General features: G+C 47.0%; 1 protein-coding gene and 2 long non-coding RNA genes across 3 annotated transcripts; 2 read left to right on the top strand and 1 right to left on the bottom strand.

Annotated features, from left to right (window-relative positions):
- The first annotated feature begins 13,322 nt into the window (after positions 1-13,322).
- Positions 13,323-96,916, top strand: SH2D4B (SH2 domain containing 4B). The gene is made up of 8 exons (XM_015245543.3): positions 13,323-14,275; positions 35,641-35,800; positions 36,916-37,063; positions 50,042-50,189; positions 65,391-65,607; positions 68,548-68,672; positions 88,745-88,965; positions 94,343-96,916. Exons 1-8 carry the CDS (start codon positions 14,092-14,094, stop codon positions 94,433-94,435), a joined length of 1,296 nt encoding a protein of 431 aa, XP_015101029.1. The 5' UTR covers positions 13,323-14,091; the 3' UTR covers positions 94,436-96,916.
- Positions 96,917-99,749: 2,833 nt separating this feature from the next.
- LOC140699297 (uncharacterized) lies at positions 99,750-102,311 on the bottom strand. Its single transcript, XR_012077345.1, has 2 exons — positions 102,240-102,311; positions 99,750-100,241 (listed from the first exon to the last, which is right to left on the bottom strand). It is a non-coding gene; the product is annotated as an uncharacterized lncRNA (long non-coding RNA).
- Positions 102,312-102,510: 199 nt separating this feature from the next.
- LOC140699783 (uncharacterized) lies at positions 102,511-105,160 on the top strand. Its single transcript, XR_012078021.1, has 2 exons — positions 102,511-102,744; positions 104,771-105,160. It is a non-coding gene; the product is annotated as an uncharacterized lncRNA (long non-coding RNA).
- The last annotated feature ends 17,236 nt before the right edge of the window (positions 105,161-122,396 follow it).

The raw sequence follows: 122,396 nt of genomic DNA, 5'->3' as shown, positions 1-122,396 counted from the left end.
ACGGCCTCAGGCAGAAGAGCTTGGGAACACTGGGTTGGAATCCGGGCACTGCTGCTGCATGAGCCACGTGTACTGGCCCATCTGTGGAGGGGGTGAGTGGCAGTGCCCCCCTCACTAGGTACATATGACCCAGCCTGCTGTGGGGGAGTCGGTCCTTAACGCGGTGTGTGGGCGCCGATTGCTCCTGGGCGGCTTCTGCTGGCTCATCTTCTCAGGTGGATCTGGTGGCTGGACCACTTGTGTCTTCACAGGTCACAGCCCAGTTCAGGGTGAAGTCTAGCTGTGACTTTATCAGAGCTGGGTTTGTTTTTCAATTAGGTTACAAAACTTTGTGGCCACTTTCAGTCATCTCATCTGACTGAGTTTATTGGATAGAAAAGAAATGCAATATAAGGGGTGTTCACGGGGCATCTCCAACGAACCGGGCTCTTTCTGTGGCGCCACAGTGCAGCCGTCCTGGCCACTCCCCGCCCAGCCGGCCCTGAATCCCCAGCCACTCCCTGTCCTCTCAGACTGGGGTAGAGGCCATTGTGGCCTCTGTCCGTCCCCTCCTGGCTCCTCCTACACTCCCCCTTTAAAGTTTCTGGGTCTTTCCGTATCCTGTCCACTTCCGCCGCACTGTTATTTTCCCCACCTCTCCTTCTCACCCCGTCCCGCGTATCCCCATCCCAGGAAGCTTTCTTGGCCCTCTGCCTTCCCCCCTTTCCTTCCCAGCAGCTGCTTGTCCGGGCTCTCTGTCCCCCTCCCGCCACTGCCGGCTGCTCTCTTCACTTGGCTGAAACTGCTCTCCCCCAGTCACCAGACTCAGTGCCTCTCCCGGCCTCTGCAGCTCCTGCTGCTCTGGCCCACCCCCTCCTCAGAGTCCTCTAATTCTGCGGCCCGAGCTCCCCAGGTCTCTGACCTCCTGCCCATCCTTGTCCTGCCTCCAGCTGCCCGGCCATTGCTCACCGGTCTCCAGGGGCTCCCGTGCCCTCAGGGCAGGGCTGTGAGCCGAGCAGGAAGCCAGCTGCTGTGCTGGGCTTCCCCACATGTATAACAATAAAGACGAATGGACACAGAACTTCCTGGAACACAGGAAGCACTCACAGTACCTATCAGTTAAAAACTGATTCAGTCGCGGGAACAGCTCTGGGAAAGCCATTTTCGTGGCCAAAACATGAGACTTGGAGAAAGGTAAGTTACTGGTCGAGGATTTGGAAGAGCTGGGTTCAAACTCTGGAAGCCTTGCCCCAGAACCTTACCTACAATTGAAGTAGGAGGTTCGGTGCCTACTAGCCCTGATTCTGAGTCTCTGGTTGGCTCCTGCTGAGCAAAACCAGCACCACGGGCAAGGCTGAGAAGCATCAGTTTCTGAGGATTATCCAGTTACTGGGCTCTGTGGCAGGTTGACAAGCATCTGCAGAAAGCCAGAGAGTGCTGATCCCTGCCTCTGTACTTGGATTTGGGTGCCCGGTTTGGTTTGGGGGGGCCTTGGGGGGAGCACGATGTCATTCCCAAGGGGCTCGGCCCCACCCTGCACTGGAGGCCCTGGCTCTGGGCAGCAGGCTCACTTCTCTGCGTGGCCAGAGCTGCCATCCACCCAGCAAGCCTGTGCAGGGCTTTCTCTGCTGGTTGGTGAGGAATCGGACCCAGCCTTCTCTCCAGGAGATACTCTTCTGTAGCTGGCCCGGGATAGTAGTGGGCATGCATGGGAGCGGAGGCCACTGCAATCTTGGGACCCCTGGGAGAGGGCTCCCCAGAAGAGGAGAGAGAGACCCATTCTCTGCAGCAAGGACCACCTGGTTGCTTCTCAGCTAGCTGGCAATCTCACAGGGTGGACTTCAAAGGGACAGAGAAAGGAGAGGGGCTATTACAGTGGTCCTAGCACCCAAGACATCCTCCTGCCCAGGTGTCAGGAGCTCAGCCCTGTCACCTTGTGGTCCAGCGCCCTCAGCTGTTGCAGATGAGCAGGGTGGCTGTATGACCTTCACGGGTGGGCCTTTCCAGCTCAAGGGTCACGTGAGGTCAGACCACAGGGCCACAGGGTATGTAGGATGTCTGCCCCCAAATTGTGGTAACCTGTCCCCAGTGATGATCTTGGAGCTCCTACCACGTGCTTGTCTGTCACCCAGGAGGATGCTGTCCAGCCTCTCAGGGCAGACGGGGCCTCCTGCAGCACCGCTGTCCTTCATCTGGGCTCTCTCTCTAAAAACCCAGAGAACACCTTTAGGGCCTTTTTAGCTCCTTGTAAACTCAACGAGACCTGACTTTTCCTCCTCAAAGACTACAATAAAGGTATATTCATTCTGAAATGCTTTTGGGGTCTCCAGGGTGCCTCAGGAAAATGACATGGGCAGGATGGCACGGCGACAGTGGTGTAACTTTGGGAGGGAGAAAGTTAAGGCTCCATTCAAGTAGATACTGTTCTGGTGAAGTTACCAGTTTTAGATGCCAGTTTTGGAAAAGGAGGAAATCCAAATGCCTTACAACGGCCTGGGAGAATTATTTCCTCTTCAGCAGGAACATCAAAAGCATGGTTTAATAACCACCAAACTAAATTATCACCTCAGACTAATTTTAGCACCTCAAATGACTTTGAAGCTAGTCTCTCTTTTTTTTGTTGTTGTTTAATTTATATAAAAGTAGAAGCAATTCAAGCACAGAGTGTAAAGTAAAAAGTTTGTGTCCTATTCCCCAGAGACATCCACTGCTAAGTACCCTCGCAGGAAATGTCCAGGCATATTCAAATGTCTTTTACACACATGAAAATCGTGTTTTTACAATTCATCTTACTTACCGTTATCTCAGAAATATTTCTCCGTGGGTGCACACCCGTCCACAGTGCGTTTTCACCGTCCACTGCTGGGCTGCCATGGTTGAGTGAACCTCGCTCGATACTGGGGATTATGTTTACAGTTGCAGGTAACAGAAAACCCAATTCAAACTGGCCTAAACAATGAGGGGAGGTTTTTGGCTCCTAGACCTGGAAACTCCAGAGGTGGGGTGAGTTTCAAGGTATGATCCGAGTGACTCAGTGCTGCCAGCTGGATCTGGTTTCCTTTCCCCAGTCTGCTCTGCGTGTCGCAGTGTCCCCATCGCCCAAGGCGAGACCCCACTGCAGATCACCTTGAGCCTCGCTCTGGTGAGGATGGCGTGGCGGTGAAGTTGAGGGATGGCCCTCTGGGCCCCCTGGGCTTGTCCATCCCACTGAAACCACGTGGTGGGGGAACCAGGCTCCTGTGGGGGCGGGACGGACATTTTCGTCACCTGGTGGTTTTCTCTGAGGAGGGCTTATCAGATCTCCACAGTGTTTTGTTATTAGAATTACTTCCTAGAAGGTTTTTAAGAACGTTTTTCAAACAAGTTCTGCAGGGAGGTGGGCTGACATCATAATGAGGGCTACTCCAGGCTGGGGCGTGCATGTTGCTACCAGACCGTGGCTGGTGTGTGGTGAGGGTGGCCTCGGCACCTGGGATGCATGGGTTGGTTGGGTGGAGGTGGGGTCGGGGGAGAGGTGAGTGAGTGACATCTTCCTCCAGAAGCTCGTGGTCTACAACAGCTCAGATTCCACAGGGAGCCTGAGCAGGGTGGCCCCGCAGTCCCCCTTTGCCTTCGGAGATAACTGGTCAGGTGGGAAAGGGGTGACTTGGGTGGCATCCTTGTGTGTGAGTGCGGGCACACACTGGAGTGCCGCCCCGAGGTTGCCAGGAAGGGAGCTGCAGAGCCTGGGCAGGGAAGCCTGCGATGGGGCTTTGGGGTCCCGATGGCTCACTGCCTGACTGCTGGCTTGATCCCCGTCCTGGAGCAGGACAGCATGCTCTGCTGGGCTCCGCTGGCCTGCGTGGCCACTTCCCCAGACAGGCAGCTACGTGCCAGAGGCAAAACTGGATGAGTGGACTGAGGGTAAGTGGGGAAGGGAGAGGAGCGGGTCTGGGCTCTGCGAGACAGCTTTCCCATGGGGCCGGGTGGGGCTTCCTCTGAGCACCAGGCCGACTGCTCTGGACCAAGACCTGTGCTGTGTGCTGTGGTGGGAAGAGCACTGAGCCTGAGTTTGAACTTGGGCTGAAAAAAAAAAACCAACAAAAACCCTCAAATACAAAACACCACACCCCCACACACAGACAAACAGAAACACCTTAGTGATTCAATTTACCTGTCAAGAGGAAATAATTTGATTTCTTCTTTTCACAAGGTTTCTGGGAGCATTCAATGATTTGATGTAGATGAGAGCGCTTGGTAAACTTGAAGGTGGTGTTGACTCCCCAGCCACCTACTGTGGCTTTTGGCAAGTCACTTAACCTATTTGAGTCTATTCTGTAAAATAAGAATACGAACACCAGAACATGGGGTTGTTTCAAGGATTAAATGAGGTGGATAAAGCATTTAACATAGGTCTAGATTAGTTAGTGTGTACCCCCAAATGACTGCTAATACAATTATTGAGATTTTATCCGAAGCTACCAGTCCCCACCTGCTGAGACGCCTGGGTTCAGGTTGAAATGAAAAACCTGCTTCCCTGCCCTTTTAGGAGCAAGGCTTTGAGCTCTGTAGGGAGCCTCAGCAGGCATTTGGAGTTCAAGGTCTGTTTGCTTTCTGTGTCTTAGGGTGGGGAGACGGGAGAGGGGATTTCTTCTCACCTGGAGTGTGGATCCTGCCAGAAACCAACAGAGCCCGACAAGTTGCCCCAGGAGCCCCCAGAGGAAGCAGAGTGGCCCCCGCCTGCCGAGGGAGCCAGGCCGCAGGGGCCGGTCTGAGGGGGCCGGCAGACGGCCACAGCCTGCCTCCGAGGGCTCCAGGAGCGATGCTCTGTGGGGAGAGCAGGGGCTAGAGGAGCTCGGGCTAGAAAGAAGAAAACCCTGGGAACAGGCATTGGATGACATGTTTGGATGCAGGTAGAGGGTCCTGGGGGGGATCTCATCTGGTTCCACTCCCTGTAAGGAGAACAGAGGCCCAGGGAAGTGCTGGGACCTGCCTGAGGCCTCAGAGTGAGTGGCTGAGTCCAGTCCCGAAGCCGAGGCCAAGAGGTCATCCATGCCACTCCGGCCCCTGACAAGTGTGGGTGTCCATCCCCATCGCAGGACAACCTCAGCAGGCCTGGAGCCAGGATGACGTGTGTGTGTGCGTGTGTGTGTGTGTATGTGGAAAAGACAAGTGCATGAGAATTTTCCAGGAGAAAAATCTTTGTGTTTAAAACCATGCAGGTTTTATTTAGACCCCCAAGGTCAGGAGGGCAGCCAGGTAAACAGCACCTCAGGGTCTGTTCTTCGGTGGTGTGAGCCCAGCGGTCTCGCCTCTGTGCTCTGCCTTGTGGTGGCCCTGCATGGGCATGCTGGCCCCTGTCCTCGCCCTCACCGCCCAGACGTTTCAACCTCGCCATGAGCCTGGGGTTGCAGGCCCTGTTTGTAGGTGATTCTTTGGTCCCGGGCCATCGTTCTCTCTTAGCTGGGGGTGGGGAAGGGAGGGTTTGGGTTTTTTTGTTTTTTCAGTTTTAGATCTGTTTTTATTTTGTTCTATTTTTAGAAATCAACACAGCTGTAGTGCTACATGGAAAGAATTGGAGTCATCTCTGGGAGGGACTGAGCACCCCGTCCCTGGAGATGTGCAAACCTCGGCTGGATACCTCCTGTTGGGGGTGATGGATGGGCCTGGGGGTGGGGGTGGCATATGGACCGTGGCAAGTCTTCCCACCCCTGAGAGGCAGTGGTCATTCCCTGTGCTCTTTGTTAGAGGTAATTTTCCAAAAAACAAGCATCACTCATCTAAATATTACATAGACACATGTCAAAGATTTTATTTAACTCACTCATTAAAGGACAGAGCTGGTAAGATGAACAACTAGTTCAAAGAAGAAATCGCAATGAACTGTAAATCTATTCGGCCCTGGGGTGGGGAATACCCTGCAGTCTTTCAGAGGCCCAGACTCCTTCTATCTTGTGACTCCATCCTCTTGCAGGTCTTTGAAGTCATCTCTGGTCAGCTGGAGGCTGGGGAAGAGGGTGAAGATGGAGGGAGGGACAATCTTAGGAATGAGGCCTGGATGGCCTGCACACCACTTGTGCCCATGTTCCATTGACCAGAACTCAGAAGCCGCATTGATCTACCAGGGGTGGGCAAAAGTCTCAGTGTGGGCCAGGAAGAAGAGGTGAGGTCAGGCACCCAGGGCACCAGTGGTCAGTGCCCCGAATCCCACAGCTCAGGGAAGTGAAGGCTGGGACTGGAATCTGCCAGGGCACTGAAGGCCCCATCTGTGCCTGCAGAGAGCTGTTAGCCTAGCTCACGGCCCCTGCTCAGCCTTCTCACTGCTCCAAGGAGGGAGGCAGGCGCTTTGTCAAGCTGGGTGGGTGTGCGGGATCCCACGGGGCCACAGATGTGGTCTGTGAGCCAACCTGGGGGCAGACGGCACGTGAACTCCTGTCAGTGCCCTCCTGGTTTGACCACTGGGGAGGTTGCATGGCCCGGAAGGACTGTCCAGCTGAACGAGCGCCCAGGGGGTCAGGGAGGAGGGATAGGAGAGCAGGAGCATGTAAAGGCTCAACAAGACTTGGGTTTAATTCCTAGGTCATTAGCTATTTGACCTCGACGATAAAATTGACCTTGGGGTAATAAAATTGCCTGCCTCATAACCTTGTTCTGAGAATCAGATGAGATGGAAGAAGAAAGCCCTTGGCACAGAGCCTGCTGCCGCAGGGCGGGCGTGTGAGAACTGTGGGCAGTAATCTCTGGCTGCTCTTGTGAGGAGGGCCTGGGGCTGGGGGTCCAGGGCTCCCCTGGTGCCTGAGAGCCTGGCCTGGGGAGCTGGGCTCCCTGGAGTTCTCAGCTGCTGACAGGGTGAGGGTGGCCTCCGGCCTGGATGGGGCTGGGGCTGTGGTGTGGAGGTGAGTCTGTCTGCAGCTGAGGAGGCAGCAGGGCTGGCAGACTGTGTGGTCTTTGTAGGTTCCAGGGGACCTCTGAGGGCAGCCGCCCAGAGTGTAAGCCTGCGTGCCATCTGTGGCCCCAGCGTTGCCTTCTGCCCCTTGAGTTAAGAAGAATCAGTCCTGGGCTGAGACTTGGTCAGTCTGTTCCACTTGTGGCTGAGTGGTCTAGTTCCAGGAGAATTCGGATGGAGCAGGACCGGGGCTCCTGGAGAGGTTTAGGGCACAGAGGTGCAGGCGGGTGTAGGTCATCTGTCCGTGTCAGACGGCAGATGGAGAGGGGGCAGCTGGCTCAATAGACCCTCCACCCTGAGGACCCTACTTCCTACTGCACTGGCTGTGTGCAGGCCACAGGACTCGGCATTCTCTGAGCAGAGGGCTCGCCTCCTCTGGAAACTGCTTCTTCCTCGCCGTGTCCCTGGATTCCCGGAGGGAGGCAAAGGAAGAAGGGGGTGCTGGGGCAGCAAGGAGGTGGGGTGGCTGCACTCAGAGGGAGCAGGGCCCAGGAGGACCTCCTGGCCTCCACCAGGAAGGCCCCTTGGAGAGAGTCTGACCCGGGTCCTTAGCATCGCGACTTGTCTACCTTTGCAGCATCCTTGGCAGGACAAATGGAGGGAGAGCCACGCCACTGTCCTGGTCAGGACACACTGGTGGCAATGACCTTAACTCAGACAAAGCTGAGCAGAAGGAGACTCCTATGACAAGGAGGAACGGTGGGACGGTCACAGAGAGGAGTCGGGGCCTTGGGGGCTGGAACGGACTTCACACTGCGGGGGGCTTCTCTCCAGCAGTGTCTCCCCCCTTCTCTGCATGTTGGCCCTTTCTCCTCTGCAGCACGCAGACCCCCTCCCCTGCCGGGAGACACGCGCCAGCAGCCCCACATTAGAACTGTGTGGCAAAATCAGCCGATTTCTCCTGGTATTTGTGTATCAGTCCCAGGCCTGAGTTACGTGCCTGTGTGTGTCTCAGGACTTTTCCCCTTTAAACCAGGAGTCTGGGGAAGCTTGCTGGGGACACAGAATTAGCTACCAACACCCACCTGCCTAATATACTGATACACCAAGTTAGTGAGGAACCTGGCTCCAGATTAAGGAGCAGGAACAACTCCCACTGGCACCTACTCTGAGCCTGGCCCTGTGACTGACATCACTTACCTCATCCATCCTATGCTGACAAAAGCCCAGAGCAGAGCAGCGCCCTGACTGCTTGAGAAACATTGCTCAGGAGGAAGGGCCTGGCCGGCTGCAACCCTGGGCTCTGAAGCTGTAATCAAACGTGTGTCTGTGCTGTTGTCTCTTTGTTTACAAATGTCAGGTGGGTGTCCTCACCCTGTAGAAGTACTCGGATCCTGCGAGGCCCCAAGCCCTCCCCACGAACTCTGCTAATCTCTGGCACTCCTGGGTTCCTTAGTGACCCCTTTTTTTCTCTCCTCAGCCCTGGCAGAATTGGATTTTTATTTTGTAAATAAGAAATCTCACAGCAAGTGTTTTGTGACTGAAATTATTTTGATGGAGATTCGGGGCGGGGTGGCCCATAGCCTTGGGTGTGTGTGGCTGGCTCCCTTGCTTCGTCCCCTGCCATCTCTGGGCTCAGGAACCCTGATTTTCAGTCCTGAGTTATGTATGGGGCAACTCAGCTTACCCCAGCTTGGCCTCCCCAAATGTGCGTATCCAAACCTAGCAAGGTTTCTGGAAGTTCACAGGTCTTTCCTTTTAATAGGACCTGCTTACTCTCCTTAGAAGGCAATGGGGTGAGAATAGTCTTTTCCCAATATGTAAAGCTAGGATTATACTACACAGGCTGTCCCCGCTAGTGATATATCATGAGTACACTTATATGCCAACAGATACCCTCAGCATCAATTCTAATGGCTGTATAGGATTTCATCCTATAGACAGGCCATGACTGATTAATCTAAACCCCCTTTACTGCACCCATCAGTAATTTTGAAATTTCCACAGTTATGACTCATGATGTACTAATTATTCTTAACGTATGCCACAGAACCCCCAAGGTCATGACCCCTGAGGGCTATCCTGGGAGAATCACAGGTAATGGGCAAGGATCTACCTAATCATCCACCTGCTAATTGGGCAAATATCCATTCTTTCTCCCCTGTTACTAACGGTCATTTTGATCACATACTAAATAACTGCATATGTATTTGGATCAGTGTCTGGGCTTTCTCACATCATTCTGCCTGTTTTTGTGTCAGAACTGAAATGTCTGTTTTAGAAGTCTGAATACCGGCGGTATAGAGTTCAGTGGTCCTCAGGGTTTTCTAGGCTGTTCTTATCTGTTCATTCTTTTGGCTTCCCTGGGAACCGTTTTATCAAGTCTCTCCTCCATATCCCAAGTAAATTTCAGGATTGGCTTGAAACTGTATTAAACGTATGAATTACCTGAGATTGTATTAGTTACGTATTGCTGCATCACACATTACTCCAAGGTTTAGCAGCTTAAAACAGCACGTCTACGTCTCACATCCTTTCTGAGGGTCAGGACTCTAGGAACATCTTCACTGGGTGATTCTGACTCAGGGTCTCTGGTAAGGTGGCAGTGAAACTGTTGGCAGGGGCTGCAGTGAAACTGACCACATCCTCGGCCAGCCTCGCTCATGTAACTGTTGGTAGGAGGCTTCAGTTCCTTGACATGTGGCTTCCCCATGAGTGAATGATGAGAGAAAGAGAGAGAGAGGGAACCCGAGGTGGAAGCAGAAAAGTCTTTTATAACCTAATCTCAAAAGTGACAGACCATCACTGGCCGATCCTACTGATCATACAGACCAACCCTGACATGTGTGAGAGGCGTTAACAAGGTCAGGAATGCCGGGAGGCGGGGCTCATTGGGAAGCGTCTTGAAACTAGCACAGAGGTGAACTGAACATTTTTCAGTATTAGGTCTTTCTGATCATGACATGGTGTGTCCCTATACTAACTTAAATCCTAAGGATGCTCTCAGGGAGGACTTTTATTGCATTTTTTTTTTAAGTGGCCAATAGCTTCTATTTTTTTCCTACACACACACACACTTACCCCTGGAGAGTTCATAAATACTATGAAGAGTTCAAAAGGCTACTTAGTTACAAGATCTATGTCAAGAGGGCTCACTCCAAAACTTAGTTTCCCGGTTGCCATCTGGAACAGGAAGACTCTTTGGGGAAATTCTACAAGAGTACAGTGTGATAATTATCCTCATTATAATATGTCTACTAATTTTCTCTTTGAAAATTAAGAAAAAAATTTTATACCAGAGGATTTTTACTTGTCTTCATATAGGCCCACATATTGTTTGTTAAATTTGTTCCTATATTTCATATCTGGTTACTATTGTGAACAAGGATCTCTTTCACATTGTATTTTCTAAGTAGCAGTTGGTTGCACTCATACAGGGACACAATTGATTTTTATGGCCCTGATTTTTCACTGGAGCTTAACTGGTGACAAAGCAGAAATTCCTCTAGACTTTCACTGAGCCCTTGGATCCTAAAACTGAGACCAGGTAAGATTTTAAATGTGCTCTTGGGACCAACTCCCCCAAGTGACTATGTGCCAGGGAAGTGGGTGGGATGTAAGGGGTGGGCCTTCCAGCAGCCCATCTTGATGTGGTGACTGTTGTGCTCAGGACTGCCAGAGACAAAATAATGGGGTTCTCTGGCTATCTCTCCACCTTGCCTTCCAGGGAGCACAAGTTCTAGCCTTCCTGGCTACGCCTTACGTCTGGCTTTGCCTGCACGTCCCTCTCTGGGGGTGGGCATCCGTGTGGACAAGGCTGTGTACGTCCTGCCCCACCAGCACTGACCTCCAGAGGCAAATTTGTTGTGGTCACATTTTAAAACCTCTAAAATACATTTTATTTCAGTCACATGAATTACATACCTTATCCACTGTACAAAGCAATACAGGATTGTCTAAAGTGGTCTCCCTCCCATTTCCAGGAAGAAAGCAAGAAATCAAGTGTGTGTTCTTCCGTATTTTTTCCCTTTGTCTATACAAAAATAATCAAACATAGAATTTTTAATATGGATTGCACAGTACCCAATATTCTGCATGTGGCCTTTTCATTTTTCCACCGTGGACATTTTCCCTGGCCAAAGCAGATAGACTCCAAGCTCTGTGATAAGTGTTAGTTTTCCTTACTGGGCAGCCCCCAACCCACTGAGGATCATTCAGGTGGTTTCCAGTCACTTGCAACAACATTGCGTGCTCCTGCCCCCAGGGGCAAGTGTGTTAACATGCAAAGTTAAAAATATCAGATGGGCCAAAGTGAGGTAGGAAGCCCCATGAAAAAGACCAGCAGGACCCCCAGGCAGGGCCATCAGTCTCCTGCCAGCACCATCCGGTTCCCTGGCCCACCGGCATTATCTCACTTTTTGCCTCTGTAGCAGCTTGCTTTTAGGAAAGCAAAACTTACTCCTAAGATTCTATTGGGTCCCTGAGCTAACTCCTGATTGGTCCATTTCTATCACTCCTGAATGGTCCATTTCTACAAAGTTCATTCCTAATTAGTCAACTTTGTTATACTTTATTTACATATGATGTTGCAAAGTCTAGACTGGCAGCCTATAAAAAGCCTGTGTAAACCTACAGATGGGGTCCAGAGCTTGGAGTGTTAACTCCTGTGGGCTCCCTGGTATCATAAACCTGAGTTCTCCAATCCTCCCAGTGGTCTGTCCTCCAGATCCAGGTCTGTCCCCCAGATCCAGGTTGCTGTGGCAACTGAGCTGTAACACACTTTGCTGCAATAAAAGAAAAATGAAAACAAAATAAAACCAGGTGGAAGGCGGCAGAAAACCCTGTCTGATTACCTCTGGGCCCCCTTGCTGTGGGCTCCTTTCATCTGCGTGGCCCTTGCCACCTGGGTCCCCGCTGCACCGGCGCTGGGTGCCCGAAGGGGTCCTCCTCCTCCACGATGGCGCGCGTGGCCACCGCTGCGCTACTGCTGGGCCTGCTCTCCCACGTGCAGGAGACGCTCCTGCTCCAATCGGCCACCAGGGGGCGCTCTAGGCCGGGCCGAGCGGCTTCCTCGGTAGGAGGAGGGCAGCTGGCAAGCAGACGCCAGGCCAGAGGTGGCGCCCAACCGGGCAGGGCAGCTCCCAGCCGCGCCAGCCAGAGCGTGTCTTCCCGGAAACCGCATCCAGCCTGCCCCTCCGCTGCGCTCCGCGCTGGGCCTCCTGCCCCACTGACCTGGGCTTGCCAGGGGCCGCTCCGGCTGCTGCAGCACAAAACGGGGCGCTACCGGGGTGGTTCGCATCTGGCCGCCACTCACCCTCTCGCAACAGTGTCACCTTCGCAAGGGTGACACCATCGCCGCTCGGCCAGAGGACTGGACCTGACGCCCACGGCAGTCTGCCCATTCCCGCCGCTCCGTACGGGGGAGGTGAGGGGCTCTCCACCCCCTTGTAGGCGTCCGGGGGACCCAGAAAGAAAGAAGCGGCCAGTGGAAGGTTACACTCCTTTCGTGCCCTCCTCGTGCGTCTCTTCTCCGGACGCCGGCTCCCACCCAGCCACAGTCAGGACAAGGACGTTAAGAGCTGTGCTGGAGGCGGGAGGAGGCTGGGGAAGGCCTCCGTCTAAGAAACTGCCCGAGCCAGGAGGCCCGGTAGGGTCAGTCACGAAAGGTCTGGGGTGGGAGAAGAGAAGAAGAGGACGGGTAGGAGTCCACGGCCGGCACTGCATGGCCAGAGCCAACGTGTGGAGGCTCCAAAGTCTGGGTCACATGGGGACAAGACAGCCGGACCTGGGGGAGGGGCAGCCTGGCCCTCCACACTTCTTTTTGGTCCTGTGGCTTTAAAACTCATCTGAAGCCGCTCAGTCCTTCCTGTGGTGCTTCCTGCAGGAAAAGAGCACCCACTCACACCCAGGCTCCATCACTCTTGGCTGCCTGACCCACGTTTGGTCCTCATGGAGAGGGAAGCAGAGATGAGAGTCACTCGTCCAGTGAGGTCACAGTGCCAAACCCCATTTTTTTTTTCCTGGTGGGGCTGCAAAACATCCAAAGATTCATAGTGTCCAGTGGATGTCAAATGTGAAATTTGGATGGAGTCCCAGGGTGGCAGCCTATAGATTGGGTGGCGGTAGGCAAGTTGCTTACCTTCTCTGAACCCGTTTCCTTGTCTTCATAAAAGGGCAGCTGGGAGGAGCTCTAAGCACCTGCTTGGGTGAGCTTTGGGTCTCAGCATGAGCAGCACCTTCCCCCCTCACAGTCAAAAGAGAGGTGGGTTCCCTCCAAATAGGAAGCAACATGGGCCCCGTCTAGGGGGCTTCAGGTCAGGTCGTGGGAGGACAGAGGAGCCACACTTTCCAGCTTTCTTTGCAGTGCTCTCTGGATACTTGCAACACCAAAGACATCAGCACTGACCAAAAATGACCCCAAATTGGGGGTGAATCTGCCAGCACATGAATAACTTTAGAACCTCACTGTAGGGAAAAAGGGAGAGGATGTCTGCCTCCTTCATGTCCTTAAATTCCTAGATAGAGCGCCTTTAGGTGTCCCTACCGACTCCGTTTTGCTTTCTTCCTTGGCTGCAACACAGAGAAGGAGAGCTGTTTTCTCCTCCAAGGCAGTTAGAAGCATTACCTCAGTAGCCTGATGTCCTGGAAAAGAGGAAGGTTGGCAGTGATGGAGTAGGTAGAGTGAGAGGCTGAGCAGCATTGAAGCTCCTGGCTGGCTCCTCTGGCCTGTTTGACTTTGGCTCAAGAGACATGGAATTAATAGGCGAAGCTTCCTCCCCCTCCTCCTCTTACCTGCGGAGGACAGATCGATTCCCCGTTGGCCGGGGCAGTGTCATGGATACAGCTGGTGTCATCATTACCCTCCACTAACAGATCACTCGACACCTGCTGGGCCCGGCAGGGCTGGGCCTGGGCATCGCCCTGCAGAGTTGAAGGCTTGGATGTGCTCCCATTGTCCCAGAGCCCAGGGGCGGTCAGGACACAGGCTCTGCTGGGATGTGGTGCTCGGTGACCCACCAGAAGGACTAGATCGCTCTTGGTGCTGGATCCCCGTTGCGGGTCCCAGCTGCCTCTTTACTTCCTGCTGCCTGGTCTCTGTTGCTGTCCAGGGCAGGGGAGATGAGCGTGTCGCTGGCTGAGAGCTGAGGCAGAGTGACGATGCTGCATGGAGAGGGGACTCTGGGAGTGGCCCTGGCGTGAAGAGCCAGGGGTGAGGAGTGGCCTGCCTTGTGCATCCCGGTGGCACGATGCTGCAGCAGATCCTGCACGACATGTACATTGACCCCGAGCTCCTCGCTGAGCTCAGCGATGTGCAGAAGCACATCCTCTTCTACAAAATGCGAGAGGAGCAGCTGAGGCGCTGGAGGGAGCGTGAAGCCTGGGAGGCCCTGGCCCAGGTCGAGGGCCTCAGGCCCCCGAAAGTCAAGCGAGGTATGTGGCTGGGAGTCACCAAGGGGCTGACCCCTGGCCTCCCGGGAGGTGGAAATTTGTTGATGTCAGGTTGTGTTCTTCTTTAAAATGGGCGCTGGTGTGATGTGAGCTGGGGGCTTGAAACCCTTGTTCTGTGAGCATCCCGTCCCATTAACCTGGGCGTCTATCTTTTGACAGGGTCTGTAGGCCTGCAGAGGGGGCTTCCTAAAGGCATTGGGGCACGGGGACTTGCTGTGTCTTGTTGTGGGAGGTCCAGATTCTGGGAAGACACCATCGAGATCTCAGATGGTGCTCAGACCCTGTTGGTGACTGCCTGGTAGGGGAGAAGCCATGTTCTTGACACTTGCTGGTGGTTCTGGACAGAGAGGGCCAGGGTGCAATAAAGACACGCAGTTCCTCCCTCCCTTATGTCCTCAGCTCGGGGCAGCACGGTGCCCTGTGCCCCTCCTCCCTGTCCCCGTGTGAGAGGATGCTTTAGGTTGCGCTCGAGTCATCAGGAGAGAGGGTGTCAGGGAAAGTCCAGCACTAAGGGTGACCGGCTCCAATGGCAACAGCAACTGCAGACCAGAAGCAAGGGCCCGACCTATGTTCATGTGGTTTATACGTGGTGACGTGCCAGTCAGGCCCGAGGACTGGGGCACCTGCGAGTGAGGGCGCACCTGAAGCAGTCAGGCTGCGGAGGCTTGGAGCAGGACTCCGCATCCTGCGGGGGAGGGTACTTCATGTGGACGCTGCACTTTACAGTTTGCAAAGCCCGTTCATCTTCTGCCTCGCTTGCTGTCCACAACTCCCTCTTGGCCTCCATACTGTTCGCCAAGAACGAAGTGTAGACTTGATCTGTTTTTAAGTTTCCAATCCAGGACAAAGTCCTGATTCTGGCCTGGACATACAGACCCCCTTGGTGACCTGGCTCGCTCTCTCCACCCCAGGCTCACTGCTAGACAGCCCCTGCCGTGTGCCACAGGCCACCCTTGCCCCCATCTGGACATCTTGCTCTGACCTCTGTCTTTACATGCATGGTTCTTCCCACTGGGGATATTCTCCCACCTTCATCCTCCTGACACACTCCTGCAGGAGTGAACCCTGCCTCTTAGAGTCTCTTGGGGATGCTCCTGGCACAGGGAAATACTTGCTCCTCAGTGGCTCCTTGCTTGGCATGTGGGTCCCCTCCCTGCCTAGTACCTGCCACACTGTCAGTGTCATTCACCATCTGTTTGCCTGGCTCTGCCAGGAGACTCAAAGCCACGGGAGTGTAGGACCATCATCCATTCTGTGTTCCATCCTTGGGTCTAGCTTGGAGCTGTGCAGAGTGTTAAATCTCTGCTTTGAACGAGACACAGCAGGACCCTAAGTGGGGAGAGCTGTGACTTGGCTGCATGTGGCAGTGCCAAGGCTGGGGCTGCGCTGGCATCTGCCGTCACTTATGGTGAAAATGGCAGGCTGCCTTTCCTGCCCCTGCCAGCCCGAACCCTGGGGCCTCCTGTCATCTGTACGGTAGCTCTTCTGGAAGGAAGACGGATGCCTAAAGCTTTAACTGCAAAAATATTTTTATAGCGATCTGTCACACATTGACATCTACATTTTCACGTATAAATTATACATTAAGCTCGTTTGAGTTTCTGGTGCAGAAGACTCTTTTTCCGGATAATTAATTTTCTGATTTATAAAGAATGGAGGAGAGGACAAAGCACACGGAGGAATGTGTGTCTTCCAGGTTAGGATCCTGCTCAGATCTCAGCTTTCTGCTTCGGTCCTGCTGTGGAACAGACCGCGGGGATGCTCTGGGGGATGGGCTCAGCCCCAGAGGCTGAAGGGCTTCTGGATAAGGGTCCAGGATGCCCAGTGCCCACTTCCCGTCCTGGGATCAGGATGGAGAGTTGCAGCAGCCCCCGACCTGGTCTGTGACCTTTCCATGTATCAGATGCCTGTCCTCACTGAGTGCCCCCTAGCTCTGTGGCCCTGTCCCGGGTAAGGAAGCCTAGGCTCTCAGAAGTGATGCAGTCCACCAGAAGTCACCTAGCAGCTAAGGATGGAGACGGGATACCCATCCTGTGACTTTGGCCTTGGTCCACTGACTCATGTTTTTCTATTCATTCATTTCTGAACTTAGGACTTCAGTTCAGTTGATGATCTTTGCACACATTCATTTGTTCATTCATTTATTCACTCATTCATTTCCCTTCGTCCACATTACTAAGTGCTGACCTGGGTGAACGGGACAGAGCTCTGGCTCTTGAAAGTGACCTACCAACTGATCCCAGGGACCCAGCCACCTGGAGAGTCAGGAGCGAGCTCCGGGGCAAAGCGGTGTGTGTGGGGACAGGCTCCATCGGCCGGAGCTTCTCTCTTCTTTACTTTCACAGGTGCTCCCTTCCCAGCTTTTGCCTCCCTCCCTCCCGTTTATCCTGAAGGAAGCATCTGCTGTATCCTGTTGACGTGTGAGCCAGCCCTTTGGGATCCCTGAGCACAGCTCACTCAGTGCTGGTCAGCCTGGAATAACATTAAATCCTCCGGCCCATCGCCCCAGTCCTGCTGGTCCCCTAAGACCTCCCTCATCTCTTCTGAGGACGCTTCCCAGCCCCAGGCAGCCTGCCCTCACTATCCCTAGGGCTCAGGTAGGACAGGGTGTGCCTTGTCCCTGAGAACGTCTCTGCTTTTCAGTTGTGCCTGCAGAGGGAGGGAGTCAATGCTGGTGATACAGATTCTTCCAATTTACAGGAACCTCAGGGGTTGTACTGATCCTCAGACACACGTTTGGGGTCCACAGAAGTAAGCTGGGGTGAACGATGACCCCACGGCTGGGCACACCTCACTCCCCTGACCGTGTGCGCATGACTTTCTGTTTTCACTTTATACTTTGCTGAGAAGCTTCTGGGCTTCTGCCCTGATGTGGAAGATACAGACTCTCAGCTTATGTTGTTTTCCCATCTGCCATCATGTTTGCTGTTTGTCATATTTCCGATAAAATTTGATGTGCGACAGGATTTTTGTGGTGTACTGAGACTCTGGGAAGGCATGTTATCACATTATGTCCCTGCGAGATTTAAGCCGCGCCCCTCCAGCCTTACTGTGCCGTTTTCAGTCCCTTCCCGTCTTAGTGCCCTTTGTCACCACGGGAACCCGCACCCCGTGTAAGGAGCTGCAGCCTTCACAACCTCCCGGCCCCGTCTCTGCTTGCCCGGTCATCCCAGTGTCTTGGAGCTGGAGCTGGGTGTCACCTGGGACACAGGACACGTGTTCACACTGCTGCTGCGACCCAGGAAGCTTCCCCACATGGTCTTGTCAGTTCTGCCATGATTGGCAGTTTCTGTCAGGGTTAAACCGATTCCTCTGTGACCATCTCCTATCCATCTAGACATCCTTTGCTTGGGAACCAGACCTCTCTCCCCACCCTCCTTCCTGCTTTCTCCTTTACCATGGCTGACACCCGCCACGCTGCAAACCAAACTTGTAGCCTCACGGAGGTGCCTTATTGTTACCTGCACAGCCAGCTCTCCGCTGAAATCCCTGCATCCCGCCTGCGCTGGCCCGCTGGCCACCCCAGTCCAGCCTCTGGAGGGCTCTGAGTCCAGCTGTCCAGCCCCCTCTGCTCCCGTTCCCCACAGCTGGGGTCAAGAGGCTGCTCCCACGTGCTGGGCCCACCTCTCTCTGCCCGCCCAGCCTGTGCCGCTCCCACAAGCAGCCCTGACCTGGGGCTGGAGACGCCCTCCCTAGCATCCTGTCCCTCAGCTTTCAGCCACGGCCGCTGCACGTCTGCCCTGGACTCGGTGCCCAGATGGGCCTGGCCCACGCTCTCGTGAAAGCTGTGTGACTCAGTCCTTCTCACTGGGCATCTGCCTTCTCTCTGTTTCCTGGGAGCTGTCCAGTAACCGTGGCAACCTCACCTGCTGGACCTGGGCCCTCCTGGCCTCGGTGTGTCATGGGAACCTGTACTTCCTGCCCACATTCCCAATGCTCCCGTGTTCTCAGTGGTTCCCCTGCCTCACGCCCTACAACGTTTCTCCACAGAGCAGCCAAAGTGCCCTTTTAACACAGTAATTAGCTCATGCATCTCCCTGCCTCAGTGGCTTCCACTGCACGCAAAGAAACACAAATGCTTGTCACGGGCCTCTGCCCACTCTCTGTCCTAATTTCCACTCATTCGTGTCCCTCTGTGTGGAATGTTCTTTTCCCAAGTCCCTGTGAGTCTGGTCCCTGCCCGCCTTCATCTCTCAGTTCAGTGTTGAGCTCTCCACTGAGCACCGCTCTCAAGGACCCCACCCCAGCCTCTCTCTTACGACACCCCGCCTGATTTTCTTCATTGCACTTACCACATCTGGAAATATCTTTTTTTCTTTTCTTGTGGTAGAATACACACAACATAAAATTGACCATTTTAACTGTTTTAAGGTGTGCAGAAAAATCAGTGTCATTTAGTCCGTTCAAATGCTGTGCAGCCCCAATCTCTATCACTGTCATCACCCCAAAGGAAACCGCATACCCATTAGGTAGTCGCTCCCCACCCCCTCGTCCCTGCGGCCCCCAGCAACCACTCATCTGCTTCCTGTCTCTATGGATTTGCCTCCTCCTCCTCCTCCTTCTTTTTCAAATGTATCTGTTTGCTTGTTTATGGTCCGTCTCCTCCATTAGCCTGAAAGTGCCATGAGATGGTGGATGTTTCTGCATTTTCCCATCCCAGCATCTGGAACAAAGCTTATGGATAAGGTTGGCAGCGGCTGCGGGTGAGTAACTGCTAAGACCCTTGCATGCGAGCTGTGCTAGAGGGCCGTGATGGAAGAGGCAGGTGTTAAAGGATTTCTTTCTTGAGTCAAAGGCTGTGAGCTGTGCAGAATGACCCCTCCCCTAGACCTTGGAAATCTTCAGTAAAGGTATAAAAATCCCATATACTTGTGTTCTGGAAGACGCTGTGGAAGCTGAGATACAAGCTATAATATCTAAGTAACGATAATTCTGTCACTTTTTTGCTGCATACTTACTATTCATTTCCTTTTCATTTCTTGTTTTAGGATTTTGACTTAGATTTTAGTTTGACCAAAGCTCTTTTTTTTCCTTTGCATCTGCTCAGTGTGCTTTGCCTGGATCTTTTCTTCCCCCTACCTTTTGTTACCCTTTTTTTCTAAATTAAAAAATTTTTTAAATTTAATTAAATTAAAAAAATTTTCCCCATTAACGGAGGCACTGAGGATTGAACCCACGACCTCGGGCACGCCAAGCACACACTGTACCACTGACCTATACCCACCACCCACTGATGCCATTTTGTTTTAAGGAAGTCTGTTGAAAAATGTATATTAAATAGCATATGTCATTTAAAAACTGATTTAAAAAATATTCTCGAGCTCATTTTCTTTATCAAGAGTGAAACATTGTCTACGGAAGGTGAGAAACTTAAGGATATTTTAATAGCCCTCTCCATGATTTTGTTGGTATAATCAAGAATTTTGGACTGATTTTCTTTACTTATTTATCTTTCAAGACCTTTTTTTCTTATGCTGATAGTAGTCTCATAATCAAATCATGGTAACAGTAGTTACTTGGACACGATCTCCACTCGGTACTCCTTGCTCCTCACCTTTTTCCCTCTGAGGGGAAGTGATAAATATTTTATTCCCCCTTTGCCCCCTTGTGCAAGCGATTTGGCCAACCCAGCAGCACACCCCTCGCTGTTAGGGTTCTCTGCATGTCACACGGGCGTCATTAAACATCAAGGGAAATCCATGTTTGAAGCTGTCTCCTGCCCCAGCCCTGTTCTTGCTGTCGCAGTGTGGTGGGACACCACTGATCTGGGCATGCTGATTTTCTTCAACTCCCGTTTTGAATTTTTCTGTGAGTTCCAACAGGTTTCCGATGGATCCACTTGGATCGTCCTGGGGGCTATGACTGTGTGGAACGCTGGGGGAATCAGAGGCATGGATGGCCTGGATTTCTGGGTGTAGCTCTTTGGGGCTATTGCTCATGGTCCCTTTCCTGGGCACTGGGAACAGTGCTTCTAGGACAGTGCCACCAGGGGGAGGGTGGGGGAGGCCACTGACAGAATCTCCCCCTGGTTTCACGCAGTGTTGGATTATCCACCAGTACTACCTCATTCCTTTTATTAAGAAAATGTTTCCAGTCCACAGCAAATATTCAAAGACTAATTCTGTGGGGAGGGAGAATGGTTGAACTTTTTCAGGGAATATATGTAATAAGGAGAGAAAAAAAGGTGTTTGGCGGTGGAGGAGGGTGTCCAGAGTCCTGTTCAGGGCAGACAAGAGGTAAAGAGTCCCCTGTGCCAAGGTAGTTGGTAAACTGGGGCCGAGTGTGGGTCTGAGGGACCAGTGAAGGCAGCAGATGAGCAGTGGGGGTGGGTGCGGCAAGCTTCCCAGCCGGAGCCCTGACATTAGGCAAGAAGAACGTCATGAGAAGTAGTGTATCTGATGATACGGGGCTGTCCACCTGACCCCAGAGACGTGGCCTAGCGCCCACCTGAGCCCTGCAGCTCTCCAGATCCTGCCCCGTCTTCCAGACTCCCACACCCGAAGTGATGTTCCACTAGCTCATTTCCTGAGGGGCTCCAGGGTGGGAAATGACAGTGTTACAGACCCTTTGGTTGTGTTTGCTATTTTCAGCATGCCTCTAGCATGGTGGAATGGAATCAGGTCCCCTGGATTGTCATCTTGGTTCCACTGGAGTGACCTTGGAACATCACCTGTGCAGTGGGAGTAACAGTGGTTGGGAGGGTTCAAAAAGCTTCAGCAGGTGGCAAAGCTCCTGCCACCATGCGGGGCACCTGAGAGCCAAGTCCTGTTCACCTCCTTCCTTTCCTCACCCCTCTCCCCACACGTCTGCCTCTGATGGCAGGTGCCCTTGGAACTGGTGCAGCCTCTTCCTGTGTGCTCCACCATGAAACCCCGGCTATAGGACCGGCTCCATCACTGCCTCTCCAACCTCAGTTTTTTGGAGTCTCAGGGATGAAGTGGGTGCGGGACTTTCCTGAGTCTGTCAAGTCATTACCCCTTGTGTGGTTTTGCGTCTTAGAATACATTGGAGGAAACTCCTGTAAAAGGCGATCCTTGGTAGTTGCGATGCTGATAAGCTTCCTATGGGTGAAGCAAAGATGGTCATTAATGTGGGTGGGAGGACTTGTCTTTGGGGAATTGCTGTGATCTGCTGACAGTTGGAGGCACAGGGTATAGCCTGGGACCACCCTAGTCATGACTGTGCAGCTGGGCGTGGGACCCCCACCTGGGCAAAAAGCCCCTAGGAATCTCTGAGAGCTGTGTGTATGAATGGTTTGCATTCCACAGGTGGCTTAGGGCATGGAGAGAGGGGCCAGGGGCCAGACCACTCCACTCGCCTGGACTGTGAGACCCCACGTGGGTCTTCCATGGCATTGATGCTCGGCCCAGGTGTGTGGACTTGACCTTGGTGGGGCGCCACTTTCTGCCTCCTCAGCCCGGTTTGCCTCCACATGGCAGACAGAAAGGTGGGGCAGCAGTGCTGGTGACTGGGCTTCTCAGTGGTCCAGTCTCAGCATCGCTGAGGGATGATGTCTCCCGGTTTCCCTGCAGCTCACTTCCGTCTTCTGTGATGAGGGTTGGGGTTTCTGGGTGGCTGTGAGGCTGAAGGAGCCACTGGGCAAAGTTCCAGAGGCAGCCCAGGCTGGGGGCCTCTGTAGCTCACCCCTCACTCCCCTTTCCTCTCTGCCTTCCCCATGCCCAGTGCTGGGGTTCTGACTGAAGCAGCTCCGCCAGTGCCCGCGGCTCCCCATCTCCAGTGCCAGCCTTGCAGAAGCTGCAAAGCCCCAGACTCGCCGGGCGGGCAGAGGGAGGAGCCAGGCAGAAGCCATTGTGAGAGAACACGGGGGAACCCATCATGATGGCTCCTGGTGCTCAGCAGGCATGGGTGTCCCCAGGGGTGAGGGTGCAGTTTTCTGGGCTGTGGAGAGAGATCAGCCTGTATCTGGAAGGAGAGAACTGAAGGCATGGCCTCGTCTGGCTGGAGGCTTTTGGTAAGGGGGAGCCGGGAGGGGTTCCCTCTCTAGGAGGCTCAGGTTCTGGAAGCTAAGGAGGAAGGGTCAGGGCCGTAGGAAGAATGAGGTCCCAGAGCAGCTGCATTCTTTAGAATGAAGGTGAACTCACCCAGATGGAGCGCCTTGCCGCCTCTGCGTCTGGCCTGTCCGGGGCTCTTTACAAAGTGCCTGTTTATCTCACCCGCTTAGGGACCTGGGGTTGGGTCCTTTGTGTTGCATGATATCTAAGATGCCATAGCTTGAAAGACACGCCGTTTTAAGCTACTACTTAGAAAGCTGTAAATTAAACCATGATACACCATTGTGTGTAAGACACATCTTGATTTGAGAATTGTTAAAATGCATGTCTTCAAAGTAATGAAACAGGTTATTATCTCATTTTGAGTTGAGGCGGAGTTAGAATCCTGGTCCAGGCCTGCGGGAGCGCCACTTCCCTGTCCTCACAGCTGCTCCCAGGGTCAAAGGACAGATTCCAGGTGATTAAAGACCAACGCAGAAAAAGCCAAAACAAAACAAAATTAGAGAAATGATATAAAAAGAAAATATGAGAGAATACTGGGGAGAGTGAAGTCGTCCTTAAAAGAAGACACAACTAGAAAATAAAAAGGACAAGAAAGATAAATATGACTAGATTTTTAAAATCTTGTTAAAAGCTACCAGAGTTTAAAAAAGAACAAAACAGGAGATAAGGGAGAGTACAATATTTGCAACGTACGTAAAGGGCAGAGGACTCGTATCCAGAGAACATAAAAAAGCTCCCTAAATCCATTAGCAAAAGACCAACAGTAGAAAAATGGGGGCAAAATATAGAGAAGCCATTCACAGGAGTAAAATTTCGAATCACAAAGACCATGAGGAAAGGAGTTCAACCTCACTAGTAAAGCACATCATTGCACATTAAAACAATAATACTAGGAAAAGTTAAAGAGGTTTGTTAGTAATAATGATGAGCATTCAGGGAAGGAGATTGTCACCTACACAGCCAAGGAGGGACATTTAAAGAGGGACAGAGTTTCTGCAGGTTCCCAGAGAGCTTGAACCCACAGGGATGGGGTCGATAAAGGCCAGTTCTCCTTACCCCTCACTTTCTCCCAGATGCTGCCAAAAGCGCATGGGCTATTTGAACAGACCGGGTTTTGCTCAGCTCTGGATGGAAGGAAGCACCTCTCCTGCCTGTTGCAGGGTCCCAGCTGGGGGATGGTGGGCTAGCTGCCCAAGTGTAATTTTCTTCCCTTGCTTCAGGGGTGACCATGCCTGCCACCTCCCTCCTTCCCTGTCTGCCTGGAGGTCAGCAGGGGCAGCTTCTGAGAAAGGCCACCAGCTGGTTATCTCCCGACTCCCTGTAACCGGACCCAGGTCTCAGCTCCACTCCAGGGAGCTGGGCAGAAGTAGCAGGTTGCAGGCGGCTGCCTGCCTCTCTGTTATCTCTCCCAGGGGCTAGCATTACTGCTTTCCAGGTTTTTCTCACATAAGAATTAGCAGAGCTTCCTAGGATTCTCCCATTGGGAACCAAATTTTGCATTTGACTTTGGGATTTAAATAATCGGGGCTCATTTCCACACCTGTTTTCCCCGTGTCCTTTCAAAATGACATGACTTTGGGCCTCGGGGAGCATTTATCCTTATCCTGTCTTCTCACTGACGTGCTCCTTATCTGACGACCACCGTTGGGTTCTCAACACATACCATAAATGATTTCAAATGTTTAAAATTTGTTGAGTTTTTTTTTTAATGGCTGAGAATATGATCTATGTTGGTGAATGTTCTGTGTGCACTTGAAAACAAAATATTCTGCTGTATGGTGGAGTGTTTTATAAATGTCAGTTAGGCTAAGTTGGCTGATAAGTTAGACCTCTATACCCTAACGGATATTCTTCCTACTTACCCTATAAATTATCACGAGAGTTTTTGTTTGTTATTGTTGCTGCCAAAAACAGCTTTATTGAGATCTAATTTATGTACCGTACAAGCCCCCCATTTAAAGTGTACAACTAAACGCTTTTCAGTGTATTCATATGTACGTGCCACCATCACCACAGTCAATTTTAGAATATTTTCATCACATCAAGAAAACCCATACACTTTATTACCTCCCAGACCCTTCTCTCCCTGCCCCAGCCTCTAGCAACCACTAATCTACTTTATGTCTCTGTGCATTTCCCTAATCTGGACTTTCATATGAATGGAATAACATGTAGACTTTTGTGACTGGCTGCTTGCATTTAGCATGATGTTTTCCAGGTCCATCCACACTGTAGCATGTATCAGTATGCCATTCTTTTTTATGACTGAATAATATGCCATTTTATGGATGTATCACATTTTGTTTATCCATTCATCTTTTAATGGACATTTGGGTTATTCCCACTTTTGGCTATTATGTATAATGCTTCTATAAACATCCATGTACGAGTTTTGGTGTGGACAGATGTTTCCATTTCTCTTGAGTGTGTACCTAGGAGTGGAATTGCTGGGTCATTTGATAACTTTATGTTTAGTAACTTGAGAAATTGGCTGAACGTTTTCTAAAACAGTTGCACGATTTTTACCTTCCCACCGGCAGTATATGAGAGTTCCAGTTTCTCCGCATCCTCGTCGATACATGTTCCTGCCTGTGTTTTTGGTTAAATCCATCCTGGGAGGTGTGAAGTGTTATGTCATTATGGTTTTGATTTGCATTTCCTTGATGAGTAAAAATGTTGAGCATCTTTTCTTGTGCTTATTGGCCATCTGAATATCTTCTTTGGAGAAATGTCTATTTAGATACTTTGCCCCTTTTTTGACTGACTTATCTTTTTATTATTGAGTTGTAAGAGTTTTTATATACTCTAGGCACAAGTTCTTTGTCGAATGTATTATCTGTAAATATTTACTCAGAGTCTTTGGGTTGCCCTTTTACTTTCTTTATCCTTTGAAACATAAAGGTTTTACATTTCAAATTTTGATGAAGTCCAAATTGTATTTGTTTTCTTTTGTTGTTTGTGCTTTTGGTGTCATTTCTGAGAAGCTGTTGTCTAATTTAAGGTCATGAAGATTTATGCCTATATCTGTATCTGTATTTCCAAATTTGTTAACAATAATATTCTGTTTCAATCACTTCTTGTTTTAAATTGTCTTTCTTATTCCTAATGCCATATGTATGTTTATATATATATATATATATATATATATACACACACACATATTACATATATATAAACGTATGTATGGCATATATATATAACATATATAACTTACGTATATATATGTTTTAACTTAATATAAGCATGCGGGGTGGTTTATTTTATTACATTTTTCAAAGAACAAATGGTTATATTTATAATGTATATGCTCAGCACTTCACTAATATTAGCTTTTTCTTTCATTAATTTGTTTCTCCTACTTTCTTTCTGTTGTTCTTTTTTAATGTCTTAGATTGAAAAGTTAGCTTATTCATGTCATATCTGTTTAAAAATAAAGCTTTTAACATTTCTCATTATAAAATATTTAAACACATAGGCAAAATAGAAGATAATAAATAAGTACTCATGGACCCATACTGTCTTTATTAAGTGTTAATTAACATCAGTGCCTTCTCTGTTTTTATTTAAATTCTTCGTATACACTTGAGACCCACTTTAATGCCTTTCTAAAATTTCACTCCCCATCTCTTTCCCTATATGTAACCCTATTAGAAGTCCAACATGTATCATGCTTATATCTTTTCCATACTTTAATATATATATTTTATAAGCAATATGTTGGTTAATCACTACATGAATGACATTATACTATATGTAATCTGAATTTAATTTTTTGGTTCTTCATTTTTAGAGGAGGTATGTTTGTGTTGTTTAAACCTATTTATTTTTTCTTGCTATAGAGTACTGCACTATAAAAACATACCATAATATATTGATCTGTTTTCCTTCATTGGGCATTTGTGTTATTTCCAATTTTTAACATTTTGGACAGTGTTTCCCTGAACCATCTTCTTCAGGTTTCTCTGGGCACTTGTGCAAGAGATTCTGCACGTTAGGTCCCTGGAAATGCTATTCCTTGGTAATAACATATAGCATATTCAATTTTACTAAATATTGCCAAATACCTTCAAAGTGGTTATGTCACTACCTTCTCCAATCAGCAATTTGTAAGAATTATCATTGCTCTATATCCTATCCAACAATCAGACTTTTTCATCAGGCTTTTAAGAAATTCTTTCCGATCTTGTAGGAGTGAAATGATAGTTTATTCTTATTTTCATATGCGAGTCTCTAATTAGTGATGAAGTTAAGTGTCGTCAAGATGTTAGTTCACTGTGTTTTCTCTACTGTGAAATGTTTGTTCAAATCAATAATCTCACAGGAATGTGTTAAGCTGCAAGCAATAAAAAAAATCCAATCACCAGGGGCTTCCATAAGTAGGTTTTTTTCCTCCCATCTGACAAAAAAATCTAGAAGGAGGCAGTCCTGAGCTGGGTAAGTGGCTCTGTGGTATCACTAACGTCTCTGGCTTTTCTGTGATCTTCAGATGGTGGCTTCATACTCTGGGTCTTCAGGTGGTTCCTGTGTTTCTCAGTAACACGTCTGTGCCCCGGTCAGGAAGAGCAGGGCGGAGAAAGACAGGGTGGTGTCTGTATCAGGACAGCAAAACATTTCTCGCAGCTCTCTTACAACCTTCTACTTACACTTAATGCTAGAAATTTGTCTCATGGCCACTCTTACCTGAAAGAGAGACTGAGAAAAATGAGAGTATTATTTTAATTTTTTAATCGAAGTATAGTTGATTTACAATGCTTCAGGTATACAGAAAAGTGAATCAATTTTATATGCATATATATATATATAAAACTGAATTATATGTATGGCTTAATATATATATTCTTTTTCAGAATCTTTTCATTTATTGGTTATTACAAGATATTGAATATAGTTCCCTGTGTTATACAGTAGGTCCTTGCTTATCTATTTTGTACATAGTGGTGTGTTTCTGTTAATCCCAAATTCCTAGTTTATCTCACTCCCTCTTTCCCCTTTGGTAACCATAAGTTTGTTTTCTACGTCTGTGAGTCTATTTCTGTTTTGTAAATAAGTTCATTTGTACCATATTTTAGATTCCTCATATAAGTGAGTCATATGGTAATTGTTTTTCTCTTACTTACTTCACTTAATATGATGCTCTTCAGGTCCATCCATGTTGCTGTAAATGGTACTACTTCATTCTTTTTTATGGCTGAGTGGTATTCCATTTGTGTGTGTGTGTGTGTGTGTGTGTGTGTGTATATATATATATATATCACATCCTCTTTATCTGTTCATCTGTTGACGGACATTGCGTTTCCTTCCAGGTCTTGGCTATTGTAAATAGTGCTGATATGAACATTGGGGTGCATGTATCTTTGAAAATGAGAGTTTTAAATAAGCATATTGCTGTTTTGATGATACTCATAGTACTAAAAGCGAGGAAGCAGTGGAAGGAGGGTGGAGGGATAACCTGTAGGTAACTAATAACATTTGAGACAATATCTGTTGCCCTCTTTTCCTGTAGGGTTGTTCATCATTTTCTTACTGACTTATAAGGATTCATTGTATATTCTAGATAAATTTTTTTTCCAATCAGAATTCTGTGTGAAACTTGAGCTCTGATGTCCTAACAGTGATTCTCAAAGACTGGTCCATGAATTCTTGGCGGTTTGAGATTTTCTATGTTGACAGAGTCAAGAATAAAATGTTATTTGTCCACTTCACCATGTTTACACTTGTACTCATGATGCAAAATCAAGGGTAGGTAAATCTGCGGGTATCTTAGCAGAAGTAGTCATTGTATTTTTTCATCATCACACACACATGAATTTACTCACAGTAAAATTATTCATTTTTATATGACAAAAAGGAAGGATGCATAAAGCATTGCTGCTGCGTGTTGAAGTATGATGAGTGTCTTGCGGAAAAGCACTGTGATGTTTTAAGTTATATGCTGAACTAGCCTCTTTATTTGTGGAGTACCATTTTTACTTGAAAGAAGACTGACAGACAGTGTCTTTTTTCAGACTTGGGTATCTGAAAATGAACAAAGTGTATCTGTCACTTCAGGAAACAACTGACAGAATTTATGCCGATGAAAAAGTTCTAGCTTTCAAGCAGAAATTAGAATTTTTGGAAAACTTGTATCAGCCATAATGAGCTTATTAGATTCCCAGTACATTAAGGTTTTTCTCTGAGATTCATAGTGATATTAACTATGATATGATTTTCTGATACTGTAAAATAAAATGGGTCCACATTTGGAAAATCTCCTTTACTCAATGAACCAATATTTTCCAGAGGACCAATGAATAATGGTGCAAAATCATGCATGAGTAAAAGATTCATTTAAAGTGCAAAATAAGCCAATGGGTTTTTATCTATTTTGCTTTAAAAATTTTTTAAGCCTTTTATTTTGAAGTAACTTTAGACTTAGAGAAGAGTTGCAGAGTTGTTCAAAGTATTTCCACACACCCTTCACCCAGCTTCCCCTAATGGTAACATCTTATGTCATCATGATACATTGATCAAAACTACGATATTAACAAGACTAGTGAATTTTAATATAACAAAATACAATAAATTCATTGATATAGTTTCATGTTCTTCGTCATAACTAACATATAGGAAAATACCACATCAGTTTTGGTGTGGTATCAAAGAAGATTATCAATAAATATCTGAAAAACCATGAATTTTTCTCTTTTCTTCTTTTTCCCAATTATATACCTGTGTGAAGTCACTTTTTTTTCATTTACTTCAACTAAAATTACATATTGCAACAGAGTGAATGCAGAAACATATGAAAATCCAGCAGCCTCCTATGAAGATGGAAATTAAATAGATTTGCAAAAATGGAAAACACGGCCACTCTCCCAATTAAGTATTTTTGTTTTAGTATATATAGCTAATTTTCATCAAAATGTTATATATGTTATTATGTAGTGGCTTTGCCATTATTTTAAATACATAAATATTTACAATTTCTCAGTTTTAATGTCAAATACGATAAATATTGATAGATGTAACCCACATAAATGAAAACTCTTCAAGATGCTCAGTATTTTTAAAGAATGTAAAGGGATCCTGAGAGCAAATTATTTGATAATGGCTGCCCTAAATGATACGTTGTATGTAATGAGTTAACGTTTCTAACGTGCATCTAGACCTGTACTGTCCATATACCGTAATCTTTGGGGGAACTGAGAAAAAAATCATTCAAATTACGTTTTGTAGGGCTTATTTCCTCACAGAACCCCAATAGGGGAAGGTTGTTCTAGACATTAATAAGTCAATGCGTGTAAAATTTGTTGAACCATGATCAGCAGATAAGCCGTCTGTAGATGTCAGATGTTACTACTGCTTTTATTAATTGCTGCAATCATTTGACAGCTGTGTGTATTCAAGTATCTTCTCTCCTTTGGGGGATTGATTTTTAATTGTTTTTATGGTATTTTTTATGTGTAGAAATTTTAAACCTTAATCTGTATTCAAATTTTGTCTCAACAGTTTATTCTTTCTTATGCCTTATAGAAGAAATTCTTCCCTTCTGCGAAGTTACAATGATGCTTTTGTTATTTTCCTCTAAAAGTTTCCAGGTGTTCTTTTTCACAAACTGATGAAACCACCTTTGTCAAGGTCATTGGTGACTTCCATGTTGTTGAATCCAGTGGTCAATTCTCCATCTTCATCCCATTGACCATCAGTAGCCTTTGACACAGCTGACTTCCCTTTAATTCCTGAAATTTTTCCCCCTTTGGCCTGTGGAAGACTGTTCTCTTTTGGTTATTCTCCTGCTTCACAGGCTTCTTAGTCCTTGTCTGTTTGAGGGGCTCCTCTCGTCTAAGTGTTGGAGTGTGCTGGGCTTCCATCCTTTGACCTCTTCTGTTTTCTCTCTGTGCTCACTCTCTACCTGCTCTCTTCCAGTTTTGTGGCTTTAAATATCTGTACAATGATGCCTCCAAAAAATTACCTTAGTTCCAGCCTCTCCTCTGAACTCTCTTTTATTCAGCTGCCTATTGGAGCTCTAATAAGCACCTCAAACTTAACTTGGCCCAAACAGAAACATTGATTTCTCCAGGCTGATTCTTTCATGTTAACTATTTTCAGTAACACAACTGCTTATTCCATTGCATAAGCTAAAACACTGGAGATTTCTTGCTCTCATTTGTTCACAATTCCTATCCAAAATTTAAGCAAATATTGCTTTTTCCTTCAGAATATATCCTATATCCTAACCCCTTTATACTGCCTCCACCAGGACCACCTTAGTTCAAGAAATGATTATCTTTGTCCTGGACTTTTACACATGCTTACTGGCCTACAGGTTTTCTTGTCCCCCATCTGTTTTCTACACAACAGGGAGAGAGAGCATTTTGAAATGTGAATGAGATCATGTCAGTTTCCCCAGTCTCCACTTCTGCTGGCTTCCCATCTCCCTCAGAGTCAAGTCCAAAGCCCTTACCAGGATTGACAGTGACCAGCGTGGTGGGGCATTGGATGAACTGAACTGCTGCTTCTCTGACTGCATGTCCTGTTTCCCTTCTTGCTCATCCACCGCAGCCACAGTGGCCTCCTTGCTGTTTCTTGAAGTTTCCGCAGAATTACGAACACCTGGCTTCAACAGTGATCCTGCTCAGGTCCCCGGAGAACTTTTACCCCTCTTTACCTTGTAGGAGTCATATTCTTGGTGACCTCCATTTGCTTCAGGACCCACATGGGAGCCTGAGGCTTCTGCCCTGCTCACCATTTCACACTTGTGTTTGGTATAGATTCCATGGAGGCAATTTTTTTCTTGTTGTTTTGTATTATTGTTATGTGTTTGGAGAAGAGAGCTATATGTTTACTGGGACATCAAAAAGAAAAGCCTTTAAGCCTATAATTTTTGTTTTGAGCTCACTGTTCCCCGTGCCCATATTTTTTCTGCTACAATTTTTCCCCCGAGATAACGTGTAATTTCAATTGTGATTTCCTTTAAGATCCATAGGTTATCTAGGAGATATTTTCTTGATGGCTATTTTCCTCCACTGATTTCTTATTTTTATATTATTATTATAAAATGTAGCCTAGAAAATTTTTCTCACAACTGCAAGATCAGAAGAAGAAAAGTGTATTCTCAGTGTTTAAGAAGTAAAGTTCTGTAGGTATTAAATAAGATTTGTTGACTATATTATTCAAGCCTTCTATATTAATTTTTAAGATCTGTTTGGCTTACCAACTTTTTTTTTAATCTTTAGTTTTTTTTGTTATTGTTATTGTTTTTTTTGGGAGGGGAGGAGAGGTAGCTAAGTTAATTTATTTATTATTTTATTTTATTATTATTTTTTGATGGAGGTCCTGAGGATTGAACCCAGGACCTCTTGCATGCTAAGCAGATGCTCTACCACTGAGCTATACCCTCCCCCTGGCCTACTGACTTCTGAAATAAATACAGTAAAACTCTTCACCATGAGTATATATATATTTTCAAATTCTCCTTGCATTGTTAGGAGCTTCTGTTTTGTGCAGCTGTCTGCCATGCTGTATGTTGTGTAACGTTTTATGACTGTTATATCTTCTTTGTGGGTTGCATCTTTTATTATCACATAATATTCTTTGTCTTTAACACATTTGTCCTTGAATTTGCCTTGTCTGATGTTGCCACCTCTGCTTCTTTTTGCTTGCCTTTGCATGGTCTGGTTGACTAGTCTTTATTTTGAACCTTTTTCTTTTTAACATGTGTGTTTTATTTAAATAATACACAATTGGATTTTTAAAAAATTTGCATCTGACAGTCTCAGATTTTTAATAGGGAAATTAATTCTGCTCAGATTTTTGTGTTAATGAATATACTTAGGGTTTAGGGCTTCTGTGTTACTTTTTGTTTGTTATCTGTACCAGTTAGGGATGGGCTTGACCTTAAGTTACAGAATACATGATTAATAGTTGCCTAATTAAAGAAATCTTTCATATTTCTATTACCACATTTCACTTAGTAGCTACAGAACTTTATTCCTTGGAGTTCCTTATTTTTCTCAAGCGGTAAGAAGTCTGGAGGAGTCCTGCAATGGGTAGAGCAATTTAGATGCTCAGCAAGGCCATCGAGACCCCCACCTCCCTCCATCTTTATGCTTCCTTATCCTTAGCACATGGCTTTCATCCGCATGGCTGCAGAAGTCATCCAGCAGCTGCTGGCATCACTTCTTCACTCTGGGGAGGAAGAAGGAGATGAAGTAAAAGAGCAAAGAGGGAAAAGGGGTTTGTCATCAGAAGTCTTTACCTTTAGTTTAGAGAAGGTGAGGCTTTCATTGGGACTTCTGCCTGCACCTCCCTAGTAAGAAATGGGGATGTCTGGTCCCTCCTGGATTGATTACTTACCAATGAGAATAATATTACATGATGGATTTAGGCCAATTTTATTTGTCCTTTGAGGCTGGGGTAGAAACTTGCCTCTCCTGAAACTGGGGGATGTCTGTTACTCCGGAAACACATTGGGGTTTTTAGTAAGGGAGGAAGGTGGCCAGAATGGACGGTGAGGAGGTAACTGACAGTGTCTGCTATAATAGCTACACATTTTTTTTTTTTGATGTTTTCTCTTTGCCCTTTAAGTATTTTTGCAGGATTGGTAAGCCTCTTATCATTTACTTTGGCCCACTATTAATTCAGAAGTTCTGTGTTTCTAGTAATGATTGCTTCCCTGCCTCTATCAGTCATCATTAAACTTATGTTCCTCTATTTCTTATTGTTTTTAACATCCTAAAAAATAGCAATGCCTTTGTAATACTGCCTTCTGCAATAAACACTGACATTTCAGTGGATTGATAAACGAAGGTTTGTCTCCTGTTACGTCACAGTTTGATGTGGGCTGGGTGGCTCTCCGTGTGGCTTGCTTTCAAACACTGACTTGTGGATCAGGCTGCATTTTTCCTCCACTATATTGGAGTCACTTATTTTCCGAAGGGTGAGAGATAGAGAGAGAGAGAGAGAGGGAATGTGGAAAAGGCACACCGACTGCAAACAGCCTCAGCCTGAAAGTGGCACAAATGACTTCCCCTGACATTCCATAGGCTAGAAATCAGTCACATGGCCCCTTGGAACTGAAGGGAAGCTGAGGAGTGGTCATCTGGTGGGCTCAGGGAGAGGAGCAGGGGTGCTGGACACAGCGTGTCACTGTCACAGATTGTCAGTCTGGTCACTCACTCATTTTGTTCTGCACATAAGTCCACTCACCACCTCCTTAATGGGGACGCTGTCAAGTCTCATCCGGTCACTGCACCCAGCCCGCAGTCTGCAGTCCGCACGTGTTCTGCATTAGTCTCTCTCCAGTCCTGATGTGGCTAGAAAGACCTGTCATCCTAACACTGCCCGCTTTCAGACACAATATACAGTTTGGGAGAAGGGTCAGCATATCTGCTGTGGAAAAGGGGGGGCATGTATCTGTCTATAGCATCCTGAAGTCCTCCAGGTCAGGCACTGCAAGGTCCCCCTGCCCTGGCCATGAAGGGATGGCCTTGAATGGACTCTGTCTGTGCCCAGGGGGGCGCCTCCTTGTTCATGATTCCCCTTGGCCACATTGCAAGTGAGTGTTGAGGATCGCACCCTCCTTGGACCAGTGTAGCCTTTGAAACCTGCCTCCTGTTCATTGAGGTTGGGTGTCCAAGGGTTACTAAGTCTTGAGCAATCAAGGGCTTTATTAGTTCTGACTCAGAAACTTAGAAGGCTTCTGATCTGTTTGCTTCCATGTGCAGTAACAGCATCTAAAGTTCTTCTCTGGACATGTTTCACAAATTGACTCTTTTTCTTTGCCTCTTTCCCCCATGCCTCAACCTTTCAGCTGAAGGTCGTCTACCTTAGGCTCTTTGAGATATAAGTGTGAGAGAGTGCACTCTTAGGGTGCTTTCTTGTGGTAGCCTGGCTCCCATGGGGAGCAGAGAGGTTAGTATTAAACTCAAGAATTTTATTCAGGAAAGGCCTGTGAGAGAGAGAGAGGAGGCCGGGACAGCGGACACACTGTGGTGCGGGTCTGACCCTGAGTGAAGGAGACGGGGAAGGCAGGTTGAGTGGAGGTGTCCTGGGCAACCCTGCTGTCCAAGGAAGGTTTGTCAGGGCCTCAGGGAGGTTGCCCATCAGAGGAGTCCCATGTCTCCTGGGAACCAGCCTCCCTCCCATGCTCAGTCAGAGGCTGGCAGCTGCCCCTGGAAGCCTGGCCTTGGACAAACACCAGGGCACCGGAGCTGGCACGCTCGGTCAGCTACACTCCCTGTCGTTGGATGTCCAGGAGCCGCAGTACTCTGTGCCCTAGGGCACTTTATTCACCTGAGAAGTTTTACTGGCCTCTGTCATGCAAAACCTTTAATACAAATCCCACCTCTTGCAATTTGGGCCCTAGAAAGAGGTGGTTTTTCCAATCCTTCAAATTCCCAAATTTCTATTCCCTTTCATTTCTATTTGCAAAGTGCTCAATTCCTTCTTGAACTCATTTCTTTCCCCTAACACCGTGCCAAGCACAGTGCCTAGCAACCAGCAGGCACGACCACCTTTCTCTTTTCTAATCTCTTCCCTTAGAGGGATAGGCTCAGAAGGCACGAAGGTCTGCCTTTTAAGTTACAGTGTTTGACAACTTTACCAAATGTTTTGCTCCTGCATAACACTGATCTCCAGCCACCCAGCCTGCTAAACATCACTCACCACCCAGATGCTAAGGCAGTGGCACATAATTCATATTCCTGTTTCTGCAGGACCTCACTTTGGGGATAGACTTCCATTTTAGTCATGGTTATCAATGGAGTCTGTTGCAACAGGCAAACTGAAAAATCTCAGTGATTTAGCACAACACAGGTTTATTTCTCGTTCAGGTTAACAGGCTGATGTGGGTCAGGGAGACTCAGAGGCCTAGCTGCTTCATCTTATAACACCACTGTCTCCAATTCCTTGTTTCCAGCCAGTGGACAGGAGAGAATAGAGCATGCCAGAGAGAGAGACAGAGACGGAGAGAGATAGAGACAGAGAGCAGATGCACGGGCAACTAACTACCTTGGCTTGGGAGTGACACAAGTCCTCCTTCAGAGAGTGCTGTGCTGTCACCAGATGTCCTCTCTGCCAAAGATCTCGGGTCCCTGGGCTTCGGACACCAGTTCCAGCCTTGAGCACGTGTCCAGCAGGCTGACTTTGCTGCGTTGCTCCCTAGAGGGAGGGGAAGGGAGAGATGGCCACAGACCTGCGCTTGGTCACTGTCTGGGGCCCTCTGTGTAGATGACCACGTTTAGTAGAGTGGTGATGGCTGTGCACCATGGCTCTCCTTGGTCATTCTTTGCTAATTACAACTCAGACTTGTTTATTATTTTCTTCCTTTTACCTCCTTCTATTGTGAGGCAGCGAGTGACAAGCACATCCAGTGGCTCCTGGGGGCAGATGGAGAGGTCTGGGTCTGGATCATGGGAGAGGGCCCCGGTGACAAGCCCTATGAAGAGATCTCCGAGGAGCTGATTGCAGAAAGGGCGCGGCTGCAGGCACAGAGGGAGGCCGAGGAGCTCTGGTGAGAGGCGCCCATGGGTGTGCAGTGGGACCTGAACACAGAGGCTTAGGGTGGGTTCAAATTAAGGACAATAGGTGACAGGTGGGAGGGAGGAGGCATCAGGCAGCTGGCTGGCTGTTTGGAATTCTGCTAAGATTAGGTGACCAAAGCATTAGTCTTACATCAGGTAGACCGTGTGGGTTCAAATCTTGGCTCCACTAATTAGTAGAGAGCCTATCTGGGGCCTCAGTTTTCACATCTGCGGTTTGGGCATCACAGCATCCTTTCTATATGGATATAGATTGGATTTATTTATTGAGATAATACATGTGATATCCTTTTGCTTTTTCCCTCACTGAGTTGTCCCCAGAACAGCAGAGCAATTGGAATTCAGTTTTAACCCTGCTTGTTCTTCTTCATATTACCCCCATTTCTGACACAAGACGGACAGTTGAGCCCCTAGTGATACCGGGGGTCAGACTTGTTTCATAAACAACTTTGAGCACACTTTGCCTAACTTGGAAATCCATATGAAGTTGACTCTAGCATTTTCCTTCCAATTTTTAATGACAGTGTTTTCATCGCAAAATTGTAACAATGTGTAAGCAACATTGAAAACTATAAAGAATAAATTAAAGAACAGCCCAATCCCCACCAGCTAAGATAACCACAGTGAGCATGTGGGAAACAGGGGCTTTGTGAACTGTTTCAGACTCACCTTGATACATTGATTAATATAGATCCACAATGTTATTTAAGATTACTGTATAGTATCCCGTTACATAAGAAACCCAATTTATTGGGCTTGTTGAAGGACATTTGGATTGTTTGCCATTTTTTATGTTATAAAAATCCTCTGATGAGCATCTCCCTACACCTTTGTAAACTTGAGTGAGGAATGGGATTTCTGACTTTCTTTTCCCCCTGGCTTCCAGAGCAATTCTGCTGTTTACACTCCTATGCCAGAGAGCGCCTATTTCTCCCCACCTCTGCCAACTCTGAGTTTTGTGAACCTCAGATATTTGCCGTTCTGATAGACCAAGAATGATTGCGCATTGTTTTCACTTGAAGTTCTGTTGGTATGTGGTCCCTGAGTCTCCTACACCATCTGATGCCTGCTGGTGTTCTCTTGGAAGGAAACAGAAGGAGGCAGAGATCACCAAGAAGTTCCGGGACGCTCTGGCCAATGAGAAAGCCCGGATCCTGGCGGAGAAGTGGAAAGTGGAGATGGAGGACCGCAAGGCTGCCAAAGTCCTGGAGGAGCGCATCCACGAGGAATTCAAGGTGGGCCAGGGCATGGGCATCTGTGTGAGGCCAGCTGCTCTACCCCTCAGACCCCCAGGGCTGATCTCTGGTTTGGACCAGCCCTTGACCAATGGTTGGTACGGAGTGCTTCATGAGAACAGAAATCTGGCATATCTGCGCAGGAAGGAACTTGATACACCATCTGAGCCAATGCACTTCTTATTGTACAGACGAGACAATTGAGGGTCAGACAAGGGAAGTGATTTGCCAAGGCTATGTGCAGTAGTGGCTGGGGACAAAGCCAGCATCAGAACTTAGGCCTTATGGATCCCAAACCAAGGGTCCTGAAATGGGGCTTGAAAAGAGCTGAGTTTGTGATCAGACCAGCCTGGGATCCAGTTCCAACTCTATTAATTACTGCTGTGTGACCTTAGGAAGCTTGCTGAACTTCTCTGAGTCTTCACTTTCTTGTGTGTAATATTAGGGTAATAACAACACCCTACCTGAGATTTTTGTAAGATACCAAAGAGATGAAAAACATACATTTTCTGCCTAGGATAGAAGGTTTGTAATGTTGCATGTTTACTCATTCTGGGAGAGTCTGGAGCTGGTAAAGGAGCTTTACTGTCCTCTGGTAAGAAGCTTAGATTTCCTGAAAAAAATTTTTTTTCTTGGTCCCAATTTTGAGATTTTTTTTTTTGCTACAAAAATAGTACATTTTTTGGGGGTAGAAAACTCAGAAAATACTATAAAGAGAAGAAAAAAATCATGCTGAATCTCAACTATTATGTTATTTTGTGAATTACAGATTTATAGCTTTTGCCCATTTTTCAATTTTGAATAACCTTTTCCCCAATAATGATTAGATGCTGGGGACGCTGGTCCCTTAAGACCATTTCTATGGCAGGTATTTTTTTCAGTGTTGTTGCTGTTTCTTAATTTTGGTTCTAGTGCTTTTGGATGTGTAGAAGATTAAAATTTTTATTAACCAATGATATCACTCTTTTTCTTTATTATTTTTTTTATGCATAGAAAGATCCATGCCGTCACAAGTTTATAAAAACTTTGATCTACGTTGTTTTATATATTTTTCCTGATTTCATTTCTTTGCACTTAATTTGCCTCCACTTTGGAGTGTAGTATGATGCACGGCTCGCACTTTGTTTTCTTCCAAATGGCTAGTCTGTTATCCCCACATTGTTTATGGTACAGCCCATCCTCTCGCCTCTCATTGGATTTGCAGCCTTGATTCTTACTTCGTATTTCCTTTTGTATCTCTTTGATTTTTCATCTTTGAATATCACTGAGCCAGATTTAACTGTTTAATTATTATAGCTTTAACGTAATTTTTACCATCTACTGAAGTCAGAGTCTGTCATTACTCTTCATTTCTAAAATGCCCTTGGCTAATCTCATCCATTTTTTTCCTCTCAGAGATAACTTTTAAATTATTTTGTCCCTATCCCCTTCTCCCCTGCAACATCAAAAAAACCCACCTGGTGGTTTTCATTGGAATTGCATCAACATTGTAGCTGTATTTGTGGAAGATGAACATTTTTATAATACTGAACCATTAAGTCTTCTTGCTCAGGAATGTAGTATATTCTTTTTATTCAAAGCTTCTTTTTTTTTGTCTTTGATACAGATTTATTTTTTAAACACCTGTAAATGCACTGGCCACCCAGTCTCAAATGTTCTCAATAACAGATGTGCCTATGGGCTTCTGTTTTTTTGGACTTTTGTAAAATGGATTGTTTCAAAAGTGCTCTCCATTTCTTTTCTAATTAAACTTCAGGTTTAATTTTTTTTACTGTTATGGTGATTGTGCTCATTATTTTTAAACCCATTGAAACTGCTAGTTACATATTTATATTGTTATTGGTCTCCCAATAACTTTCCCATGAGTTGTACTTTTTAAAGGAGATTCTCTTGAGGTTTTAAGCGAAGCAATATTTACTCTCAAAATATTGTATTAAAAAAATTCAAACTTGAAGAAAAATTGAAAGAAAAATAAAATGAACACATATTTTTCACTTAAATTCACCAATTATTAATATTTTACCACATTTTCTTTCTCTTTCCTCCTCTCTCTCGTTTTCTCCATGCACATGCGCACGTGCATGCACACACACGTAAACATATATGCACTTTTTTGTTGCTGTCCTTTTGCTGAACAATTTGAAAGAAAGTTGCAGACGTAGCACACTCTAACTTCGGGGTTAGCAAACTATTTTTTTTAAGGATCAGGTCATCAGTATTTTAGGCTTTGTGGGTCGTACTGTCTCTGTTGCGACTACTCAGCCAGGCTGTTGTTGTAGCCCAGAGGCAGCCGCAGACAACACGGGAGCAAATGGGTGTGGCTGTGGTCCAATAAGACTTTATTTTAAATAAGACACATCGACCAGATTTGGCCCCAGTTTGCTGCCTCCTGATCAAACTCTAATCCTTCAGCATGCATCTCTCATGAGAAAGGTCCTTTCCCAGCAGAGCCACAATACTTATTACTACACCTACTGAAATGAACAGTAATTCCCTAATAGTAACTCACATCCAGTCCACGGGGGAGAGATATTTAGCTTCTATTGCTGGATTTTGCATATGATTATTTAAGTCTGCTGGGGAAGAAAACCAATACTTTTTATGTATCTCCAACAGCAAGAGTCACCTGTGCCAGCCTATCTCCCTCTTCCCCAGAGGTGGGCTGAGTCCCAAGTGCTGGGAGAGCGGCTCCGTGGAGCTGGGGTCCTGGGGCTTGGTTCACAGGGATATTGTGGAGGGACTGAGTTCCCAGCGGAGATTTTCTGGTTGATGTTCTCCTTAAGAACCTCAGTGTTGGAGGGATGATAGATTGTGAGCCAGCTCTGTGTCAGGGTTCGCGGAGGGCTCAGTAAAGCCCTGTGGCCAGGCCCTCACTCAGGTTCACTGAGGGACCCAAATGCAGGCTTTTGGTGCTATTTCCAATGAAAATTATTGTTATTATCTGTTTAATTGCATAAAAAAATTAATTTGCTAGATGTGAATGTTTAAACTTGAATACACACAGTAACCCTGATGGGCATGTCTGCATTTTGAGGAGCCTCAGAGCTGCAGGCAGCTTCTGCGAGGCCCTGGAGGGGCTCATTAAGGGCAATGTCTGTCAGGAACATCAGGTCAGACTCTGGCGTTGGACACTCCAGGTTTACGCACCCAGGTATTTTCTGTCAGAGCTGTCTGTAAATGAACCACTCTTGTATTGTGATGAGCTCCTCATCACAGGGAAATGATGAGGCATAGGCTGAAATGGTACCTGAATCTGTGGTGAATTAAATATGGCTGATGGCAAATGCTTGGCCTCTCCTCCCTTTGAGAGGTGGGGCCTGTTTCTGACCTCATGGCTAGCTTTGGTCTGTAGAATGCTGTGGAAATGACTCTGTAACTTCTGAGGACAGGCTGTAAGATGACTGGCAGCTTCTACCTTTGCGCTTCTGGCAATGCTCACTTTGGAAGCTGCCTGGTGAGAAATCCTACTGTTGCAGCAAAATGTGTTGCAGCTCAGTGTTACAACTCAGTTGTGACAGCAACCTGGATCCAGGCGAGAGACCAAGCATCACTCAGAGGGTTGGAGAACTCAGATTTATTATGCCAGTAGGCTCAAAGGAGTTAACACTCTATGCTCTGGACCCTGTTTGTAGGTTTACACAGGCTTTTATAAGCTGCCAGCCTACACTTTGCAACATCATATGCAAATAAGGTGTAACAAAGTTGACAAATTAGGTATGCGCTTTGTAGAAATGGACCAATCAGGAGTGATAGAAATGGACCAACCAGGAGTGAGCTCCATGCAAATAAGGTGCTACATATGGAACTTACCAACTTAGGCATAAGTTCCACTTTCCTAGAAGCAAGCCGTTCTACAGAAGCAAAAACTGAGATAATGCTGCCGGGTCAGGGAACCAGATGGTGCTGTCAGGAGAGTAGTGGCTCTGCCTGGGGAGGGGGGGTGTCCTGCTGGTCTTTTTCATGGGGCTTCCCACCTCAGTACCACCCCAGACTCCCTGAGCCAGCCACACACAGAGAGGCCACCCAGAGGAGCACCGAGGCACAGGCACATGAGTGAAGCCTTCATGGTTCTTCTAGTAAATGACCTCAACTAAGTGATTGACCTTGGCTGACGCAATGTGGAGCTGAAGGACCACCCAGACAAGCCCAGGTTAATAACCTACAGCATCACAAGCACATACAACAGTTATGGTTTGGTTTGTTTTGGGGGAGGTAATTAGGTTTTATTTATTTATTTATTTGTTTATTTATTTATTTAGTGGAGGTACTGGGAATTGAACCCAGGACCTTGTGCAGGCTAGGCACATGCTCTACGGCTGAGCTATACCCTCCCCCTACAACAGTTGTGTTTTAAGCCACTAAACTTTCTGATAGTTTGTTGTTACTTAGCAATAGATCACTGCACCAGCTTTGCCAAAGGGATTAAACCTCAGGTTAGAGATTGGTTTAGGTAATTTTTATCATGTCTTTCAACACCAAGATTCTAAAATAATGTGAGTCTTGCATGCAGCAATGCACCAATAACGTTCATTTAATTTGATACTTTATTTTTCCCCCTGAGAACCTAAGTGCAGATTATTCGGAGGAGGGTGGTGGTGGTAGTAATAAACTCCCTGCTATCAAAAAGCTCATAGGGTACCAGGGAGAGAGAGACAATCCTATGTGCAACCCACAGCCCCAGCCATGCCCGGGGGAATGCAAAAGGGGACAAAGATCCCTCCAGGGGTCTGGGCACTAGCAAAGACAGGAAACAGAAAGGAGCTATGTGGAGTGATGAATGGTCTGGCGGGTTGGGGAGAGAAAAATCACATGATGGGTGGAGCCAGATGTAAACCTGGAAAAGCAGGCTGTGGATGCTATGCTAAGAAGGTGGACTGTTCTCTGTAGGCAAAGCAGAGCTGTGAGGGGCATGGTTGGACCAAGTTTTAGCTGATGGTGATGGTGTGATTCAAGTGATGGAAGTTTGTAGGGAGGGAGAGGCCAGTTAGGAGATATTTGCAATGGTCAAGGTGGGAAATGATGAGGGTCTGGACAGAGTCTGTGACTATGGAGAGGAGTAGAAGGAGGGGAAAAAATCCCAGAACCTTGTGTAGAGTTAAAGAGGGAACTTCAAAATAGAAGACACAGACAGCTGGAAACCTGTTTTTAAAAACCATTCTTCTGTGGTTGACACTATGTGAATGCAATTTACATGCATGTAGAGTGGATTTTTTCTTTCTTTTTCTTTTCTGTTTTTTAGAAAAAGGGAGATCATGAAGCCAGATACAATTTGCATTTTTTCCTGCTCTCTTAGCTCCTAAGACTGCTTTCGGATACTTCTCTTCTGCTCACGGCCACAGAACGTGGGCAGTGAGGGTCCCACTCTCTCCCTCACCCTCAGGTCTTGTGACCTCCCTTCCCCACCTGCTGGACTCCTGCCCCCTCCTTCCTCCTCCCAGCTTCTCTGATGAAGAACAGACACAGTTGGGACAATTAAGTTGTCCTTTAATTTTTTTCTATTTTCTATTCAAGGCCACTCTCTGGGATTTTTTCTCCTTTAAGGTTGGAGTCCATTTTGGCCACGAAATGAAATCCTCTACCACTAGAGAAACTGTCGCTGCCTTATTCCCAATCAGCTTACAAGTGATGGGAAAACCTTCCACTTTCGATTTTCTCTTGACAACTGTAGCCTTTTTCAGGGTTTCTCTTGGACAAGACTGGTGTCAACAAGACCACAGGATGTGGTGTACCCTTTTCTTGATGATGTCACGGATCATCACAGACCCTCTCTTCCTCCGTTCATTAATTCACTCAGTCTCCTGTCGGTGTTTATTGAACACCTGCTGTCTGCTAGGTGCTGTGCTCGGAACTGGCGATGGAGGAATAAATGACACAGGCCTGGCCCTGTCCTTTGGGAGTCCATCATCCCACAAAGCCTGGTATCACTGGGGCCAGGCTAAGAACAAAAATGCCTGTGTTGTCCAGAAAAAAGCGTTTGTCCCTGTGATATGTTCTGCTGGGGGGAGACAGATGGGGCCTCTGTGGGCTCCTGCGGTGTGCTGTTACTGATGGGTTCTCAGGAGAAGGGGGATTGAATGAGCTGGACAGCTAAGAGGGCTCTGGGTTTGCCAGAAAAAGGCAGTCGACTCCTACGATGGAAGATAAGTGTTTGCCTATCTGCCTTTTGGCTGCGTTGGCCATTGGATACTAAACGTAAGAACGGTGGCCTTTTCCTCAGTGATCACCGATGGGCCAAAGGGCTCTGCAAGTAGCCACAACAATGAGAGTTTCCAGGCAATTTCAGCTGGGAAGGCGGAGCGTCTTAGCGCCAGCAGGGAGAGAAAGATGCAGTACTCTTGATCTTGCGTTGAAAATGTTTTCTTTTGTTGTCCCATCCCTGTGAAGAGCTTGCCTTTGTCACAGTAAGTGGCCAGTTATTTTCATTTGAGATAGAGGTTGATACAGGTTTCTGGCTCCTAGGTGTTGTCCCAGTATCCGGTGAGAGGGACTGAGTGAACAGTGGCACTGCCATCCATCTATGTATCTATGTATCTGCCTATCTGCTCATCTATCTATCTAATGGAGGAGGAAGCAGCTAGTGTCTCTGTGTCTGTCTGTCTGTGTATCTGTCTATCTATCCATCTATCTATTGGTAGTAATTTTCCCACCTTTATTTAGGTATGACTGACAAATGAAAACTGCATGTGTTTGAGGTATATACAGTGTGATATTTTGATACACATATATACTCTGAAATGCTTATGCAATCAAGCCAATGAACATATATCCATCACCTCACCTAGTTACTTCTTCTTTTTGTGATGAGAACACAAGATATACTCTGAGAAAATGTCAAATATACAATACAGTGTAAGCATGCAGTCCTCATGCTGGACATTAGATCTCCTGAATTTATTCCTCGTGCATAATGGAAACTTTATGCCTTTTCACTGAACATAGCTTAAGTGTCTATAGAGAGATGAATAGATTTTTTTAAGTAGTGTATTTATATAGACAATGGAATATTATTCAGTCTTAAAATAAAAGGAAATCCTGCCACCTGTGACAACATGAACTTGGAGGACACTGCGCTGGGTGAAATAAGGCAGATACAGAAAGGCAGATGCTGCACGGTCTCACTTAAATGTGGAATCTAAGAAAGTTGAACTCGTAGAAGCAGGGAGTAGGATGGGGTTGCCAGGGGTTGGGTTGGGGGAAGTGGGGGCTGCGGTTTACCTAGCTGCTTCACGTTGCCAGAGCTGGGTGGGGCAGGAACACTGCTGTTAACTTGAGGTGGTTGGTCAATGCCATTGATTGATTGATTGATAGAAGCGTTATACAACTTTTATGTTACATACATCCCTACGTGCTTGTACAACATACAGTGACTACTTCTACAGCTCATCACGTTTCCCCCCGTAGCACAGAGATGGAAAGGTTAGTCTGGGGGCTGGTTAGAGTGCGCCAGTCATGACCTTCTCTGGGATGCAGTCTGCTTGTTATGGGCTAAACTGTGTCCACTTAAAATACATATGTTCAAGTCCCAACCCCCAGAATCTCGGCACGTAACTATTTGGAGGTAGGGTCTTGGCAAAGAGGAAATTAAGTTAAAATGAGATCTTTAGGGAGGTCCCTAATTCAATATGATTAGTGTCCCTCTAAGGGGAGGAAATTTAGACACAGACATGGATGAATTCAGAGCAAAGACTGTGTGAGGACACAGGGAGAGGATGGCTATCTGCAAACCGAGGGGAGAGGCCTCAGAATGAAACCGACCCTGCTGACACTTTGATCTCGGACTTGTGGCCCCCAGAACTGTGAGACGGTAAACGTCTGTTGTGTGAGGCCCCCGGTCCGTGGAACTTTGTTATGGCAGCCCGGGTAAGCTGGTACACCCCTTATCCTTACAAGGGAGTCGGACCAGGAGTCGAAGCCCCTCTGGCTCTGACATGCCTCGACTGTCTGGATTTTCCCTGAGATCTGCTCCTGCCTGGAAGACTCCACTGGGCGTATGATGGAGCTGTAGTCCCTGGGCGGAAGCTGTCTCCACGGGTGCCCTGTGTGTTGAGGGATGTGGTGACCGAGGTCAGATAGCGACTCCTGGGGGAGCAGTGGGAAACCCGCTGTGTGAACTGGGAAGTGCTGTGCAAGTGTGAGGAGTGATCTTCGTGCTGCCGGGGTGCCAGTGACTGATGAAGGTGAAATACAGCTCTGGGGTAAAACTCAGCTTATTCTGCTTTGGGTCAGACTTTGTTTCCAATTTTGCATAGGTCATTAACTCTCTGCTTTAGTGTTTTCCATCTTAAAACCAGACAACCAACCAACCCACCTACCCATCCTCCCTCCCCATTTCTATCTTAACCCCACATTCCCCTCTGGCTGCCACTCCCTGTCTCCGTTCCTTTTTTCCAGGAAGTGTCTTGAAAAGATTGTCTGCGGTCACTTCCCCTCCCTCCCCCACGCCGCCTGGAAGGCTGCCCATCCACAGATCTCCCATCACGTCCTGTGACCACGTCCTGCACGTCCCCTGTCACTTCTCTCTCCTTATCTTGTGATGTCTCAGCGGCGTGCAGCTCCGTTTACCACCCCCTTTACTTGAAATGCTTTCCTCGCTCAGCTTCCCCCACAGACATCACCCCTCCTGGGTTTTTCTCTTACGCCTCAGCCCGGCCTTCTCAGTCTCCTCCTCTGGCTCCAACTCTTTCAACTTTGAAATGGCAGAGCGCCCCAAGGCACTCTGCTTGTCTTCTCTCGATCCACGTCCTTCCTGTCAGTGGTAGCACTAAGTGTGTGGCTGAGAAGCGTCACCCTTATGCAGATGACCTCTCAGCCAGCATCTGCAGCCTGAGCTTGTCCCAAGTCCTGGGCTGTTGCATCCCACTGCCCACGGCAGGCCTCTTGGAGGCCAGACGGCATCTCAGACACATTAAAGATAGAATTTTGACTTTTTTCCTTCCAGCCGCAGTGGATAACTCTCTACTCAAACATGCCAAACCCCTTTCCCTTCCTGGGACCTTTGCACCTGTGGCTCCCTCTCTCTGGAAATTTCTTCTCTCTGAGACTCACCTATCAGCCTCCTTTTATTTCTGGACCTCAGACCAGTCCCTTCTGGGAGGACTTCTGGTCACGCAGCCTAAAGTCATCTCCTAGACGCTCTCTGTCACTTACCCGGTTTTAATTCTCTGCATGCTTTATTATTTCTGACATATTTTTTATTTCACTTGATCAGCGTTTCCCCCTCTTTGGAAGGCAAGCTCCAAGAGGATGGGGCTGCGTCTGTCTTTCTCACTGCTGCTCTCGCCAGTGTCTAGAACGGGCCAAGGCTCTTAGATGCTCAGTAAGTGTTAGGTGCATGGCTGGATGAAGCCACTCAACTTCCTTAGCCCTTAATTCCCAGCTCTTAGAGAAAAGGCCATTAGGAAGTCAGAATTTTGTCTGTTTTTTAGAATAAAATAATGATCATTGAATTGGAGAAAAGTTCTCAATCTGTGCCATTTCAGAAGCAACAAAAACCTTGTCTTTTTTTTTAAATGAGGGATTCAAAAGTCACAGTTACTTTTTTTTTCTTTCTTTTCTTGTTGATCTATTAAAATAGCAATGGCCTGAAAAAGTTTTAAGCCACAGAGACAGAGACGATGAGAGGAGGGAAGGACAGAGGAGAAAGTGGCCGCAGTAGCTTGGTTTCTAGAAGTCAGAGGGAGAGCGGTGAGGGGTCAGCCGGCACCTGCAGGAAGAGGACTGGGGCACTGAGCCGGCTTAGGCCAGAACCCTAATGCTCAGGACGTGGGGGCAGCAGACAGGACTGGGGACAAGTTTCTCCGTGGAGGGGCTAGACCCTGAGGTCCCCATTTTTACCTGTTTCTTCGAGGCAACCTCATCCCTCCCTCTGACCCGAAGGAGGTGGGGAGTTGAAAGAGAGAGGTTTGGGGCTCAAAATATCAGGCTGAAGGAGTGGGTGGGGGGCAGGTGGGAAATGAGGAGGAAGTAAAGGTCTGAACTTGTTGAACAATAGTGCCTGCAGCAGGGTTGCCCCTAGGGTGAGCAGGCCTGGCAACTTTTTTTTTGGTGATGCTTTTGTCTAGAGCAGATTAACAATCTGAACTATATAAAATCAGCCTGTTAGGTCTATTCTAGTGACCTAATCTCATGTGATCCTGTGATCAAAATACTGTGTTGGCCAGTAGGATTCATCTGCTTGCTGGGCCATCCTTCTAGAACCATGGCCTGGCCACTGGGCCCAGCGATGACTCCATAAATATGAATCCTGGAGGTCCTTGGGGCACTTGGGTAACCCCTTGCATGGAGGAGAGGGTCGGAGAGCACCTTGAAGGGGAGAAACAGGGACTAGGGCTCATGTGGGAACTAGTCTGGGCGTGGGGCATCTTACCTGGACCCCACCGCTGCTCCTGCCAGCCCTGGGGGTACTGTTTCTGACTCGTGCTGGGGGGACTGGGCAGGGGAAATTTGCAAAGAAGGCACTTTGAAGCATGGGGTTCTTGTGAAGTGTGGGGCTCAGGCCAGGGGTCCTGCTTGCTGCCCTACCTATAGCCTGCCTCCTGCACAGACTCCTGGAAAGCTGGTGGTCAGACACTACCCAGGTAGGACAGAGAAGACACTGAATAATCTCAGAGAAAGGACCAGATACACTTGAGGGTCCTCAACAAGATGGCTGGTCCCTCATCCAGTCTTCCTAGGCGAAGCCTACCTCTTAAGGAAGCCTTCACTACACACTCTGAGTCTCTGTTTCAGATACATACTTGCTGACTGTCTTGAATATGAGCAGTCAGGAAAAATCAGACATCAGAGGGAAGCCTCTGACATGAATGACAGGCACCAAATAAAACAAACTTAAACGTAAAACAAGAGGCAAAACACAGAGGAAATAGACGTAAATCAAAATATGGGAAAGAAAACAATCTCTGAAGTCCTCAGAGATGAGCTATTGCATTCATGAAACAAGTACAGGGTGCAATGAAGCAAAAAGGAGCAACCGAAGAATAAGAAAGGGGGCTTGGGAATTACAAGTACACTAGCTGAAATAAGAATGTCAGTGGAAGGTTTGGGCGATAAAGTCAGTGAAATCAACCAGGAAGTAGAGCAGAAAGACAAGAGATGGAAATAGGAGAGAAATGATAAGGCACTTAGAGGGTTAACTCAGGATGTCCCGCCGTTGACACATAGGAGTTCTAGAAAGAAAAAAGTGAAATGAGAGGAGAAAAAATTATCAAAGAAATCCTAAGCAAAGATATATTAAACTAGAAGGACCCGAAACTCCACTCCTCACACAATCAATGAAAGAAAATCCACAACAAGGCACATCATTTAAAGAGGTTCAGAACTTAGAGATGGAGAAAAAATGATTGCCTTATGCAGAAGAATGAGAATCCGAGTGGCACTGCTGGATACTAGAAGACAAGGAAGTGGAGTCTTCCATGTTCTGCAGGAAAATGAGTTTTAATCAGATTCAATGCCCAGCTAAGTTAGCAGTCACTTGGAAGGATGGCATAGATGTATTTTCAGACAAGACTCGGAACGTGTCTCTCTGTGCATCCTTACCTGAGAGGTGCTGTGAGCTGCGTTGCTGCAAAATGAGGACATGGACAGGAAAGAGAACATGGAGCAAGGAAGCAGGGGCTACAACTTGGAGGAGGCTGAGAGGCGAGTCCCAGGAAGAGGGATGGACAGGAGGCCTAGCTCACAGCCACCTGAGATGGGGGAGGAAGGAAAGATGCACACGGGGGCAGGGTGTCCCCTGGAAAAGATCACTACTGTATTGTCTGTTATAATAAAAAGCACTTGGTTAAACACAGAGGAAAGATTTACTGCAGATCTGAGAGAAGTTTGGCCAAATTCAATGCTCTACTTCAAGATGAGCCGATTAGTAACTCAGGAAAAATAATAAAAAGAAAATTATTTGGAAGAAAAATCCATCATACTATTATATTTTACTGAATTTCAGATGCCATTAATTACAAAGTCTGTCATTACTTTAGGAAGAAATAAAAAAAAAACTGTTGGCTATGAAAAAGGCAAGTTGTAGGACATGTTCATATTTTAGAAATGTTAGATAGTTAAAAAATGTAATTCTTAGAATTAGTGGAAATAGCACCCTATTTGGCTCTGCAGGGAACTACATTTAGTTCTACACTGATCATTAATGTAACCACGGATTGTGATGTAAATTTATTGTGAGGATGAGGAGAGGGAAAGTATGGGTGTGTATCTCTTTGAGAAATATAGATGCTAAATACTCATGTACCAAAAAAAAAGGCAGTAGTTAATATCTAGAGTTGGTAAATCAAGTATTAGCAGCATTATTCAGACATGGGTGTGACCACGTGAAGGAGCAGCTAGAATAATTGAGAATGGTGGAGTCTGGGTGCTAGACGAGGGTGGGGTAGGTTGGGGTGAAGTGGTTTGGAGAACTACTGTGTTTTGTAACAAGCCTTTAGTGCATAATGCATGTCTGATGTTTGTGCATGTTGCTTTGATGTAAACAGTGGGAGAGGAAAATAGCCCCTCCTCCCATGGAGCCTTTTTGGAGCTTGAAAGTGGAACTACAATTGGAGATTTGCCCGCCCCCCTACAACCTGCTGTCTCTTTGAAATATCTCATCCGGAAATAAGGTTCAGACCTGATCGTATCCTGCTGAATCAGCCTCCAGGAGGACCCGGCACCCCTCCCCTAACGTACTGCCTTTCTCCCCACAGAGTGGAAGTGTGACCAAGGATGGTCCCAAGTCCTCTTACTATCGTGGAAGGCTTCAGAGTCTACAAATTCTTCCACATATTTCAAGCCGTTGGATCCTTACCACGGCCTGATTAGGTGTAACTATCACCATTTCATGTGTGTAGAGACGGAGACGGGAGCGGCCACCCCTGGGCCACCTCCCCGTGTGACAGCTCAGCCCTGCCCTGCTGCAGGACCAGCGGCACTTCTCCTCTCTTGTGACCTGTTACCGTCACCTAACGTCATTCTGTCCGCGTCATTCTGTTTTAGAGGAAAGAGGAAGAGGAGAGGAAGCGGGGAGAAGAGCAGATTCGCCTCCAGGAAGAGCAGAGGGCGAAGGAACTCTACTGGACCCTGAAGCAGGCGCAGCTGCAGAGCCACGCCAGCGAGAAGGAGGAGCGCGAGTGGGAAGAGCAGTGTGAGTAGAGCTCAGCCATCATTCCAGTTCACCCAGAAGCCTCTGCCCAGGGTCAACCATGTATGTGGGTGGTCCTGCTAGGACCCAGAGGGTGAGGGTGCCATCCTCCAGGGGCTTAACTTGCTGGCTGGGGAGTTTTCTTGTACTAAAGAATAAAACCCTACGTTTGCTAAGTTACCAATAATATTCTGGCTCTGAGATAAGCCCTGGAGAGCTGGAGATGAGGGATCATGGTCTTTATCCCGGAGGAACTCGTCGGCTTGGGGGAGACAGGCACACAGGCCAAGGGCTTTGAGGGAAAATGTACCATGTTCTGTTGGAGCACAAGGTGGCTACCCTGGTGGGGTTCCAGGTGAGGAGTTATAGAGGGAGGCCCCATGTTGTAGCATGGGCCAATAATTCATTCGTTCTTATGACCGAATAAAATCCTAACGTGTGCATGTTACCACATTTTCGTTTATCCGCTTATCAGTTGAAGGACATTTGGGTTGTTTCCACTTTGGGGCTATTATAGATAATATTGAGCACTTGTTGATGCTTTTGTGTGAACATGTGTTTTCAGTTCTCTCCGATGTATTATCGGGAATGGAATGTCCGGGTCACACGGCAGGTAACTTCATGTTTGAGATTTTGAGAAACTGCCACACTGTTTTTCCAAAGTGACCGTACCATTTTACATTTCTACAAGCAGTGTGTGAGGATTCCAGCTTCTTCACATCCTCGTCAGCACTCACAGTGGTTTTGATTCTAGCCATCCTAGTGGTTGTGAAGTCTGATTTGCGTTTCCCTGACGACTAATGATACTGAGTATATTTTCATGTGCACGCCGGCCATTTATGTATCTTATTCAGAGAACTGTCTATTCAAATTCCTTGCTCGTCTTTGAAACTTTTCCTTGCTGTGATTAACCGGCTGTAGAAGTTCTTTATATATTCTGACCTTAATCTCCTTTCAGAGGTATGACTTGCAAATATTTTCTCCCACTCTGTGGATTTTCTTTTCACTTTCTTGATGCGTCCTTTGAAGCACAGAATTTCCAATTTTGACAGAATCCAATTTGTCTATTTTTTTCCTCTGGTTGCTTATGCTTTATGTCTTATCTCAGAAACCATTGCCCAATCTAAGGTCACAAAGATTTACACCTATGCTTCTTCTAAGAGTTTTATAGTTTTAGCTCTTACATTTAGGTCTTGGATGCATTTTGAGTTAGTTTTTGGGTAACGTAGGGTTTCAACTTAATTCTTTTGCATGTGACTGTCCAGTTGTCCAAGCACCATTTTGTTGAAAATATCATCCTTTGAATACTCTTGGTACCCTTAGTTAAAAAGCAATTGACCAAAAAATGTAAGTGTTTGTTTCTGGACTGTCAATTCTATACTTTTAATCTATACGCCTGTTCTCATGCCTGTACCAAAACATCGCGATTACAGTAGCTTTGTGGTAAGTTTTGAAATTGGGTAGTATGAGACACTCGAGGTTGCTTTTCTTTTTCTGGATTGTTTTCGCTATCCTGGGTCTTTTGCATTTCCGTGTGAATTTTAGAATCAACTAGAATTTCTGCAATGATGCCTGCTGGGATTTTGATAGTGATTGCATTGAATCTATAGATCATTTTGGGGAGTATTGCTATCTTAACAATATTTTGTCTTCCAATCCATGAATGTGGGATAGCTTTCCATTTATTTAAGTCTTATTTAATTTCTTTCAATAGTGTTTTGTAGTTTTCAGCATCGAAGTCTTCAACTTGTTTTGATAAATGTTTTGGAAATTGAATGATTTTCTTAATTTCATTTTTGAATTGTTTATTGCTAATGTATAGAAATGTAATTGGCTTTTTAATTATGATCTTTTGCCTTACAATTTTACTAAACTTGTTTATTAGTGCTAGTAGGTTTTTTGTGCATTACTAATACTTTTTATCTATGAGATAACTTCATGTGCAGAGTAATTTTATTTTTTCTTTTCCAATCTGGATGTCTTTTATTTCTTTTTCTTGCCTAATTGCTCTGGCTAGAACTTCCACTACTATACTAAGTAGAAGTGGTAAAAGCAGACATCTTTGTCAAGCTTTCAGCCTTTCACCATAAAGTATCATGTTAGGTGTAGGTTTTTTTTAAGACAAACTATCAGGTTGAGGAAGTTCCATTCTTCCCTAGATTGTTGAGTATTTTTACTATGAAAAGATTTTGGATTTTTGTCAATTTTTTTTTTTGCATCTATTGAGAACATCATGTGGGTTTTGCTTTTTGAATTAATATGTTATATTCCTTGGTTGAGTTTTATGTGTTGAACCAATCTTGCATTCTTGGGATAAATCCCACTTGTTCACAGTGTATAGTCCTTTTCATATGTTGCTGGATTTGGTTTGCTAGTATTTTGCTGAAAATTTTTGCATCTGTATTCATAAGAGATTTTGGTCTGTAGTTTTCTTTTCTTGTGATGTTTTTGTCCGGTTGCAGTAACAGGGTGATTTTGGCCTCAAAGAATGAGTTAGGAAGTGTTCCTTCTACTATATTTTGGGAAGAGTTTGTGAGGGATTAGAATTAATTCTTCTTTAAACATATGGTAGAATTTACTAGTGAAGCTATGTAGTCCTGGGATTTCTTCTGGGAAGGTTTTTTTATTACTAATTTAAAGCTTTCGCTTGTTTTGAGACATTTTTCTTGAGTAAATGTTCCCCAGATTGCTGTAAGCCTTTTGTTAATTTCTAGCACGAGAGAGGAGAATGTCCCACCCCTTCGTTGATAATGACTCCTTAACTGTTCCATGCCCATTCACACATGGTCTAGAACTGTTTCAAGAATTACCAGATATTACTAATAACCATGTCCTCATTAAATTCATCTGAATGCCCTAAATTCAGATGGTTCACAAAGCCTTCAGACATTACTCATATGCTTAGAACAGGTATCAGTATTTCTATTTTATTGATGAGGAAACTGAAGCTCAGCCTCAGGAGGCACACTGAGGGATCCTGCCCAGATGAAGGTCTTTCTTTTCCTTTCCTCCTGGCCTCGCATCTGGCTTGCAGATTAGGTGTCCTGCAAAAGCCAGATGCAGGAGGGATGTCTTTGGCCATCAGATTCATAGGCTCCAGAGGTCTGTGCCCAGGAAGTTTCACAAAGAAGCCATGAATACTCATTGATTCCCTCCTGTGGAGTTCCCAAATGCAGTTATCAATGCTGTTCCTTCTGCCATGATGCCCTTCCCCGCCTCTCTCCCTACTTTCCCCAAACCAAATGCCATTTCCTCCACAGGGCCTTTCCAAATGCTCCCCTTCTTGGGTGGAAAAAGATATTCCATACAAGCAGAAGCCAAAAGAAAGCAGAGGTAGCTATACTTATGTCAGACAAAATAGACTTTAAGCCAAAAATGGTAACACGGGAAAAGAAGGTATTTATATAATGATAAAAGGGTCAATTCATTAAGAAGACGTAACAACCATAAATATATATACACCCAGCATCAGAGCAACTAAATAGAAAAAGCAAATATTAACAGATCTGAAGGGAGGAAGAGGCGACAGTGCAATTTTAGTATGGAATGTCAAAACCCCACTTTCAAAAGTAGACAGATCATCCAGTCAGAAAGTCAATAAGGAAACACTGGATAAGACTATGCTGTTGACCAAATGGACCTAACAGACATGTTAAAACCTTCCATTTAATAGTAGCAGAACACACATCCTTCTTAAACACACCTGAAACATTCGCCGGGCTAGATAGTAGGTTGGGCAACAAAACAAGGGTTAACAAATTGAAGATTAAACTCATATCAAATATCTTTTCTGACTGTAATGGTATGAAACTAGAGATCAGTCATAGAAATAAAACTGGACAATGCACAAATATGTGGAAATTAAACACGCTTCTGAACAACCAATGGTCAAAGACTAAATCGAAAGGGAAGTAAAAAAATATCTTGATGCAAATGAAAATGGAGACACAACATACCAAAACGATGCAACGCACAAGTCATTGTAAGAGGGCAGTTTATAGTGGTTATGCCTACCTAAAGAGAAAAGAAAGAACTCAAATAAACTGCCTGACTTCACACCTCAAACAACTAGAATAAGAACAAATTAAACCCAAAGTTAGCAGAAGGAAGAAAATTACAAAGATCAGAGCAGAGATGAATGAAATGGAGACTAGAAAAACACAACACTAGAAGAGATAAATGAAACTAAGAGTTGGGTTTTGAAAAGATAAACAAAACTGACAAACCTTCAGCCAGACTAAGAAAAAAATTAGACGCTAATGAACAAAACCAGAAATGAAAGAGAAGATATTACAGCTGATACCACAAAAGTACTAAGGGTGAGAAGAATCTACGATGAACAGTTATATTCTAACAAATTAGATAACCTAGAAGAAATGAATAAACTTCTAGAAACACACAACCTACCAAGAATGAATCATGAAGAAGTAGAAAATCTGAGCAGGCTGATTACCTGTAAAAACATTGAATCAGTCATAAAAAATCTGCTAGCAAAGAAAAGCCCAGGACCAGATGGCTTCACTGATGAATTCTGCTGAACATTTTAAAAAGAGCTAATTCAAATCCCTCTCAAAATATTCTGAAACATCGAAGAGGAGGGAGCACTTCCAAACTTACTTTAGGAGGCCAGCACTGTCCTCATACCAAGGCCAGAGAGAGACAACACACACAAAGATTGCAAGCCAATGTCCTGGATAAACACAGATGCAAAAATCCTGTAATATTTTGCTACAAAATATGTGAACATTTGTAAAGGCCCTGTGGAGGAAATGGCATTTGGTGTGAGAAACGCAGGGAGGTAAATCAGGCAGGGAAGGGCATTGTAGCAGAGGGAACGGCACGGAGCAAAAAGCAAGGTCATTAGGTGCACAGGACATGGCACATGTTTTGATGTGGCTGCAGCCTGGGGTTCATGGTGGGTAATGATGAAAGTGAGGCTAGAAAGATAAGATGGTCAAGAGCGAAACAAGAATTCATTCATTTAAATTCAGAACAGATGAAGTGATTGGTGAAAAAAGGAGGCAGGGCCAAAGCTTGTACTGAAAAAAATAGTGAAAATTTTTGCAGTGAAAGAAATAGTAAAAAATTACAGAGTGAAGTCAAAGGAGGCTGCTGGACTGTGGAGTAAGGAGCCCTAGGCTGGGAAGCGTGTATGAACGTGACCTTGAGCAAGTTCTCGCTCAGTTGCTCAGTGTCTTCAGGGTCATCACAGAGAGTTGAAGCTTGTTGGGAGGGTGAAACGAGAGGCCAGAGGCACAGGTGCTTTCTAAGCTGTAAATGGCTGTCACTCACAAAGTAGTCCTCTTTTTCGTAGCTACACAATGAAATGGAAAGTTACAGGCTGGACTGGTGTTCCGCTGGGGATGGAGGATGGAAATCGTTTGGCCCAAGCGCTGCCTGATTGCTAACTTATTACTGTGTGGCAACTGAAAGTGGAAAAACCTCCCCCAAACAAAGGAAAAAATGTGGTAATTCAGGCCCGTGATTTTGGTTCCTCATTATGTGCTTTCTCAAAGAATGGTGAGCTAAACTCTGGAGGCTGTCATTCAAATCCAGCAAAGCCCCATTCCTCACTCAATTAACTTAATGTGAAAGATATAGTGGGCCATTAATCTACTGGGAACAGCAGCTTTTGATAAAACACCTAAATTAAATTCTCCAAGTTAGAAAAAAAGAGAATTGTTCCCTTTAGAATCACTGGAATCAGAGTTAGTTTTTCAGTTCAAACAGCAGAGCGGGAGCTTGGCTTCTGAGAAGCTCTGAATATATTAGGCAGAAATTCACTCAATAATTTCTCAACTGTGAACCTGCAGGAGTGTGAGTTAGGTAACATCTAGGGGCCCAGAGATTTAGAGATGAGCCAGCGTGACTTGGTTAATGATATTACTTACAAACATTGGGACTGTGTTATTGTTAATCCCTGCTCTCCCTCTCTGAACTGTGTGATTCTGATCGTGGCGCCTACCCCACAGCCTGCATCCTGTGTTGCACCCCCTTGCAGAGCTGTGGTTAAAAGCTGAGTGAGAAGATGTGTGCTCAGGTCCAGTATGGGGTTGTTACGTTGGTTCCAGTCTCTTCCCTCATGGGAGGGAGTCTGCTCTGGAGTCTGGGTTTAATAAAGTCGGTGGTTCCAAAACGCTCTGTGCTTGAGACAGGCAGAACTCGAAGGTGCTTGTGGAGACAGGGTGGGGCAGAACAGACTTTTGGGCTTGAAGGAAGGCTGAGGGATAACACAGAAGGGCTTTTTCTCTCCACTGATGGGCTGGGAAATTGTGTTGTTGCTCCTTGCAAATTACCAGTTTCAATGGCTCCCCATCTCGGGTGCCATCTACTTTTGGCCTTCTAACTCAGCATAACACCAGTCCCTACATGCCTGATTCATGCCCCACTTGGGGTCCTCTCTCCTCCTGAATTGCTCAAGGATCCTTGGGGACTTTACGTTGTCCCGAAGAGAAGTCATTGGGAGGTTCACAGTGACGTGGGGGAGCGTTCTGGTGTTAAGGAACCCCTGGAGTTGCTCCTGGTGGCCACAAGGGGTCACTGTTGGCAGCCATCAGGATTGCAGGCAGAACAAGGATGGTTGGCAGCTGTCCTCTGAAGCCTCGGGGTCCAGGTAGAGAGAGCTTCTTAACTTGGCCTTGTTTAGCTGTGGGTGACCCTCACTTGGTCTCCCTGAGGCTCATCAGGGTTCATTGCCTTGGTGCCAAACTCACCGTTTCCCCAGGTGACGGCTGCTCCAGCAGGCAGAGTCCCCAGGGGCCTGTGTGCATCCCCTTCAACGCCTGGACCACCTGTTTCCCTTTCCCAGGGGTCAGGAAACTTCCCCTCTCACAGAGTTTCATTTCCCCCATTTCCCTGACAAGAGCGCCTGACTCTACCCAGACCCCACTCTTGCACCACTTCCCTGCCTCCACCCCTTTCTGCCTTCACAGGGAGGGACCCTTTCTAAAGGCAGTATTCCAGTCCCCATCTCACAGCAAACACAACGCAACAACAGCAACAACAGATAATACTTAATGAACCCCTACAGTGCGCCAGGAACTGTCCAGGCCCCGACTAGCTACAATCTCACTGATGTCTCAAAGCGACCCTGTGAGGTCCTCATTTTACAGATGAGGAAATGAAAGTGTAGATCTGGTCATTTAAGTTGCCCGAGGTTCACATGAAGCAGAAAATGGAGCAGAGGTTAAACACATCTACACACATACACAATTTAAGTCTTTTATTGGTGCTTTTTCCTGTACATAGGATTGTTCATTAATTTTCAGAGACGTTATGCTGTTCACCCAAGGGGTTACTACAAATTGATACTGCTTGGAGGCGTTTGGTTTCTCTGGAGGCTGTAAGTGGATCATCTCAATTCTATTCAGCATGGGGTCTTTGCTACCTGGGCAGAGGTAGGGAGAACCATGGGCTAGTGCTCTAGAGACGGGTTTCATGAAGAGAGGCAACTGATGATCTTCCAGAACCTCGTGCCCCCGGTCCTTCCCCCCGCAACCCCATAGTCACCTCCACCTCCGCACGTCCAAAGCTCAGTCCTCCCCTCCGCCCCTGTCTGCTTCATCACCTGGCTGACAAAGGCGGAAACTAGGCTGTCATTCTGGTCTCTCCTTTTTGCTCACTGTCAGTCCCTAAACCCACCAAGTGTAAAGGTTTGACCTCCTTAGTATTGTTTGAATTTACACTCCCCCTCCCATTGTCGTGACACTGTCTTACCTTTGACCCGCATTGCTCTTTGCCTAGGGTTCTGTTTTCCCAGCCTTTATTCTCCTTCCTATCAGATTCATTCCCGACACTGCAGCCAAGTCAGTCTTTGAAAAGTGCAAACAGCATCCTGCTCTCCTGCTTAAAACCTTTCAGTGGCTTCCAACCATCCTTTGATAAAGTTTTAAAATTCATTAGCCAGTATTCATTGGTCTCCTAAACGGCCTTTCCTGTTTCTGCATCCTACCCTCTTGCCCCCTCCCCTCAAGAGCTTCCCTCCAGCCACACTGACCCATTCCAAGAGGGCTGCTTCAACTCCCTTTTGCCTCTGGCCTCTGCCCCCGAGCTTCCCCTGCCTAGAATGCCCTCTCCTTGGCCTCTCTGGGTTGAATTCTGTGTGTCCAACAGGCATCAGCTTAGATGCCTTCTCCAGAGGATTTCTCTCCCCTCCTCTGGGGCCCCACCACACCCTGTGCACACACCACACAGCTCCATTCATCTTTTGCGGGTGTGTTTCCCCTCCCAGGCAGTAAGCTCTCCGAGGGCAGGGATGGTGTCTCGTTCACTGCTGTATCCACATCCCCTAGCACCAGCCAGGGACCTTGTGAAACTTAGGGAAAGGGGCCCATTCTGCAAGATGCTGCACTGCCATCTACCCAGAAGTTGTTACAACATCTGTACCAGTCAAGGATGAACATGGGTGACAGGGCCCCCTGGAGTTGTGCAACTCACAGCTTGGGCCTGCGCAGCACGGAGCTGGTACAAGGGAGGCACTAAATACACCGGGGCTGAATAAATGTGTATTCAGTGATCAAATGTGTTATTTAAGGTGTTAACACCCTTGCCTCTTGCAGTGACTGGCCTGGAGATGTTTCTGGAGCTCTGTAACTGCTCACAGAGAACCTGCGAAGAGAAAAGCTGACTCCTGCCATTTCAGTGTTAGAGAACTGGGCAGGCGTCTTGAGCCTAGGCAGGGACATGATTGCAGAGCAGCCTGGCAGTTCGGGCATCCCTTGGATGAAGGAGGGGATGGGCTCTATTTTCCATGCAGGGAACACTAAGACCCAGAGAGATGGAAACTCGTCCCAGGCTAGACAGAGAGTTAGTTAGGAGAAAGCCAAGCAGGATGCTCAGCTGTCTTCCCACCACCGAGCCTAGGGCAGCCAAGACTCCCAGGTCTGACACGGGTGAGGCTGGGCTCCCAAAACTGTGGGGCTTGGTTTCTTATTGAGTAGGAGGGTTCCAGGCCAGGCAGCCCTGGAGAGTGATGTTTCAGTTCTGGGAGGAGGCCCCAGGCTGGCAGATGTGGGCGCATCCTTGTGAAGGCACTTTGCCTGCAGATCTGCAGGTGAGAACTAAGAGATGGCAGTGGGGACACAGCTGGGGACACATCGAGCTAATGTTGATACCTTGCTGTGCTCTGGCCCCTTCATTCTCAGCCCAGTGCTCACCAAGCCAGAATGTCTTTTTTTTTTTTAAATTGTGGTAAAATAGACAACTCAAAACCGACCATTTAATCATTTTTAGGTATATAGCTCAGTGACACTACGCACAGTCACGTTGTGGTGCCACCCCCCCCACCTCTAGAACTCTTTGCATCTTGCCAGACTGAAACTTTGTCCCTATTAAACACTAATCCCCCATTCCCCTCTCCTCCAGCCCCCGGCAGCCACCATTCTACTTTCTGCTCTATTGGATTTAACTATTCTAAGTGCAATAAGTTGAATATAAGCGATATCGTACAATGTTTGTCCTTCCGTGTCTGGCTTATTCACTTAGTATAATGTCTTTAAGGTTCATCCATGTTGTGGCATGTGTCAGAATGTCCTCCCTTTTTAAGGCTGAATAATATTCCTTGTATGTATATGTTGTTTATGTATCCATCAATGGGCATTTGGGTTATTTCCACCATTTGGCTCTTATAAATTACTGTTATAAACATGGGTGTACAAATATTTGTTCCAATCCCTGCTTTCAGTTCTTTGGGGTGTACATCCAGAACTGGCATTGCTGGATCATGTAATTGTATGTTTAATTTTTTATAGGGTTGCTGGGCTATTTTCCACAGCAACTGTACCATTTTGCATTCCCACCAACAATGCACAAGGTTCCAGTTTCTCCATATCCTTGCCAATTTTCATCTTTTTTAAATAGAAAAATAATTAAAAATAATAGCTCTCCTAGTAGGTATGAAGTGGTGCCTCATTGCAGTTGGTCCATTTTTCAGTATCTAAATTCAGCTCTTCTTCGGGTCCTCAGTGTTTTCACATCAGCTGTCTTTACAGTATTTCTGAGAGATGAGGCACATTCTCCCTTTAACAGATGGAGAGAGGAGACTCCGGAACCTACCTTGGCCGTGGGAATGGCCATAGTCCCCCTTTGTCCTGCATGCCAGGTAGGCCTTGTAGCACCTGCTGGACAGGCCGGTGGGAGGGCCTCTTGGGCCAGAACGTGGGCCATGGGAGGAAGCCAAGGGGGACTCGGTTGAGGCCCCCACCTCTCCAGCGGTCCTCTGGGACAGAAGATGCTTGTGGTTGTTGCCACTGGGATAGAAGAAAAAAACTTCGCATTCTGGCTGAGATTTCCGTGGTAGATTCATATGATACAGTTCAAATCTATCCCAGATTCAGAGAAGGAACAAAAGCAAACTATTAAGATTTCAAAGCGTAAGTTAGAGTAATCTGCCTTTAAACAGACCCAGAGCAGATTCTGTGTGACCGAGCATCAAGGGTGTGCCCTCCTGGACTGGCCAGGAACTGTTTATGGCTGCGTTTTGAACATGGCAATACCAGGGCTGATGAAAGCAAACATTTTAGCTAACACGTGCCTTGGTGCTTAAACTGTATCTGACCCAGTTCTAATCTTCACAACTTTATGAAGTGGGGACTGTTAGTTTCTCCATTTTACTTATGAGGAAATGAAGGCCCAGCATGATTAAGTAAGTTGTCCACTGTCACACAGCTGGTAAATGAACTTGGGATCCGAACCCAGGCTCCAGAATCAGGCTTTGGGAAACTTGAAGAGAGGTTCAAGGTCAGAGGCCTGACTTTGTAAGACATTGCTTTCCCACAGCATTTCACAGTTCATAGGGTCTTGTATTTCATTTCATCTTCATGATAACCCAGTGAGGCAATCATTTCTACAGAAGTGGAAACTGAGGCCTAGAGGCATTCAAGGACTTTTATTTTAAATTGACGTACAGTCAGCTTACAGTGTGTCATTTCCTCTGGTGTACAGCACAATGTCCCAGTCATACATGTACATACACGTATTTGTTTTCATATTCTTTTTCATTATAGGTTATTAAAGATATTGAATACAGTTCCCTGTGCTATACAGAAGAAAACTGTTGTTTATCAAGGACTTTCTTAAGAAAGCTGGCACGGAGCGTTGGTGAGGGTGTGGAGAAAAGGGGACCTTGTGCACTGTCGGTGGGCATATACTTGGTACAGTAGGAAACAGTAGGGAGGTTACTCAAAACATTGAAAATAAAGCTACCACGTGACCCAGCAATCTGGATTCCCTTCTGGGTATATATCCAAAGGAAATGAAAGCAGGCTGTTGAAGAGATGTCTGCACTCTTGTGTTTATGGCAGCATTATTCACAATAGTCAAGATATGGAAACAACCTAAGTGTCTGTCAGTGGATGAATGGTAAGGAACATGTGAGATACATAGACACACACACACACACACACACACACACACACACACACACACACACACACATAAAATTCAGCCGTGAGAAAGAAGATCCTGCCATTTGTAACAACATAGATAGACCTTGGGGGCATTATGCTAAGTGAGATGAGTCAGACAGAGAAAAATACCACATGATATCACTTCCACGTGGAATATAGAAAAGCCGAACTCATAGAAACAGAGTAGAATGGTGGTTACCAGGGGCTGTGGTTGCAGGGAGGGGGGTGCAGCGGGGAGGAGGTGGGGAGATGTTGGTCAAAGGGTACAAACTTGCCATTAGAAGATGAATAAATTCTGGGGACCTAATGTACAGCCTAGTGATTACAGGCAACAGTAATCTGTTATATATTTCAAAGTTGCTAAGAGACTAGATCTTAAATGTTCTCGCCACAAGAAAGAAATGGCAATTATGTGACCTGATGCAGGTGTTAGCTAATGCGGTGGTGGTGATCATTTTGCAATAGAGAGTGTATCAAATCAGCACATTGTACACCACACCTTCCACTTACACGGTGTTATATGTCAATTATGTCTCAAAAAAAAGAACATAAGGAGAGAAAAAGACCCAAGGAAGCGCTCTCAGAGCTGCCCTTGACCCTGTCTGCCTCGGCATTGGTCCCTTTTCCATAACCAGGGCTGGGCGGCAGGGTTGGCTGCGCCAAGGCCAAGGCAGAAGTCCAGCTTCCTGCTTGCAGCCTCGCCACGTCCTCACCTCTGAGTGTCCCCTGTGCCACCACTGGCATTTCTGAGCTGGCCCGGCTGCCTGTGTGTCACGGTTGGTCTGAGTCAGTGGACACAGCTGCACAGAGGAGAGCTCATGGGGAGCCTGAGCCCAGAGTGTGGGGAAGAGCTCAGAGGCCCATAGGGCTGGGAGAGTGGGTTGGGTGGGCCGGCCAAGCGGTTTGCCCTTGGTCCCGTGAGCACTGGGAGCCACTGCAGGCTTCTGAGGAAGAGAAGGGCAGGACTGGAGCTGGGCTTTAGGAGGCTGGGTTCATCCCTGTGTGACCCACCAGCTCCCGCCCTCTCCTAGCTGAGTTCCAAAGACCTGTCTTCCTAGTTTGCATGACTTCCTTCTGTCACCGAGTGTCCCTGTCTCTCAGAGGCTGGCAACTCTCAAAGGTCACTGGCCCTTGTAGGGGACGAGCTTCTGTTTAGTTTCAGTCTATGACTGCAAAGCGCACGCCCGGGAACCTGGCCTTGTTTGCGCCTCTCACCACAGGCGAGGCAGGCATCGTGGAGTTCTTAGTGCCTGGTACTTAACAGACGAGCCAGCTGGGCACTGAAACTGAGGTTTTTCTCCCTGGGAAGGACTCCTCCCTCTTCTTTTTCTGGAAAAACTCCTATTGACCTTTCCAGACTTAGTAGGGTACTGCCTCTCCTGCAATGACTCCTGGCTCCCTCGCAGAATGTGGGTGCCACTGCCCCTAAACTCTGACGGCACCTGATCGGTCCTTGTTCTCATCGTGTTAGAGCTTTTTAATTTGTCTTATTTTCCCAGCTAGGCTCTGAGTGCCTTGCGGGAAGGGTCTAGGCTTTGCTATCTCTGCGTCCAGCTCAGGGCCTGGCAGAGTGAGGTGTGTAACCATGATCAGGCACAGTCATCCCAGCCTATGTGTCGCCTGCTGACTGGTGCATGTGCATTCTAGGCGCTGGAAACCAGCAGTGAGTAGACCAAAGAAACTCCCCTCCTGCCCTGGAGCTCACAGCCTGTTAGATCCTCTGCAGCTGACCTCCACTTCTGTAAATACCTTTGGAGGGAAAGGCTTCGTGCTGCCTTCAGATCTGGGGGAAATTATGTTCTGAGAATGATCTTTGACCAAGAAGCACGTTCTTTCAGGACCAGGGCCACTTCCCTTGTAACCTCCAAATGCTAACAGGACATAGTTCTCTGACATCAGTAGGTTGTAGGTGCTTGCCACACAGGTATGGGATGGCGTTTGGAGCAGAATTAGGCTATGGGTAAGATTTTACTCCACTGGGGAGGTGATCTGCTTGGGCCAGGGCAATCCCTGGTTGTGCACAATTAGAAAAACATGGCCATAGTTGTTGTTTTTTTTTTTTTATCTGTGAGTCTATTTCTGGTTTGTAAATAAAATTTGTATTTTTTTTAGATTCCACACATAAGTGATATCATGTATTTATCTTTCTCTGTCTGTCTTATTTCACTTAATATGATACAAATTTTATTTTACAAACCAGAAATGGACTCATAGACATAGAAAACAAACTATGGTTACCAAAAGGGAAAAGCGGTGGGGTAGGAATAAATTAGGAGTTCGGGATTAATAGATACACATTACTGTATATAAAATAGATAAACAATGAGGACCTACTGTATAGCGCAGAGAACTATACCCAATTTCTTATAATAAACTATAATGGAAAAGTATCTAAAATATATATATATATATATATATATATATATATATATATATGTATAACTGAATCACTTTGCTGTACACCTAAAACTAACATTGTAAATCAACTACATTTCAATTAAAAAAAAAAAAGGAACAACATGGTCAGCTCCAAGAGTTCTCTACAAAAGAACTGGATTTTAGAGGCAGATACGGGCCTGACAAGATGTGATCAGACTACAAAATGATTGTTTTTAATTCTAGACCGTGACTCTAACGGGTTTTGTTTCCTTCCCTGGTGCACCTGCCCAGCCCCAGGACTCCCTTTTTGGTTTCAGAAGCAACAACTTGCAGATGTCCACCCTGCCTTGAGGAACACAGAAAGATAGAGGCTAGAGAGAGGGGCTTCGTGGAGTTCTGGAACCTGTGGAGTGAGAGTTAGCAAAGGGTCCTCTCCGTCTGCCTCCACCACAATCACCCACCAGGTGTCAAGGCCGCAGGAAACCAGAGAAAGGGCACAGGAATTGGGACACCAGAGTTTCCAACCACTCATCCTGCGGTAGCAGAGAGGATGATTCCTGACCGGGCGTGGCCACTGACCAGGCTGTGCAAGTCAGTGTGCTTCCTTGAAACTCAGGTTCCACATGAGTAACATGTGGAGGTTGGACCAGAGGGTCTTAAGTGCTCTTTTGGCTTTTTGTAGGAAAGAGCAGGGGCTCTGGTGTCAGATACACCCGGTTTTAAAACCAAGGAAGCTTGAGAGGTGGATAGAGTGGTGTAGAGAGCTGTGCGGGGTTTTGAGCCAGACACACCTGGGTTCCAATCCTAGCTCTGCCCCTTATTAGCTATTTAACTTCGGGCAAGTTGCTTAACCTCCCAGAGGCTGGGTTTCTGATGCAGAAATGTGCCCTCCTCCCTTTTGTAGCTGGGGAAGTGTCTACAGGATGAGATGTTGCTGGGAGGGCGTGGAGTCCTGGGCTTGGCCCAGAGAAAGCCTATACTCAGCATGGGTGCTGGCGGAGGTGTTTGTGATGCTAACCACTTCAACAGGCGCCCTTGAGGCTGGGCGGGTGGGCACAGGGTTTGAGGAGCTGCTCTGAGCAAGGCACTCCCAGGAAGAAATACACATGGAGATGTAAATTTCCACCCAAAGGTTGCATGCTCATTCTGGAACAGGGCCACAGGTATAGCCAGATCACTGTAACCTGTCATGAGTGTCTTTACTCCCACAGGGGCAAGCTAACCCAGGGCTGCCAGCTCCGGCTGGGCCTGCCCTGCCCTGCCATTCCCAGGCGCCCTGCCTCCAGACAGCCCTTGTGGGTGCATCTGGGTGAATTCTGGGACCCTGGATAAGTCCCAGGGCTCCTGGCCCAGTCCCGGCTTGCTCAGTGCACAGCCTGGGCTGCAGGTCTGGGTAAACACGCTCTCTATTCCTTTCCAGTGCGTCGGTCCAAGGCAGCTGATGAGGAGAGGAGCCGCCGAGCCCAGCGTGCCCGGGACGAGTACCGGCGCCACTCGCTCCGCGCCATCCAGAAGGGCATGGTCGCAGGCCTCAGCTCCAGGTTCCAAGAGCTTGGCCAGAGCCACGAGCAGGAGGCAAGACTCTACCACCACCTCCCGGGCCCAGGTCCGCCTCCACCCCTGGCTGTGCCTGGCCGGTAGGTTGCAGACTCCACATTTGCGGTGTGGCTGGGGGAGGGCCTCTGGCTGGGGTGTGGAGCTCCAGGGAATCTAGGCTGGCTCAGCCTCCGACTTGCTGTGAAATTTGAGGCTAGTCCTTTTCATTTCTCCTCTGGGAGCCTCAGTGCCCTAGTCTGTGTAATGGAGGCAGGTGTCAGGGAGAGGAGTTGGGGTTGGAGATTTCTGATAACTCTGGAGTTGTGGGAGGCTTAACCTTTTTAGGATCTAGGATTCCTTTGAGAATCTAAAGAAAGCTATGTACCCTTTTCCTTCCAAAATGTGCATACATAAATGCCCCAAGGTGTTTGCATATAATTTCAAGCTCGTAATGATCTATAGACAGACTCCAGGGTAAGAACTTATGTAAGACCTCAGGTGTGTGAAATGTGGCCCAGCAGCCTGGGAACCAGAGCTGGCTGCTTTTGTAACCACAGGTGGTGCTGGTACACCTCTGGTTCTGATAGTTTATTGAGAGTTTAAATTTGCATTTCTATGTATGCGTGATATGAAGTATTTGGTGTACATTGAAGGGCCTTCAGTGTTTCCATGTCTGTCTGTTCATTTCCCTACCTGCCATTTCGTTGTGTAATTGGTCTTTTCCTCAGCTATTTCTAGGGACTCCTTAAATGTTAGGGAAAAGGATCCTTTTCTTGGTGTTAAACATTTTCCCCCTCAATTTGTTATTTGTCTTATGACTTTTCCAGTTACGTTTTCTGTCATGCAGGAATTCTTGATTTTTATGAGGTCAGATTTTCCTTTGTGTTTCCTGGATTTGGAGACACAGTTAGAAAAGCCCCTTCCCCTTGTGCTTTTTTTTTTTTCTTTCTCAGTAAGGGAACGTAATTTGTCCTTCAGGCCCAGAAGCAGAGCTGAATGGACCGCACTGCAGTCCGGCTCCAGGCTGACGCCGTTGGTAGGGGAGCAGTGACAGCCACAGGGAGCTGCGGAGGGGGACCAGGGACCATGCAGATGGAGCGGCAGACCCAGGCGCTGGAAGAGGCCACGCATCAGCCTCCTTCCTGGGGCTGCCACAGGGCACAGGTCCCCACGGCCTCACTCTCAGCACCGTGGTGTGGGCACCGGTGGCCAGCACGCCCTCACCAGGGTGTGTTGGGGGCAGACATACTGTTGATGGGAGAGAGCTCCAGGTGCAGGAGCAAGGCTTCTGGCCAGGTGGCCTTTTGGAGCACCCCAGCCTAGCATTTATATTCTGGGGAATCAGATTCTCTGCCTAGAAACAGAGGGATAAGAGTGAACGACTTTTCCTTTATGTTATTTATGACCTCCTCTTGCCTTCAAAGGAGAACAAGTCCTAGGAACCAGGCGCTTTCCCCCGCAGCACAGTTATTTACTGAGGACGGCAAGCATGAAGGAAGAGCCTGGGGCAGGGCTGCCGTGTGCTGCTTCACAGAGGGAGGGCATCCGTGGGTCCTGAGAAGGGGAAATCCCTGAGGGCAGATACAGTAGGAGTAAAGCTGGTTGGAGGGGGGTCAGTTAGAGCCTGGGGAGGCGGCAGTGGGAAGAAAGTTTTGGAGAACAGACACCACTGATGATGGCTTTAAGCCATTTGAGGCAACCTCACCCTCAGTCTTTCTTATTACATCTGTTCTAAAGCCTACGTGCAGCGTTCACTACTGTGTGCGTGTGTGTAAGTGGATTCATTTTAGGGCAAGTAGAAACAGAAGCTCATTCTGGGGTTTGCCAGGAGGTGCCGGGCTGAGCATCAAAGTGTTGGTTCAGGGCAAATGCAAAGACTACGTGAGATGACAGTGACAGTGTTGGGAAATTCTAAATGACACTGCTATTAGATGGACAGCAGTGATGGCATGAGAATTTGCCAGTTTTCCATCACTCGGGTGGAAAGGTGAGAAAGCTGTGTGGTTCGTGGTTCAAGCTGGGCCCGTGGTTCAAGGCCTGTTCATCTGATGCTCTATTTTCATATCATAAATTAATGCATGTGGTCTTGATACATATTCGTTCAACACACAGGGGTGCGTGTTTGTTACGGGTCATGTGCTGTCAAACCCTTAACTGTGCTTAACGTCAGTGTGACTCCAGCACAACAGGGGTCTTATGTGGCTCAGTCTCTGCCTGCATTCAAGAGCCAGAGTTTAAACACGAAAACAATTAAAGTCTTGGCTTACTTGTAAGACAATATCAAAAAGCGTCTAATTCATTACTGGTGACTTCTCCCAATGCCCTGTCCATCCACTCTCAGAACCCGCAGTCCCTCATCAGATTCTGCCGTCAAAATTCAACCCTTGCAGAGCCTTCTTCCCTCCTCCATCCTTTCCCTCTGTCCTTGTCCTTTTTATTTCTCGGTGGTGAAGCTCAGCCATTTCCAGAGCAAACTGAGGCTGGTGTTCACTGTCCTGATTCTGTCCCATAAAGCATGGAGGCTAGCCGGCCAAGGCAGGTGACCCCTTAGAAGGCAGGGCAGGGGGAGACATGGAGGGGCAAGACCAGAGGAGTTCTCTTCAGTGGGGGTTTGGGGAGGGTGGAGGATGCCTCTAAAAAATAATAATAATTTTGCTCCTAGTACGTTAGCATCCTTCTTGCTGCTGCTGATGCCCCGGGCAAACACGCCTTCTCTCTCCCTCAGACATCCCCTATCCTGTTTCCCACTCCCACCTGTGTGGCTTTTTTCGAAGCAAATGATAACAGTTTTCTTTTGGGAAAAATAATAACAGCTGGTACATTATAATCTGCAAAGTGCCTTCAAGTACCTGGACTCATTTAATCCTCTCCCAGACGTGAGTGTGGGCACTGGGGCTTATTCACTCTCACCGCCGTGGTCTTCCGCTCTCTCGCCCCCTCCTTCCCTCCGCTTGCTCCCCTCCCTCTCCGGCCTCTCCTTTCCCCTCCTCCCTCTCTCCCCAACTCTCTGACTCTCCCACACTCCTCTTTCTTCTCTGCAGGACTTGGGAGCGGCCCCTGTGTCCTGTCTCCAGGGAAGTCATAGTCCGGTGGTTTAAGGAGGAGCAGCTGCCTCGCCGAGCTGGCTTCGAGAGGAACACCAAGTCCATCGCGCCCTGGTTCCATGGTAGGATGGCTCTCCGATCCTTGGGGTGGATCTCAGCCTATCCCTGGGGTTGTGACAAGGTCCTGAAGGACCATCAGGGGCAGTAGGGGACTTCAGACTCTGCTGTTTCTGCTCTGTCCCCACAAAGACTGGCTGGTCCCCCAGGGTTAAGGATCTGCACTCCTGGCTCGCCTGGCTGAGAGTGGAGCGGAGAGACGTCCCATGTCTGTCTTTCTTGGCTCACTGAGTGCTCTGAGCTCAAGGAGCAGGTTTTGATTTTCCCAGGGCATGTGCTGAAACAGCCCGTGACCTTTATGGAGGCCATTAGAGACCAAGCCACAGCGTCTTTGAGCGGGAGTCCAGGAGACTGGAGCCAGCAGGGGTTCTGAATATGCACCCATTCCCCTCTCTGCTGGGAAGGGATGGCTCCTGCTGGCTTCCCTCACCTCACAGCCTCTTTGGCCAAAAAGGGCTCCTCAGAGGCATCTTCTCTCTGCATTGCATCCTGGTAGGTGTGTCATGAGCCTGATGAGTGAAGTTAATCTGGGAGCAATCAGAAAACCCAGCCTCATGAGAGTTAGGCTAACCTTCTCAGTGGCCGTGTGCTCACTGGGGCCAGGGCCGTACCTCTTAGCACCTCTGTATGCAGCCCCCACCTCTGCTTCCTACTGCCCAGGGATCAGGTACAGAAACACATCCAAGACAAATGCAGCCTCTTTCTCTGTTGCCACTGATGTTGAGATCTTCACTTCAATGGCATCCCCACTGTGTTGGTCAGATTACGCTTAGTTATGCTGCAGTGACAAATGACCCCAAAGTCTCGGTGACCTCTGCCAGCCACGACTTATTTCTTACCCATGTTACATGCCCACTGGGAGTTCGTGGTGGACTTTAATCGGCCTCAGATTGAAGGAGCTGCCTCTATTGGGAACAGAGAGAAGAGGGAGGCATGGCCACTGATGCACTGGCTCCTAAAGCTTCTGCCTGGAACACATGCATTTCTTTGGCTAGAGCCAGCCGGGCATCTGCAGTGTGGATACTTTTGAATGAGTCTATTATGACCACCACCCACTTTTAGACCCCTTCCTTCTCTTAGGCCTCCATGTATCCAACAGAAGGATGGAGTGGCTATTCATGGCTCAGAAAGAAGACAGTCGACATGTATGACTCAGCCATGTGACCCCGGAGCTGGTCCTGGGGATACCCTGCCTCTAACTTCTGTCCTGGTTTTGTGTCCCTATAGCCCCCGAGAGAGCCTCCACTTGAATTACGGCTCTCCTTCTCCTTTGTACGTGATTGTAATCCCAGAAGCACATTACTAGCCTCTTAGGCACCTGCGTGGTGCAGCTCAGGAGTTCCGTCGAGGTGGGGGTCTGTGGGGGCCGCTGGCTGCTCTGCCATGCTGGTGGCAGCCAATGGAGAAGGCACGGAGAGGTGCTCAGATTTATCTTTCACTTTATTTTCTCTCCTGATGAAAAAAAATGTAATTTTTGTATTGTCACGGAACAAACAGAACCATGATTTAAGTCTTGCAATTTACGTAACTGATTTCATGTTCTTCGAACAGTTCTCCCATAAAGCTTGCAGGAAGGTTGCTAATGTGAGGACCAGGGCTTTTTAGTGACAAAGTTTTCATTGATCTGTGACAGAAGGAAAGGAAAAGCGCGCATATGGAGGGTGGCCAACAATCTTTGTTTGGAAAGGACTAGGTCGTAGTCTAAGATGATCTCCTTCCCTCAGTTTTAGTGTTAAAATGGCCTATCTTTTATGCATTTTTGGTGATAGTAAGCAGCAGGGTTTTTTTTGTTTTGTTTTTTGTTTTTTTTCTTTGCCTTTGCTCAGAAAAGCAAAAACGTAGCAGCCCCATGTTGGTTTTCAAACTTTTTACTTATACCTAAAAGTCTGGAACTCTTGGTGTGGTCCAATTCCTTTCCCAATGTAGCAATTCCCCAAGGCATCCCTGGTGGGACTTCCCTTTGCTCATCTGTGCAAGAGAAGGAGCCTCCTGCCCTGCAGTGTAATGGGTAGGGAGTCTTTGCTGCAGGTTGGCCGGGGCTCTGCTCTGGATTGGTCATGGCTGGGCATCTAGGCGGGGGCGGCTCTGCTCCATGTATCTCTTGGGTTCCTCCAGAGAAAGCTGGCCCAGCTGTGCTCTTCTCGGGGACCAGAGAGCAAGGGGCAGCATGCTGGGCTCTCGAAGTCTCGTCTTCAAACCAGTACCCTGCCCTTTCCCCTCATGCCATTGGCCACAATGTGTCACAGAGTTGAGGGGTGGGGAAATACATTCTGCTCCTTTCATGTGAGGAACTGCAAAGCCGAGTGTCGCAGGGTGTGAAGACAGGGAGGGGAGGAGAATTTGAGCCAATAATGCGGTCTATCACAATCTCGATACAAATCCTTTCTTTTCCGGGTATAGTTACTTTAGCTTGATTTGAGATGCAGATTAAGAATGAGTACTGTGGGGGAGGAGGGGTATAGCTTGGCGGTAGAGCGTGTGCTTGGAATGCGTGAGGTCCTGGGTTCAATCCCCAGTACCTCCATAAAAAAAATAAATGACTACTGTGACTTCTGTTTTTGCGCCTTCCATCAGACACATCTGGATGTGTTGAGGTATAATCCAAAGAGCAGCGTGGAAAAGGGCTTTGAGTGTTCGGGGCCCACTCTGGAACCTAGCAGCTCTGTGACCTGGGATGTGTCCTTTAAATTCCCCATCTGTGATTATAACATCAACTCCACAGGATACTTAAGAAGATCAAGCCAACAAGTGTGCTCTGTCCATGTTAGTGTGAGTGCTGTTGTCTCCTGGAGTCTGAGGTGGACCACCAGAGACCCCCACACCCGCTGGGCTCCGAGCACAGAGAGGGAGAGGGGGAGGAGCTGGCTTCCCACTGGGACCCCAGGGTTCTTGATAAAAGCCCTTCTGTTAAAAAGAGAGATAAAAATGGCAAAGTCATTCCTCATTTCTCTGTTGTTGCTTGTTATGTTCCAGGGGTTATAAGAGAGAGTTCAAGTTATACAAAAATGTTCCTGAGAAAAGCTAATGCATATAAACTTGGCTTTGGGGAAAAAAATCTATTTTGGGGTTTCAGTATGTATCTAAAACTATTAAGAACACTCTCTGTCTGAACACTGGCTCAGTCAGAACCTATTTCTCTTCCTGAGTTTTACTTCTAGAAAACAGTCGAATTTGGTCCATGGTTTATTGTCTTGGCAGCAACCCTCTGGCTGTCTGCGGCACGCCCTTGGGGCTTGGTGGGGACTGTCACTGGGTAGTGGATGGTGGCGCTGATGTGGGTAAACCACTCCCACAGGACCCTGCTCAGGTGCTGGAAGTGGATCTCATGATGGCCCGACCTGCACTCAGGTGGGCTGTTAATACCATGCCTTTTCTGACAAGCACGTGGGCGGGGCAATCCCCATTCGTGTGGCCGGTGCAGCCTGCAGGGGGCCCAGCAGTTGCAGATGGCCTTCTGTGCAAAGCGAGAGCTCCCAAGTGGGATGGGCACTGCCTCCTACCTTCCCACACTGTGACTTCAGAGCACATTTGGAAGAGAGGGATGTTGAAGGTCCCAGAGCTGCAGGGTTCTAGGATGGGTCCACCCCTGTAGACTCCCTGTCCACTTTGCTCTCGACCACGGTGCATCCGAATGTGTATGAAGGGAGGGAAGGACGCAGAGGTCACAGCGGTAACTTTTAGTGATTATTTGAGGGAAAGTTTGTCTTGCGAAAGAGACGCCTTGGAGAGGGATGGATGGGGAACAGAGCCAACGCTCCTTAATCTCTGGAGTCCTGTCGTGAGAAAGGGAGATTGTTAAAGGGGACGGAACGGAGGTTTGGGGCTGGGAGTTCTAAAGAGACACATTTCATTTCCACAGAAGAAAGATGGGTGTGGTTACTGTTGGGTTGTCTGGATGGCTGGGGCTTTCTGCCCCTAGCGTCGCTGATGCAGTGGGATTCTGAGAGTGTGTTCTGTTGCCATTGATCCAGGACCACCAGTCCTGCCTCGGCCGAGCCTCCAAAGTTTTCTCAGGTGGTCAGGAGCCTGGGAAAGTTTGGCCAGGGTGTGAGGCTGCCCACAGAGCAGGCGCCCGGGCTGGAGTCTGTGGGCTGAGGAGGGAGGGCTGTTCCTCCAATGGCTGTAGGGCTTCTTCGCCTTGCTTGTGTCTCTGTTACTGATGCTGTTTTTGGTCCCGAAGCTGAGACATGGGAAGTGGGCACCCCCTCTGATGGCCCTTCCAGGAGTCCTGAGGCGAGGGGCGGACACTCCAGGCTGTCCTGCAGGGAGGCACGTGCCCAGGGAGGTGGGAGGGATGGTGTCTGGGGAGGCAGAGGCTGAGTAGGAATGGGGTCTTGGGGTCCCCAGCTGCATGCACTGGGAGAGCACATCCTCTCTGAGCTGCACGGAAGAGGAAGGGCTTGGACTGGCTGACCAGGGGTGAGCACCGCACTCCTCCGGGCAGGAGGCTGCCCTGCAGTCTGTGTGTTTGCCTGACTGTGTAGTTGTGCATCGTGGTTTGATCTCATGGGTATACTCTCAGCTGCTTCTGGAACTGGTCATGGTTAACCCTTTGCAGGTGACTGCACTGAGGTCCAGAAAGCTTGAGATACCACCCCGTTTACCCAGCAGTAAGCATGGGAGCTGGGACAAGATGCAGGGCTTTCGGCTGCCAGTTTTTTTTCCTTCCTTCCTTCCTTCCTTCCTTCCTTCCTTCCTTCCTTCCTTCCTTCCTTCCTTCCTCCCTCCCTCCCTTCCTTCCTTCTTTCCTTCCTTCCTTCCTCCCTTCCTTCCTTCCTTCTTTCCTTTCTCTTTTATCCTTTTTAAAGCTTTATTTTTAATTTTATTTTTTATTGAAGTGTAGTCAGTTTACAATGTTGTGTTAACTTCTGGTGTACAGCATAGTGATTCAGTTTTCACATTCTTTTTCATTATAGGTTATTACAAGGTATTGAATATAGGTCCCTGGTGCTATACAGCAGGACCCTGCTGTTTATTTTATATATAGTAGTTTGTATCTGCTATTTCCAAATTCCTAATTTATCCCTCCACCACCGCTTTTTTTTGGAGGAATTTCCATCCGGCTCCCAGTTTTTCTTACTCCATCCTGGTGGCTCTTTGAATACACTGCTAGCCAGAGAGGGAGACTGGGGCCAAAAAATGCTCCGTCTGGATTCACAGTCCCTTATTGTATCTTCATGTGAACTTCTTTTACCCACAACCTGGGTTCTTTATTTTAAATCTCACCCCTCGTCATTCCTGGGGCCTTGCAGAGCAGAGCTGCGGCTGGTCTCTCGGCCTCGCTTGAGGGAAAATCTGGGAATGCCCTGTTTGGTCTTTGGGATTACTCTCAGGAGCTAGAGTGTCTGGGGCTGGGATGGAGAGAGTGAGGCCGCCGAGGCTCTCGTCCCTGTCTTCCAAGATCAGCGGGAAGTTAGGAAAGTATGGTGAAGCTTTGGAACCTGTTAGGAAGTGGCAGCCAGAGCCGGGGACCTGGTCACAAATGATAAATGCTGGAGAGGGCGTGGAGCAAAGGGAACCCTCATGTACTGTTGGTAGGAATGTAGTTTGGTGCAGCCATTATGGAAAACAGTAAGGGGGTTCCTTAAAAAACTAAAAATAGACTTACTCTGTGATCCAGCAATTCCACTCCTGGGCATATATCCAGAGGAAACTCTAATTCGAAAAGATACATGTGCCCCAGTGTTCATAGCAGCACTATTTATAATAGCCAAGACACGGAAGCAACCTAAATGTCCATCAACAGATGACTGAATAAAGAAGTTGTGGTACACACACACACACACACACACACACACTACTCAAATAGAAGAAAGAATGAAATAAGCTATTTACAGCAACGTGGATGGACCTGGAGATCGTCATTCTAAGTGAAGTAAGCCAGAAAGAGAAAGAAAAATACCATATGACATCACTTATATGTGGAATCTAAAATAAATTGACACAAATGAACTTATTTACAAAACAGAAACAGACTCACAGACATAGAAAACAAACTTATGATTACCGGGGGGAAAGGGGATGAGAAGGGATAAATTGGAAGTTTGATATTTGCAGTTATTAACTACTATATATGAAATAGATAAACAGCAAGGTCCTTCTGTAGAGCACAGGGAGCTATATTCAATATCTTGTAATAACCTATAATGAAAAAGAATGTGAAAAGGTATATATATATAAAACTGAGTCACTATGCTGTACACTGGAAATTGACACAACATTGTAAATCAACTATAATTTAATTTAAAAAAAAAACAACAGAATGGGGGACCTGGGCATTGTGGACCCAGGCACCAAATCCATGTTAAGTGAGGAATAGCTGAAGAAGCCAGGGGTAGAGAAAGTATGGTGGTGTTATGAGGGTTAAATGTATAATATTTATGAAATGTTTAGAACCTGTAATAAATGCTTCCACTTGTTATATGGAAAAAATAAACATGGTAGCCTTTGGAGATGCATATCAAGATTTGAGGCATGTAAATGGTGGCTTCGTACCCTTAGGGGATGGCACTGCTGTCACTTGGAAGTAAAGAAAAAGATGACATCAAATGACTGTGCACAAAAGGAAGGTGGTACTTGTTTAGCTTTCCCACAAAAAAGTAAACATCTGAATTTTCTTTCATTATGAATATGACACTCATCTTGAAATTTTCAAAAGAAGCTGTGAGGGGTAACACATGGGTCCTTTGGAAGGATGGTTAGCATGTCATGACCCATCGTTTCAAGGCAGGTTGCTAATTTTCCTCCCCTGAGCAGAATTTGGAAGGAAAGCTTCCACCAACTCTGCTCCCAAGTACAAAATTTCTAAGGAAGAAAAAAAGTAGGTCAGTTGACCTACTTTCCTCTAACGTTCTTGCTTAAGCTGCTCCAACTAAGAAATAAAAGAGTCTTTTTCCTTCTTTTAAAAAAAAATTGTGCACTGGCTATATAGTCTCAGAAAATGGTTACAAAGAAGAGCAAAATTATTTTTTGGCTTTTGGAAAGCATCGATTGTAACGGTGTTCCCCAGGTTTCAGCTCTGTCCTTTCAGCCGTCTATAGTTCTGTGTTTCTGATTTCAGACCCTTTGTGTCTTACTTACCTAACACTTTTAGTTTGGATGTTTCTCTGAGATCTTTGTTTTCTGATGCCCAGGTATGGGTAACAAAAATGTTATGGGAAACAGAGGGGAGAATGTAGCTCCGTGGTGGAGTGTGTGCTTAGCATGCATGAAGTCCTGGGTTCAATCCCCAGTGCCTCCATTAAAAAAATTAGAAAAATTAATAAATAAACCTAATTACCTGCTTCCCCCAACCCCCCAAATAAAATGTGTGGGAAGGGACAGAGGTTGGGGGACCTAGATGACTTGGATTTGATAGAACTGATTTTTAAAATTTTATCTGGATTATTTTAAAAGCACAGAATAACAATTAACTGTGATTTCTGTTGGTACAATTGATCTATTATACTTCTGACGGTCCCATCTTATTTCCGGTGGTTACAAGAGATTCCTCCTACCTCCCTAACTCCGGGAAGTTTCTCAAGGTTAGACCCTTTAGCTCCAGGAGGCTGCCTTCGGATTTTCTTTGCTCCAGACCCTGGAGTCTAGTTTCCCACTGATTTCTAGTCCCAGGCTTGTCCCAGCTCATGCCAGAGCCCTTGGCCTCATGGTTCTGTGACAGCAGGAATGGGGTTGAGAAGGAAGACTTGGGGTATGTGTGCGAGGTGCACAGTTGCTGTCTTCAAACCACTAATGACCTCCAACCTGTAAGCAGCTGCAAGGTTAGGAAATGGAGTACTTGATGCAAACCACAGAGTGCCAACTATGGTTCAGTCTGATGAACGTTTTAGCCGTTAGTTTTCCTGAGGTGGAATAAACTACCGCCAGGAGTTGTGAGCGCCCACAGCTGGGATGTGTGAACAGAGGCCAGACAGCCTTTCAGTCAGACAGGGAAAGCAGGGGTGGTCCAGTCTGATGGCGATTAGATCAGATTACACGACTTTTCTCATCCCACCTTCCCACCGTGAGCTATCCTTTCTCTGCTCATCTGAGGAACAAATGTGGCAGCTTTGACATTTGCTAGAAAATAAAGTCCAGCCACTACAGTAGTTGAGAAGCTTTCTGGAAATGACTTACATAATACATATGCTTAATTATTGAAAGTTTATCAGACTCAAATTACCTTCTGTCTAGCACCTAAGTTCTTTATAGATTCACATGCCAGAGTCATGTGCTTACAGCTTTCATTTAAAATAGTGATGCTGCTTTTGGGTGTGGTGATTCACAACCCCTCTCGCTAGCCCCTGGGGGTGCATGAGGCAGGAGGGTGTCCCCTACCCCCGATGCCACCTTCTAGAAACACTTCTTGCAGGGGATCCACATGGCTTGCATGGCTTATAATTGATGTGTGTTTTATCCTGAAAATCATCACAAATACACTGTCTACACCCTGCAGACAGTAAGGCATTACCAACATTTGTACAGCCATATTCTGAGCTTAGTTAAGTGTACCAAGAAAATGCAGTTTACTTTTTTATACTTTCTCTGAGCTCATGAAGTTATCACCAGCCCCCTTCCCCCTTCAATTGGTGGGGAAAAAAATAAACTCTAGTTCATTTTATTTAACTTCATCCTATTCAGCAGGGTACTTTTTAGTGAACTTGGTCCCTTTGGGGAGGCTAGGTCTTTAGGATTGCCTTCCTTCCCTCCCTCCTTCTCTATAAGAGGTACATCTGGGTGTTGGGGGCTTGTGGGGAGGGGGTTGGGGCAGGGCTGCCTCGCAGTTGTGCGGACTTCATCTTGCATGAGGGTGTGCGGCTGAGGGGATGAGAGAGGCTGAGATCCGTGTCCCTACTCTGCTTCTAAGTCCTTCCCCCTGTAGGGGACTGTGTCCACCCAGATTGGTGGACACTTGGATTGGTGGCATCCCCAGGCAAGGGGCACCTCTCCTGGTACCACACCGCGGTGTGCACTGGTCTGTATCCATGCGGTGTGGTGGGTTGGCTTCAGCTGTGGCGTCCCACTGGCCTTTGTGCTTTAACTGGTAATTAGTGACCAGTTACTTTGTGCTAGCTTTGTCCGGTAAACATCGAATATCCGGTGTTTCATTCACTCCTCACACAACAACTCTCTGGAAGAGGTAGTAATACTAGCAATTAGGTCCACATATTGGTCCAGTATTCTGGGCCCTCTGCTCGGCACGTCACATAAATTCACTTCTTTAATTCCTATAACAACACTGTGTGCTTGCAGCTGGCATCAGCCCCACTTCACAGATAAGGAAGCGGAGGCACTTGTCTGCCGTCCATTGTTCGTAAGTGGGGTGGGGTGGGTTTCAGACCCTGCTGTTCTGGCTCCACAGTCCACGTACTTATCCGTGACACACTGTGGCCGGGCTGCCATCGCACAGGTGAGGAACTGGAGTAACTGTCCAGGGACATGCAGTGTCCAGGAGGGTCAGTTTCTTTCCAGTCCAGGATGTCTCCTTGAGGACAAAGGGATGGCTGTTCCTTTGGAAGACATCCAGCTGTTTTTGGGCCGTGGGGTCAGCTGTTTCAGCTACCATGCCTTATTCTTGGCTGGGGCAAGTGTCTGCTCCCCCTGAGGCTGGTGCCACCCTCCCATAGAATTCCTGAAGGATGCCATCGCAGTCTCCAAACACCATAAATGGAGTAAATGCAATACATGGAGTGAAACAGGAAATTGTCAGGTTGGGGTTGTTGAATGGCCTGGGTGGGGGCACTAGGGTCCCTGTGTAAGGCATTCAAAGAATTTGTTGATTTTTAATATTAAGCCTCTGTTGTATGTGAGACACCATGCTAAGTACAGGGCATGTGGTGGTGAACAAAACTGACAGCTTCCCTACCCTCATGGCACTTACATTCACTTGCAATTAGCAGAAAAAACAAATCAAACCAGTATACTCAAAAGAGAATGTATTGGCTCATATGATTGGAAAAACCCAAACATAGGTCCAGCTTCAGGCTCTGTTTGATCCAGGGAGCTTAAGATTTCAGCAACTGGCATCTCTCCATCTACTCTCCATGTTGTTCTTATTCTCAAGCAATGCATCAGCCCGTGGTTGCATACCTGCATTCTTTAGGTTCCAGTCCAGCAGAAGAGAGGACATACTTTTCTCACAATGGTCCTGGTATCGGTCCCAATATTCTGCTTTGTTGGGTCTGGCTTGGTCACATGCCCACTCCTGAACCAGTCACCACAGCCAGAGGATGAGCTCTCTGATTGGCTAGGCTTGAGTCACATGACTGTCCCTGGAACAGGGAAGAGTCCATCCCATTGCAACTCTATAAGCTGAGTGGGGAGGGTGTGGTTTTCCAAAAGACGCTCATCATTCCCTTGCTGGAAGAAGGACAAATGCTCCTGTGTGGGCAAGAGCAATTGATGTCCACCATAGAAGGGAAAATAACTCTCCAAGTGAAACTGGCCAGTCAGGGAGACTGGCGTGACTCAGATAATGAATTTGTACTTCCAGTTGAGGTTAGAGCTACACAGGATCCTTGTGTAGCCAGTTTCAGAAGTCATTTTGCTGGTGGTGGCAGCCCTGTCGTGAACAGTGGCATCAGTGGCACGTCAACTTGGCGCAGGCAGTCGTGGGCATGGAACATTACCTCTTGTGCATAATGTATCTGGAACCAAGAAGCTTGTCCAGTGAAACCCTTGTTTCGGCAGTTAGCTAAGTTTCATTAGGAGTTATAAAAAATGAAGGCATTGGAACTCCCTCATCACAATCTCTGTGGCTTTAGGATGCTTCGAGAAACTGTTGAGAAAGAAGAGCTTACTAATTCCAGCCCCTTTAATGATATCGTTTGGAAAGTATGGCAGTAAGAAAGGAGAGTCACGGAAATGAATGAGAAACAGCTGAGCGGTGATGGAGGCGTTGGCCGGTGAGGTGTAGCTTTGGTGAAAGCTTTAAGAAATATGCATGTCAGATAAACTGAGACCCATGAAAAGTAAAACGTCGTATATGGCCTGCCTGCGTTTCTTTCTTTTCAGGGAGAAGCCCTAACAGAGAAATAAAAGCAGCTCATTTGGTTACTCAGGTTCAATTCCAAGCTAATGATTTCAGAGACCGGCTCGGCGGTGGAGGAGGGACTGGGAACTGAATCCCAGGTCTGCCTTAGGATTTGCGAACACGTGCATTTATGGAGCATTATAGCAGAGCCGTCTTTTGAAAGTATGCTCACAGTACCTTTCCCTTCCTGGCGCTGCCGCCTATTAGCACCGACGGAGAAAATCTTTTGATGGCGAACACGGAGCTGATGGTGGTGTTTGAGAGCTTCTGCGTGGGATCCAGGGAGGTGACAGGGGAGGAAGAACACATGGGGATTTGTGCTCAGTGTGGTCACAGAGAGGAGTCGGGAGCAGCTGGCCCCACCTCACCTGGATACTGAACTCCTACCTGTGATATTAATGAGCAGGTGCTGGGAGCCTGAAGCGAGCCTGGACTTCCTTGCTACGCTGGGGTACATGCTCCCTCCGGCCTTCCCCACCTTCTCACCCTCACCCGGGGCAACCATGGGGAGGGGGCTGCTGCCCTGAAGGACCTCTGTGCCCTGATTTCAGCCCTGTCTGTTTCGGCAGAGGCCCTTGTAGTTAGCTGGATTGCCTTTGACCCCCCCAGAAAAGCCTTGGGCCCCCGTGGGACCCGGGACCTGTGGGCCTGCCCAGGTGCCATACCCTGTCCCCACCTTGGTCCCCATCAGAGGCCTCCATCTGTCTGCTGGGCTTTTGCCTCTGTTTCCAGATGACAGCTCTGTTTGCTTCTGCTGCTGACCCTTGGCCTATGTGGCCTAGGTCAAGGCCAGGCTGGGTTTGTGCCTGTCCCGGGGGCAGCAGCCACATGGATGCAGTCGCCATTGTTTTCCTGGCGTTGCTCCACTTAATTCCATCCAGTGACTTTGGATGATATTAGCATGAGTCTGTTTCACCACTAAAGAGAGATTTGCTTGCTCAGCAGCATCAGGCCATGAGCAGCAGAGACCTGACTGGAAACTCAGGTTTGTCTGGGTTAGTGCTGCTTTCGACACGGCAGGGTACTGAATCCCACTGCCCCTGAGGACAGGCCTATCCAGCTGGGGATTCCTGCCCCGGAGATGTTTGTGACCACGCTCTGCCCTCCACATCGGGCCTCTCCGGGCACAGCCCCTGCCAAAAACCAGGGATTATTATGACGGTCAAATGATCTTAATGATCTCTGCCTTTGAAAAACTAAGTCCTGAGGACTGGGTTCATCGGCCACTTCCTCCCCCCCTGCCCCACAGTTTACCATTATTGGAAGTGGCAAGACTAACCCTTATTTGTTTATGTACTTGCTCACCTCCATCTCCCATCTCCACCCACCCACGTTCCCCTGCCTCCTTGGTGAGCAGCCATTCTGATAGGTTTAACCTCCGTCTGTTGAAAGGGTTCCTGTTTCTATGATAGTACACACCTTACCCGGAGGGAGGTTCTTCCGCTCCTTGTATTTTTATCATGATAATGTTGTTAGTGATTTGCCCTTGGTGCTTTCCTGTGGCTAATTTTCATGTGAAATTAGTTTTCCTGAACTGTTCAAATGAGACGAAGGCCAGGAAGGTGTATCGAACTCCACGGAGCTGCCTCTTCTGCTGTTGTTGTGATGTGTCCACAAATAAGGGTCTTGCCTCCTGGGATAGGCAGGCTCCACTCCCGCCCCTCTGGCCCTTCTCTTTCTTTCCTCTCTTTGCTCCTCTCTTGCTCAATTTTGATTCCACTCCCAGAGGTAGAAGGTGGCCCTGGAGGGTCTGCCCACGGGCCTCTTGCACTCACCCAGGACTGGGGAGGGCAGATCTCTCCGTCCCTTCAGCTGCTCGTTCTCAGGTTGGCCTCTCGCTTTCCAGTGAATTCCTGTTGACTGCTCTTGGGTCCATTGGTCACTCTCCTTTCTTTCTTCTTCCTCCCTTGTAAACGCTTCTTATCCTGAAGGTCTTGCGTTGATCGTTTGTTCCTAGCGTCATTTGTGTTTGGGGTTCATGGGGTATCCTGGTACCTCGTTTTGTTGTGAACGTAGTCCATGGACTTCCGGTTTTGTTCCTTAGTTGCCCTGCTTGTTTTTATTTGGGGATTTGGAAAGATGGGAAAGCGATGCTCCCGGCACCATAGACTCCCGGAACCTACCCCTCCTGCTGTACTTAAGAACACTTATGTGAAAGGCGAGGTGCTTTGAGATTATTTGTGTTTCTTACTTTATCTCGCTGAGCACTGTGCTAGGAGATCCATGCTGTATGGCCTCTGGTCCATTATTTCTAATTGCTGTGCAGTGTTCCACAGGGTGCTTCCACCTAATTTTGCCTCAGTCGTGGACACGGAGATCGCCTCCACCTCATCACCACCACACATTATCCTAAGAATCAGATAAGGTCCTTGCACTGGACCCTTATGGACCTGCGTAAGGATTTCTTTATGTTTCAGGAATGGAATTGTGGGGCGAGGGGGTATACATGGACTTCATTGCACTACGGATGCAATAGCTTTCCGGAAGGCTGATCCAGTCTCGGTTCCCAGCTGCCATACATGAGAGTTGCTCTACTTCCATGTTCCAAACTGCACACTAGAGCACAGTGGAAGTCCTGTGTCCCCTCGGTGATTCACGCGGGCTTGGGGGAGCTGGCAGCCACCATCTTCAGACCGTTTTCTTACCAGTTCACCATCTCTACCTGATGGTGGCTGCGTTATGCAGGCACATGACACCTGCTAGATTCTCCAACAAAAATTGGGGTACAGGATTCCTCTACTTTCGGCTACTTCTCAGTCTCTTTGGGGTGTGGGGTGCAGAGGAGTGAGCGAGGGCCCGCCCCTCAATTATTCTCTCCCTCTGCTCAGCCCCAGCCCAAGAAAAGCTCTTTTCTGCCCTTTCTTGTCTGGCAGGGGCTTCTCGAGGATCTCGCCTATATCCCTCCAGACTAGGTCTGTAAAACTCTGTTCAGATCTCCAAGGATCACTCTGAATACAGAAGGAGTTTCTAGAATGGAAAAATCACTTTTTATGTCTTTGTCCATCCTGACTTGCAAGAATCCTTACTCTCTAGCTCAGTGAGCCTTTAACGTGGCTACCTATTAGAATTACCCGAGAAGATTTTAAACATCACTGAGACTTGGTGTACCCAAAATGAATTAAACAAGACTCTGGGAATGGGCCAGGGCTGAGAACTATGCTCCAGAGACTCAAGACAGCTCGCATTAATGTTTAAAGCTCAGCAGTGACCCTTTTTTCCTAGGTGATAACCTCCCCATCCCTAAAAGATACTGACTAATTTTGACTGAATGTCATAGTGGTGACAGGTGGAGAGCTGCAGAGCAATGATGTTAAAATATTTTTTAATACTAAACATTGAATGTACACAGTGTGTGCACATACATATATGAAGGACAGAGAGAAAAATTAAGAGGTTGAAACATAACACTCCTTGGAAGCCCCTGTTTGCTTCTCACCATTGGAGACCTCTTCCTTCCCAGAGATGTGATTCCCTCGCCTGAGAATTTCGTCCATCATTTCTTTGTTTCGTCTGTTGTTTCTGTATTGATCTCCAAACACTAAGAGTGTTTAGCTTTGTGAGTTTTTCAATTTAATATACATGAAACTATAGTGCATTCACTTTTCAGTTATTAGCTTGTTTCACACTTCATTGAAAAAAATTTTTTTCTCATTACATTTTTCCATCTCTATTTTTGGGAAGTTATACCATTCTCAATGCCTATCTTTTAGTGGTTAATTCAGATGATTTAACTTGTGAGTTAACATGTTCTAAAGTTAAAGTAAATATATATCTTTACCCTTTTTTTCCTCCATGTCTGTTAACCTCCCGAGTCTTACATTAAACTTACGTTACATTCATATGAGTGTCCCACGGATGTGTCATTCTTGATCTTCACTGTGACTCTTCACTCACGTATGCCTTCCCTCCCCTCCCCTTTCACCTCCTCACCATTCCTTTCTGCTCACATAGGGTCTACCCAGCCTTCAAGGCGCACTTCACATCCCCCTTGGCTGCCTCTGTAAATCCTGCCCTGAATTCTACCAGCCTCATTAATCTCCTCCTTCTTGTGTCTTTCACAGCCCTTGCTGTCCTCTGCATGAGATAACACAGTGTAGAGCGAGGAGCACTGGACTTGGAGTCTGAGGACCTGAGTTCAAGTTCTGGCTCCACCACTTCATAGCTCTGTGACCTTGGGTAAGTCACTTCTCTGCTGCCCTTCAGTGTCCTCAGCTATGAACTGATGGTGGTAGGCTTGTCAAGAAGCCTAAATGAGAGGAGGGCCAGAGTCCCCAGGTAGTGCCCTGTGCTGGCTTTGATGTAAGCCTTCTCGTGCGACCCTTGGTGTGTCCTTCTGCCTTTCTGCCTCAAAATGGAAGCCCTTTCTGGAAGACTGGTGGCCTGGGAGCTGGTTACCAGCACTACAACTGTGGAAACATAGCTGTGAAGCAACCCTTAGGCAAGGAAGCCCTCACTCAGTTGAAAGCCCTGGCTTGGATTCCTCTAGTCCACACCCTTCAATCCATTTTCCACACCCTTGAACATTCTCACATTCTTCCTCTGCTTAGGAAAGATGAGTAGCTCCCCAGTGCCCTCAGGATTAAGTCCGTAATAATTTCAATGGTCTGGAGGGTGCTTTGGGGCCTGACCCCGTCTACTTAAACACATCTCGTCACTGCCCGGCTCCTACTTTCCCCCTCCCTCCTGCCACAGAGAATCATGTGCTCATTCCTTTAGCAAATTGCCATCGTTTCTTGCCCCTCTGTTTTAGCCTTTCTGTTCTCAGTCTAACTGGCCCTTCCATCCCTGGGCTCCAGAGTTGGGTGGGGTGCCCCTCTGAGCCCATATCCAACATGGCCTTGGTCACTACTGGTTGCAGCGAGTCCTTCCCACCCCCAACTTTAAAAAAAAATTGCTGCCAATCTTGATTTTGGTCCAGAATCAGAGATTGTGGAAGGCAGAAATTATTTCTGATTTAATGCTGACTCCCAGGTGCCCAGCATGGGGCCTGGCTCTTAAGAGAATTCTTGATAAATATTTATTGAAGGGAGGAAGGAAAAAGATAGAAAGAAAGAAAGGAGAGGAACTATTCCTGGAAACTACAGGAAAAACGATGTTTCCTTTTGTCTGAGGATGAGAACTGGCTCAGAAAGAGTCGGTCGCTGCATTCTCCAATAATCGTTCCAGAGCCACCACCCTGGAATGTCGTCTGGTAGGGCCACATCCCTCAGCTGAAGATCCTGCTCATTAGCAGACGTAGAAAGTTTCCACAGTCCTGACAGTGTGCTCACTCTGCAGCCAGAAGTGGTGAGGGGAGCTACCCCCCAACTTCCCTCAGCCTGGAGGTTGCAGAGTATTTCAAAGAGGCAGGGGTGTGGTGGGATGGGATGGGGTGTGATTAACGCTGATTCCCAGTACACTTGGCTTAACCGTGATCCGGGGGAGAGAGGGATGGAGAGCAGAGTGAATGGGGCAGGAAAACATAGCAGCTTCTCTTCCCAAGCAGCCCCCAGCCACCAACTAATTCTCTTGGGGCTCAAGTTTTCTGTAAAATGTCTTTGCTGTATTACCTTTGGTCTTGGGTTGAATTAAAATTCTGATTCCTAGGTAGGTGTCAAAGAGGAGGCAGAGTTCACTGATCCTTACTGTTTGAGATACTTGGGGAGTCTCCCAGGAATGGCCCAGGCTTGGGCCCAGGGACCCAAGTGTCTTCTTCAGGGGGCGTCACCCTCAGCCGCCTCTGTTTGAGGATGAGTGTGCCTGGTATGGGCTGCACAGCCTGGCGGTACTGTGACCATCGCCGCTCCCAGTACAAGGTAACATGCAGCGCTAGCACACGTGTGGTGTTCTTAGTGTGTTCAGGGCAAATGGGTTACACTGGATTAGCCATTACGTTCTCAGGCGCTGTGATAAGCACACTCGTGCATTAATGTAATGAATTCTCCAACAGCCTTATGAGGTAGGTGCTAATATCAGCACCACTTCATAGATGAGATCACTGAACTGGGTTTCAGAGGGGCTCAAGTAGCCTGCCCGAGGCCACCTATTGAGCAAGTCCCTGAGCTGAAATTTTAGTTCATGTGTATGATTACTGTTCCAAACAAGCCTCCTCGCCTCCCAGACACTTAGACATCAAAGATGAAGTGTCCTCGTCTGTTCAGGTCTCCCAGGAGTAAAAGTCCCAAGAGATTTACTGGAGGAAATGCCTGTGCAGGAGAAGGGAGGGAAGGAGCAGGACAGGAGGGGAGGGTCTTCTGACCATGGTGCAGGTCTGACACCTGTGAGGGGACAGAGGGAAGGAAGGACAGACAACTGGGAGGAAGAGCCTGAAATGGAAGCACAGCTCAGAGAACATCTCGGTCAGGCTGACGGGAAACCCCGAGCAAAGACCGCTCACTAGAGGAGCCCCACGCTGGGGTGCGCGGCGGCTCTGGTACCCTTGTGCTCGGTCACAGTGCCTCTTGTCCTGAGTCAGGCAACCTGTCCTGGAGGCAGCGCCGGGGGAGCATGCCTCAGGGTGGGTCCCGAAGGTGCAGCAGCTGGAAGCTGTCAGCTCACGATGCTGCTCCTCAAAGCAGGGTCTGTCTGGGAGGGAGGCTGAGCAGAACATCCCTGTGGCCGCCACAGGCTCCAGCCTTGAGCTGTTCCCAGCCCGTTTACTAACATACAGTAGAGTCTGGACAGGATGTTATGAAAGCCCCTAAGTGGGATGTCCCAGTAGCCTCCTGGGATCAAAATGATTATGTGATAGGGTCGAGCAGGTTGTACACTGAATAAAGGGAAGCCAAGGGGGCTAGTTTGCAAGAGGAGGGACTGAAATGCAGAAATAGAAGCTAAGCCATTTGGGCCCGGAGAGGCACCCTTTCCCAGTTCATCCAGCCAGAAGGACATCTTTTTCTAACCTGCACAGAGGTAGACTGTGGACGACCAGCAGCCTGTGATTCCCAGGAGGAAAGAGAAATCCTTCAGTGAGGATTCATGGTCAGCTGGGACAAAGCGGGATGGGAATGAGGATGAGGCTTCCTTCACTGGGGTGAGCAGCTGGGAGTGGATGCATGAGTGCTCGAGTGAATAAGTCTAGAGATGGGGCAGGGGTAGGGTGGAGGCAAGGTTCAGAGCCTGGTGTCCATTGTCCCTGAGCCCGGACTCTGCCAGAGGTCAGCCATTCAAGGGCTTTAGATGATGGAAAGACATGGCATTGTCATTTTGGTGTTACTGGTCACTTTTGCATATTAAGAAGTCAAGTCATATTCAAGTTTGACTGTTCAGTCTCCCACCCATTGTAACACTCCCCTCCTCTCCAACCCCCAGTCTACACTGGGCTTCAGCTTGAGGTACTTGGAGTTGAGACAGAGGTGACATCTTCTGGTCCTTCTTCCTCGGAGCTCTTGGCTCAGCCTCTGTCTCCTGTTACTTACCACCCTGTCCCAGCCACCTTTAGGGTCTAGATCCTCTGGTACAGGGGCAGGGAGGTGGGGGAGGGACAGTGCTGAGTTTTTTGACAAATCCTGGGCGTGTCCTTATAGTCGGTCCTCTTTTGGCTGTCCCTGCTTCTCTGGCTGAAGCCACCAAGGCCACCCAGGTTGCATTCTCCTGCATGGGACGTACGCGTGATTCTTCGGGTGCCCGTGTGGAAGTGTTTCCCCCTCCTTTCCTCCTCTCTTTCCCTGGTTTTCTGCTTATCCAGCCTGGTTGGAGAGGGGGTGACAGGCTTGACTGCCTCTTGGTAAGTCCTGGGCAAGGAGGAAAGAGGTGGCCCCCATTTGTTGGCTGTCTTTAAAAGGGGGACTGGTGACAATGTGGTTGCTTCTATGTTCTCTGCTTTGGGCACGAGGAAATCCTGCCACACCTCCTGTTAAGCAGGAGAGACATGGGAAGGGATGTTCCTACAGGTAATTGTGGCAGTGGCACTGGGGGTCAGTGGGGGAGAAGTCACAGTGTGCGGTGCCTTCAGAGTCACGGCAATGAGCAGCCCAGCTGCCGTCTGCCTTCTGTGGTGTGGCCAGCAGTGATGTACATGTGTGTATGTATATAATCCCACTGGGGGTGTGTGTAGACAGTACACAGGCAGGTGTGTAGGGGGATTTGTGCTGCAGGTCACCTCTTGCCAAATAACAGATGAGAGCCGTAGCCAACATTTCCACGGCTCTTCTCAGTTTATGAAATGATTTTAAATTCTTGCCCTCACTTAAAAGTCATAATGTGCCCTTAAAGTTGATAGGCTAAGATTGTCACTTAAATACCAAAAGACACTGGGAAAGTTGAGGGCTTGGCTGAAGGTCCCAGAGGCAGGTGGTGAGGGCGGGGTTGGGCAGGGAGTCTAGGTCTCCTGATCGCTCCTCCTCTTCCCACCACCCTGCCCTCCAGACCCTGATCCACCAGACACATCGTCCCTCTGGTTCTCCCCAGAGGACAGAGGCTCCTTATGAGCCTTTTGGGGGGTTGACACTGACATACAAACACCTGGGAGGCCAGACCTGACTCTCATACTGTGGTGAAGCCACATTGTATAGGACTGTGGGACCCGAGAACATTTTGTTCTTTGAGCTGCAGTGGAGCTTAATTATGTGCCCGATTAAGAAATTATTTGCCTAGTGTTCCCAGGTAGCTGGAGGAAGTCTCTTTACTTCTTAGGAGGAAATAGTTTTCAGGTGCTCACTCTCGGGTACCAGAAAGATAATGAGGGCAGTAACCATAAGTCATTCTGGCCTCGTCATTAAAGCAGGATTCTTAAGTCTCTCCACAGGGTAATGCTTGTTGACTAGCATTTATAATCGATAGACAATATAATTCCAGCTCATCGCTAATTCTTTGCTTACTCAATTAATCCAAATTAATGTGGCTTAATTTGGAGGAAAGCATGCTTAATTGGGGTCCTAGTAGAAACTCTGCCCCCCAGGCTCACAGCTGGTTGCTCTGGGCCAAGATGTCCCATCAGTGGAATGAAGCAAGTGCTGGACAGCTCCTGTGGCCCCTCCCTTCTCTGGACCTTTGGCCTGAGGCTGAGGGGCAGTGGTGAGCTGGGGAGGGTGGCCGGCGGGGAAGGGTTGCAGCAGCTACTAATTTTTTTTTTCTTTTCTAAACCAGGAATTATTAGCCGAGAAGATGCAGAAGATCTCCTTGAGAATATGACTGAGGGTGCATTTCTGGTCCGAGTCAGTGAGAAAATTTGGGGTTATACCCTCTCCTACCGCCTACAGAAAGGGTTCAAGCATTTTTTGGTGGATGCCTCTGGGGATTTCTACAGCTTCCTGGGAGTGGACCCCAATCGCCACGCAACGCTGACAGATCTCATTGATTTCCACAAGGTATCTGTCTTCGGGGTGCTGGTCGTGGGGATGAAGCTGGTAGGAAGTTGGGCTGCAGGGAGAGCCAGGCTGCAGGCCTTCTAGGAGGCGGGGATGCAGAGTGAGCAGGCAGCCCCAGAAGGTCTTTAGGGTCACAGGGATCTAGACCAACCGGGCAGAAGAGGCCAGAGGGTGTCTAGACCAGGCTCTGGGCCACTACTCTTCTCTGGCTGGCCCTCTACTTGTGCAGGCACCTCCAGCCCTGGTCCCCAGGCTTCTGCTCACCTTGAGTACCTGAGCCTTCACTGCTGTCAACAGGTAGCAACTGGCTGAGCCGTCTTCTGTCCAAGCCCATGTCTCCCCCTCTTCCCAGGATGTCCTGTCCTTGAGGAAATCTGAGGCAGGCCAGCTTCGCAGAGTCGGCTGAAGCTTAGCAGGCAACCCTGTGGTTAGAGAAGCTTTTCTTTCTTTTCCTTTTTTTAAAAAAATATTTATTTATTATTGTATTACTTAATTATTTTTTATCTTGGAGGGTGGGTAACTAGGTTTATTTATTTTTAGAGGAGGTACTGGGGATTGCACCCAGGACCTCCTGCATGCTACACATGCGCTCTACCACTTGAGCTACACCCTCCCCCACAGAGAAGCTTTTCCAGTACAGTTAAAATGCCTCTTATCCCAACTACAGCTTCACCACTTAGTAGGTGTGTGACCTCAGACAGGTTCCGTGGTCTCACTGAGCTTTCGTTTCCTAACTGGGCAAGTGATATAAATAATACAGAGCTCAGATCTTCTGAGTCTTAAATGAAGAAGTATACACAGTGGTACCCTGTAACTGTGAAGTGGTGTGCACGTTCATATTTCCCAGAACTCTTTGTTGTTTGTTCCCCTGCCGTGGATCTTGCATTGAGAAGGATGTTGCCTTCCAAACAGTACATATAGAAAGAAACATCGTTTGTGTTAATGTGGCTGTTGGCATCAGTAGTAACTGGGAGAAAGCCAGGGGTGGAACTCGGTGTCCCAGAAGGGAGGGACCTGGGAATTCTGGGAGACACAGTTGTGGCAGCTCGAGATCCCCCATCTACCTGAGCTTTGCAGAAGTAGAAATGTTCACAGAATTACTTGACCTTCTCACTGGGCTTGTGCTAAAATAGAGATGCTTGGATTTGTATTGCTTTTTTTTTTTAATGGAAAATCGCCCATTTACAAATATCTAGACACTGGAAGGAGAGTGCTGCCCAGAAAACGGGGCTAACCAGCATCAAGGCGGATTTTTACTTGCATCGGGAAGAGCCTTCTAACAACTACAGGGAAGAGGAAGGAGGGGCGTGTGGATGTGGGCACCGTCTTTGTGTCAGGCGCTGGGCGTGTTGCTCCACGTTCTCACTGAATCTTCACCATGGCCCTGGGAGAGGCATATTAGTCCCATTTCACAGATCAGGAAACCACGGTCAGGAGGTTTGAGTAACTTGTCTAAGCTTTCATGGCTGGAACCAGCGAGGTGCAGCAGCTAAGCCTCAGGCTGTCTGCCTCTGAAGCTTGTGCTTTTTCCTCTAAACCACATTGTGTGCTTTCTCTGTCCAATATAAGCTGCTTTGAGTGGTGATGATCTCCTTGTCCCTGGGAGTATTCAAGGGTAAACATCCAACTCTCAGAGATGCTACGGACAGATTCCTGCTTAGGAAGGCTAGACTAGATGTCTTTGAAGATCTTTACCCTCTCCCATATCTAGGGTTTGAGCCTGCCAACTTAGTTTCTAACACTAAAGAGAGATCTCATTTATGCCCTTGTGGAGATCTGGTGGCCAGCTTTTATAAATTAAAATTTTAATTACACAATTAATTTATGATTACATTCTAAGGAAAATCAAATACAATACAAAGTGAAAGGCTTGTTCATTTCACCCCCCCCCTTTTTTTTTAAATCCTCCACTTTGAATGATTAATCTGCCATATACCTATCCAGGTATTTCCTGGGCTTTAATGTAGAAATTTATGTGCATAAGTTTTTTTGTTATGCACATAACAAAATTTATGTACACAGTTTTGTTACTTTTCACACAAATTGGATCATCCTTTACCAAGAGCTCAGCAGTTTCATTTTTTTTTTAACGTGCTTACTATATTATAGAATGTATTTTTGAAAGCATGCTGCCTGAAGTGAGGCTACCAAGTTTTAAATCCAAACTTCATTACTGTGTGTGACTTCTGGGTAACTACTCAAATTTGGGACCTTAGTTTCCTCCTAAGATAGGCTTAAATAATAGCACCCTTCTCTTAGGGTCCCTGGAAGGGCTCAATGAGCCATCACTGTGTAAGGTGCTAAAACAATATACCTGACATTTGTAAGTTATCAGGACATGCTGGCTGTTAGTGAAATACGGCTGTGAAATCTTGTCACGTCCATGCAGGCAGCGCATCCTTGGTATGGATGTGTATTAACAGTTTCGTTCTCCATCCTCCTTTTGCTGGTCGCTTACGTAGCTGCCAGGTTTGCATGATCACAGACAGTGCTGCAGAGACTTGCTCTTTTGTGTCACTCTGGGCACATGCACAGTCTGTCCCTGGGATGGATCCCTCACGCTGGAATTGCTGGATGGAAGACTAGGCACATTTTATTTTGAAAAGATCTGCCAGATTGCCCTCCAAAAATGCAGCGCCATCTCACGCTTCTTCCAGAACTGTCTGAGGCTGTTCCCCACATGGCTGCCAGCACTGGGGATTGTCAGTCATGTTAATTTTTTCCCCATCAGCTGGACAGACACTGTGTCTCACTGTTGTTTAGCTTGCATTCTTCTGATTACCACTGAGGCTAAGGGTCTTTTCATGTTTAATGGCCACTTAGATTTCTTCTGTGAATTGTCTGTTCATATCCTTTGTCCATTTTTTTGCTTAGCTGTGTCTTTCTTATTGATGTGTCGATTCTTCTGATGACTAAATGGCTCTTTAGTTATGTCCATTCTGCTCTTCAAGGTCTTCTGTTGAAATTTTTTTTTGGTCAATTTTTTGTGGGATTACTCTTAATTAAGTCCCAGAACTAAATTCCAAGCCCAATATTTCATGCTCAGTTCTGATTCCTTTATCTAAACACTGGTAATTATTTTGTCATAAAAAAATGAATGGGCTGCTGGTAGCAGGGAAGAGACTGGAGTGCCACTGACCTATCCTATAGTACTGTGAATGTTAGCCTACTATTAAAAGGCCACAGATTTTCATTAAATAGCAAAATTAAGTCACTCGTTCCCTAAAGCTCCCCCTTAGGATAAAGATGAACCAGTTTCCCCAAGATAGCTTATATGTCTACCATAAAAATCATTAATAAAAGATGAAAACTCACTGAATGCCAGTATAAATGCTACATTCATCAACTATCAGGCAAACAAGTTTTATTTTCACCTTGCAAGCTTGCATACTTATAAAAAATGTAGTTTCATAAAATGTTTAAGCGTATACAAAGTTTATAAATAATCCTGCAGACATACATAGCAGACAATCAAGTAAATGTGCAATAACTTTGAACTACACCAGCTGTATAAATCACATCATTTCTTTATAATTCATGGGCTTGGTCACAGGTGTACTTAACTCCAGGTATAAATGTTGGGTTTCATTATTTTAGTGTCCCATTTCCAACGTTCATACATTTTCAAACTTAACAGGCAGAATTGCATTCAAGCTAGTGATGGAGAACTTTAGTATAAACCGACTCTCCAGAACCACTATTCCAGGAGTCCCCAAACTTTAACATGTATCAGGATCACCTACTATTTGATTGAGTAGGTCTGGGCTGAGACAAGTGATACTGTTGATCAAGGGATGAAAATTTTTTTTAACTTAAATGCGGATCCCTTTCATTTCCAAGATCTTTTAGTGGATTCTTTAATTTTATAATAGTCCTTTTTTTTTTTTTAGTTTTGAGGCTAATTAAAAAAATTTTTAATTGATGTATTGTCGGTTTACAATGTGTTAATTTCTGGTGTACAGCATAGTGATTCAGTTATACATGTATATCTATATATTCTTTTTTATAGCCTTTTCCCATATAGGCTATTGCAGGATATTGAATATAGTTCCTTGTGCTATACAGTAGGACGTTGTGGTTTATCTGTTTTATATATAGTAGTTTGTATCTGCTAATCCCAGATTGTGAGTCTGTTTCTGTTTTTGAAATATGTTCATTTGTGTAATTTTTTAGGTATAAAAAATATCATATGGTATTTTTCTTTCTCTTTCTGGCTTACTTCACTTAGTATGATGATCTCCAAGTCCATCCAAGTTGCTGCAAATGGCATTATTTTATATTATTATTATTATTTGTGCTGGGTGGTATTCCATTGTATAAATACACCACAACTTCTTTATCCAGTCATCTGTCGATGGGCATTTAGGTTGCTTCCATGTCTTGGCTCTTGTAAATAGTGCTGCTATGAACATTGGGGTGCAGGTGTCATTTCAAATTAGAGTTTCCTCCGGATATGTGCCCAGGAGAGGGATTGCTGAATCATAGAGTTAAGTCTATATAATAGTCCGTTCCTGTTACATGGATGATTTATCTTCTTATTCCACTGAGGAGATTAATACCTATCTCTTAAAGGCTCTTTCTGTTTGTTTAATAAACTTGATATTTTCTTGGGAGTCATTTCTGTTGTTGAGTTTGGAATCTTTCTTTTACGGTTATGACTTTCCTTAAATGTTTAGAAATTTGGGGCTTTGAAAGAATCTTTGAACTTTGAAATTCCTGTTGATTCATCAGTGGGTACAGTACCTGTTTCCCAAATCCAGTCTCTTCCTGTTGTGTTAAAGTAGCTCACCTTTTGGGCATGGAAGTGTCAGAACTTTTTGCATCTCTTTGGTCTCCCAGGGAACCGCGAGCCTCTCCTCACTTCCTGACCTGCCTGAGCCAGAGACCCCTGCTATTCGGGGCTCCCCAACCTGTCTGTCCCCCTGATGCTCTCACCCTGTCCCACGCTAACTCCTCTCACAGTCTCATCCTGTGTTGCTTCTGGTTTTCAGGTATTCATCAACAGTTTGGCTTTATTGGTGGCCTTCCTTTTTTAAATTTTTTCGGTGGGGAAAGGTAATTAGGTTAACTTACTGATTTATTCTTAGAGGAAACACTGGGGGTTGAACCCAGGACCTCATGCATGTTAAGCATGCACTCTACCACTTGAGCTGTATCCTCCCCCGGAAGCCTTCCTTCTTATCTCTCCATACTTTTATGGATTTGTTTCTTTTTAAAAGCAAAAAAAAAATTTCCTGTCATTTCTAGAAATCTGAATGAGGAGGAGGCAGATATATATTCTTAGTCTTTCTGTCTTGAAACTGTTCTCTTTCTGGTGGATATTTATTTTCTTTTTCTGATTATAAGTGAATTTTCTTTTTTCTTTTTTTCCTTTTAGGAGGAAATTATCACTGTTTCAGGGGGAGAGTTGCTGCAGGAACCCTGTGGACAGAGAAACAGCCCTCCAGACTACCATCTGTTGTTTGAATGATTTTTTCCCTCCTTAGCAATGGGACTCCTTTGGGCATCCTTTTTTTGAACTCAAGAACTTCCCAGCTCAAATCCTTATGGGCTTCTGGAAGATCCACCACTACCCAGAGAGACAAGTAGGTTCGTATATTTCGAGGGATATGAAATACACAGTGTACGTGCTGGTGGTTCCTAACCCAGTGCCCAGGACAGAAATTGCTAATAGCTGATGCAACTATTTCCTGAAAAAATTTAGATAGGACCTCTGAAGATGAAGCCTTTTTGTCACGGCTGCACTAAACTGAGTTCCTAGAGTACACGGATCATATTTTAATAGTCCAAATACTTCCAGTGCCGAACTCTGAATTTAACATATGGTAGACAGTTAACAAACGTTTGTTGAATGAATACACTTCTTCTGAAAGTTTCCCAACACCCATCAGCAATGATTTCTAGCAAATTATTTTCTATTTGTCACTGCTTATCAAGGCGTGGAGATTAGAGAAGAAATACTGTAAAGGACTTACGTGGAAGACACAGATGCTGCATTGTTAATGATGCTCGTTATCCCTCTCATTGCTGTTATCACTGGAACCACCCAAGGCTTCTGAGCCGCAGCTCACAGAACAGACGACTGATCCTGCCCTGCCTTCACCTCTTCTTCTGCCATCCCTCCTCTGTCTTGGAGTCAGAGCTTGGCCCTGGTTCTGCAGCACTGAGGCAGTGGTTTCATGCATTCCTACAGATGTGCCTAAGACCCAGCGGGAATTATAGACCCAAGAATGGTTTGTGGACGTCTGATAGGGCCTTTGTTCTCCAGGATGTGGCCCTCTGCATGCAGGTTACGCACATGATTCCCTCTGCCCTCTTAGTCCTTTTGGTTTTGATTCGCTGCCCATTTACTCTGGGTCTGTTCTTCATGTTAGACTCTCCCGGGGCCTCCTCGGTCGCTCTCAGCGGTGGTGTCTGTCTGTGCCTCCGCACAGCGCGCATTTGTGGACATACAGGGAGACAGCATGTGATGATGGAGCTATTACAGGCTCTAGAATCAAGCAGCTGTGGGTGCAAGTCCCACCCTGAAGCTGACTCGTATTATGACGCTGGCAGCGTTGTATTTGGTGGGACTAAAAGGACGATTGGGCATCAGCCGACTGGTCCCCTCACGTGGGTGTATGAAACATCTCTTTATGTTCTACTTCACCTCTTGCCTCACCTGTGCCTTGGATCACCTTGGACACTTGTTTCGCGCCAGTCACCACCACTGAAACCAGTTCTACGTGGGCCTGTTCTTCCCCACGTGTTGGTCAGCTTCACGTGAGCTTCAGCCGTTGGTGCCCTGCCACGCGTGGAGCGATGGGCCTCTGTTCTGCTGCTGCAGAGGCATGGAGACACCGTGCATCCCAGGAGAGCCGGGAAGTTAACTGCCCATGTAGGGAACCGTTGATCCCAGGGAGACAGGCTGGTAGATCAGCTCTCGTCCCTTCCTCCTCCTGGAGGGGCTGTTCTGAGAGGCAGTGCTTCACATGGCCTCTTAGAAGACAGTCCTGCAAGACGGAGCAACTAGTCCCGATGAAACCAAGCAGCGGCCGGAGCAGTGCCACGCCCTCCTGGGTGCTCTTCCTCCTTGTCTGCTTCACTCCCCTTTCTCTCTCTCCTGCTCCCCTTGAAAGAGCATGTGCTGCAGGCTGGGCCTTCTGGGGAAGCCAGGGGAAGGACCCATCACGGAAACGTGTTCAGTAACATCAAGTTTGCATCTGGACTCCACGGCCTTCTTCCTGCCTAGCTGTCTCACGGGGCCCCTGAATGGATACAGTGAAGTGATGGAGGGAACTTGCTTTTGCAACTGTAAAGTGCTTTCAAACCCAACTGATGATGATGATGATGATTAAAATTACCTTCTTTCTGTTAGACTCAGAGGAACCGAATTGTAGTTTTGGCTGAGACTTACCGACTGTGTGACTGTGTGCATGTCATTTAACCTCACCAAAGCTCGGTATAACCAACAAGAGAGTTGTCTGTCTGGCCATCACTAGGCTTTTCGGCAGGTCAGTTAAATGATAAACACGAAAGCTCTGTCAAAGGAAGGTGTTGCCAACCACAACCACTTTAACAGCAGAACAGTTTCATGCTTCGCAGAGCCGTGTTTGGGGAATACGATGTGATGATTCTGAAGGTGTTAGAAGAAACTAAGATGAAGAACCTTCTTGTTCCAAAGCAGCTTTGAAAACAGACCAAGGTGGGCTGAGAGCCTGACTCCCCGAGCTGTAGTTCCCGTCACCCCTAATAAATATGTGAGGGACAACAGCTGAGTCTTCCATGCCTAACGCATTTCTTTCCTTTTATTTGGGGCCTGCACTTTCTGCACGTCTCAGAGTTTAGGTATTACCTGGCCTTAGAATAAATTCCTTGTAAGTTGTCCTGCCAATGAAATTACTGTCTGGAAAACTGCAATTTCATCTTAAGAGTTTTATTATGCTAATAAATGTCAAGATTCTTAAATAAAGGAATTGCCTTTTTTTTTTTTTTTCCCCGAGTCCTACACAGTCAGCCAGACACAGGACTCAGCAGAGGGGAAATTTACAGTCTATAACTAGAAAGAGAAGCTGTGAAAAACACTATGCACCTTAATGGAAGATAAATTTCAAGGGATGAAAGGGTAACTTGGGGTACTTGGGGTACAGATTGAGGAGACCCCTGTGTAGTGGAGTTGGAGAGTTGCAAACCTGGGGAGTCGGAGGAGATCTAAGGAGAGTGAGCTTAAAAAGGCTCCCAAGAGGGACTCCTTAGAAGGGACACGTGGATGGGAAGACCTCAGCGCCTGGGGCACGTGCCCGCTTCTGTAGCCTTACATCTTTTGTTATCCTCAGGATAAATTTGGAGGCAGAAAGACCTTTGTTATGTGACCCTAGGCAAGTGTCTTCAGTTCTTTGGGCCACTGTTTCTTCACAATGCCTGTCTCAGAGGGCAGCTGGGAAAATAACATAACATGAGATTTTGTAATAATAACAGCAACAATTGTTTAAGCTGTGTATGTGTGTGTGTGTGTGAGAGAGATTCTCACAACTATGCTGAGGGAGACAGTGCTATCATTTCCATCTTGCATGGGGGAAAACTGAGTCACGGAGAAGTCCAGACCTTCCCCAGGGCTACTTCCTTCTCCTGGAAGTCGTGTGACAGCACTGAGATTCACCCGTCTGGCTTCAGGGTCAGCGTAGACCTTCCACAGCACTTCTCAAGCTGGGGTGGGCGAACCAACCTGGGCGATGTCCTTACACTGCAGAGGGTCCCTCAGTGGCTCTGACAGTGGGGCCCGAAGCTGTGCATTTCTGACCGGCTCCCGGGTGCTGCTGATTTCTGCTGGTCTGTTGGCCAGAACGCAGAGAAGCTGCCAAGGCCAAGTTCAGCCTTTCTGTCTGTGTTTCTACAGCCTGAGAGCCAAGGGTGGTTTTTACATTTTCAGATGGTTGGAAAAAATTATAAAGAAGAATAATATTTTATGACCTGTGAAAATTACATTAAATGTAAATTTCAGCAGTCATCAATAAAGTTTTATTGGGATACAGCCTCGCTCGTTTGTTTACGTTGTGGTGTTGGCTGCATATGGCCTGCAAAGCCTGAAATATTCACCGTCTGGCCCTTTACAGGAAAAGTATGTCGACCCCGGCTCTAAATTATGGTGCATACGTGAGGAATTATCTCGCTTGCTTTCTCTGCTTTATCTGAGTTCTACTCTTAGGAAAGAGTCTAGTATCAGCCCTTCTACTTCAGAGAAACCTGAGTAAATATGTTACATGTTCCTCTTTTGAATTTGAACCACATCTCATCCCTAGTAATCAAAAAGGAGGCTCGTTTCTTTGTTAACGGATTTTAACCAAGTGTAAGCAAGGACTTGCACAGTGCTTCACATGGGCGCGGACTCATCTACTTTCTAGAATTTGTCATACTTTCCTACGTGCACTTTACTGTGTATATGTCTGTGAGGTCCTGCAGGTCAGGCAGTGCCATTGACCTGTGTGTTTTATGGTGCCTAGAACAGTCAATGGTGCCGAATGGCATTTGTCACAGATTAGGGACAAACAAGCAGTGCGGATCTCAAAGAGCTGCTTTAACCTTCAGGGGAGCCCCACAGTCGAAAAGCTCGGGGTGAGCATCACGGCTGCTTTGGGCTGGAACCCTGAATTCGCTACTTTCATTTGTTAAGAGGGATAAACAAACAAACCAATGAGACTGATAAAGTCAAAAACAGTTCTGCTAACAGCTAGTCTGAAACGGGGAGAATTGAAACAGAAATCACTTCTTGGCAAAACCGTTCTGCGTCTTGCAGAACGGATAAACTGAACCAAGCCACAGCATGCAACAGGAGCTAAGATCTAACCCTTAAAATTAAAAAAAAATTTTTTTTAAATTGAAGTATAGTTGATTTACAACGTTATGTTAGTTTCTGGTGTACAGCATGGCGATTCAGTTATACATACACATATCTATTATTCTATAAACCTATATATTCCTTTTCATAGTCTTTTTCAATACAGGATATAACTCTTAACCAGCTATGCAGACCTATGTTTTAATAGGACATCAGACAAACTGATCTAACAGTAACTCCACATGAATGTTTTTTAATTGCATTTGTACCCTCACCTCACAGGATGAGCTCATGGACTTGCTGGGCTGTGAGCACTTACCCAGGAAACTGGAACGTGGAGGAGGTGAGGTTGCAGAGCCAGAGCCAGACTCCAAAATGGTTGTGCCAGCTCCTCTGCTGAAGGGAGATTTGTTACCCTGGGGGCACCCAATGTCAGAGGCCTGGCAATCAAAGGGAACATGTAGAGGGGAGCTGGAAGAGAAAAGGCCTCAAGAGCATCCGTGCTCTGTAGAAGGAAGGGGTCGTCAAGCTTGTCTATGGTGGACCCTTAACCCATTGGCCAAGGGGCTTCTACCCTCCCTGGACACCCCCTCTTACGCCCCCCACCCAGATGGGAGGCGGCGGCAGGGTGCTCTGGGAAGAGTGATTCACTGGGGGTCATCGATATAAATCTGAGTCTAAATGGCAGAACAGAAGCAGCTTCCAGGAAGAGGAAGCAATGTGTCCCTTAGCAAAGGTATGGAGGCATGAAAGTCGGTAAGTATGTGTGTCTCCATATGTTCCAGGGAAAAGGCCTAGAATATGATCCACAGGGGTCCTTAAGAGCCAAATGTGGGCTCTGTGTGTATGTGTCTAGGTGTGCGCATGCACACATGAGTGGGATCCTCAGCTTAATCTACCCCTCCCTTATCACACAGACTGAACATCTGCACAGCCAAATTCATCATGAGACACAAGGGACACATTCGGCCCAGATTCTCAGTCATCAGCCAGATGTTTTCTGCAAGCCTTTGGGGCAGGAACAGTTTGTACTGATAACCTGGGTGTTGCCAAAAATTCAGCCTAGACCATCCATGACTCTGGTGGTTCCTCATCTATCTTTTCTTGACTCCTTTCATCAGGATTGCTGCTTATGCTGGCATGACTCTGGTTAATTTCTTTTTCATTCTCACATCTTCACAGGCTTTTGGTGGGTTCTTCCTTTTGGCTTGTGCTAACTGGCTGTCGTTACTGCTTTTCTTTTGGCCCTTCTTTAATGATTCTTTTTCCCCTGGGTAACTGCTGGGCAGTTTGATCAGGTGGGGGCCCCACCCCCTTCTATGTGGCACATGTAGTCTCTTCAGCCTCTTATTGCTACTGGTAGTTGATTGTTGAACAGAACTACAGAAAGCTCTGAGCTAATGAAGCCTCTCTCCTCATTTCCAGTTTCTCAGGAGTTTTGAAAAATAAGGAACACTTGTGGCTGAGAAGCAAACAAAAACAAACAGAACAACCAAAATATGACACTGAAATACAAAAATCAGTATTCTAATAAATGACTAAATCTATAAAAAACATCTGTGAATCAATAAAAATGTAAAAAAAAAAAATCTGTGATCTAGTAGCCCAGAGCCTGATTCTAACACACTGTTTTCAGACACTTTCCCCAAGTCTGCCCAACAAAATATTGTTTTCCATTAACCGCTTAGCAATTTGCTCAAGAGGCATGGAATTCCTGAACACGTGGGCCATCGGAAAACTAATTAATGACACTCTGCATTAGAAACACTCTTAACCTTAAAAAGCAGACGGTAATTGACGGCTGAAACAGAAATGCAAAAACCATGTTAGGAACAACTTAACTTTTATTACTGAGTATGTACCAAGGGAGGAATACTTTGTGTTAAAAGCACTTACCTGACACGTCCATAAAACAATAGAACCTGGGCTGGGAGGTGCAGCTCACAGAGCCATTAAAGAGAAACCTTCAGTATTCACAATAGAGATTTATGTTCTCAATTAAGCAATTCAATTATTGGTTTAAGGGAGGTACCATTTCTCCCAGCAATTTTAAAAGCCCCTGAACACTAATTTTTAACCAATTGTACTCAAAAGCACGATGGTGACTCAAAAGGGAGGAAAAGTTAGAGACACATTTCATAGGCTCTCCCAAGCTTTTTGTCTTGTCTCTGTTTCTTCTTTGGATGGAATCATTTTTTTCTGTCCCACTGAATATGTCATTTTTTTTTTTTCACAGACGCTGGAGAATGGCCAAGAAAAGATCCAGGAGCTGTTGGTGTCCGCATTGGTCGGGGCCCCAGCAGGAAGGAAGAGGGGGCCTCAACAAAGGGTCATTTGATGAGGTTTCACTCACAAAGGTCGGGGTGTAGGGGACCCACAGTGGAAAGTGCAGTGACCTGTGGGTTGGTGGCATCCCAGCTGTTACCCCCACCCCCCGACCCTCAAGAGAAGGGAGGGAGCAGTTACAGCTTGAGGAGGGAGCTACACATACAGTTGGGTTTTGAGAGGGTCAAGACTGCGTCTGGGGACAGAGCCAGCCTGAGGTGACCTTGCAGGGAGGCAGCGGGGCAAGAAATAAATACACTGGCTTCACCCTCCTTCCTCCTTCTCATCTCTGTTGGGCACCCCAGTGGCTGAACCAGCCTATAGCCAGAGAGTCTGAAACGCTTAGTGTGAACTACATGGGTCAGCCGCACCCCAGGTGGAGGGGCCAAGAGTATATCTGGGGAGGAGGGCAAAGTTAGTTGAGGGTGTCCCAGATTTTCTTGTCAACTTTGAGTCCTCTCGCGTATTCAGAGATAGTGTCTCTGCGTGCCCACCTGTCCCATCCGCAGTGGTCACCTTCCCAGGTCCTCTTTCTCTTGCTTTGAAGGCAGAGATGCCGCCACCCTGTTTCTGGGCTGGGCCGCTGCACCTGTCTCCTTTAAGAGAATGGAGACTGTTGTTTCTGAGGTTAAGTGTCCCCTCTGTGGGGCACAGGACAGTGTGGACATGCTGTCTTTGCAAAGCTGATGACATTTATAATCTTCATAATTCAGGTAGTTGTGCAAGAAATCCAACTTTATTTTTCTGTAATTGAACCTAATTTATTTCAAGTTCCCATTCTCTAAATAAAACCTGGTTATTTCAGGTTAAAGTCAGTCATTTCACAACCCTTCTCCTTCCCAGGATGGATTTACAGCACTGGGGCCTTCTTGCTCAGGGGAGGTCACTCTTTTGTTCTATCCAGGCCTTCAACTGATTGGATGAGGCCCACCTACACCATAGAGGGCATTCTGCTTTATTTAAGGTCCATTCATTTAAGTGCCAATCTCATCCAAAAACATCCTCAAAAAAAAAAAAATCCAGAATTACGTCTGGGTACATATCTGGGCACAGTGGCCCAGGCAAGCTGACACATAAAATTAACCATCACAGTGGCCCTTAACTCCAGAGCCCAACAGGAATGTTAAGCACTGACCTGCTGATGACACAACCTGGGCCTAATTGGGTGGTCCCTTCTCTTGGTGGTCTGCCACAGTGCAGGGGCGACCATCTGTGCCTCGGACTGGGACTCATCTCTCTAGCATCCCAAATAAAGCCTTTGTGAAATCACTCTACCCTCTTCTTGATCCTAAAGTAAGAGAGGGAGCTTGCCACCAGGCGCTGCTCCTTCTGTGAGGTCAGCCAATTCAAAGGCACAGGATTAAAAACAGCCCTCTCTCCAGAGTCAGCCTGGATGGATTCTTCTAGGGCCTCTGCTGTGAAAGCACATTCGTTAGGGGCTTACGAGCCTGTCCAGTCCTGCCTTCCACCTGCTAGTGGGCGACGAGACGTGAGCTGCCGTAGCAAATCGCCCGTGTCCTTGGGGATTTTATGTGACTTCAGAGCCATCTGCAGCAGCTCCAGCTTCCAGCCTCTTCCTGAGGGGATGGGTGTGGGCCGGCCGTGTCTGAGAATGCCCAGTGCTTGTTCACTTTCTAGAGGCAAGACTTCACGCCACACTGGATCCTTTCTCATGACAAAGGCCCCCTGACCTTGGGAATGCCACAAATTCTTTTCTTTGACAGAGACAGTGTGGCCAGGGCTTGCAAGATTGTGAAGGGATGATAAGTCCCGACTGGAATTCCCTGACCTCTGCCTCTTGCCTGCCATCAGGGTCTGCACTCATCTCTTGGCTTCATTTTGCACCCGGAAGCAAGATGCCCCTTCTAGCCAGCATTTACTCATTTGGGGGGACATTCCCTCAGTGTCTCTAGGCTCCTGCCCCGGGTTGGGTGCTGGGGACATGGGGACATATCAGCCACAGTCAGTGCAGTTGAGGTGGTTCCCGGTCTAGTGGGGTCACGGGAGTAGACTGTCAGAGCTCCATCCCATCCACTCAGACCCCATTTCCCCATCACCGCTGTCAACATCATGCTCTCGATGGCTTGCACCTGCTCCTCCTCCTGGGGACTGTTCTCGGGCACATGGAGCCACCTTCAAGGACGTGACTGGGACTTAACATCTTCCTTCTCCAGCTCTGGCTGCCATTAACCCATGCTTGCTGGGTGCAGAGCCAAGACCCCTGCCTTGGGTTGAGCCAATTCTGAGGCGTCGTTTGCTCACCTGAGGTCCCCTGTGGGGGTCAGCCTAAAGCCACCCTCTGCTTCACTTCTGCCCAAGATCTCCTCCTTGCTTGGCGGTCTCCCCTTCCTGTCCCGGCTCCCCACCCTCTCACGTAGCTTCCCTGGAGAATTTCCTTCATAAATCCCTTGTGTGTGATTTCTCCTCTCAAGGTCTGCTTTCGGGGTGTCTGTTCTAAGGCAGTCAGAGAAACCTAGCCAGAAAAATATGTGATCATGTTTAAGGGGTGCTGGGAGCACAGTTCAGGGATTCTGTGTGTGTGTGTGTGTGAGAGAGAGAGAGAGAGAGAGAGAGAGAGAGAGAGAGAGGGAGAGAGGGAGAGAGAGAGAGAGAGAGAGAGAAAAGTGCATCAGGGAAGTTTCGGAACCACCATGATACCAGACTTGTAGACTTGGATCTGTTGTCTTTCTGGCCACCTGGCTTCTGAGCCCTTTACCTGCGTGGGTCTGGTTAGAATGCAGAATTCCACCACAGAAGTTGAAAAGCCCACTTTCCCCATTCTCTGCCCTCCTGGTAAGAATGGCAAATCCCCCAGACTTGCCCAGCTGGACAGATCTGTCTGGGATTTGGCATGGCCACTGATGAGTCTCATTTCCTGGCTTGGTGCTGGCGGCAGTGTGGGGGCAGGGCCAGCCCATGGGGGCAGGGCACTGGTGGCGCTCACACCTGGGGCTTCCGGGCTGGGCCGTGGTGGTGGCAGCAGAGAGGTCATCCCTGGACTGTTTTTCACTGACGTCTTGGCTGTGGTTCTGGCTGTGCTTCCCTCCATCCCCCTCCACCTCTTCTCTCTAGCCTTCTTGTGATACTGTCAGCTGCCTGATAGCCTCTGACACATGATTTTACTGCATTCGTCACCCAGGGACAGATTCTGTTGCAACCAAGAGCCCTGACTGGTCCTTGAGTGAGAAGTTTGGGGAGAATTGAGGGGAAGGATAAGGGATGGGCATGTGAAAAGCCATGGGGGTATAAAAGGGGACCACCATGTGGGAGTTTGGAGTTATTGGGGGTCGAGTCAGGGGTGGGCTGGAGAGGACCAATGTGGAAGGCTCTTATGGGCTTTGCCTCGAAGATGGGACTTTTATCTTGTTTCAGACTCTTCCTTAAAAATGTGATCCAAATGGGGGGATGGACTTTTGACACCTATTGATCTCTTTGATGTAAAATAAACTGCAGTGTATTTTATTTACAAACGTTTCTGTAACACCTGCTGCCTCTAAATTCCTAAGTCCTTGAGTCCAGAACTAACTGTGGAAAAAGGGTCCCAATTTACCTTAAATTTCTACTCCCTCTCACACAAGGAAGCCGAGGTGAGGGGGATGATCATTTTCAAAGCAGTTCACATTCTGTCTAATCTGGATGCATTATTTTCATCATCTAACTTTACAGATGAGGAAATGGAGGCTCAGATAACTAAGCAGGTTTTTTGAGGTGGCTTAGTGAGAGAAGCTGATGCTGGTATGCGAACCCAACCCTTCCAGCTCACAGCGTGAAGTCTCCTCTTCCGTGCTCCTCTGAAGATTTTATCTGCCGCTCACGTTTCAGTGTCTGCCTAGAGCGCATGTGAAATACGGCTCCCCGCCAGTGTGGCGGTGAGGCATCAATCTTATTTCTTCTGTGTCTGTCCAGTTTGGATGTGAGAGAAGATGTACATTCATCAGGGACAGAGACCACTGTTAAGGATTCTGCTCTACTGACCAAAAGTCTCCGGGTTTACAATTATAGGTGGATCTAACCTTGGCAGTGAGGGGCTAATAAATGAAACTATGACGTCCGTAAGTTTGAGATGCTATGATTTATGTTTGGATAAACCAAAAGTCTTTTATAGTATCTAGGAGCTGAGGACATGAACCTATTGGGAGAAAATTCACATAATGGTGACAGACACTATTTATAAACATCCATTACATGCCAGATGCCATTCTCGGTAGTAATATATGGTGTCTATACAGTCCATGCAAAATGCATTGAGGTAGCTGTGGACACGTCCATTTTACAGACAGAGAATTCAAGGTTCAAGATGGTTAAGTCCTTTGAGATAATACAGGTGCTAAGTGGAAAACTTGCAGTTCAGACCATTCTGTCTGACTCCAAAGTCCCTGCACTTTTCACCCACAGTCTTGCTACACAAAGTGTGGTCCTTGGACCAGCAGCATCGGCATGACCGGGACCTTGTTAATAATGCAGCATCCCAGGCTCCATCCTAGACCCAGGTAACCAGAATCTGCATTTAAACAAGATCCTCAGGTGACGTCTGTTCATGTTAAATGTCAGGGCACCGCTCTGGGCTCCCCTTCATATTTTCAGGGTCTTGTGGATGCAGTTCTTACGGCCACAGTCTCAACTGAGCAGGAACAGGACAACGTCTCACGGAACATTCTCTTTTCCCTCTGTGTGAAGAACTGTTCTACTTTAGCCCCATATCTTACGCACAGGTTTCCAGACTAAAAGGGAGGGCAGCTTGGACTGTGATCCTCAGCTTGGCCAGCAGAGGGCACCTGCAGCATCTGCCAAGGCAGCCTCCCCAGCAGCAGGGAAGACAGGTGGGAAGCTCAGACACTGGCAGTAGGGAGGATGTATTGCAGGAAGTCACGCCACGGTGAAAAAGCCTTACCCTCTGCTTGCTTAGCCTGGGGGGCCTGGCTTTGTAGCGCAATGGCCCAGAAGTGGAGGGGTATTTGTCTGTGTGTGTGTTTCAGGGTAAGCGACGGCCCTAGCCCCCCCGGAACAGCCCATGCACCTCTCTGCAGCCTGTAAACCGCGTGGCTGCAGGGGCGTGTGGACAGGGGGCGGGGCCTGAGCTCTAATTCTGCCTTTGCCACGAACTCATCCGTGTGGTTTTGAGGTTCGGATTACCTTTCCCCAGCCTGAGTTCCCTCAGCTATCCGAGGGATAAGGTGCGTAAGATCACCTCGGGTCTGTTCAAGCTGCAACAGTCTATGAAGTCATAATTAAAATGTCCCAGGAGAACACTTTCTATTTAAAAGAATTATTTTGTTAAATCAAACTGTGCAAAGCCAATTATCACTCCTTAATTCATCTGTTTTATAACTTTCACTTTTATTCTGCCTAAGGTTTTTTTGGGGGGTACAAAAGTGAATATTTAAAATATGAAACGAGATCACAACAAAACGCATTTGAATACATTGCCAAACACCACAAACATCCTCAAATTCAGAAAGATGCTGTAACATTCCTACCAAATAACTAACACACCTCTGTCATACTTTCATCTTCCTACATTTTTTGGCTTCATACTCTTTGACCATCTCTCTATAAAACTGTCATTTTGTAATACTTTTCAAACAAAGAAAAAGATAAGATAAGCTGCTGTTTTCTCTAACAGTGTTGATCAAAATTTATGTTGTATTCTCAATATTTAGGATACATAAGCCGTATGTCTTCACACAAGACATACTGAGGTACTGCTACAGGAAAATGGTAGAAATTGTATTTCACCCAAGTCCCATCAACACAGACAAAATATATGGTGCATTTATAACTTTATACACTGTATTCTTGAGTCTGTTCTGGAGAGGAGAGAACTTCTATTTTGACTAAGAGTCATGGAGAACTCGGGGCCTCCACCATCAATGGTATACATTTGATGATTTGAAGACTTTTTCGCAGATTGACTTCTGGCTTAGTACATTTTAAACCTTGTTTCTCCTTCACTCTCTGTTGACTTCCAGGCGCAGCAGGGCATGTTCCTAGGGTGTTGGCCCTGGGGGTCCTGTACTTCCACGAGAGGACGTCTGAGTCAGCACATAGAGTATTTCTGGAAGGCATTCCTATACTCTTGCTTTCTCCAAAGCTCTGGAGGGAATCTGGGCTGAGATTCCATTTCTGCTGTTGAAGGACTTTCTCCAGGGGTGGTGGGCAGTGAAGGCTGTGGGCTATGGCTAAGCAAAGTTTTCATCTGATCTGCCCCCAAAAGGTGACAGAGAAGGATGGGGAGACTGGAAGAACTTCCTTCACTGCTGTGGTCTTTCTTCACCTTTTCTGAGCTGGTTCCAACCTCAGGGCCATTTCCCTCCTATCCTATGTGTCCTCTTTTTCCCATTAACTTCATTCTCATCACATTCCCAATGTCTGGAACTAAGAGTAGGCTTGGGGTGGAAATAGCTGTATCCCACTTTCGCCCTCTCACTTCAAACCACAGATTGAGGGATTAACATAAACAGAAGCTACTGGTTTGGTTATTCTATTTTTCTAGAGACTATTTCTCAGGTAGGTTTCCTCTCACCTGTGCTGGTGATTCTCTGCCTAAGTTTTTGTTGGTCTGTTTGTAGTGTTTTTATTTTTCATTTGTATTATTTTTAATTGAAGTATAGTTGATTTACAATTGTTTGTGTTTTTAAATTAAAACTCAAATGAGGATGCAGAGAGCCAAATTTAGAGCAAGAGAAACTACAGGACTAATGATCTGACTTCTTCAAAAAAGAAATAGCATGAAAAAAATGATGCGGGGAGGGGAGTCATTTCTAGATGAGAAGAAACTTAAGAGCCAGATCAACCAAATGCAATGTGCGGACCTGTTTTGATTCAAGCCGCGATCCATCACCTATAAAAAGGCCATTTGTGAAACAGGTAGGGACATTTGAACGTGGTCTGGAAATCAGCCGATAGTAAGGAATTTTTGTTAATTAATTGGCTGAGTGTGAGACAGTGATAGTTTGGATTTGGATTCAGCAAATGGTCCTGCCCTACTACGCACTTCCCCCAGCTGTAGGGGATCCACAGGGAAGGAGGAGGCAGGTGCAGAAATCCAGAGAGGCGATGACAGTGGCCTCAGCCCACGGGGTGGGGAGGGCTTAGCGGGACGGGACTAACCACAGAACCATTTCTCTCTTCCCAGCTCTCCCATCATCTCCTCCCACCGCTATACCTTTTCTTGCCCATGGGCTTCACTTACTCCGTTGCCTCGTTTAGGAAGGCCGCCTCTTGGCCAGACCCTTCTCTGTATTCCTTACCTCTGACCTGCCCCCTCCAGGAAGCTGTCTCCACCGCAGCGCACACTGCCTCCCCTTCCCTGAAAGCCCACCATATACCCTGAATTTACAGGCAGCGGACAGGTCAGCCTTCGGTCACCTGCTCAGCTCCCCTGTGGGGCATGGGGCTCTTTGAGGAAGGGCCGGACCTGGGTCTCACATGTGCTGCATCCCTCTTATTCCACCTGCTCAGAAAAGCTCTGCGGACTGAAAAGTACACCAGGCAAAGGTACTTTATCCTGGAAAATATATCTGTATAGAGATGGGGTGGCCCTGGCCATGCCTGTACTGACAGGAGGTGAGTTTGGAGGTGGTGAGAGCACCAGCTGGGAACCTGCAGGCCCCCTGGAGGATGAGTGAGGTGGCTCTATTTCATCACGACCCAGCCCTGATGGCTGCACTTCCAAGATGCTCTCCTGGATGACAAGAGAGGCGTCCTGGCGGATGAGTGGTCGGTCTGCTCCACCGCGGTGGTTCTCAACCCCGGGCACACTGTAGCACCACCTGGGAGGCCGGAAAGTCAACCCGCATGCACAGCCCTCCCCACTTTCCACAAACAAAATCTACAGCGAGGTGGGGGTGAGGACCCAGCCATCTTATTTAAAAAGAACCCATCCGGATGATTCCAGTTGCAGCTAAGGGTTGAGAAGCACTGGACTGTGGCAATCTTCGCCCCACCACAGAGCTGGGGTTTAATGGAGTCATTTACAAAGCTGCCAACTGTTCCTTGTTGGCTGTGCCAGCTCATAGTTTGTTATTTCTATGAAATACAGTGAATAATCCCAGCAGTAAACAAGGCAGGGTTTTAAAAAAAATTTTCTTTGGGGGGCAGGTAATTAGGTTTACTTGTTTATTATAGGGGAGACACCAGAGATTAGAACGCAGGACCTCATGCATGTCATATATGCTAAGCATGCGCTCTACCACTTGAGCTAAACTCTCCCTGCTGCAAGGGAAGGTTCTTAAAGCCACATGCTTCAGGAGAAATTCAGAGCAGTGGGGAAGCCTTTCTGCAGAAGGGAGAGGGGCTGGACAGTCATTTCAGAGGCTTTAACGCTCCCTCTTTGGGAAGGAGGCCAGAGCAGGGGTGAGGAGGACAGGGCGCAGGAGGAGGGGAGACCGAGGCAGAACATGGCCCCTTGAGATTCACAGTTCAAGGAAGAACTCAGTCTGAGGAGGACTCGGCTGCCTGAGGTCCCCAGCCTACTCCTCCGCCTCGGGGCTAACGTGTCCCTCTCCCTGGGAGTCCACATGAAGGCCTCTGTCCCACTGCAGGTTTGCCCAGAGGATATGAGCTGTGGGGCGTGGCTGGGAGCCGAGCAGGATGGGTGTGGGTGCTCTGTCACCGCAGCAGTGGTCTCTCTCCCTTGAAGCACTTGCTACCCTGTGTGACCACTGAGCGGGTACAAAGGATGAATTACTCACAAGATACTCAAGGTACAAAAGCAACACATTTCCTTATTTTTCTAAATAATATAAAATCCAGCTCTGCGGTTCTACTCACAAGGTCCAGCCATTCCTGAGTTCTCCTCAGACAAGCGCCCACAGTGGCTGCCGGTTTCCTTTTCTTTGCAGCATCTGCTAATGACGTCGCTGCTTCCCGGGGAAGGCTGCTGTGATGGTGATCTGGTTCCCGCTAGGAGCAGAAACCGGAACCGCCCCCCACTGCGGCCCATCTCTAGGGGCTGGAACAACACTTCTGACAATCCCCAAGGTTCAAAGCTTCAAACTCCTCCCCTGAGACTATGTGTTCTCATTGGATGCGCCTGGGGAACTTTACAGTCTGATGCTGGGCTCTCACCTCCAGGTTCTCTGATTTAATTGGTCTGGATGCAGTTTGGGCATAGTGACTCTTAGAAGTTCCAGGTGATTCTAACTTGCAGTTAAGGCTGAGAACAACTGCCAACCCAATTTCTCAAGCCCAGCTGCCTGCAGAGGGTGAGTGGTTAACATCAACACAGGACTTCGCATCTCCCACCCACCCCAATCCAGTGTCTTTAAAAGCCTTATGCAGGCTGGAAACAGTGGCTGCAGGGTGGCCCTCAGTGACCAGTGTGGGACCATTTGATTGGATTTTTTTTTTACATTAAAAAAAGTTTTTATTTAAGTGTAGTCAGTTTACAATGTGTCAATTTCTGGTGTGCAGCATAATGTTTCAATCATACATACTCATACATATGTATGTTTTCATATTCTTTTTTCATTATTGCCCAGAATTGTTAAAACAAGAGCTTACCCATGTGCACACCCAGAAAGTAAAGGAAGCCCAGGACATCAGGAATGAAAGCCCTGGCTATCGCTTCAGGGGATGAGACAGTTGCTTCTAAACTCGGTTATAGTATATTTCTAACCAGTCATCCTGCTACACTGATTAACTTGTCCATCCACCTTCAGTGCCAGTTCCCAAGACCAGGACCACATCTGGGAGTTCACTGCTGTGTTGATTCTTAACAGAGCAGAGGCTGGCACTCAGCCAATCACTGTTATAAGAACAGATGAATGCCTGGATGGGTGGGTGGATGGGTGGGTGGTGGATGGTTGGGTGGATGGGTGGATGGTGGATGAATGGTTGGATATATGATGAATATACGGATGGATGAATCAGAATCACTGCCTCCTGAGAGGTTCTGGAAAACCAGCTTCTTACTCAGTGTTTATAGTTCTTTTCAAAAGCCAGAATTGGTGAGGGACATGTGAAAACAGAGAAATAGATAAATTCAATTATAAAAAAAAGCAAGAAACTCTGAGCTCTGGAAAGTTTTATTTTAGCTATTCACATGGTTGCAATTTAAGATTTTAGAAGATTCGCCCCCTTGCCAGCCTTTCTGTCTTGTGACGTGCAGACCCCACGCCTCAGGAGTAGAAAGACAGCGCATTCTGAAGAAAGCCGCCAACTTCAAAGAGTGACCTTTCAGATACAATGATGTGTAAGAGAAGGAAAAGAACACTGCAATGAAAAGAATAAGATTTCTTTCTTTTGTTCTTTTCCAGCTACTTTTTTTCCCGGAGGGAGTATCTTTGAGGTGATCTTTCCGGCTCTATTGTGAAGGCCTTCTCCCTGCAGCCTGTACAGAAGGGAATCTCCCAGGGCAGGGACACCTCTGAGCTGGGGTGTGTGTGGGGAGGGGCACAGAGGATGCGAGATGGCTGTTGTCGACTCCTGTCCTGACCTGGTTTCATCCCGCCTGTAGCCTGATCAGCCCCTCGCCTCTCCCCCTAGTCAGTGAGCAGGAAGCAGCCCGCCCCCTGCAGCACCGGCTCCCTCCGCCAGGGGTCGCTGGCCCCAGGCCTGTCTGTCGGACCATGGCTGGGTGGCTGGCAGGTTCTCTTGCTTGCTCTCTGGAAGCTTTAAAGAATCTGAGGTTGGCCAGGCCCACAGGGCAGAGGGGTGAAGAGTTCCGTAGGAACTCCTGCGTCAGTAGTCTGTCCCACACCCTGCCCCCTGACCCTTGCCCAGGCAGGGACTGAGGCCCCTGAACCCTGTTTTCAGATGTTGTCGTGAACTGTGCGCCCATCCCTGGTGGGGAGTCAGTGCTCTGCCCCCGTTTGAGGTGCGAGTTCGCCTGATGATGTCTGAAGCGTGCCCAGCGTCGAACCTTTCTAAGGAAGGAGGCAGTCAGCCCTACCGCCTCAGTGCACACAGCGCTGGATGCTTGTGCCATAAAGACACCCACGAGGGGGGTCTTATTTTGAGGATGTGAACTTTCTCTGTCGGGGGCCTGCTGTGGGCTAGGCTCTGGGCTTCACTCGTTTTATTTTCTTTAATCCTCACAACAGCCCCGCAAACGACTCAGTCACTGCATCTTACAGAAGAGGAAACAGAGGCCAAGGTCATACAACTAGTAAATGAGGGACTCACGCTCAACATCTTGGCGTGTTTGAGGCAAAGGCCAGCGACAGACACCCACGGGCCCTGCTGAAATTTCCGAGGCTCCGCGGGGCAAAGGTTGGGGGAGGAACACGTAGCAGGACACCGACCTTGACAGGCAGGGCCAGGGAGAACCGAGCTCCCCACCCCTCAACCCCGAGTCCGAGACGCACAATGAATGCAGACAGGTGGGCTCAAGGGCCTATGAATTTTGTCTGCAGTTAGTTAAACAGGAACAGCATCCGAAATGTGAAGTTTGGGGCACGGTTAATAGATGGAGCTGAAAGAACACTGTTTTGCTCCCCATTGTCTAGGGGAGGGGACACCAATTCATGGACTGACTCAATTTGGATGGAATACAATGGATCATTAAATAGACCCCCAGGGACAAATGATACTTTAGATAAAATACAATGAGGTCTAACGGGAATAACTCACAGATTGACCCAATTTTGGATGAGTCATTAAATACACCCTGAGACAAACTATTATTCATATACAATAAAATGAAGTTTAACAGGAGTAACTCCCAAGTTCACCTTGAGGACCACACCGCCAGGGGGACGGGGCATGTCAGAAAGGGCAGAGCTTTAGGACCTGCCTGGGAAGGGCTGGGGGGTTTTAGTCTCAGTGCTCCTGAGCATCCAAATGGAAATATGAAGTAAACAGTTGGATGTATAAGCCGGAGCTCATTGGAAGTATCTGAGCTACAGCTAACGTGGTTGGGATCATAGACAGACAGATGTTATTAAAAGCCAGGGTTAGACAGAGGAAGCCTGAGGACCTAGAACAAAGCCTGGGCAACCTACCATTTGGAGGCATCCAAAGAGCCTGAATTAACAAAGGACACCAGTCGGTATCAGCCAGTGGGGGAGGAGAAAACTAGATATTTTGGGAAAGACTCTGGTAAGCTATCTATCTACCTACCTACATGCCTACCTACCAGAATGGTTAAAGGTATCAGAATCATAAAAACAAGAGAGTTTGAAGGAAGAATAATTACTAGTATTTAATAGAATGCTTAATATGCATTGAGACTTATGCTTGCACTGTGCACAAAACTGTAAACTCTCTTCTCCTGTAAATTCTCCATTTTATAAAAACCACAAACATTTAGTAAGTGCTTAATGTGAGTTAAGACCGGTGTTCAATTATGCACAAGACTCTATGAGGTATCTTTTCTGTTAGATTCCCCATATTACAGAAGAGGCGTTAAGTCCTAAGAGGGGAGCATAACTGGACCAGGGCCATACTAGATTCCCTCCCCATCGGTCTGACTTCAGAGCCTTTGCAGGTACGCACCAGGCAACACGCTTCCATCTGGGCACTGGGGACGGAGGAAGGAGTGAGGGGTCCTTAGAGAAGACAGGAGGGCCACCATTTGGAAGCAGATGCAGAATTGCTCTATGCAGCAGCAGGGGCAGGGCTAGGGCCCAGCCTGGTCTCCTGAAGGTTTCATCTGACATGGGGACGACTCCCCAGTGGCCAGGGCTCTCGGAGTCAGGCGCGGGGCTGTGGGAGCTGTTTTGGCTGGTGAGCCTCAGGCAAAGGAGGTTGGACGTCTGTCTTCGTTCCAGTTCACCTGAGGCTCCTCATAGTGGGGCCCAAGCTTTGTTTCCTTTCGTGCTTTCTGAATCATAAAGTGCAATCCAAATGCCACAAGCCCTCACTCCTCTAAAGGTTTTATTCTGGTGTCTTCAGTTAGCTGCAGTTGGCAGCACTCCGCATGGTTGTGGCCACACAGCGCTGGGCTGAGCGCTAACTACGTATCAGGTGCTGTGTTAGAAATATCTCAACAACCCAATGAGGTGGGTATTATTATTCCCATTTAAAGGCTGGAGGAGGCAAAATGGAGACAGCAGCTACTGTGTTTCTCTCTGAGAGACATTCTACAAAATTTGATTATCCCCAGCTCCAAACCAAGCATGGCAGCTGGGCGATTACCTAATTCTTAGGCTTGCCCATGCATGGAGGAAAATGGGATATTGAATGCTTATAAGACATTGTTGTTGGAGTGATTACACAGCGAAATTTACCTGGCAGCTCAGCAGTGAAATTACAGCTAATTAATTTTGCCTGAGTTGATGGAATCCTCCTCATTCTTAATCCTTTCTCTGCATTTTGCCTAAAGATGAGTGAGGGGGATACGGATGGAAATGTCGTCTGTATCCTGCAAAGTAGCTTGTGTGTGTGGACACCTGGCATTTCCTCTGTCGCTCACACTGGGTGTTCAAGCACAGACATTCTCTTCTCATGGGGGTCTGGCTGGAAAGAAAGCTGGAGGCTCTTAGGAGTTTCATTCTTTTACAGCAGGACTGCAGAAGAACTGAAAATAAAATCAAGAGCCTGGAGAAGGAAGGGCAAGGGGATTTAAGAGTCCAGCTGTGCAGATTTGGTGGAGAAATTCAGAGAATTTTTTAAAGCTGGAAAGATTCTTAGAAGTCATCAATTCTATTCCAGCCCTGCCTTATAAAATTGCGGCAGTCTTTGAGTAAGTTTGGATGGAGCCCTGGGAACCTGACCCGGAAGGGGCAAGTTAGGGCAAGGACCCATGGGGCTATTGTCCGGTGCTTGGTATGACCCAATGGTTGAGGGTGACATCTGAAAATGATCTGTGGCTGTAGCAATGAAGAACAGCGTCTGGTCTGGGCAGGCCATTTAGATCTGACTGAAGCATAACTGACCATATCTAGATGCTTTGGCTGGTGGAGGGAACCCCGTTAGCCAATGTTGGGGTTCCAGCTTGGGTTGCTGTACCTCCCTAGGTCTCAAGCTTAGGAAGTGGAGCAGTAGGGGTCTATCCAACTGTGACTGCAAGTCCCCAAGGCATGCCAAAGTTCCCATGGGGGAGCCTTGTAGAACGTTTTGCTGATCCAAGCTAGGACACTTCCCAAGCCTAAGGCACATCTCAGAATTCTCTTTTCTTCTTTTGCTGCACCCTCCCTTTTCCAGTGTTCCCACTCGCCTTTCTGCTCCATAGCCTGGGCAGTAATACTAAGCAGGCTTCCCGTTTCTCTCCATTCTTGCTGGTTTGGTCACTGGTCTCTGCCCCTCTGGGAATGCCAGCTCACAAGGAGCTGCATTTCTCAGAATAAGGGACTTGGATTTAGAAGTGTTGAAGAACCACTGAAGGCTTTTTTCTCCATTAGATTCTTTATAATTTAATAACTTTTAATTTTATAATAGTTTTAGAGTTATAGAAAAAAATTGCCAAGATAGAACAGAGAACCTCTGATTGCCCCACACCCCATTTCCCCAGTTATTAACATCAGACATTAATAGGGTACCTTTGCCACAGTGATTGACCCCGTATTGATATTATTATTAACTAAAGTCCATATTTATTCAGACTCCCTGAGTTTTTCTCTAATGTCCCTCATCTGTTTCAGGAACCTATCAGGGATGTGGTATTGCATTTAGTTGTCTGTCTCCTTAGGCCCCCCTTGGCCGTGACAGTTTCTCAGACCCACCAAAGGTTTTTACACAGGGATGTTGGCTGGTCAGATTTGAGTTTTGGAAAACTGGCTCTAGAGTGATGGAAGGCAGGTGCTCTCTTAGAGGTGGGTCTCAGGGTATCTGTTGGCATCTGTGGGGCAGGGATCTGGGGAGGGGGCTGCGCTGCTCACTGGGTCAGGACCACGCTCTGACCCTGCTGAAGCACTGTCAAGAAATCTATTCCTTTCATCTGGGTTTTTAGACCTTTTAGTATATAGTTTAATTTATTGTCAGTTCATTTATATTATGTCCATAGATAGTTCCTATTTCATTCTGTTCTGTTTATCTTAATTTTCTCCCTTTTAAATCTAAAAAAAGACACAAATGAACTTATTTACAAAACAGAGACAGACTCACAGACACAGAAAACAAACTTACGGTTACCAGCAGGGAAGAGGGCGGGAAGGGATAAATTGGGAGTTTGAGATTTGCAGATTCTAACTACTATATATAAAATAGATAAACAAGGTCCTATGTCTAGCACAGGGAACCATATTCAATACCTTGTAATAGCTTATAATGGAAAATACTGTAAAAAGAAATGTATGTTTGTATATGTATGACTGAAACATTATGCTGTACACTAGAAATTGATGCATTGTAAACTGACTATACTACAACAAAAAATAATTTAAAAATTAAAGAAACTTTTTCTCCCTTTTATCTTGATTAGACTTGCAAAATTCTATGTTCTATGTTATTAATTTATTCAAAGAACTAGCTTTTGGTTTTGTTAAATGTCTATTTTTTATTATTGATTTCATTTATTTTTGTTTACCTACTTATTTTCTGCTTTCTTATTTATTTGCCCTAATTTTTGCAACTTCTTGAATTGAATGTTTGCATTTCATTTTTATTTGTTTTTCTTGATAAATCTATGAATATCTGAAAAGTTCTGCTTCCACTGTTCGACAAATTTTGAAATGGAGCGTCTTGTTACTGAGTTCTTACCTATTTATGAATTCAGTTATGATTTTTTTTAGCCCTCAGTTTATTAGTAACATGTAATCCTGTTTCCTGATACATAGGATTCTGAACTTAACTTTTTGCTGGTAATTTCTAGTGTTATTGTAATACGAGTAGAGAACAGTCGTCTGTGATAGTCAGTCCTTAGAATTTATTGACGTATCCATGGCTTAATCCATGTTATTTCTTGGTGTATGTTAAAGGTTTAATTAAAAAGGATGCATACTCTATATTTATTGGGTATGAAGTTCTCTATATTCAATAATTGCATTATTCAGATATTCTATACTTTTACTCCTTTTTATTGCTTAACTTATCAGTTTTTGGGAGGGAGTATTAAATTTTCAGTTGTAATTGTTGATTTATAGATTTCTTCTCACAGTTCTGACAGTTACTGTTTCGTATATTTTGAAATGACATTGTAAAGTGCATAAATGTACCTAGCTGTATTTCCTTACTCTGCCACTGATGCAAGAAAACGGATGTGGGGCATGAGGAGGGCCTTGTCCCAGGTCTCGACTGAACCCCTGGAACGTGCCCCGCCAGGTGTGGGTCCTTGGCTTTGTGCAGGAAAGAATTCAAGTGCGAGCCACCGCTGAGTAAAGGTAGATTTATTTAGAGAGATGCATACTGCATAGAGTGTAAGGCAAGAGAAGGAGGTGTGGGAACTGGGTGCTCGGGTTAAAGTAAAAGTAGGTACACACTCCATAGACAGAGTGTGGGCCGTCCCCGAAGGGGAGGGAGCGAAAAAGGCCACTAGGCTGGTGTTGCCAGTTTTTATGGGCTCAGTAGCTTCACACGCCTACAGGTGGGATCAATCTGACTGCCCTGGGGCAGGGGCTGGGGTTCCCAGGGACTGGGCCTCCGCCCATTCTTTGGCCTTTTGCGGTTAGCCTTGGGGCTGTCATGGCGCCTGCGGGCAAGTTATTTATCACACTGTTAAGGTGAGCACATAATGAAGCTCAAGGTCTACAAGAAGTTAAACCTCTTAATCCTCAAGGCCAACTGGGAGTTGAATCTTCCACCATTTTGGTGTTAAATTGCTGTCATTCCTTGAGTTGCTGTGCCCGGCCCTCTTCCCTCCTGTCCCACTATTCCTTTTGATCAATATATAACATTACTTTTCTTGTTTTGAATTCCATTCTGTCAGGTGTTAAGATTGCCTTCCCAACTTTCTTTAGCTTCATATTCGCCTGGTGTATTTTTCCCTCATTTTAGATTTTTTTTAAGCTTTTCTCTATTTTTTGGTTTGAAATGTGTCTAAGACAAGACATTGGCAACTATTGTTTAATGAATCCAATGTGGGAGTCTCATTTTACATTCGTAAGTTTAACCATCTTGGTTCTTTATTATCATTAGATTAGAACTTATTTCTGCCATCTTATGCCATATTTTTCTGTTTGTTGTGCTTTTCCTCTTTTCATTGGGTAGGTTGAGTTTTTCTCTGCTGATGTAAAAGCCATACATTCTGTTTTGCTTTTGTGATTTCCTTCTCTTGTCTCATTGAATTGGCTCGTCTCCCCAGGGGTGTAAAGTGAGAGCAGTGAAATGGGCATCCTTGTCTTGTCTCTAACTGCAGGGTAAATGCCTCCAGGGTTTTCCATTAAATGTACCTATGCTACAAATACCCACATTCTCTCTATTCTCAGAGTTAAGGGTAAAACTCATATTCCCCTCCTCAATTCACCCCAGTGCACTTAGAATTTAACAGTCACTCACTTTCAGACTTGCCAGGCTTGATAACACGGCTTGGAGTCTTTCGGAAAGAGCACACCTTAGTATAAAAATGTGTTTTTTCTTCGGTTGTTGCTGCAGGAACAGTGGTGTATTAATATAATAACTGTGAAATAATGTAGATAACATATTTAATATTAAGTGCTTGTGGCAGAGGCAGTTAGTTGTTTACCCTGATATCCTTTTCCATTTCACAGAATCCTTGGTTTTTAGCAGGGCATGCTGCTGCGCTGAGTAAAGACTACACTTCCCATCTTCCTTTGCACTTACATGAGGCTTTGTGATGCGGTTCCAGGCGGCAGGACTGAGCGGCACAGTTGTATAATAGTTCCTGGTGTGCGGTGACCCTTCTTCCTTCTTTGCTTCTTGGAATATGGATGTGACAGCTGGAGCTTCACGTTCGAACAGGAGCAGGAGGGCTGTCCCCTAGAAATGGTGGTGACTGATGGTTCTGTTGACACTAACCCAGACCCAGCCTGCTAACCTGCACACACTGAAACAAGAGAAACACAAGCATCTAACTGGTTTAAGGCCACTGTCATCTTGTGTCACTGTTAATTGCAGGTGAACTTAATTCTAACCGCTATAGTTAGGATTTTGGGTGCTCATTTCTTATTGCCCATCATCTTATAGTTATCTATATATTTATATTTGGTCTGGAAAGCTTTGGTCCTTGAATTACTCAGATTTAAGTCTGAATTCTAATTTTCTCACTTATTAATAAAACTAGGAATATTTTCTATTTTTAACCAATTTTTTTTTTTTGCAAATGGCTAATACGCATCTTGCATGGTTGTTGTGAAGTTAAATGCTTATAAAGTGCTTAACAGAATGGTTGTCATATAGTAGCCACTTGATGTGTTTTTCTGATCATCTTCTTCTTTGTTGCAGAATCATACCCTGTGCTTTAGAATAACATTCAAAAATATTTTCCATAAAAATGATTATATTTCGGCACTGAGTGACTTACCCCATGATTTCTGCCCCACTGACTAGCTTTTCTTGATCTTTTCTTTTTCCTGTTAGTCTCAGGGTAGCTCGTGCCGTTTGCTAATACTTAGGATGGGGGAGGGAGGACCTCAGTTGTTCCCACCAGTGAACAGCCTCCATTTTTCCAGGCATCCCCAGGTCTTCAGAGGAACATCAGGGTTTTTCTTCTGCAGGAGTGAAGTCTGGAATTAGCATAGCACTGGGTTCAAAGTCCGGCTCCTGGGCCTGGCCCCAGCTCTGCCATTGACTCACACTGTGACCGTGGACTCCACTTTCCCCTCACTGGGCCTCAGTATTTTCTCTTCTGTAATGTAAGAGGCCAGGATCATAATACTGGCTTCTAATCAGCCTCTGGTTGGCAAGGTTCTCTGGAAAGGGCAGAGGTGTGCTTAGGAAAATGCATCCATGCCCCTGATTCCCATTTCTGTTGGAGAGGAGTTGGGAGAGGGAGGCTCAGGGAAAGGACAGAAACAGGATGCTGGGAAGGGTCCACGCGCTGAGCATCAGATGGGACGCGTACCTGCTCCAGGTGTCAGTGGAGCACAGCTCTGTGGCATGGGTGAGGCCAGCTGGTTTCAGGCTGTGGTTTCTGATGCATGAATAGGGCTGCATGTGGAGTCTCTGTAGCCAAAGGCAGGGGCTTCTAGGTGCCGCCAGCTTCACGACACAGGCAATTCTGGGCAAAGGCAACGACGACCTGCGGAGGATGCGAGCAGCTCCATCAGACACTGTCAGGCAGGGGCGCCCGGGAAGGAGCTTTAGCAATGCAAGGAGCTCGCTTGGCCGGGCACGTTGTCCCCCCACCATCCTTCCCAGTGCCTGCTCCCCACTCCCTGCCCAGGACTGGTAATCTGTGGGATTTGTGGCGTGTGCTGCCATCCTGGTGAAGGCACAGATGGAGGCGCAGTGAAGCAGCACCGTTTGTTTTTTGGAAGCAGCAAGACAGAAAACCTTGTGTCATTTTAACAAAGAAGAAATGAAACAGCAGGCAATTAGGCAGGAGTGTATCAATTAGTGAGCCAGAAAAACGCTTTACAATATTTTGATGATTCAACACTGTCAAACAAAAACAAAATAAAAAAAAAACCCCACCCCTAAAATAAATACCAGAAAACCCACAGAAACCGTTAAATAATCACTTCATTTAAATGCATTTAAAACACATGGAAACGGAAAAAATCAGAGTGATCTGTTTGGTAAGGAATAGAGTTAGTACAACATGACTGAGTCTCCATTTGTAAATGGAATACAGTCACACCAATGCCCCTCCTGGTCCCCTTTCCACGCGGTCCCCCTCTGGCCAACAAACTACCGTGACCTTCCATCCACACCCTAGCCTGGAAAACGCGGCTTAGTCGTCAGGCATGTCACCTGGGCACGGAGAAGTCACCTAACACACGTTCCCTCCCGGGCTCTGACCCCGTGTGTCCTTCCTCAGCCGGGTCTGCACTAGTCAGTAGTTGCAAGCGAGAAGAGTGGCCTTTGGGTTGAACCCCAGCTTTGACGCGCACTAGCTATGTGACCTAACGGAAGAGGTCCAGTTTCCTTATTTGTGGTCAGGGTGATGATTCCTGCCTCACAAAGTCATTGTCAGGATTAAATGAGAAAATACATAAGAAATCGGTGACGTCTGGGAGTTGCTAAACACATGCTCGTTCTCTTTCTTCCCCCTCAGAGCGTCTGCGTTTCCCAGCCTGTCCTGCCGTAGGAGTGAAAGAAAGGGCCGTTTGGCCGGATGGCTACGTGCAGCCAGGCCCTGGAAGACGTCCTGGAAGATCTGTAGAAACCTACTGTTTACAGGGACTGCGTCCCTCATTTTCCCACAATAGTTTTGCCTCTAGAGGCAGCCCGTACGAGGAAGTGGGTGTCTTTTGCACCATCATTTCCTTGTTATGGCTGAGTGGAGGTGCATGTCAGTCTCCACCTGCTTCCCATCTCCTTCAGTTCTGGGGAACAAGGACAGTCAATGCTCAGGGGGCTAGCATGTGGTTTCATTCATTCACTCACTCATCCATTCACTCCACACTTGGATGCACGTCCTGTTCACCAGACAGGGTGCTAAGGTGGCCTGTTTGTGGGGGTGGGATGTGGGATATGGGGTGGAGGAGGTCAAAGGGCGTGCTGGGAGTGCAGAGAGGAGGTTGCAGAGGTAAAGATGGGTCCTGCTGGGGTCACTGTCAGGATCCGCAATAAAGAGCAGCAATTGACAGGTGTGGTTCAATGACTCCACAGGGGCCTTCCTGTGGCTGGGCCCTCAGCCTGGGAGTGGGTGGACAGAGTTTCCTTTGCCTGAGTTGGGGATGCTCTGAGGCTGCCCTGGGTAGACCACACGCCTGTTGGAGTCTGAGCACCATTCTAAGGTGGGTGCTGGGGCTGGTCTGGCCCAGGTCTGTGTGACATTCAGGTTATTATGATCATGAAAAACGCACTGATTCTCATACCTAGTGCTCAGAATGCCTCCATCCTCAAAAACCCATATGCTCTGAACCCCACACACCTAGAGCCCCGCACTACAGAGTTGGGCAGCCAGTAGTGGTCAAGGACATAGCACCACGATGATACAATGGGGAAATGAGCCCCAGCGTGGAGAGTTCACAGGTCCACGGTCACCCCGGAGCTGGAGGCAGGACCCGGCAGGTCCCTGCCGCCCCTCTTCCCATCCCACTCAACGCCACTTTCCAGCACAACCTTTCTTAGTTCTTTGGCAATTTTTTTTTTTTTTAGTATTTATCTTTATTTTTCTGAATTACAAGATTAGACTGCTGTTTCTCAACCTCTCACTTTTAAGCAATTGACTTCCTCTCATATTAATGAAAAAATACTGTTCACTGAAGGTCAAGTTGGTTCTATGATTACATTTTCATTTTCCTGGAATTAAAAATTGCACATTACTTTTTTACTTGCATAATTTGTGGTGTACGGGGCAGTATTTTTTCTCCATCAGATATGTCATAACCTCGACCAATGGGTT

This window comes from Vicugna pacos, chromosome 11 (genome assembly GCF_048564905.1).
Source record: "Vicugna pacos chromosome 11, VicPac4, whole genome shotgun sequence".
NCBI classification, from domain to species: Eukaryota; Metazoa; Chordata; class Mammalia; order Artiodactyla; family Camelidae; genus Vicugna; species Vicugna pacos.
The sequence above is the reverse complement of the archived record's forward strand: the minus strand, read 5'-3'. Positions and strand labels throughout refer to the sequence as shown.

Bases quoted from the DNA above. Each gene is read 5' to 3' on its own strand.
- SH2D4B (XM_015245543.3), top strand. From the start codon at position 14,092: ATGCTGCAGCAGATCCTGCACGACATGTACATTGACCCCGAGCTCCTC. The intron at 50,190-65,390 runs GTGAGTAGAGCT...ATTCCTTTCCAG, and splicing joins GCGCGAGTGGGAAGAGCAGT to TGCGTCGGTCCAAGGCAGCT. The intron at 88,966-94,342 runs GTATCTGTCTTC...TTTTCCTTTTAG, and splicing joins ATCTCATTGATTTCCACAAG to GAGGAAATTATCACTGTTTC.